Source organism: Lycorma delicatula, chromosome 10, assembly GCF_047948215.1.
Source record: "Lycorma delicatula isolate Av1 chromosome 10, ASM4794821v1, whole genome shotgun sequence".
Lineage (NCBI taxonomy): Eukaryota > Metazoa > Arthropoda > Insecta > Hemiptera > Fulgoridae > Lycorma > Lycorma delicatula.
This window is the reverse complement of record NC_134464.1, coordinates 37600964-37745142: the sequence shown is the minus strand read 5'-3', so window position 1 is coordinate 37745142 and position 144179 is coordinate 37600964. Positions and strand designations below refer to the sequence as shown.

The 144179-nt window shown below is 29.9% G+C and overlaps 3 protein-coding genes across 7 annotated transcripts; 2 read left to right on the top strand and 1 right to left on the bottom strand.

Annotated features, from left to right (window-relative positions):
- The first annotated feature begins 31419 nt into the window (after window positions 1-31419).
- Window positions 31420-44841, top strand: ATPsyndelta (ATP synthase, delta subunit). 2 transcript variants are annotated; one of them, XM_075377960.1, is made up of 4 exons: window positions 31420-31561; window positions 32066-32192; window positions 40106-40273; window positions 44329-44841. In XM_075377960.1, the coding sequence occupies exons 2-4, from the start codon at window positions 32067-32069 to the stop codon at window positions 44524-44526; spliced, it is 492 nt and encodes a 163-aa protein (XP_075234075.1). In that variant the 5' UTR covers window positions 31420-31561; window position 32066; the 3' UTR covers window positions 44527-44841. The 2 variants fall into 2 exon arrangements, with proteins under 2 accessions (XP_075234075.1, XP_075234074.1); XM_075377959.1 differs by having other exon boundaries at window positions 31507-31660.
- An 11493-nt stretch (window positions 44842-56334) lies between these two features.
- LOC142331821 (uncharacterized) lies at window positions 56335-73705 on the top strand. Of its 2 annotated transcripts, XM_075377957.1 has the most exons (6): window positions 56335-56459; window positions 59993-60083; window positions 66338-66438; window positions 69441-69555; window positions 71851-71921; window positions 73477-73705. In XM_075377957.1, the coding sequence occupies exons 1-6, from the start codon at window positions 56376-56378 to the stop codon at window positions 73525-73527; spliced, it is 513 nt and encodes a 170-aa protein (XP_075234072.1). In that variant the 5' UTR covers window positions 56335-56375; the 3' UTR covers window positions 73528-73705. The 2 variants fall into 2 exon arrangements, with proteins under 2 accessions (XP_075234072.1, XP_075234073.1); XM_075377958.1 differs by lacking the exon at window positions 71851-71921.
- An 11088-nt stretch (window positions 73706-84793) lies between these two features.
- LOC142331274 (uncharacterized) lies at window positions 84794-142971 on the bottom strand. 3 transcript variants are annotated; one of them, XM_075377053.1, is made up of 12 exons: window positions 142621-142971; window positions 141616-141827; window positions 135355-135491; window positions 133532-133694; window positions 127769-127795; window positions 124851-124952; window positions 114442-114574; window positions 112577-112647; window positions 110857-110995; window positions 91599-91674; window positions 90029-90110; window positions 84794-84904 (listed from the first exon to the last, which is right to left on the bottom strand). In XM_075377053.1, exons 3-10 carry the CDS (start codon window positions 135373-135375, stop codon window positions 91620-91622), a joined length of 711 nt encoding a protein of 236 aa, XP_075233168.1. In that variant the 5' UTR covers window positions 135376-135491; window positions 141616-141827; window positions 142621-142971; the 3' UTR covers window positions 84794-84904; window positions 90029-90110; window positions 91599-91619. The 3 variants fall into 3 exon arrangements, with proteins under 3 accessions (XP_075233168.1, XP_075233166.1, XP_075233167.1); XM_075377051.1 differs by lacking the exons at window positions 84794-84904; window positions 90029-90110; window positions 91599-91674 and adding an exon at window positions 102284-102421; XM_075377052.1 differs by lacking the exons at window positions 84794-84904; window positions 90029-90110; window positions 91599-91674 and adding an exon at window positions 102284-102421 and having other exon boundaries at window positions 142713-142971.
- Between the last annotated feature and the right edge of the window lie 1208 nt (window positions 142972-144179).

Sequence of the window (144179 nt, the reverse complement as noted above, 5' to 3'; positions counted from 1 at the left end):
TAATTACCTTTAATAAAAAAGGTTGTTTATGCCAAAGTATTTATAACAGATTCTGTTATAAATACTTAAATCGTTAAAATCTTACTTAGGATCGTTAAAAAACGATCCTAGTAACAATACATGTCATTCATTAATAGAAACACAACTGCATCAAATGTTTGAAAGAAAGAATAGGCTTTGTTGGCTTACAAACTTTACTCCCATAACTTGCCTTCAAAATGAAATACTCCAAACAAAATTTCAGAATTTGAGTTGCTAGCCACTCATCTTGAAAAAGTCAGTAAAATGGCTAACTATGACGAATTTTTTTGAACTATATATCTGATTGTTAGAACTATATAATCAGATATGGCTGGATGGAATGTACTCGCAGCAGTGGAAGAAAGCACATATTGTTTCAATTCCAAGAAAAAGATAAAGATCTGACGGATCCCAGTAGTTACCGCCCTATTTCCTAAACACGTGTTATCAAATAAACTTTTGAAAAAATGAGTCTTAATCATTTGGATTTTACAATGCAAGAGCATTACATGCAAGAAAGCCCTAAACATTATTAAATGCTTTCATCAGTCGGAGCTCAGATAAATAAGTATTACTGCAGTTGTGTAAAGCATTGGTTCAGTCGAAGCTCAGTTATGGATGCATTGTATATTCATAAGCTAGAAAGTCGCATCTATGAAAGTTAGACGTAATACATAAGAGCAGAATCAGATGCCACAGGCGCTTTCCGTACAACCCCTGCGACTTAATTTAATGTCAGAAGCCGGCATAATGTCATTACATTACAGAAAAGAGGTCCTACTGTTAAGATATGCAGCTATGCAGCCAATATATAGACCTATCCTATCCATATAAATAACAAAATAGTTAACAATCATTCTTTGGCTGCATTATATGAATGTCATACTTCCTATTCCAGACCAATCGAAATATGATATGATGAATTAATAGGGAAATATGGAATTGCTTCACCGAACACATTAGCAATCTCACAAGAGAAATACTGCTATAGCTTTTACGAGCAGAAGAATAAAAATGACTTTTATGGAAAAATAAAAGAGAAACCAGAAGTAATCGTTCAATAGGAATTTACGTCAACCATCAATAGCCATGAAGGATATATAAAAATTTGTACTGATGGTTCTAAAACCAAACACAGTGCTGGATGCTCCAACATATAAATATAGAAGCCCTCTCATGGAAACTACCAGATATGACAAGTGTTTAAGCAGCAATTAAATAATCTTGAGTACCTTAAGGGAGTCTAACAATTATGATAATTTTAATTATGACAATTATTAAGCAAGTTATTATTCCCTTAAGCAAAACATAGCTTTTAAATACATAAAGGTATGAACAATGCAATACCAAACTATTTGTCAATTGAAGCAAGGTAAAAGGCCTGGGAAAGCACGTAAACCTGACTTCTTTGGCACCATTTCTTTTGTTCATACATGTCTGAGGTAAAATGTATTTTGTTCTCTTTTTTTTTAAATACAGTTTGAACATCAAATATCACAGAATTAAATTTGGTAATTTAAAATATATAGAGATGAAATATCCCCAAATTAGAATTATAATCATTGCCAACACTGCCAGAACTAGAATCATTTTTTTAATGTATGGCTTAAGTATTGGAATGTTGTAATTTCTGTTAAATGAAGATTCTAAAGTGGATACAGTGGCTGAGTGGAAGCAGAGGCTTGTACCTCTTAGATACAATTAATAACCCACTGTGTTGGTCTAGTGATGAACTCATCATCGCAAATCAGCTCATTTCAAAGTCGAGAGTTCTAAGATTCAAATCCTAGTAAAAGCAGTTACTTTTACAGGTAATATTAATGACCTAGCGTTCAGATCAGAATGCTAGATTGTGGATACTGGTATTCTTTGGTGATTGGAGTTCACTTAACCACACATCTCAGGAATGGTCGACCTGAGGCTGAACAAGACTAAACTTCATTTTCATTCATAAATATCATCCTCTGAAATAATACCTTATAGTGGTTCCGGAGGCTAAACAGAAAAAGAAAGATACAATTATTAAAGTCTCCTATCGTTTCATAAAAGTAGGACACAGTTTAAATATCAAAATATTTTTTTTTGTTAATTAAAGATAGTTAAGGGATCTAATGTGTTTGGTAGTAGAGTGGGAGGTAGAGTTCAGGAGAATTCCGATACTATTAATTTTTTGGGTCCTAGGAACAGAATTGTTTTTTTTAATAAAGTATTATTTTATTTGGAAGAGAACTTGTTTGTATAATTTTTTATAATAATAAGACATCAAAAGACTATTATAAAGGATATGAACAAAAAAACTTAATTTTGTGTACAAAGATTTCAGTAATAATTAATGTTGTCAATTTTTTTTTAATTAAAAAAAAGTAGGAGGGATTTTGTTGTTACTTTGAAGTTATAACTAGCCACATTGCCCTTCTTATAATGCTAATTACAAGAGGCCAGTCTGATTTTCATGGTTGTACATGATTGGAGAATTATCAAAAAAATAATAACTATAAAAATATTAATCTTATAAAAAATTCAATTTCACCTTTGCATCTCTATTTTTGGAAATAGAGATGAAATAGACATTACAAATAAGGTGAAAAAATTGTAAATTATGTTAGATATGTACTTAATTTATTAGAATGGAAGCAGACATCTACATGGATGTAGATCTAAATATCAAATATAGATCTAAAATAAAAGTAAATGAAATAATTTGAAAAACAAAATAGTGTTTTACATTCTAATTGCCCTTCTAGAGAAAGACAGTTTTGTTAGATTGGATTCAAGATAAAAATGTAAAGAACCAGGAGACTAAGAAAGATCTGGAAATTTTCACTACCATACTGAGAAAGAACAAATTTAAGAGAGAATGGAATGTAGTCGTAGCTGAGGCTGTGGAAAAATAAATTACAAGTGAAGAACTTAAAGCGAATAGTCAAGCTTTAAGCCAGGTAATCAGGTTTTAAATTTAAATATTACATAGTTTATTGAATATTTTGAGGTCACAGTGGACCACTTTGTCAACTCTGGTTCGTCTTTTTTTTTTATTTTTCTTCTTGATTGCTTCCCAATACTTCTTCATTCTGTCAGATCTTGCTTTTTTGAATTCTTCTGAACAAACACTCGTTGTTGTTTTCTTTTCTTTAATTTTAAATCTGGAGTTCGCTTCTTTTAGTATTTTTATATTTTCAATTTTGTTTCATGAATCTTCTATTGTGATACCTAGTTCTTGCATATCTTGTTTAGTTTCGGTGATCCAGGTCGGTGTTTTGGATACTTTCCAGTATTTCTCGACCAGTTTCCTGATGAGCCTGTTCGGTTTTGTTCTTATTATGTATCTAAATAAAAAGATTCTTTTCTTTCTACGGTAGTCTAGAGCTGGTTCTATGTCTTTATTTATGTACCTCTTGGTTTGGTATGAGTCTCCATTCTCCCCAATCAGTAAGTCATCTTTTATTTATGCAAGTTCTTAGAATTCTCCTTCTTTCTATTGTTTGAGTTTGGTATCTATTGAGATTCATCTTTTGTTATATGTTGTTTTGGTGGTATTTTGTGCATAACTGAGCTTTTGTGTTCTTTCTTTCCAGTTTAGTTTTTCTTTGAGGTCATGTGTGATATTTTCTCCTAAATATTTAAACCGTTCAACTGGCTCGACTTTGTGTCCATTTATGATTATGTGGTTCAATACCAGGGGATTTATGACCATTAATCTAGTCTTTTCATATGATATTCTTAGGCCTATTTTTCCTGCTAGTTCTTCCAATGAAGTTACTTGGATTCTAGCTTCTGCGATGTTATTGGCTAGAAATGCTAGGTCATCTGCAAATCCTAGACAGTTTACTTTGATAAGGTTTACATGTTTTCTTGCTTCAATTGTTGTGTGGTGGGTGTCTTTTTTGTACCATTTTCTCATTACATATTCTAGGGTGCAGTTGAAGAGCAGTGGGGATAGTCCATTTCCTTGTCTTAAACCTGTTTTGATGAGGAACGGTTCTGATGTTTCTCCTCTGAATTTTATTTTGGAGTATTTTATCATTTTTACTAGTTTCAGGTGTAATCCTAGGTTTCTTAGTATTTTCAGCATCGATGCTGTATGCATACTACTTTAGGCTTTTTGGAAATCTATGAATGATATTATTAGTTGTCTTTCTTTCATTTTGTGTACATCCATTATTAATTTCAGAGTAATTACTGGTTCAGGACAGCTTCTCCACAGTCTAATCCCCCTTATATTCTCCCAGTTCATTTTCAAGTTGATGTTTTATTTCATTCAGGATTATTCTTGAGAATATTTTATATGTAAAATCTAATAATGAAATTCCTCTGTAGCTTTTGGAGTTTATTTTGTCTCCTTTCTTATGCAGTGGGTGTATGAGTGCAATAGTCCAGTGTTAGGTAATTTTTCTTCTTTCTAGATTTTTTTTAGATTTTCTAGAAGTGAATGTTGTCTCCTTGAAGGAGTATTTTCAAAGTTTGTGATTTTTCATTTCTTTTAATGCTTGGTTAGCTCTTTTAGTGTAGGTGGGTTTTTTGGTTTTTGGTTTGATTTGATAAGTGTGTTTGTGTCATTTTGGAAGAGTTCTTTGGGTTCTTCATAATTTAGTAGTTTTTTGAATGATTTAGCTAATATTTCAAAGTTTTGTTTATTATCATGTGAGAGTTTACCACCTTCATCTTTTAGGATTAGAGTTTGTGGTTCATTTTAATGTATTTCCCTCATCTGATTATTACAAATAAATACAATTTTTGTTTTTGAGAAAGTCGTGTTTTTAACCTGCAAAGATTACATATTAACAAGAATTCTTCAATAATATACTTTTATAATGATAACAAATATATATCCATTAATAAGAGTAACAGATTTAATAATAATATCTGTAAATGTTCATTAACGCCAAAATTTTAAACAGTATTGAAACCAGAAAACATGACTTTTTTGTTTCTGAAGTATATTTTTTATTCTTTATATCTTGAACAACTTCCATGAGTAGCTTATAATAAAAGTATCTGAAAGAAGGTCAACTGAAAGATTTTTCACAATGGAAAGGTCACACATAATTAATAACATTATTGAAGGCTATCTGCGTTATATAACAGCAAAAACAATTTTATTCACCTGACTAGCTTTGAATTAACTGTAAAATGAGGTAGGTGATTAATTTAGCTAAAAAAGGTAAGGAATCAACTATTGAGGGTGGAACATTAGTAATTTTTATGATGGATTTACACCAAAGTTTTTATAGTAAGTAACTTGCTTGTATGTAGTTTCTTCTGACAAAAGCAAACATGATCCTCGCTTTGTCCTTACTGAAATTATTAAATTCTTTTCTAATGAATAATTACTTCCCTCACGCTCAAGCTACCGAATATATTTCTTATCTCATTGTAATAAGAAATCTAAACTGAACAAATAAAAACGTTTTGTTAAACAGTTTAAAATGGGATTTTAATTGTTGTACTTAATATCTTGATGTACTTAATATTTTTATCTAAACATTTTAAAATTTCATTTATGTTTTGTTAACTGATATGTAATCATTGCAGATAAGTTCATCATTTTGCTTATTTTTTATGTTTGTAGTATTTAGTTTCAATATATATTCCAATTTCTTTAAATTTAGTTTGACTTTAATTTAGTTCATGAAGGTACGAGGTGCGACAATAAAGTAATGAGACTGATTTTTCTTTGCAAGATGTGGCAACCCTGCAGCTTGCATAGGCACACCATCTTTGACCTTGGTCTATAAGCTACTTCTAGTCCAAGCGGCACATTGATGCAACTGCTCAGTCGTGAGTTGTGCTGTAATAAGTGAACACGTGTTTATGTCCCTCGTCACAGCTTTTTGGACATCTTGTGTTGTTTGAAAATGGTGTCCCTTGACCGCCATTTTGACTCTTGGAAATTGAAAAAAGTCGCACGGAGCGATATCTGGTGAATAAGGTGACTGTGGTAGTACTGAAATTTGTTTTGAGGTTAAAAATTGCCGGACTGACAGAGCAGTATGGGATTGCGCATTATCGTGATGCAGAATCCAATTTTCAGCGATGTCGGGACGGACACGAAGAACTCGTTTACGAAGTCTCTCTAAAATTTCTTTGTAGAAATATCGATTAACTGTTTGTCCAGGAGGCACCCGCTCTTTATGAACAATTCCCTTGGAATCGAAGAAGCACACAAGCATGCATTTCACTTTTGACTTTGACATGCGAGCTTTTTTAGGTCCGGGTGATCCCTTTGAGCACCATCGCGAACTTTGGCGTTTTGTCTCTGGATCGTATTGAAAAAACCAACCTTCATCACCAGTGATAACACGGCTCAACAAATCTGGATCGATTTCCGTTTGCTCTAACAGATCCGCTGCCACATTTTTCCGTGTTTCTCGCTTTTGTGTGAGATTTTTGGGGACCATTTTTGCACAAATCTTTCTCATACCAAGATCTTCAGTTAATATTAGACGAACCGTTCTCGATCGATGTTGAGTTCTTCTGCGATCATTTTCACGGATAATCTTCGATCAGATCGTACGATTTCACGCACCCCGGTCAAGTTGACATCTGTCCGTGAGGTTGATGGTCGTCCACTGCGGTCTTCATCTTCAACATTTTATGCCTTCGCAAAAAATTTTATGCCGCCGAAAAACTTGAGCTCTTGACATAACCTCCTCTCCAAAAGCCTTCTGAAGCATACCGTAAGTTGTCGTCGCGTTTTCACCAGATTTAACGCAAAAAGAAATGTCATACCGTCGCGCAATATTTTCGGTTTCATTTCTGTGACGAGAGACACAAACACGTGTTCACTTATTACAGCACAATTCACGACCGAGCAGTCGCATCAATGTGCCGCTTGGACTAGAAGTAGCTTAAAGACCAAGGTTAAAAAGATGGTGTGCCTACGCAAGCTGCAAGGTTGCCACATCTCGCAAAGAAAAATCAGTCTCATTACTTTATTGTCGCACCTCGTATGTAATCTATGAATTTGGTACTTTTTTGGTATTTTTAAGCAAGAAGAAGATTTATAAACTTATTAATAATTCATCCTACGGTTTTCTAGTAATAGAGTAAATATTTCTCAGTATTATTTTTTTTCTATATAGGAGTGTACACAGTCGCGCGTGCGCGTACAAAAATCGTGACAGGATCTTTTAGAGATGGTGGTATATTTTACATTTGCTTTATTCTAAGGGATAATTTGCATGTCTCATCATAAGGCTTTTGCTGCTGTTAATTTCAATATTATATTATTAATTATAATATTTATTATTAATTATTATATTATAGTACAGCATTCATTTTTTTATCGTCACTATGCAGAATCCAAGATTTTAATAAAGATCATCAAACTAAGCATTACTAAACTTTTTTTCTTTAGCTGAGCTAGGTAAATCGGTATCTGAGAGTGAATCATTACTACTTACACATTTAGTCACTTATTGGCCTGTGATGTCAAAGCAACACTTTTAGCTAGATGATCAAAAACTATTTTTTCTTTTGAAATTACAAATATAAACTGTGTAGTTTTTTCCATCCTGCATAATTATACTGTATATGAATTTTTTAGACTTGCACAATACAACACTTACCACTAAAAATAATTATTATCCATCACACCAGATATGCAACCCAAACACAGAAAGAACATAATGAACTGAGCTTGTGATCATGAGCTAGCATGAAAAATTTTACGTCCAGTGATTCCCCTGACAGGGCATTCATATGATAGTCAAGTTGAAAGGTAATACATTTGCTAATTAAATTGTATTTATGTTTCATAAATAGCTGACATTCGATTTTTATAAATATTATGCCTCTGAAGAAAGTACTAAATTTTTATAAAAAGTACTGAAGTACTAAAATGTTTCATAATTATTCATAAGGCTCATGTAAAAATTCATAAAAATAATAACAATAATAGTCAATGGACTAATAATGAAGCGCATAAAATATTTAACATTAAAAGAAAAGCTATTTGCATTTGCACTTGGTAGGAGAGTGTAAGTAGCTTTAGCTGACAGAACATAAGTTCAATTTTCAGCCACCAAATCAGAAATAAATACCACAAATGATCTATACACACATCACACTTACTATGCATTGGGTGTCAAGGTCTCAGTGACCACAGGTATAGGTAGAGGTAGAGCATCTGCCCGGCATTCACATAACTCATCCATCATCAAGTGAATGGAAAATAAATAAATAGTAAGTATGGCCAATCTACCAATAAAGAAGGCAGTAAAAGTTACTTCCAGGCAGCACCTGCTCGTTCCACCCACAACTCATTGGTTTACAGTAATTTTGCCCAGGATGGGAACAGCAAAAACCGATTTTTGTTTTTTGCCATATTTAACTAAATTACCTCATGACTATGGAAGTTAGAGGCCCAAGAAATAACTCTTGTTAATCACAGTTCATAAATGAATTTTAATCGCTTTCCTTCTGCTTTGAAAGTTTCTTAAGTAAAAGAGAGGGAGAAGTCAACTTTTCTGTACCGGCAAACGCATATGTATACCGAAACTATTTTATCCAAGGTAGACCTCTAGATGTAATAAATTATATAATATTTCTGTTTCTATCAAAAACGGTTTTCCTCCGACCGTGAATATGATTTACTAACTTTTAATCAGAATTCAAAGAGATGTGACATCTTGATTACATGGTAGCTGAAGTGGAGGTTAGTTTGTACTTTGCTAAATTCATTTTAACGACGTAATTTCTGCATATACTTTCTAAATGGATTAAATATAAAAATATTAAATTTCATACATAGCTTTTACTTTTTAAATAAGATTTTAATAAAATCAACAATAAAAAAAAAAAATAATATAGAAAAATGTAGTACTATACAAAACTTTTTTATATTCCTAAAGTGTATGTTGCAATATGTTCAACTTATGAACAATAAGCATGGCCCGATTAGATGAGGATGACATGCAAATGAAGTGTAGTCTCGTACCAGACTTAGACCTACCAATCCTGAGATGTGTGGTTAGTTGAACCCCAACCACCAAAGTCCGCTATCTAGTATTTAAATTCGTATAAAAGCAACCTTCAACTTCGAAAATCACCTGTTAAACAACTGATTTGCGACAATTTAACCGCAAGACCAGTCAGGTGGGCTAGCATACAAAAATGTTATAATAAAATTAAATCTAAATAATTTTTAATTATTATATTACAGTATGTACCTAAGCCAATTTCTGGCTTATTGTGCAACTACTAGTAAGGAAACAATGTTTCCATATACTACCACAGGTAGAGGTTACGTCCCACTTAGTACCAATAAAGAAGCAGCTGGCCCCCCGCTGGCTTTTTAAGGATACCACCGTGGCACAATGGATGGATCTTGTTGGAAATTATATTACCCACATATATGTTTGTGATAATACAATTTTCACGGTTCCTATCTCTTCAAGGAGTAGGCAGTGCAAGTGCAAGAGAATGATCAGGAGTAGATTGGAGTAGTTAAAAGTCTTACCCAGAACCAATTAATGAGATCAACGTCAAATATAATTTGAAAATAACAAAACATAATATATACTTGTAAAATTAAATCCCTTTCTCTACCCAGTTACACCTTGGTATTCCTTCATTCAATATCATTCATTACTAACTCGTACGTACAAAAAATGAAACATGACTGTAAGAAAATATACCATTAAACTGGGTATTTGATTCTATGAGATCAACCCATCACTAGAATGGAAAACTTTTTACATTTTTTTAAGGGAAGATAGTATACGCTATATTATTAAAGTAAATTGTCAAACTTTAGATACACTTTTAGAAGTATTTACCTTTTTGATTCAAAAACCAAGTTATTTACCTCATAACTTTCACAGTTTACTGATTTTTGTGCAGTTAAATAACTTTAAACAAAATTTTTTTAATATTTTTTTTCATTTACCACATTTTTCTGTTTTTTCTATAAAAAATAATGAACAAATTTTTCTGTTGAGTGGTTAATGGCTGGCTAGAAAGAGCACATTTAAAACACTCTAACACGGTTCTAGCATAAATTTCATCATCCTAGCTCAACAAGCTCAACAAGTTTTTGAGAAAATTATACTTAAAAATTAAAGAATAAGAATTTTCACAAATAGAACTGCATGAAATAGTCCCTTACTAATTCTTGCTCTGTCAATTTCTTAGTAGATATTTATTGCATTATGACCGAGTTAAAATACTAAGTGTTTAAATAAACATAATTTCCTAAGCAACTTCATTGAAAGAGAAGACAGCATCATATACTTCAACTTTGAATGCATCAACAAAAACATTTTGGGAAGTCTGTTCCAGATGACACTATAAAAAGATTCCTTGGAATTTTGGGTAATGCCACGTAAACATTTCCATAACAGGTTTCTATCTGATAGGCTTTCAAAGATTGATTTGATAACTTGAGCTACAGCTGGTGGTAAACAATGTTTGTGAGTACACTGTTCACAAATTTTTCCCGAATTTTTGTGCAGTCTTTGATAAATGTATATTTTATGTAAAACATTTCTTCTCATTTTTTCTAAATGAAAAAATGTTTTTTTTCTTTGTAATCTTCAAACAACCATCTCAAATAAGACCCTATTCACTTTTGTATGTGCCCAATATATTACAGCTTTTCAATGGGAACATCATCAGAATACAGTTTTCTTTTTAGCACCTAAATGAAGGCTTTGCAATAACTATCACATTCACCCAGGTACTTTGAATACCTATTATTATTATTACTCACGATCATTAAATATGGCCACTGCACCTGCAACTTCCTTTCTGCCACTAACTCCAGTATAGCTCATCCTAAAATGAATAAAAGTACTTACTTTGTTTTCCCAGTTTTTCTTTACCATTTTTTTAAATTTTCCTTCATCTGGCAGTATTTTCTAAGTATTTAAACATCTATAACCGTACCTGTGTCAACACCGGTAGTGTTTATTGAAAATTAAATTTTTATTTAGTAAAATTTTTAACAGAATTAATAATTCAGAAATTATAAATGACATCAAGAATGAGTTCTGGTACAAAAGAAAAAAAGAAAGGGAAAAGACAAATTAAAGAGAGTTTATCAGTTAATGATTTTAAGCAAATCTGATAACACTGAAAAGGTAATTTTACTGAAACAAGAAAAAAAGGATATAATTAAATCAATTTTATGAAATGATACTTCCATAAATTCAAAAATGGAATAACATGATTATAATCTTTTTCTAACTGTTGAAAATAAATGATGAAAATTAAAATTAAAAAATTGGAGAAAAATTTTAATTACTAAAAATAATAATATAAACCAGTACTTGAGAAAATATAATCGGGAACCCTTTGAGAAAACTTGAGCATGTTTTTGGTATTTTGAATAGAATATCACCTGTAGTTGGGTTTCAGTTAAATGAAGTAATGATTGACAATTATCACAGAATTTTTTAAAGAAGTTCTGAAACTTACAGACTACCCCTATTAAATAGTCAAATTTATTTGTTTTCGAACTAAAGTTAAGTTCCTGAAATGTACAAGAAAAAGTAAAATTTTCAGATATTGGCTGGGAGAATCTGTATAACCATGTTTACATGAATGTCTATGTCTACTTTATCTTTTTTTTTTTTGGTTGTTTGTGGGCGAAAACGCTTGGGCGTTATCATCGCCCGGTATGTCTACTGAAAATTGGTAGATCTTCAAGGTGGCCACCCAAATCTACAGAGAAAAGTGGTGTTCCACAACAGGAAAATTGATTTACTGTTAAATAAATGATAATATGTCTGCGACTAAAGTTATAGTCATCCTCGGACTTAAATCCTTAAAGCCATGTGCTGAAATACATAATTGTTAATGATAATTAGAATAAGAGTTAAATCATAAATGTAGTGAATTAAGACTCTTAAAGGGACTGCTGAGTTACTACAATTACTTGTTTTTCAATTCCATTTCTGCTTGTGTATTCTATAGAAACATTCAATTAATTACATAAATTTAATTACATTACTTACTGAATTCAGAAAATTTTTTCTTCAATGTTTTAAGTTAAGCATTTTCACTTTGTACTCTATTGTATACCACCAGTAATTAATGAAGAGTTAACCTACGATTTGTTTAGGAGCTTCATAGGAGTATTGTCTTTCTCTGGATAGACAGATTGATGATTTTTTCTTTTTGGTTATGGGAATGAGTGAGTGTGTGTGTGTGTGTGTGTGTGTATGAATGTGTGTGTGTGTGTGTTGTTTTGTGTACTTGATTGATAATGGGGATATAGTAATATCTATGGATGTGTGTGAAAAAATGGTGTTTGTTGTACATGTTATGCAAATTCATTTTTACTGGTTACCGGTTGTGATAACTGATGTGAATTTTTAAATTCTGCTATGATAATGGGAGGTAATTATCACATATTGCTGTGGAAGTGTGTTAATGATGTAAACAATAGTTTCTTAATGAATCAGAATAACCTAATAATTCACTGAAATATTACGAATTTTGATCTTTTTTTTATCATTTGTAAGCAGCTGGAAGATTAAACAAGATATTGTCTTTCTGAGACATGCACGAAATCAGTTCATGAGGCTTCTTTATATAGAACAGATGGATATATATAATTTTTTTTTTTGTAGTAATTTTTCTAAAGCTACTGGGCTTATTGTGTTTGCATCTGTTATGGAGGGTTTTACTTGTATGACAATAGATTGTGAGTCACTGTATACAGATGAGATGTTATTCTTTTGGAATATATTTAGTTTATTTTTTACACTCTGTGTTTATAGCTGGAATAAGCAAAATTAGACTTGAAGACATTCACCTTCTCCTTCTTCCTACAATTTAATAAGGTATAAATTTAAATAATTAGTTAAATTAATATTAATTAACATTAATATTAAAGAATGGATAATAATGATGAACAAATACTAGAAATACTCAGTATGAATGAGCTCCTCACAGCTCCTTTTTAATAGATACTAGAGTTACTGATAATGATAAGCCAACCAGTATTTATTACATTTTTTATAAATCAAGTTTATATAAACACAATATTTCTAGTGTTGTCATTTTGACACATTTTAATGGTCATAGGGCTGGCTGTTGCCATTGTTATTTCTAAGGCAGAACTCAAAATAATTTTGTTAAGGATTTTAAAGAGTTCTGGATTATGATAAATTAAGATCATATTTATATGAACATGACTGGAGTAAAATTCTTGATAATGATGATTTTCAGTTTAATTAAACTTTTTAGATATTTTATTAGGGTATAATTAATCAAAATCTGTTGGATTATCATTAATCAATTTATGCCATGGACAACAGTTCGGCTGTGGATTACCATTTCTCAGAGGTGAATTGTATAAGAAATGGCATACAAAAAATCCTCATAGCCGTAGCTGCGAAATAATGGATCTTCTTAGCGAGGTATGTATTCTACAACGTGCATCGACTTCATCTCTATCATCACCAATGAAGTACATTTGAAGGAATTTATGGTCACTATCTGGGAACGGGAGCAGGGAGCCAGCTTTGTGATATAATTGCCCTTTGATTTTAAAAGTTGGCATGAATTGAGTCGTCACGATTTCCACCAAATGACGACATTTGGAAGCAAGAGTTACATTTCCTGATGTTAGATAGGAAATGCTTCGATTCAGTCGTAGATCCAGCAAGTAGAGTTTTCAATGGATGTGGTCCAAGTTGAGACAATTTGATTTTTCCGCCAGCGCAACACATCCCTTTCGTTTCATTATTAAACTTTAGAGCCTGGCAGGTACAGACATGACTCATCTGGCCAATGACAACATGCCGACTTGAACTATAATCAACAGCTGGATTGTACCGGAACGCAAGTCGATTGTATTGCAGATTCAGATCAGTTGTTCTTTGGGTTCGTGCTTCAGCGATCCTCACCCTGTAGCGTTCAGCTGACCTTTAAAAAAACAGTTTTCTCGCGGTCGCGGGTATGTGACTGATGCGAAAAATAAATAAAAACAATCTTTGATGTTTATATATCGTTCGGTTATATATTGTGCTAAAATTTTTGCTCAATCGGTGCAGAATATTTTGAGTTTTTGAAGCGTACAAACGAACTTAACATTTTTATATATAATAAAGTTGTACCCGCCACGCTTCGCTGTGGCACATTGTGATTGCATGGATGAGAAATGAGAAACAAAACAAAGCATACATTTCATAGAAGTTTAATTTTGCAATACTTGTGGGTATACAATATTTTTTGGTTTTCCACTGTCTGCGTAGATATAAAGGCTACCTGGTTTGCCGACTCAGGAACACGTACATACAGTTGTCCATGTGAGAAGCAATCCGCATCTAAATCTAAACCACACAATTCTAAAGATTGAGCTTTATTGATTGTGATTGCAAATGCCAATCGAATTGGGAATTGCAATCTTTTAAATTGAAATGGTGTATCGGTCGGGATCATGGTTATTCGAGGAATGAGGACATCTTCACCTTTGAAAGGCCCCGTTAAAATAGTTGCTTCCACTACGTTATTCATCAATTTCTTAACTGCAGAGTTTTGGCTGATTAATATTCCGCAACAGGATAATTGGCACACCTATTTTCAATTTTAATATGTGTGGTGGCATCCCTGGCAGATAAGTAAGTTTAAAAATTCCGTTGGATAATTAACTACTTCATCTTTCCACAACGGTGTCTATCGACTTGAATGTAATTTCCTCACTTTGAATGCTGGATTGAATAACATAAAGTTGATAGACATCTTTATTCTTTGCGGCAAGGATAGCTCGTTCACTGAGCCGATCGTGATTTCTATGATTAATTTGAATATCAGGAAATACTTTTTCGATCAGTTCTTCTTTCGATGTTACTAAATTGCAAAAATTATCAGGAAATGATATTCGTCTAGACGTCACATCGACTGGGAGCTGTCCGTTTACAATTTCCAGTAACTGTTGTGAGAATACCTCAGCTGATGGATCATTCTGTAACTGGACACGCATATTCGTAGTCAACTGCAATGTACGTACGTGTCGCCACAGTGTTGAATATTTCAGGCAAGCATTTATTTCGTCTGCTGGTGTCGATCGAGAAATTACAGGCAATGTTTGCCTAAAATCTCCTGCGAGCAATATCAAAGCATTCCCGAATGTTTGAACGTTTCCACACAAATCTCGACTCGCGTTAAAGGCTAGGAACGAAGGGGGTGCTGTGGCGACCGGAAGCGTTCAGAAGGCGAGTGTCTTCCACTACGAGGTTGGGATGTACAGTATTACATAAAGGGTGGATATGTGCAGAAGGTATGTGAAGCAGTTCATGAAAGGGCAGTAACTCTTAGTAGTTGAGGTCATTAAAGTTAAGGTTAGTTAACATGGTCTGAATAAAAAAATTAAAGCTTATAGAATTTTAATTTTTTTAGTACTGTGTAGCTAAAATAAATTAAAAACTGTTTGTTCTAGGGAAATGGTTTTCATAAATTATTTTATTTTTCATTAAGTGATTATACGAGATATGGCTATTAAATAACGAGTCAAAGGCTGTAAAATATTTTATTTTAAATTTATACATATTTAGTTATTATCTCCTTCAATATACACCCCCTCCTCTATCCCAACAACGCTCCATGCGTATTTTCTATTCGAAACTGTGCTGGAAGTCTTCTTCTGTGAGCTCTTTCATGACGGGGCCGCTTTTTCTTTCACAGCTTCAACGGTCTGAAATCTTGTTCCTTTTAATGCAGATTAGACCTTGGAATACAGATAAAAGTCACATGGTGCCAGGTCAAACGAATAAGGCGGATGGTCTAACAATGGGATAAAAAATCACGCTTAGAAGCCCTAACCTTGTGAAAATATTCGATCCTTTTCCGACGATAGTTCGCAAGCAAGGCTGCACGCTGAACAGGATCATCTTCACGCTGTGCAGCTCTCCTGAGCCGACCAACAGTCCGCTTCATCGCGATCAAGTCCCGAGTCCACCATCCAGCTACTCTTTCTCGACCCGTACCTCTGAGAATCGACTGATCAGCGGCTTCAACTACCGCAGAAGAGAAATTTTCTGCCAGATCATCTAACAGGAGATCGTCCAGCCATTGAGCAAAAACTCGAAGACTGGCCGCAAGAATATTAGAAAACTTAGGCCAATCCGCCCACTTTTGCAAGAAGTGCTCCTGTTGAACAGGGACGTATCCCCCTGTAGACATCGCGCAGCCCGCCTATCAAATCAAAAACTATTAGTCGATGATCACTCGCGCAATCATGACTACAGACCAGTTCTGAATCCTACCAGGGATATCTTTACCAATGGTAAATTTGATGTTGGTACCACGAAAGGCCCTCCGCAATTCAACTGCACCGATGAAAGTAGACAATTCGCCGGCTACAATAAAAAAAATCAAAATGATGATGCGCGATGATCCCTACAATCAATTTGCCGCCATCGTCTGTGATCCCACTGTGCCAAAGAGGTGATTTGTTTCTTGCATCAGCACCTATAATTATTGGACGACCTGCTACCAGCCTAACAATTCTATCCCATTTTTCCAAATGCTGTTCAGTGACATCCCTGTAATGAAAGTACGAACTAACAACTAGATCCATACCGTTCATGTCAAGCTTGACAACGACCTGATGCGTGCCAGAGGCTTGCCGTATGAAGATGCTATCTAAAGACTACCTGCACAGAACGACGGATTTACTGTCACCAACGAAAAATTTCTTCCAACCTGGAAAAACCCAGCAGATCACCCTTGACTACGTACGGGTGTTGTAGAAGAACAACATCGAAACTCCGGTTTTCGACAACTTCACCTGACTCAACTTGGACTACATAGGCACCCTGGACATTTAGTTGACCGAAGCTAACCATCGAGAGAGTTGAAATAAATCTCGACTGCTCTCTTGTAACAACCACACTCCTTGCTATTTACGGAGTGCCTATGACTATTGCGCAACCTTTACTGTTAACGCAAGTTGGAGCCTCATTTTTGGCGGACAATCGTCACGCTAGTGGCCCCCCTCACCACAATGTGCCCAGACCGACGCATACTTACAGAATTTGGCCCTGTGGCCGAATCGACAACATTTGAAGCATCTCTGTACGTCAAGGTACTCCTTGACGCGGCAGGATGCCAAGTCCAAAAAGACTATCCTCAGACAGAAACTTCTGGAAGAGACCAGCGCCTAACTCGAACACACCATGATACCGTGGGGCATCACGTTTCCCTGTCTTGAAAATTAGCGTGTATTCTTTCTTGAGCATACCCTCTTCCAAGACGGTGTTCTGATACCTAATCAGGATCAAACTTTCTCATCAGAGAGACTGCGGTCTATGTCATAGATTGTGACACGGGACCTACGACCGCGCTTGAGGTCAACCTTGACCTTAAGCTTCTTCACTGCAGGAGAGTCCTGGATGACTCGGATTTTCTCCTTGTAATCCGTTACCACAACTAGACTCTTGCTGGTCTCTTTTATGTCCCTAATTTTAAGGCCCTTTCGGCTGTCACGAAGGGCAGCCTGTAAGTACTTCTTGACGTTGACATTTGTCTTGGTGGAACCCTGTAGCTTGTTGACAAACAACACCTCGGGTTTCTTGGCCTGGCTGGCCTCCCTTTTACCACAGACGACCTCAACATAGCCCCGGGCTGTTCTGAGGCAAAAACTGGCTTCTGAAGCACTTTGACCTCCTTGGGCTTGGAGGCCAAGGTCTCGTACCCCTCTAGCACAACAGAGAGGGCCTCTTTAATTTTCACTAATTGAGGAAGAATTTTCTTCCTCGCACCTGAGCCCACGCTACTAGGGAGCTCCAGAAACTCAATGAGGTAGTCTAGGTCACCCTGGGGTGCCTTGATCAACAGGACAGAACTGCCGGGTCTGTCCTTCGCTTTCTTAAAAGCTCAACTACAGGATTGGGTTTAACCTGGGTGGGTGTCCCTGTATCCATGTCGGAAACCTTATCCTCCAACAAAGTCGAAGGAACAGGCTCCGGCTTCCTCTTCCACCCAGACTTCTTTACTACAACTTGGAATACTGCTTCTTGCATGGCCGAAGATTCCCTGACCTGACTGGCCATAACTAACGCTATTCTCACTGTCTTCCTCCTAGGTAAACTTTGGGCAAGCCCACAGTTGTGACGACTGCCCACAGCAAGTACGGGCAGCTGGGGACCTAAGATATTCCCCTGTCTCTCTTTGTACCTCTTAGCCGCTTCTGGATCAGTTATAAAATAACCACGGATTATGTCCCTCGTTCTGAAAAGAACGCAAGTAGGACTAGCAGGGAGTATTCCCTTACTCGTTACAGGGGCATACAACCAGAAGTCATTGCCACCTCTTCGCTGCGGTGAGGTGGTACATGTTCGCAGAAACCTGTACCATATACACTGCAAATGAAAACCAAATAACGAGTCTGTATATGATGCTAAACTACAGCCACAGATTGCAATCAGCATGCCCTGACACTATCGGTAGGTACACATGTTACTGACAACCAAAAACACTAATAGCAAACCATTATGATTATTATGATTTATAAAAGACCTATAGAAAAGACCATGCGATGGAAAGAACGTTTGAACATAAGAGATGCAAATACTTTATATATTTATTAAAAACATATTATTTCAAATATAATAAATAAATAAATTACAATAATAACATATAAATCATAAACAAGCACTATATTTCTCATCTTTTTCAATCTAATATAACAATTTCTTTTATAATAATTTATTTCGTAATAGTTATTATCATTATTTAATAAAACTAAATTTGATAATATTGCAGAAAATATATAATAATTATTTTTTATTATTCATCTACATTTACCATTTATGATGTAAATATGATTTTTTAAATTATTTACTTCAATATACAATATAATAAGAATTTAATAAATTGAAAATACATAAAGTATTAATGTATATATCGTGCATAAACATCTTAATTTAAAAATTTTATATTCTGTTTGCAAATTACAATAATAATAATAATAATAAATAATAATAATAACACAACTAAATAAATCAATTGGTTTTTAAAATTTATTTTACGGTTAATTCATACAACACTCAACTGTAGTTGAGTATTTTTAGAGTATAGTGTTGTAAAATTTATAAATTTTAAAAAGATCTTGCAACATTTCAATATATTTTAATTTATTAATTTTATTATTTTTAATAAATTACTTTTTTATGCTTACAGTAATTATTTAAAATGAAGAAGACAATTGTTAATAAAAATAATTAAATATACTAAAATCTATTTATACTTCCTTTTTAATATCTCTGTATAATAAACATTATATATACAAAAAAAAATAATCACTATAATTTTATCATAATTTTTATATTATAAAATAAAATCTCTCTGCATATGACATAATTATGTATATACACATACACACATAATGTGAATATACGTGTGTATATTCACATTATTTATCTATAATTTTTTTATTTTTTATTTTATTTACAACTTAAAACATACATTATCATCTGTCAGAACTAAGTCTGTCGACAGATATACTAAAGAATTATTAGGTTTTTTTTCTAATAGTTATAATAGTAGTACAATTATAAAAATTAATTTAACAAAATTAAACTAATGAACAAATTATTTCTTAAATATTTGTTATGTATTAGGTTTAGTAACTAAAACTATATTTAAGAAACAAAACTATACTTAATTACAACAATTAATATCTTGTTGCAACAATTACATAAAGAAAATAAATAACTAAGCTTTAAGCATTCAACAATACATAGAAAATAAATAACTAAGCTTTAAGCATTCAACAATACATTATTTATTGATTTATAATAATTATTAACATTAAAATAATAACTATAATCATGTTATAATTATCTGGACTGCCAGTATAAATCCAACATGAATCCTGTTAGTACCTAACTACGTTATAGTTAACGCCCATTCAATGAGAAGTTTTTTAAATCACTTTTTTCATTTTTACATTATTGAGGTGATTCGGTAAAGAATTAAGTAATGCAGGAGCAACATACTTCTTTAATTGTTTACCGTAAGTATTATTATATCTATCCGTAATAAACCTAATTGCTCTCAAATTGTATCCACTTTTTACATTTACTTTGTATTCACTGTTGTAAAAGTTCTTAAAAATAATTAAGAATTTAAATAGACCTCTAGCTGACAGAAACCTTGTAAGATTATTTGAATTGGTGTCACAATTGTTATCAGAATCATAACAAGCAATATCATTGAGGGAACCCAATTTTGTATTATATTTATTTTATTTATGAGATATTCTGCGGCTGATCCCCAAGCCGTATCGAATAACAGATTCAAACAAGGATGAAGCGTTTACAATGAATCGGTAATAGGGGTAAGATGTGGTGGAATTTCATAGCAACCGCTCTTAAATTTTTACATATATGTTTTATATGGTGATCCCATCTAAAAAGAGGGTCAAAATGTACACCCAAATATTTGTATTTGTCAGCATTCTGGAGATGTTCACAATTACAGTTTATGTGGTAATTTTTTATACAGTCACATGTATTAATATAATAATAGTAATAATAATAATAATAATATAATAATAAATAGATAAACAATATTTACAATTTACATTTCTATGTAAACAGACAAACAGACTAAACAGACAAGAAATAGTTTCATGAAATCCTTATTTTTTTATTTTATGTTTTTAATTACCAATTTGTACCAAAAGATCAAATAGTAAAGAGCATTTAATCTGACTAATATGGTAATATTCAATCATAGTAATGATTGTTCATCAAGATAATTATAAAATAAAATCTACCACAACTTTCCTGATTATTTCTAAAAATACTTTGAAAAATATGCCATTATCTCTGAAGAGTCTTAAGCACTAAATAACTTTTAATACAAAAAATAGAAAATTCTTTTAATAAATATGAACCTTTGCACATGATAATAAAAGTAAAACATTTCTGATCCAATTTTATATATCTGTTTAATCTTCAGCCTACACAATTTATTAATAATTTTGTTTTTGTAATATATAATAGTCATTACATATTTGAAAAGAACATTCTTTTATTATCTTATGTAATAGAAGGTTATAAAAAATACCTTGTATGACAATTTAGGATGATAACAGTTGCAAAAGTTATCCATAAAACTAATGAATTTGTAACATATGCAAAGTTGCTTTGCCATTGGCAGGAGGGAGTTAATTTTTATTGTTCTTGTAACAGTTTTTAATTTAAATCTAAAAGTCACATATGTATTGCATGCAATATATATGTATATTTCTCCAAACAGTTTTTCAGCTACTGCTGAATCTGGGTGTGTGAGTATAGGGAAATGCAATTGCTGCTACTGGCTTGCCAGGCCTGATAACGTGATGCAATGTAAATATAAATATACTGGTAAATATGTAGTCTGAAACAGACTCAGGTCAACAGCTCCTGGGACACATGGTTAATTAAAACCCAACCACCAAAGAACCCTGGTATCCACAGTATAGCATTCAAATCCATATAAAAGCAACTGCTTTACAAAGACTTGAACCTTAAAACTCTCTATATTTTAACATGTATTGATATCTTAGCTTAATTCTCTACTACATTCCATGTTATTTTAACTTTAATTTTTTACTATGACTCTTCATTAATACAGTTGTACTATCCCTAATTACAATATTATTAAACTGCTTTCATTACACCTTGAAAAAATCATGAATTGTTGTCTAAATTCTTTCAGATGCAACCTACTTTATGCTGTCATCTTAGACAAATTTGTTATCTATCACAATTAACTTACCCATGAAGGCTTCCTTGGACATAATACTGTTTCATCATAAATAAAATGTAATATTAATATGTTACAGTTAAATTGTTTCACTAGGCTAGCTATTTATGCATTTCCTTTATAATCATCACAAACAAAGACACTGATCGTACTAATCCACAAGCTTCAAAATACTTATCACCAAGCCATTTAACCACCACTAGTTGGCTGTTTCTTTCAGTTCATTAACACTTAAAAATTATTTTCCACCCAGAAATTCCTTTCAACTTTTTGTACAGATCAAAGATGCTTTGAGATAAATTTGGATGAAATGGTAGTGGAATGAAAGCATACCACCTGCATTTTAAATGCTAATAACAAACATAACACGGCTGTAGAATGTTGACACACATCATACGACATATGAAAGTGTGTCTATGCTTAAATAAAAAAACAAATCTCACGCCATTTTTTATCATTACTGCATGAAAATATTAGTTAATACTACTAAAATAATTATTATTGCTCAAATATAAATATAATAATTATTATTGTTCAATATATCACCAAGTTTTTATCTCTTCCACTTAGTCAAAATACTTCAATCAGCTGTTCTGTAAAACTCTTTACAAGTTTAAAAAATTAGAACACAGTTAATCTTAGTGTTTTGAACAGAGTAAAAAACATTAGAGTAATTAATTACTACTTTTCTATGAAATATAAATCTAACTTGGATATAAATCAAGAAATGATTGAAATTACTAGGTAAGAAAAACACAGTTTCCATATTAATTATTTTTGGGGGAAGAAAATCTACCCTACACTACTTTTCTATTAGCACCAACATTGGGTTTCTATCAGTATATGGGCAGATATTTTTAGAGACAAGCTGATTGGCTCTAACATATTTAATGGACATAATAAGTTTCTCACAAACACATATCATGATATACTGGAAAAATATTTCTCTAGAATATATACAACAAGTAAGATTCAATTGTACAATGGTGCTTCTGCACATTTTTCTAATATCAGGTGTTCTAAATAATCATTTTCCTGAAGAGTGGATTTCACTTTGCGTTTAGTTGGCAACCTCCTTGGTCACCAGAATTAAATCCAATACACTTTTACCTACAGAGCCATTTGAAGATCATGGTATCTGTCACAATAAACATTCCAAATGAATTAAGAGTTACGATAGTTGTCAAAAAATTAAAGCAATATTAGAAAATGTTCAAGATACAGTAGTCAGATGGGATGAATGCTGCATTGATGTCAATGGGAAGCATTTAATTAATATGCTTCTTAAATTAATCCATTACATTGTTAAGGTAATGATTAATTTGTTCAGTTAAAAAATGAATATGTGCAACCTCTAACAATTTTATTTTGCCCCTTTAAGGAACTATTAAATTGTGTTTTTCATAATTAATTTAAATTGTATTTGAGTTTCTGATAAATATCAATGGTTTATTGATAATCTGAATCAACTTTGAATAGTATTGACTAATATTACATTGTAGAGGGGACAAAAAATACTGTAAAAGTGCATCGTCATCATGTATGCGGTTCCGGCATGGAAATGTGCATTGAAGAAGAAGAAGGCCCGGAACCAATTGTTAAGCCTTCAGGGGCCCTTGGCTATTGGGGCAGTTAGGGCGTATCGTACAGTCTCGACCAAGGCGGTGTTGGTGATAGCTGGGATGTCGCCGTGGGATCTTGCAGCGGATGAAATGGTAGAAAGAGCAGAAGGGCAACCGAAGAGTCAGGCAAAAGGGGAAATGATGGATAAGAGGCAGCAAAGGTGGTCAAGGAGTCAGGTGGGTAACTGGACGAGGAGGCTAATGCCGCAGATAAAGCCATGGCTGGTCAGGAAACATGGTGAGGTCAACTATGAATTGACACAATTCTTGACTGGCCATGGCTGTTTTAATAAGTTCCTCTATGATAGGAAGAGGAAGAGGTCACCAGAGTGTAGGTATTGGGGGCTATGCGATACGGTTGAACACATGGTGTTTAACTGTTTTAGATGGGAGAAGGCTAGGAGGGAAGTGCTGGCTATTGTTGGTGCCATAACACCAGATAATGTGATAAAGGCAATGTTACATAGCCCCAGAAACCTAATTGGTAAGACGGTGGGCAACATTCTGAAAAGGAAGGCGATGGAGGGAGTTTGAGAGGAAGAGGATGTTACCTAGTGGGGTAGTGTAGGGTGTGGCTGGATAGCCCCGTTCATGAGGAGTGTGATGCAGAGGTGTCGCACTTCCGATGAGTGTGCAGGTTCTCCTAGGGTGAGTAGTGTAAAGACCGAGACCCAATCGGAGGTCCCGTGTGGTGTACCTCTGATTTGAAGCAGGCAATTGGGAAGACCTAGTCCTGACTGACTGGGTGGTACCCCGTGCCGGGGACGGCATGGTCGTCCGGAAGGTTAGAGGCAGTGGTACCTCTAGGACCGAGTGTGCTTCTGCAGTGGGTCCGGTCCTAGGGGGATGGGATTAAAAAAAAAAAAAACTACCAGAGCACACCCTTATTTGTGGGTCAATAAAAATCCCTTCTTTAATTTCTGCCTTGTATAAAAGAATCCTTGACTGTCCTTCGTAGGTTTTACAGAATATTTTATTAATCTCAGTTTGATATGAAAGAATGGTAAAATATTTTTTCTAGATTTACTAAAGTCTCATTCATTTTTTTTTCAATTATACTTCAATTGAGAAATATAATGGGGAATATTATTCTTGATTATATTCACAGTATCCACGATTGCAGAAATCCAAATACTTGCTAAGGATGTTAGGTTTTAAAAACAAACTTACTGTAGAGGAGGTTAGAAAGAAAATGTTAATTTCTTCTCCCTTCTAATGCACAATAAACAGCTAACACTGCTCTTAAAATGTAAGGTAAAAACATGTTTAACAAATATCCAATTAACCGACATTAACATTACAGACGATTGCACACTAACTTTACATAACCTAACCTTTTAGTGTGTGAACAACACTCCAATGACAATATCAATAGTAAACATCAAAAGTCATCAAAACTAATATACTGCTTCTATATGAACTGCCAATAAACATTTAACTCAATAAGATCTGGGTAGGGGTCAAGTTGAGTTGATATTTTTAAAAATTAAGCTCCTGATATTTTACTTAAAGCTACCGGTAGAGAAGAAAGGTGGGTAAACTATCTTGGGCTCTTGGTTAATGACCCTCTCCTTTGACAAGCCAAGATTAGTAAACTTTGATTTAATCAAAGCTGGACTACTAGGTACTAGTTATGGGATATAACTTTAGTTTATGTTATAATAACATCTTATATTAATTATATTTTTTTATAAAATATATAATTTATATGTATTAATAACATCTTATAATAATTTTATAGCACGAATGTAGGATTTCTTTATTATGTTGTTATGATGATATTATGATGCCTTACGTGTTAAGATGTATCCATTGGCCAGGACAATCTGATGCCAATGAAAATTAGTATACATTTTCTAGGGTAGGCTAAACCTATAGATTGGTTGTATCTACAATCACAAAGCTCTACTATTTTTTTAGTAATGTTGTTTGTGGAGCCTTATGCGTCGAGGTGTATCCATCGGCCAGAGAAATCATGGTGCCAATGGAGATTGTACCTAGAGTCATCACATAACTCTAGGATTTCTTTGACAGTGTTGTTCGTGGGGCCTTCAAGATGTACAAAAGCTTGGGACTCAACCTCAAGCAAATGTTGAGTACCATCTTGGTGCCTCAATACAACGAAAGTAACCTTTAGCCTATGTAGGAAATACTCTATATGTTTGCATTGTATTTTGTATGTATGTTTATGTTGTATGTATTTGTATCTGTATGCCGTACAACAGTCTGTATTATATAAGAGTAGGGAAGCAATTTGAAAGTGAAAATTACAATTGCATCATTATAAGTATGCATTTTAAAATATACATTAATACAATATTTAAGAAAATATCAATAAGCATATAATGAGTACAAACAAATGAAATTACATGATAATACAGTACCATAAATACCAAATCTAATAAAATATTGTTTCAAATATCATATGAACTTAAAAAAAATAGGTTATTACATACTATCATTTAATTCAATCTCTTATGATTGGTAACAAAGATAATTAGTTTATAGGTCCCTTTTAGTAGACCTTTAGACCACAACTGTTACAAACTTGTCAGGAACCCAATAAATCTGGGTACCATTTCAGAGAATTCTTCACAATTAATATCAAATGTCTAACACAAAGGTTAGGAGAAGTAAAATACGATTGATGTATACAATACATCAATGGGTCAAATGAAACATAAGTAAACATTCCATAAAACAGTATTTTAACGAAAGTGATTCTGTAATAGTGTTATTTATTTAAATCAAAAGTGTAGGACGGAAGTAGAAACTGGCTTCTGTCGGTACAACAGTGTATTGTTGAAGACAAGATTGTCTGTCCTATTAAGCAGTAATTGAATCTTTAATTGCTCTCTTCCATGAATCATAAAATGGGAATGGATGTGATGTACAATTTAATCAAAGCCTCAAACTCTGTCCGCCATAATGAATCATTGTACAGTTAATCAAAGCCTCAGACCTCTTTCTGTCATAACGAACTATTAGTTTATTAAGACTGTTACATAAGCAGAAAATGTTGATGAAGGAATTACTTGAGAAAGGTGGTAGCTGACCAGTCTGTAAATTTACCAAGTGAAACAACAGAAATAAAGATAATGCACTGTAAAAGACATTGAGCCTCTATCAATTCCTCTAGTGATAATATGTCTCCTGTAACCAAAATGCAGTTTCAAGATTGCATTTTATACTATTTTTAACATTATCCTTTTACGATAAATCACAATCTTATTTGGTATCAATATAATACAAATACCAAGATATGAAGAAGAATTTCTATCTATTTATATGTCATGAATAAATATATTTAAATAATTAAATGGAATCAAATCATAAATACAAATAAAAATTGAAATTAGAAAACAGATCATTAGTCAATTGTAAGAATTAAATTCAGCTGTACTATACAGATAAACCGATAGTTGCATCAAGCCTATACATTTTGTTAATGTATAATTAAAGATCTGACATCAAGTAATGCATTCATTGACCTGCCAGTGAAATAAACGCTGTTTTTAGTCCATCGTCAAATTCATTCAGTTTCATGATGTGATGTTACATCATATTAATGACAATTTTTTGGTATTGCAGCAGTGTATGGATTAAGGCTTGATTTTTATCATTATCTGAAGCTGGTTTAATACAAGGTAATGAATTAATTTATCTTGAATATTATTTTCTTATTATTTTTATCAATTACTCCATTTATAACCTTTTGTTAATGTCTACATTATATAACTGAAGTTCAAATGTATTAATACCATTAGTAATTGTAGAAGTAACTATATTTAAATTAAAATATGTTATTATTATGAATAGCATCGTAATAGAAGTAGTATTGTTTTAGTACAAACACATGGTATCATCTCTTGATATTTTCCCTATTATATTTAAATATGAGTAAATTCAAATTACTACCCTGTATTTTTAAATTGTTTTTATACATTTCCTAAGTAAAAATCTGTTTTGTAATGATCCTGTATATGCTTAATAAGTTAAATTTTATCACCGATAAGCTCAGATATTGCAGGTAGTTTCAAATTTGATACGTCAGCAGTTTACCTATAAGTTGGTACATATTTAACATTACATAACCTTTAACGTTATTAAACATTAAATTATTATTTTTAAAATGATTTAATTTTATCTTTTTTATGTAATTTATAGGTAGTATTTTGTTTACCCTTTTTGGTAAATTGACTATTTTATTACTGATATTTAATTTCATATCTTGGTAATTGTTATAGTGACTCAAAACCTTAAGTTAGTAATATATATCAATAACAATATAAATACAATAAGTCCCATAAATCAAAACAATAGTAATTAAATATAAAATTAATTAAAATAATTTACTTAAATGATGTAAAGATAGTCATTGTTACAAACCAATTCCCATGCATAGACAGCAATGTTATCAATTGCTCTTACTGTATTATTGAAGTTTTAAATGATATGACTAAGTACAATCTGAAATTAAAGAGTGTCACAATAAATCTTCCCATATCGGTTGGCTGGAGGACCAGAAATGAAAGATGTTGAATCACATAACCCAACTTTTTTGCATCATAACACTGATTCACGAATATTAATTAAGAACACAATTAGTCATATTTTGAGTATATTCTTAATTAACGATGACATGTTTTATGTGTAATATTTGTAGATGTTACTGTTCATGTCAGTGTAGTTCCTCATCTGAAGAATAACTGAATACAATAATACATATTAAATATAGCTAAAGGGTAGGTCAGTGAATGCATTGATCAATGCAAAAGTAAAATCAGTTACATGATCCTTTGGTTCACGTCAAGCCATAGGTCCACCAAATGGCAAAGCCTTCCGTATACCTTTCAGCCATCCTCTTAAATATACAGAACAATTAGTGCATACTATATAAGGAGCCCATGTTGTATCCTGATCAATTTTACACTGAAAATACAAATGATATGCTTTTTTAATTAATGGTGGAATGTTTTTGCAATTTAATTTTACAGTAAACTCACCACATACATAAAAAAAGGCACCCACCTCATTTACACAATTTTGAGTCATTATGACACTGCACTGTTAACAAATTTAAGACAGCAATAAGACTGAACAAAATTATTTCATTCCTAAGTCCAATGCTTAATACAAACAACACAACAGTGCTTTCAGCTACATATTTTACCAGTACAGACTGATTAATCTTGTCCATGACGGCTCACTTTTCAGTATTAGATATGTATGATGTCATAATATCTGATTATTATATGATTTAATTCTTTGTCTAGTATTGTTTATTTATGGCTTAAAAATTATGTCAACAAAATTAACTGAGGTAATTACTCAGTCCTTATCAAATTCAATTGAATCCTTTCCAGGCTTGTTTATAGTCGTTAACAAATTTCCTTGTAGGGCAATGATAATTTATATGTATCTAGTGATATTTGGAAAAATTCAGTATTACTTTATCACTGTACCAGACCCCAATCCAGCTTTTTTGCCACCTTGGGCAAAAATTATTTTCACCACCCTTTACATATTATTATTATTTTAAAATATAATTTTTGATAGCAAATTTTTAAAAAGTAAAACATTATTAAAAAAAAAGAATTATATAAAAAATACAACATATTTAAATTTAAATTTCAAAAAAGTACAATACACATATGCATAATTAAAAATATATTTTTAAAACAGGAAACAAAATAAATTGATTTTAAAAATGTACACTAATAATAATAAACATTTTATAATTGAATTTTATTTTAAAAAATCTCGCTTTTTCTTCTGCAAAATCTTCAATAAATCCTTTAATTATAAAGACCGTGTAATAAACACCTTTATTACAAGAGTTACTTAGCCCTGTTAAACTTATTAATTCTTATGAAAAAATGAATTCTGATGAATATGGAGATAACAGGCATTAAATAGTTCAATCAATATTTGATTATTTAGATCGTAGTTAAAATAAGTTAAGTGTATTATTATCTATGAAGTGTGTATTATGTTAGGTAATAAATCATGATCTGTATAAACTGTCATTTTTAAGTTATTAATAATTTGTAAGAAACATTATTACCATTTTGAAATTTGAAGACAAAAAAAGGAAATGTACATAATTCACTAGTACAGCATTTTATTTTTACCAAAGATTACTGGTTAGATAAACTTAATATTTATAATTTGAGGTAGATAAATGGGTAATAACTGAATAGAAAGCTACTGTTGTTTCATTTATATTTTTCTTAATAACGGCAATTAGTACAAGAAATTACTTAAATTTTTATTTTTACTTAAATAAAAAATAGCACTTCTTACCAGCTAAGAAACTGGAAAAACTTAATAGATATATTTACACGTTTCTATTTTTCGTTCCTAACATTTTAAAATGAGGATCTGGAAATACTCTTGGTAAAAAAGGTCTGCTTAATTCTTGGTACTTTTATTCATTCCAGATCAAGTAAGAGCTTAAAAATAATTTAAAATAGGCAAATGTAACTTTTTACTCTATTAACCCGAAATGTAAGCTTTATTTCTTTCATTGTAATTATTAGTTTATACTTGTATGTCAATTTCTTTTGAACATAATTCATTCTTAAGGTATATTTTTCTAATGTGTGGTTTGTTTGTTGGTCCTACACAATTGGAAAGATTTTATGCATCATTTAATATTAATAATGTATGGATGCAGTAACTAAAAAAAAATTACAGATACAACATTCTATGCTACGACAGTGTTACAAGAATAATAATGATCCTAAAGAAGAATTAAAAAGAAAAACCCTTGAAAATAACAATACTGAGGCGAGAAGCACATGTCAGAGATTTGTAAAAATCAGGCAACCATCCAAACAACCCAAAAAAAAACTAGTCCAATCTCTCTATTGAGTCATCTCTACAAGATCTTCAATGAGTCGTTATTAACTGCATACTAACACGGAAGATGAATGCTTAATTCTGTTAGAGGATGGTTTCAGACCAGGAAAGTCCTGCAGGGGCCAAATCTTGAACTTGACGCAAAAGACGGATTTGAAAAGGACAAAGTTATTAAAATAAAAATGGCATAGAGATTTTGAAGGTCGATATTGGAAGCTGTATCAGTTTAAAAGCCTCCAAACGCAAAATTCAAATTGAGAGAAATCCAGAGAATAGATATGTATCAAGTGAGAATAGCAATCGATTTCAAAAGCCAGTGTTAACCGGGGTTGCTTGTTGTGGCTGAAAAGGAAAGGAAGTTTTCACCCAAATAAATAAAAGCAATACCTAACGGTAGTCCCGGAGGTTAAAAAAATTATATACTCGGCTCACTTTAAGAGTTACTCTGTTGTAACAAAACCCGTGGAATTGTAATTGACTGTCTCGAAAGTTATGGGAACAAATTATAAAACTTTCTTATATAACAGTAAATGTAAGAATGATTCATTTGATGTTTTCTTTTGGCGTCAACTAAATTGAGTTATTTAATCAACTAAATAACATCTAATTAATTAAATGGCAGCTGAATACAAAGTTATGTCACTGTTGACAAAAACACGACACACGATAAAGTATTACAAATACTGATGACGTCCATAATAAATTGAGTCATCTGGTACAATACTACACTAATAAATCGCAAACCCTGATATAATAAACAACAGGAATACGCCGTAGATGAACTACAGCTGGGATAACTCTTACGCTGAACACAGTATATCTGTAGATTATTTTTAGTCTATTTTTTTCTGCTGCTAAGGAATATTGAAGGCCCTGAAAAGCAATTTCATACTTGTAAATTTTGCAATTCTGAAATGTTAATAGTATGGGTTATTCTAGTCAATAATATTAGTAATCAAGTATTTATTGATTACATTGAGCGATAAGCTCAAATTAATTTACTTTAAAATAAATAAAATTAATAAAGCCACCTTTCCAGCAATTAAAACATAAAATCTAAAGATCTTTCGGTTCTTAAACTATCGTCAGGAGTATTAAATATTACAAAATGAATTTAAGATTAAAATAAAGTAACAGTCATGACTGTACGGATATTATCAGTATACTGAGAAATTTAATTTATTTTATTATAAAACTAATTGTTGTTATTTTACCACAATTAATTTATTGTCGTATTTAATTATAAAATATTAAATTATTTAGCTCACCGAGAGATTATTATGTTGTTACACCTACATTAATCTCAGTTTCTGATTTTCTGCTGGGTGTCGGTATTAGGTTATATCAAGGTGAAATATTTTATTCCATAAGATTAGCTTTTTATTGTTTGTATGTTAATATAGATTTTCTGTTCGGAGTTATTTGATAATTGGAATTTTTTTATGCAGGTATATAAAAAATTACGTATTTTACGTGGATGAATTATATATATTTTTTATATATAAATCAGAATGGTACCCATTGATTTATAACTGAGAAGAGTTACTGACTGCAATTTTTAATGATTCCTACTTCGTTATTTTATTGTATTTTGTTTTTAATGATTGCTTATTCCTGAGAGGTATCGCTAGCAGTAATTTTTTTTCTATTGGAACTACCTTTACTTTGGGCGTGCCTATTTTAGCCGAGAATCTTTTTATTACTACTTTGCTTTAATAACTTTATCAAGATAGTATTGTTTTAATTGAATAATACTGAAAAAATGTAAGTCCTTGTAAAACTTAGGTCTAAAACTTCTGAATTAAAATTTTCTATGAATTACATTTAATCATTTTTTTTAAAATATATTTTAGAATGGCAGCAGCTTTGGCCAGGACATCCCGCACAGCAGCAAGACTGTTGTCTTCTCAAATGATTTCAGCAATATCAAGCAGAGGATATGCTGAAGAAATGAACTTTACATTTGCTGCTGCAAATCAGGTTTGTTGATATTTTTATGATTAAAATAGCCTATTTTGAATTTAATCTAATCCAATATTATAATCACTTTGTAAATGAGTTGACCGATTAGAATAATATGATAACTGTCGATTTTTACCTTTATCTGCATCCACTGGTTTTTTCAGTTGAAGTGCGTTGTCTGTTCACTTTTAAAATTATAAATTTTAAAAAAAGGCTCAGAAAATTATAATAAGAGAGAAAATAACGTACTTGCATAGGTATGTTATTGCTGAAAAAATCCTCAGTCCATTTGAATTTAATATAGGTGTGGATAAGACTTCTAGTAAAGCCAATAAACTACATTATTACCTAAGTTTCAGCCAAAATTATAAACTGAAATGTTTTACAAAAATAGCTCATTTATTTTAAAATCATATTCGCATGTGTAGTTTTATGATATGCATGGTATTGTATTATTAAACAGAATGTGTGTATATATATATTAATTTTAGTGACACTTACTAAAATAGTATCGATAGATTTTTTTATTTCTAATAAACATTTTGATTCTTTAAATTGCTATGCACAATTTTTAGTGAAATAAGATGATTATATGCAATAAGACCTGGTTGCATATTAAAATGTTAACTGATAAATGTTAGCAAAAGTAGTGATATTTAGACTGTTGTAATGGTAAACACTAATAATGTTACCTCACTTTAATTTTTTTAAATATATTCAACATTTTTTGTTATAGTATTACTATAATTTTATGTAAAAAAAAATTTGTATTGTATACTACTTAATTGTATTTATGATGACTGATTTCCCCCTCATTAATCTGAATTACTTTACATTTCAAATAAAGAATAATGTTGGAACAGCATGCAAAGTTTGCTATTGTATTACTGCCTTAGCAGTATATTTAACATTGTGCTCTTATAATTAAATTGTTACTTAAAAATAACCATCAGGAGATAGTAATATATTCCAGTTTCCAACAAGCAATTAAACACATTTGGCCTATGATTATGGAATATAAAATTGTGTTTTTATTATGTTGATTTATTTCTATTACAATAATTTATTTATTCAAAGTCAATAAATATGTACATATTTCACTCTGCAACTATTAACAAGGAAGTAAATATGGATTGAGTAGTAGCTGAAAAGAAGCTGGCCTTTCTCAAAATCAAACCAAAAAAAATATGATCTTGAACACACGTGTTCACATCAGTCATTGCAGTATGAGAGAATCTGTGATTCAGCATCTGGTGTAGGTAATGTTGCTGGAGAGCACCATACACTGCCCATTTATCTGAAAAACAAAGTTTCTGGTGCAATATATTGTTGAACGATAGTTAAAAAAGTTTTTTTGGATCTTTCTGGCACTGCAACAACTTTAGTTTCTTGAAAGATTCGGCTAAACATCCATTAATGAGGCAATACTCTTTCTCTAATATATTTTGTTGTAATGAAACAAGTTTTGTAAATTTCGACATGCATAGTAGGTCTACCAATCACCAACAGATTATTTAGTAAACTGTCTTCGCACACCTCACACATATAACTGTTCCGATCAATGCAGGTGCTGTGGTTCATTCCCAGTTCTCAACAGAATTTGATTGAAGTGTATTCTTTACTCCAACAGTAAATGAATAACACAACAGTGCGAAGATCTAATTGATTTGATGAGCCTCATTTGATGTCTCAATTGTGTAGACTCAACAGTTTTTTTGTGGAACAAATCCAATGCTCTTTCCTATAGTGTATAATTTCATTTTGTGCCCTTAGCACAGGAGTGTAGATTATGTAGAACACCTTTGTTTTGCAAGAATTGAATAGCTGTTTTGTTATTGTGAATGTGACCAGTCAAAAATTGCAGTAAATTCATTTTAGCAATTAAAAATTACGTTTTTATAAAAATAATGATTGGAGGCTTCAACTTGCATAAATGATTTCTGAGGAACAGAATATTGTAAATAAATTAATTATGTTGCAGTGGTGATAGTTAATGACATGCCATCTGGCTATGATGTCATTACATCCCATTCAAAGGTGCATTTACACTATTCTCGACAAAATGCAAATGCTGCCACTTAACATAAAAGATCCAACTATTTTATCCAATTAAATAATTTTGAAAAACACATAAAAAAAGTGTAATATGCATAATACAAAATATTGATTTTTCTAGAGTCAGTATTTTATGTCCCATATTTCTATGTACCAATATATTGTATTTTTTATAATCAGAAATCAGTTTGAACAATCCAGGTACAGAATTATAAAGTAAATGAAATGACCTTTTTTTTTTTTGTAAGAAAAAATTAAATTTAAAATTACTATGATATATAGAAAACATGAGGTCAATTAAATAAAATAATTACATATATTTAAGTATTATGTCAATTAAGAATTAAAAATTAAAATTAACATTAAAAATAAAATGATTAGAAGATTTATACAATGTTGTATGTAACCTAGCCAGCATATATATATATATTCTGATTATATCTATTTTTATTTTAAAACATGCTGTCATCTGTTGCTGCTTATATAATAGTGTGATCTTCATACTCTGTCTGAAAGTTGATCAAGTTGGAAATTCTTTTGTACTTATGTATATAAAATCTCTCCAAAATTTCTAAACTTTTTTACTATTATTATTCAAATTAAATTTCTTGATTTCCACTATTTCCAAATTTGTCTGAATATCGGATACAGAATGTTTATAAATATCAGATATTAGATACAAAACATTCTGTATCCGATATTCAGACAAATTTGAAAATAGTGGAAATCAAGAAATTTAATTTGAATAATAATAGTAAAAGTTTTGACATTTTGGAGAGATTTTATATATATAAGTACAAAAGAATTTCCAACTTGGATCAACTTTCAGACAGAGTATGAAGATTACACTATTATATAAGCAGCAACAGATGACAGCATGTTCAGAAGCACGAATCAGAATGTTCTAGCTAGGTTACATGGTATAAATCTTCTAGTTGTTTTATTTTTAAAGTTAATTTTAATTTTTAATTGACGTAATATTTAAATATATGTAGTTATTTTATTTAATTGACTTCATGTTTTCTACATATGATAGTAATTTTAATTGTAATCTTTTCTAATAAAAAAAAATTGTTATGTTTTGATATGTAATTTTATATAATTTATATACAACTGATGATGCAGGATTGTGTGAAAGTGCTATTGGAATAAAGAAAAGAAAAATAAGGTAAGTGTCATTTCATTTACTTTGTAATTCTGTACTTGGGTTGTTCAAGTTGGTTTTTGATTGTAAAAAATACAATACAAAATATACATATTTTTTATTTATATAATAATTTATAATTATTTTAATTTGGAAAAATACTAATATATTTCATTAATTATGAATGTCGGTAATGATGAATGAATCACCAAGTACTAGTACTGGATTAGGTGAACAAAATTCACTTTTTAATCTTTGTATAATCTTTAATTTTGTTTTTTATTATAAGGACATTCAAACATATCTTGATCAAATGCACAAGTATCTTTAATAATAAAGTAAATATCCGAAGTTATTATTACAATAAGAGATAAGTTAGTAGATAAGATAGTAGATTAGAATGTTTGATTTTTGGGTATAATAGTAAATCCTGTTTTGTGCTACGTATGCCATTGTTTTTTTTTGTCATTTGATAATAAATATTTTTTTTTTTTTTTTTGTCTTCAGTCAATTGACTGGTTTGATGCAGCTCTCCAAGATTCCCTATCTAGTGCTAGTCGTTTCATTTCAGTATACCCTCTACATCCTACATCCCCAACAATTTGTTTTACATACTCCAAACGTGGCCTGCCTACACAATTTTTCCCTTTTACCTGTCCTTCCAATATTAAAGCGAATATTCCAGGATGCCTTAATATGTGGCCTTTAAGTCTGTTTCTTCTTTTAACTATATTTTTCCAAATGCTTCTTTCTTCATCTATTTGCCGCAATACCTCTTCATTTGTCACTTTATCCACCCATCTGATTTTTAACATTCTCCTATAGCACCACATTTCAAAAGCTTCTAATCTTTTCTTCTCAGATACTCCGATTGTCCAAGTTTCACTTCCATATAAAGCGACACTCCAAACATACACTTTCAAAAATCTTTTCCTGAGATTTAAATTAATTTTTGATGTAAACAAATTATATTTCTTACTGAAGGCTCGTTTAGCTTGTGCTATTCGGCATTTTATATCGCTCCTGCTTCGTCCATCTTTAGTAATTTTACTTCCCAAATAACAAAATTCTTCTACCTCCATAATCTTTTCTCCTCCTATTTTCACATTCAGTGGTCCATCTTTGTTATTTCTACTACATTTCATTACTTTTGTTTTGTTCTTGTTTATTTTCATGCGATAGTTCTTGCGTAGGACTTCATCTATGCCGTTCATTGTTTCTTCTAAATCCTTTTTACTCTCGGCTAGAATTACTATATCATCAGCAAATCGTAGCATCTTTATCTTTTCACCTTGTACTGTTACTCTGAATCTAAATTGTTCTTTAACATCATTAACTGCTAGTTCCATGTAAAGATTAAAAAGTAACAGAGATAGGGAACATCCTTGTCGGACTCCCTTTCTTATTAGGGCTTCTTTCTTATGTTCTTAAATTGTTATTGTTGCTGTTTGGTTCCTGTACATGTTAGCAATTGTTCTTCTATCTCTGTATTTGAACCCTAATTTTTTTTAAATGCTGAACATTTTATTCCAATCTACGTTATCGAAAGCCTTTTCTAGGTCTATAAACGCCAAGTATGTTGGTTTGTTTTTCTTTAATCTTCCTTCTACTATTAATCTGAGGCCTAAAATTGCTTCCCTTGTCCCTATACTTTTCCTGAAACCAAATTGGTCTTCTCCTAACACTTCTTCCACTCTCCTCTCAATTCTTCTGTATAAAATTCTAGTTAAGATTTTTGATGCATGACTAGTTAAACTAATTGTTCTATATTCTTCACATTTATCTGCCCCTGCTTTCTTTGGTATCATAACTATAACACTTTTTTTGAAGTCTGACGGAAATTTTCCTTTTTCATAAATATTACACACCAGTTTGTATAATCTATCAATCGCTTCCTCACCTGCACTGCGCAGTAATTCTACAGGTATTCCGTCTATTCCAGGAGCCTTTCTGCCATTTAAATGTTTTAATGCTCTCTTAAATTCAGATCTCAGTATTGTTTCTCCCATTTCATCCTCCTCAACTTCCTCTTCTTCCTCTATAAAACCATTTTCTAATTCATTTCCTCCGTATAACTCTTCAATATATAACACCCATCTATCGACTTTACCTTTCGTATTATATATTGGTGTACCATCTTTGTTTAACACATTATTAGATTTTAATTTATGTACCCCAAAATTTTCCTTAACTTTCCTGTATGCTCCGTCTATTTTACCAATGTTCATTTCTCTTTCCACTTCTGAACACTTTTCTTTAATCCACTCTTCTTTCGCCAGTTTGCACTTACTATTTATAGCATTTCTTAATTGCCGATAGTTCCTTTTACTTTCTTCATCATTAGCATTCTTATGTTTTCTACGTTCATCCATCAGCTGCAATATATCGTCTGAAACCCAAGGTTTTCTACCAGTTCTCTTTATTCCGCCTAAGTTTGCTTCTGCTGATTTAAGAATTTCCTTTTTAACATTCTCCCATTCTTCTTCTACATTTTCTACCTTATCTTTTTTACTCAGACCACTTGCGATGTCCTCCTCAAAAATCTTCTTTACCTCCTCTTCCTCAAGCTTCTCTAAATTCCACCGATTCATCTGACAACTTTTCTTCAGGTTTTTAAACCCCAATGTACATTTCATTATCACCAAATTATGGTCGCTATCAATGTCTGCTCCAGGGTAAGTTTTGCAGTCAACGAGTTGATTTCTAAATCTTTGCTTAACCATGATATAATCTATCTGATACCTTGCAGTATCGCCTGGCTTTTTCCAAGTGTATATTCTTCTATTATGATTTTTAAATTGGGTGTTGGCAATTACTAAATTATACTTCGTGCAAAACTCTATAAGTCGGTCCCCTCTTTCATTCCTTCTGCCCAGCCCGTATTCACCCACTATATTTCCTTCCTTGCCTTTTCCAATGCTTGTATTCCAATCTCCAACTATTATTAAATTTTCATCTCCTTTTACGTGTTTAATTGCTTCATCAATCTCTTCGTATACACACTCTACCTCATCATCATCATGGGCGCTTGTAGGCATATAAACGTTAACAATCGTTGTCGGTTTAGGTTTTGATTTTATCCTTATTACAATGATTCTATCGCTATGCGTTTTGAAATACTCCACTCTCCTCCCTATCTTCTTGTTCATCACGAAACCTTCTCCTGCCTGCCCATTATTTGACGCTGAGTTAATTACTCTAAAATCACCTGACCAAAAGTCGCCTTTCTCTTCCCACCGAACCTCACTAATTCCTACTATATCCACATTCACCCTATCCATTTCCCTTTTTAAATTTTCTAGCCTACCAACCTTTTTTAAGCTTCTAACATTCCACGCTCCGACTCGTAGAATGTTATTTTTTAATTTTCTGGTGACTCCTTCCTTAGTAGTCCCCACCCAGAGATCCGAACGGGGGACTATTTTACCTCCGGAATATTTTACCAAGGAAGGCGCCTCCATTATTGCTATGTGAAAATGCAGAGAGCCACATTTTCTTGGAAAAAAAGCAGCTGTAGTTTTCCATTGCTTTCAGCTGCGCAGTACTCAGAGGACTGAGTGATGTTGATACGGCCGTTTAAGTCATTGTGACTCACGCCCCTAACAACTACTGAAAGAGCTGCTGCCCTCTTTCAGGAATCATTCCTTAGTCTGGCTCTCAACAGATACCTCTCCAATATGGTTGCACCTTCGGTCCAGCTACTCTGTATCCCTGAGCACTCAAGCCCCCTCACCAACGGCAAGGTCTCATGATTCATAGAGGAGGAATAAATATTTTAAGAAAAATGAATGAATTAATTTATCAGAAAATGTGTTTTGTTATGGGTTAATTATTTTACATTTAGTTGTTTTTTGTGTGTGCGTGTTTGTCATTCAGAATTATCCTGTGAATATGATTCAGTTCAGGTTTTTCTTTTGAAAGTTTGTTAATTTGAAAAGTTAAAGTTAAAGTAAGCCATCATACCAAATACTAAAAAAAAAAACAAAGAGTAACATAGAATTCAAACCAAAAATGAAACTAAAACATAAAATTTAATATTAGGCCAAAAAATGAGGTAAAGAAAAATAGTTTGTAGAAAGAATTAAAATTATAAATTAGCTGAAAATTAAATTCAATGAAAATATGAAAGTCCATTGAGCAACAGTCTGTTCGTAAAGTAAAATTTATAATTAAAAGAAAATAAAAATTAATGGAAAATTTATGTTTTACATGAGTGTAAAGTGTAGTTAAAAATGGCATATTAATTATTTTTGAAGAAAATTTTCAGTAAGAAAATAACATTTCTTAAGTTAACTAATAATATTTAAAAAATGTAATTCCATAAGTTATTTTAAAATTATAAATTAGGTTGTTATTTTATTATTTATGGTACAAATATCATACAATGTCTATATTTAATTAAATTGCATCTAATGTATGTAAAAGGAAAATACCCTCTCGCTCTTTTGAAGGAATTACAAAATTATAAACTAATTCTGAAGTGAGGAATTAAATGTTAAAAATATTGTATTTTGTGCTACTGTTAAATCAGATTTTGTTACTTTTTTTTAGGTTTAGTTGTATATAAAAAAATTATTTAATGTGCAGCTGTATGAGAATACAAGAATAGTGTATTATTTTTAAAAAAATTGATAACTTAATTTAGAAATATCAACCAATTTTTTCTGTTTTCTTTTTCATTACTACATATTTATGTGCAATTTCTCTAAATTTTTTAAACTTTTATTTTTAGGTATTCTATGCCAATGCAAATGTTAGGCAAGTTGATGTTCCATCCTTCAGTGGTTCATTTGGTATTTTACCAAAACATGTGCCAACATTAGCTGTTTTAAAACCTGGTGTTGTTACAGTGTATGAAAATGATGGAACTGCTAAGAAAGTATTCGTATCCAGTGGAACAGTAAGTTTTGTAAAATTTGATTGAATCTTATTTGTTTGTTTTACTTTTTATAACAATGATTATATAGTTTTTAGTAATTGCCTAACATGATAAATTATGATAATCTATCTGATAAATTTAGTTTGTTAATGAAACAAAATTTATCAGTTGACAGTGACCAGTATGTAGCATTTAAGTATTCTCAATTAGACATCACTGCCTTGATTGTTTCAGTATCTGGACAGTTTTTTATAAGCCTAGAGCACGTTGACCAACTAAAAATATGGTCTACACAGGCTTAATAAATGCCATAAGATATGTTTTCTTCCAGACTTAAAAATTGAAAAAACTACTTTTTCTCTAAGTTTTCCAAGGAAATTTGACTCTTTGACTTGCACAGGTTGATTTATTTGATTCATTACTGTACTATTATTCCACTCTCTCACATTGTTTATGTCTGTGTATTACAGTTTTTATGTGCTAAAATTTATCAAATTGTAAATTTTATTTGAAACTGAAAAAGATTTAATTTTGATCAGAATATAATTTTTAAAGAGTTTCAATATCAACATTTAGAAAGGTTAATTTAACAAAAGTGTTAAGGTAAAAGACACGACAGTGAAATCTGTTTAATTATTTTGAATTTTATAGATTTTTGTTGACAAAAAGTACAATTTAATTACTTAAATTAGTGAGAAATGCATGTGCCAGACCTGTTCAGTGGTTGCTAATCGACTAATCTTGAAATTAAATATTTTGTGTACAGTTTATTTTAGAGATTTATTATAGTTTTATTTATTTTTTTTTTAAGTCCCTTGTGGCACACCAGAAGGCAGAGGTAGATTTCACTGGTGTTAAGTATGTGATAAAAAAGATTTCCATCTTAAAGTTTACTCAATACGACAATGGCGCATGTGAAAAAAGTTTCATATGTTTAGTATACAACAAGCCTCATCATCTTACAATTCCAGCAAGATTTTTAGTCACCCCTTGCTGTAAGGGTTGGTCATATCAAAAATTGTTTCAGACAAACGTTTTAGGTAATGTTTATGACCACTAAATGCTAATGACCACTTTAAACCAATGTGATACTGTACCTATTAAGGGAGGAGATATGATTTTTTTTATCTTCGAAACCCCATTTTTTCCAGCCCCTCGCCAGTGGTTGGTTATATAAAAAAACTTTACTTAGATAAGTTTTAGGTCCTTATCCAAAGAATAGTATGAGCTTAAAACGAATTTGATATTTTACTTAATATTAAAGTTATAGCAGTATGAAAAAGCTCTCCCATTTCTATCCCAATGGTCCAATTTTGTCCATTAATGAACTTTACGGAGATTTTGGGTTGTTATATTTTGTGTATCAATTTGAAAGTGATTGGTGCAAAATTATGGTAGTTGTCGTGTCTACAAGTAAGTGAAATATATATGTTCGTGGCTTCATCTGGATATTGAGAGGTTGACAGTTTAGAATTTTTATATAATTACACTTTATTGGTTTAATATGTTTATAATTACAACCAGAAAAATCAATAATAATAACAATAATGATAAATACAATAATATAATAATAATAAAACAATTAATGATTAATATTAATATAGTAATTACAACCACAATAATAATCAGGATAATAGTAGTAAACAATAATAATATTACATTTCAATGGCAACAAATTGAACAATTAATACATAACATAGTTAGTATATGACATAATACAAAACATAATCAAAACAGTATACATGATGTAAAAACAGAGCATAGTAAATAATACAAATACACACAAGATAGAGTTCAAAATAAATAATTGTTCGGAATTTATTCCAGGTAGATAAATAGAAAACTAGAATTCAGATCTATTAACAAAAGAAACTGCTAGTCTAAACCCTTTTTAACCACTAACCAGTCTTGTATTAACAAACGATTGTATAAAGTTCACTTACAAATAAATACCTTTGCTGTCTACCTTAACAGTTTATGAATGAAGTTTATTGCATTATTTCTTTCATGTAACTAGTAGTTTTATTGTAACTCACCGATAGTATTTACTGCTTACTGGAATTATTCGTGGCGTCATCTTACTCATATCAAACTGGATTCTTGCTGGACTGATGACACACCTGCAGCTCTCCTCCTGGACTGATGTAACATCTTGCTGGACCAGCACAGTCTCGCAGCCTCTCCTCGCAGAAGTGCCCTTGCCGTAACGTCTCACAGACTGGTTCTAGTAGAACTCATTTTTAGCTATTCCAGAGCTATTTATACTTCTAGCCTCTTTACCTGTCAGACTAGATCCAGCTTGTAGCATGAGCTGGAATGCTACAATCATTCTTGTAGCAAGAATGATTGTTAAATGGACCTATTCCTTAAAAAAAGGGGGTTCTCCTTTTTGTCTCTGGATTTTTCCAATTATTATACTTTCTATTACTTTCATAATAATTGGGAGGAATCTGTTACTCAGGCCCACTAAATTAGTCTTGTTACAATGTATATATAAACTTTTGAACTGACTGGTTTTAAGGGCTGGGGGATGTGAAACATAAAGATATGATGAAATATTTTGGAAGTCGAATCATGGTACCCATTACAATAGGTAGCTTTCTTATGAAATCTACCTAAAATATGTTGGATTAGAAACTAATTGGTTCTTAAATAACTGTTCTTTTTGATTTTATATATATACTCGTGTGTGTGTGTGTGTGTGTGTGTGTGTGTATATATATATATTATGTACGAGGATAATTTTTTTTTCAAGGTCCGATCGGATGAACCTTTGCGCATATGTGTTGCGCAGCATCTCTAGTATGGCCTTCAATCACGCCGCGTCACTTTGTTTAGTTATGAACACGCAGCTAGCACGTAAACATGTCTACAACAATAGCATCTCCTGGCGAGTGTGAAGTGCATCCGGTAATTCAATTTCTTCAAACTGAGAGGTGTAATGCAGGTGAAATTCATCGACGAATAAGTAATGTGTACAGTGAAACTTCAATGAGTGACAGCAAAGTGTGACAATGGTGCAGGAACTTCAAAGCAGGACGTACAGATGTTCATGATGCAGGCGGTCAGGAAGGAAGCGAGTGTCAAGTCAAGTCTTCACTATTGTGAGCGAGAGACTTCAGTACTGCAAACTGTGTATGAGATGGGTTCCCAAGATGCTGTCCGACCATCACAAAACAATGAGAATGGACGCCTCCCAAACGTTTCTTCAGCGCTACCACAATGAGCTATTTATACTTATAGGGGATGAGACGTGGGTCCATTTCGAAACTGAAGAAACAAAAGAACAATCCAAACTGTGGATGCATTCTCATTCTCCTAGTAAACCAAAGTTCAAGCGAACCTTCCCCAACAGAAAGTGTATGGCTACTGTGTTCTGGGACCGGAATGGAGTTCTCTTGGTGGAATTCATGGAATGTAGCATGACCATCACTGCAGCCTCATACTGCGTGACTCTTCAACGTCTACGAAGGGCAATTCAGAATAAGCCGACGGGAATGTTGTGATCAGGCTTTGTCTTTCTCCATGACAATGCTCGGCCGCGCTCTGCAGCTGTAACAAAGAAGCTCCTGTAGCGTTTTCGTTGGGAAGTCTTTGGTCACCCACCATACAGCCCGGACTTGGCTCCATCTGATTTTCACCTCTTTGCTCACATGAAATGCTGGCGAGGAAGACAACATTTTGGCACAGACATCGAGCTGCAGACCAGGCGTGGCTGAAAGCACAGGCGGCTCCGTTCTATGACAAGGGTATTGGAAAGTTTGGTACCATGCTACAACAAATGTCTAAATCTGAATGGCGATTATGTAGACAAATAGCATAATTATGTAAGTACTTGTTACAAATAAAAAATTTTTCATTTTCACTGTGGTTTTAATTTCGTGACCGATCTGATCTTGAAAAAAAAACTTTTGTATCTAGAATTTTTTTATGGCAATCAAACTATTACAAAAGTACAAAAAAAATTATAAAAATTTGGGGTCGTTTTGATTATTATATACTGTATAATTTGATTTTGTGTTTACAAACATCTGTGAATTACTTAACTATAATGTAGTTGGTTTTCTGCTTTTCAGGTTACAATCAACGAAGATTCTTCTGTTCAAGTTCTAGCAGAAGAAGCACATTATGTGGAAAATTTGGATACTAATGCAGCCAGAGAACAATTGAGAGCTGCACAAAGTAGTTTGGCTACTGCTGCTAATGAACTCGATAAGGCTATTGCTGAAATTGAAGTTGAAGTAGCTGAATCATTAATACTAGCATCGGGTTAAATTACATTTTATATATCTAAATAGATTACTGTGTTCTTTAACATAATTATTGTACATTTTCTTTTGTTATGTTTCTTTGCTATTAGAGAAATAAATTATTACTAAAAATACAATCAAACTTAGTTCTGTTTCAAATTTTAAACATGTTATTTACTTTTTGGTAAAAGTGTATCTTCTTTTTCATTAGTTTTTGTCTAAAAATTAAGAACTTTAAGTAGTTTGTGTGGTTAAAGTGCAAGTTAAGCATTTACTTATTAATTACTTGAAAATTTGAGAAAAAATTTAATTTGAATAAAACAAATCTAGAAAATTAAATCATGCTTATTAATTCTCCTTTAAAGTTTTGAATTGATCATTATAAGTAAACAAACTAATTAGCAAGATTTTTTCATAGTACAAGTATTTCAGTACTTCAATTCAGGCTTATTATGATCATTTAAAAAAAAATCAAGTACTAAAAGTATCAACAGTAAGGAAGAACTGGAGGTAATTCTTTATTTAGAGCTGAGAAAAGGTGTTGAGCTCTGATGCCTAGCAGACTAGTAGATCTCGGCTGTTCTTAATATCAATTAGCATACTGGTTCAAGAATACCACATCAAAGGTTGAATGAGTTGGTTGCGCTTTAATATAGGCGTATATTTAATATACGCTTTAATAAAGAGATTGCTCACCCCTGTCCCCCAGTAAACCATGGGGCTAGAGCACTCGTGGCAAGACGATTGAATGATGCACTGCATCGAGCATTTTTAGTACGGTGGCCTGCACTGACTAATAAGCTATGCAGCCATAATCTAATTAGGAATGGTTTAGAGCTTTGTACAAGCGCAAAAGGCATATACGATTAGCTTCCCAATGGGTATTAGACAGAACCCTCAGCATGTGTAGGATTTTTAGACATTTTATCTTCAGCTCCTTCAAATGCGTTACCCACATTAATTGTTGTCTAACCACATATTCCTAGAAATATAACCTGCGTACAGGCCTCAACTGTTTCACCATATAAGTACAGTTTAGGATCAGCATGTCTCCTCAACTGGGAAAAGAAAATGCACTGTTTTTTCCGAAGAAAACATCAATCCAGTAGATTTACGCCGCGATTCTAAGTGGGTTATTGTGTTTTGAAGCAGCCTCTCTGCAGTAGATAACATTTTACATGGTACGCAAATAGAAAAAATCATTACAAATAAAGAATACACAACCGGTTTCTGTGTGCAGTTTCTGCACATTTAAGACACTTCCCTGAGGTACTCCATTTTCCAGTATGAAAATTTCAGATATTGTTGTTCCAACTAGATCTTGGAAGGACTTACTACTGAGAAAATCCCTGATAAATGTGAGGAAATTACCTTGTACACTCCATCCATGAAGTTTATTTAGGATTCCACTACTGTGCTGTGTTGTATGCCTTTTATAAATAAAAAAAATATAGCAAGCAGGTGTTGGCGACATAAAAATGCATTTTGAATAGCAGCTTCCAGGGCAGCTATGTGATCAATAGATGATCTACTCTGGTGGAAACCACACTGTTCTGGGGCAATCAGGATGTTTCTCTCAAGGTACCACATTAGATGACAGTTTACTATCTGTTTCATCACCCTGCATAAGGTACTGGTCAAGGAGGTAGGGCAATAACTTGTGTGCTATGATTTATCTTTACCAGGTTTCACTTTGGGGATAACCAGTGCCTCTGACCAAGAATTGGGAAGCAGCTGGTTAGAGAAAATTTTATTAATAGATACACAAAAGATGTCATAATGCACTATCTCTTCCTCTTTTCTGTTTAGCCTCTGGAACCACTGTAAGGTATTACTTAAGTTGGCAAAAGGTAGTCGTTTTAAAGGTTGAAGAGTCACTGTCTGTAACATATGCCATTTGCTTATATAAAAAAATTCTCAGAATCTACAACCACTAACAATACAACTGAGAAAGTTCTTGTAATTGAAATACATTGAGCCACTGAATGGTGGTTTTTTAATCCTGATTTGTTTTCCGTCAACAGCAACAAGGCGATGAGGAGAATTTGCTTTCATCTGAAATCCATTTGATATTTCCTTCCATAAGTCAGATGTGTCTGGTAATCGCACAAATTCGCTTTGCAGATTGTTCCATATTACTTTCGTTACTTCTTTCACAATATTGCTGATAGTTGAAACACTGACTCTATAGTAATAACGAAGATATTTAAATGAACAACATATTTAAATGGACAATAAAAACGAAGAAAGCAGTGAGGTGCACGAATATCCTGAAAACGAAGAAAACTGTGAAACTGGCCAGCAACCAACAATCGAAACTGTTTCCCCTGGTGAAACAAGGAAAAGGATGCTGAACTATGAATTGGATTCTAAAATGATAAAATTCATCTGACATCAAATGAATTTTTCACCAAAGGTGCAATCAATATGCAAAATAACTGCTATTTATGATTTTTTACTAGCCTTTTACCTTCCTTGTCGTCACTTAATGATGACCAGACCATGGAATTTCAGTTAGGTGTTATAAGTTTGTTACAAAGAAAAGAACAGTGGCACAATCAAATATTTCTCAACTGCAAACTTCCACACAAGCACAACAAAATATGAACTATTAACGGTTGGCAAAATGCAGGTTGTTTTACTCAGGCAAGTAACCAATCTTTTACTCAGTCAAATACTGCAGTGGCTGATTGTTGTAAATCGCCATCACCAATGTCTAGCATAAGTCAGGAAGGACACTAATTATACGGATATTGATTTATCTTCATTGTAACTTTTTTTATACAGTTGTCAGATTTTTTTATTTACCAATAATTATTATAAATGATTAAGTTGTACTTGATTTTTATGATTTAAATTAATTTTGATTTTTCTTATTTTGTTGTAACTTTTCAATTATCAAATATATGACATAAAATGTGTATTGATGAAGAGATTAATTAAAAAATCTTACCTTAAACAAACTCATTCTTTCGTCTGCAGGTATGCTCCTTCTCATAGTCGTGTCCTGCCTCAATAGATCCTTCCCTACTCTACTTAACAGGTAATCAAATGAAGTCTGAGACATTCAGAAATAGTTGAAAAACTGCAACTCGTCGTTTATTTAAGTCTACACTTGCAAGTCTACACATTTATGTTTGGAAAACGCCTAAACTATACCTATCCTTCAAAATAGGATGTATCAAGTATTTTTTATTTCGATTTCTTAACTTTTTTGATGGTGGTGGTAGCAATACAAAAGAAAAAACGTGTTTATATTAACATCCATCTTCCACGATATCACACCCACAAGTGGATGAAGAACGTGTGAAGAACAAAACCCAATCTAGTGAACACAGGATTCAATGTGGTTAAAAACCGTATCTTGTGAACACAGCATTTGATATGGTAAAATAAACGATACGGCAAAAAACCGAATCAAAACTGTATCGTGTGAACTAAGCCTAAGTGAAACTGCGCTAAACGACCTTCCAAATGTGTTTGCTATATCAACTGGCAAGATAACAAGATTTTCGCCACTTCGCAGTCCAATCTACTGTAGTGATTGTACCGATCCACACATGGTTTGAATCTTTCTCCATACAACAGATTATGGTGTTGTACAAAAAATTGATTCAATGTAAATTCATCCAAGAATTCCCTTTAACACATCCTGACTCCAAAAGGGTTTATTCACTTATAGGCTTTTTCACACTAGCGCGCACGCTTTTCAAAAGCCTATATGGTAGCACGCAGGCTTTTTTCACACTTTTCAAATAGATGCGTTAATAGGTTCACTGTGAATTATCCCAATCACTTTCTTCCTCTTCCTCTCATGCAGGGATCACACAAACCGGTCGAATAAAATTTCCCTGCAGCACATCGGTACTCACAACTAGGAACGGGTTATTTATCATTTCATCAATGTTCTCCTCATAATAACCTGCACTGATTAATGAGGTAAGGTGCGTGTCGGTAGTGCTGGAGGGTATTTGATCTTGGTTGGCAAAACCTACAACACACACTACTGTAACTTCATCGCCGCAAGAGTAGCAAGGCTCAGTCACTTGTGATGAATTTATATCCTCATTTATAAGAATTATCTTATGGAAACACTCATACTCTAATCTAGGATCAGTATTTCCACGGTTCCGCTCAACAAGGGCCTGAAGGGATATCCTTTCATTATTAGTCAAATTCTTCAAGATGCGCAGCCCCCAACTAATCAGGAAGAATGCACGTATAACATTTAGGCAGCGGGGGCATTTGCATAATATAATGCAGTTTTCATTTAAAATTGCGAGGGTGGTGATAATAGACTATGGATGGGTCTTCGAAAGGTGGCAAGTTAGCTGCTACATCCTGAGGGGGACGATTGGGGGATAAGCTAAACTGCATTATTCTGCTCCTCTCTCATTAAAGGAACAGCTATGCCAATCTTTCGCTGTATATGTGGCGCTAATACCTTCACTATAGCTTCCCCTCCTGAGGGGGGATTTAGCGCGTCTACCTCATATGTACCTCATATTTGATGCGATTTCCACTTCTAAATCGGTCGTTACAGATGTAATCTTTGAAGGCGGTGATAAGAGTATCCTCTGATATTGAAGGGTAAATTTGTGTTGTCATTGGCAAAATTTTAAACGATGACTACTTCTTATTGGGTAGTTACAGAAGTAATCTTTGAAGGCGGTCATTGAAAAGAGTATTCTTTGATATTGAAAGGTTAATGTGTATTGTCATTGATTTAATTTTTATCGGATTTCAATGTCAGTTTTTTTTAGTTACTTTAGCAATATTTTAGGGTGGACAATTTTAATTTTATTCTGTGATATTTAGAACTAAATTTATGTTATCGGAGTTTTAATTTTTATCGGATACTCCGTTAGATTGGGTCTCTTTTTGAATAATCATTGAAGCCGCTCAAAGTTAACTGTGTTCGCTAATATTGAATAGTGAACGTGTCTTGAAATTGAATAATTTTTGTTGCCTTTTCTTTGTATTTGTTTGTTAATGTGGTAAATATTGAGAAGTGTAATTTTCCATTTTTAAGGTTTGTGTTATCATTTCTTCATTTTTACTGGTTTTCTTTTTGTGTTAATTCATTTACTGAAGTGTTCAATCATAGCGATGTATGCTAATTGTTATTAGGTGCATTCAACTGTGAATTCGTGTTGTAATTATTTTAATTTAAATGATTGGAAAAAACTCTTTATACTATTATATTCTAAAATGTTATAACATTTCATGAATTCTTTTCTTATTACTGATCTGTAAATTTAATATACGTATCCCTTATAGTTTTTAATAAAAAACGATTAAAAACAATACTTAGCACTGTATTTAAAATATTTTAATTTTGTTAGTTTCCATGATCTTTAATTTATTTGAAAGATTTTGCTGATATTTTCCTAATATATAACATCAGGTACATACAAATCTTTGTACCAAGTACGGTGCCATAATAATCGGGTATCAGGCTAATAATTAATTTCCAAATATAGCCGCTTTTCATCACCGAAATCTCTTGTAAGAAACCTACAATGTCATTGCGTAAATTTCTATCCGATTACCACTTTTGATTGGTTAGTTCAAGAATTTATCTTTGAAGGCAGTAAGTGTTGAGAGTATTCTCTATTATTGAAAGGTGAATTTGTGTTGTCTTTGGTGTAATTTTTTCCGATTACAACTTTTGATTGGTTATTTAGAGAAGTAATCATTGAAGGCGGTCAATGATAATTGTATTCTCTGATATAAAAGCGTAAATGTGTGGGCCATTGTTGAAATTTTTATCCGTTTTCCACAATGATTTGATAGTTAAATAAGTAATCTTGAAGGTGGTCAATGATAAGAGTATTCTCTGATATTATAAAGTGAATGTGTGTTTTCATTGGTGAAATTTCCATCCGATGACCACTACTTATTGGGTAGTTACAGAAGTCATCTTTGAAGGCGGTTAATGATAAGAATATTCTCTGATATCGATGGGTGAATTTGTGTTGTCATTTGTGAAATTTTTATGCGATGACCACTTCTTATTGGGTAGTTACAGAAGTAATCTTTGAAGGCGGTAAATGATTATACGCCTTAATTTGTATTGTCATTGGTTAAATTTTATCGAATTTCCACTTACGTTTCTTTAACATCTTTAATTTTTTTTAGGGCGGTTTATTCTTCGATATTGAAATGTAAATGTGTGTTGTTATAGGTTTGCTTTTTTTCGTATTAATCGTTAGATTTGGTAGATTTTTAAATAATATTAAAACTGGTCAATGTCAACTGTGTTCGGTAATTTAATGTTCAATGTGTGTTTTATTTGATTAAGTGTCATCGCCTGTTTTTCCGGATTGGTTTTTTAATGTGGTAATGATTGTGTAGTGTAATTTGTTTTTTAAGGGTGTGTGTGTGTTTTCATTTTTTTATTTTTTTTAAATTTTCAAATTCTGTTAGTTTTGTTATTGAAGTGATCATTCATAGCGTTGTATGTTAAGTGTCATTTGTAACATTCAGCGGTAAATTCGCGTTGTCATTGTTTTAAATTAAATTATAGAAAAAAACATTTTATTTTATTTTTTCGAAAAGCTATAATGTTCCTATTTTTTTTTTCTATTACTCATCTGTAAATCCAATACCTTATCACTTGTAGTTTTTAATAACATACGATTAGAAAAAGAGTCCATTTTACTGTAGTTAAAATATTTTACGTTTATAACTTTGAAAGATAATATTTATTTTTAGAATGTTTTTGCTAATATTTTTCAATAAATAGCATCAGATTCATCCCAATTTTTTTGCTAATATGGTGAAACAATAATCGGCTAACATGCTAATAATTCATTTCCTTATATAGCTGCTTTCCATCACTGAAATTTCTTGTTAGAAACCTACAATATCATAGGTTAAATTTTTATCCGAATACCACATTTGATTGGTTAGTTACGGAAATAATCTTTGAAGGCGGTCATTGATGAGTGTATTCCCTGTTATACAAGCGTGAATGTGTGTTGTCATTGGTTAAATTTTTATCCGACTTCCACTTCGGATTGGATAGTTAAATAAGTATTCTTTGAAGGCGGTCAATGATAACAGTATTCTCTGATAACGAAGAGTGAATGTGTTTTGTGATTGGTGAAATTTTTATCCAATTACGACATCTGACTGGGTAGTTACCGATGTAATCTTTGAAGGTAATCAAAGATAAGAGTAATCTCTGATATTGAAGGGTTAATGTGTGTTGTCATTGGTTAAATATTTATCTGATTACCACACCTGATTGGGTAGTTACAAAAGGAATCTATGAAGGTGGTCAATGATATGAGTATTCTCCTATGTTGAAGAGTGAGTGTGTGTTTTCATTTGTGAAATTTTAATCCGATTACCACTTCTGATTGGGTAGTTACATAAGTAGTCTTTAAAGGCGGTCAATGATAAGAGTATTTTTTGATATTGAAAGGTTAATATCTGTCATCATTGGTCAAATTTTTATTTGGTCGTCCACTTAAGTTACTTTAGCAATCTGTTAGTTACTCTTTTACTGTTCAATTACTCTTCGAAATTTAAAAGGAAAGTATGTTGTCATATTTTTGTTTTTTATGTGATACCTCGTTTGATTAAGTATCTTTTTAAATAATCATTGAAGGTGGTGAAAATCAACTGTGTTCGGTAATGTGGAGTGGTGATTGCATGTTGTAATTGAATTAAAATCATCGCCTTTTTTTTGGATTGGTTTGTTTTTGTGGTAATGTTTGAGAAGTGTAATTTGCCGTTTTTAAGGGTTTATGTTCATTTTTTTACCGATTTTCTTATTCTGTTAGTTTTGTTAATGAAGTGATCATTCAAAGCGATGTTTGTTAAGTGAAATTTGTTACATTCAGCGCTGAATTCGTTTTGTCATTGTTTTAAATTAAATGCTAGAAAAAAGTTATATTTTATTATTTGCCAAAAGTGATAATATTTCATGAATTTTTTTTATTACTGTTCTGTAAATCCAATATACCTATGACTTTTAGTTTTTAATAAAATACGATTAAAGAAAATAATACATGATACTGTTGTTAAAATATTTTAAGTTTACAACTTTGCAAGATAATAATTTGTATTAGGAAATTTTGCTGATATTTTCCTTACAAATAGTATCAGGTATATCCCAATTTTAGGACCTATTAAGGTGCCACAATAATCGGCTAGCATGCTAATAATTCATTTCCATTTACAGTGGCTTTTCATCACCGTATTTTCTTGTTAGAAACCTACAACGTGTTCGTCATTAGAATGATCACAGATGTGATTATTCTTGTTGAAGAAAGCTAATTTTTCAGTATTAAATATTATATCAATAGTTGACTATGATGTGATTAAATTCTAAACCTAGTATTTTTTATTTATAGCTAGGAAATTAAATTAACAATGTTAAACAGTAAACAATGATCTAAACAAATGAAATATTGTTGCCTGAAATTGTTACCATAAATTGAAAAATGAAAAACGTCTTCAATATACTTTTAATCAATTTTCAAAAATGGAGGATGATAGAAAGGTTCTGAGTTCATAAACGTTTTCAGCATCAAATAGCAAACTAAAATCATGTATCATATGATACGAAAAAAATTAATTTTATCAGTGTTTTTATCGTCTGTCATACGCTGACCAGAGCGTTACAGGAATAAACGCTTAAAGTCGTTATTTTTAAGCTTAATAATGTATTTTGAAAAAAGAATGTGTGTTTTCACAAGTTTAATTTATACCGGGTTTCCTATTCTAGTAAGATAGTGTATATTATGTGTAATAAGCGAAATGAGATGGGGCATGTGCCCCATCTCATTTCGCTTATTATGACAACAAACATTTGTTAAATGTTTATCGGCATTCCCATACTGATAAGAGTGTTATTGAAGTAAAGTGTGTTAAGCGGTGAATTTTTTAAACAGTAATATTGAGGATAGGATATATGTTAGCATTGGTTTAAATTTTATCGACTTTCCTCTTATAAATGGATAGTTTCTAAAGTAAACTTAGAGGACGGTCAATGTAATGTGTAATTTGCGATATTGAAAGCTGCGTATGTGTAATCATTGGTTCAATTTTTATCGGCTCTCTTCTCCGGATTTATTAATCTTTCAAAGCGGTGTATGATAAGAGTATTGTCCGATATTGAAGGGTGAATGTGGGTTATTGGTTAAAATTTATATGATTATCACTTCGGATTGGGTGGTTAGATAAGTAATCTTTGAAGGCGGTGAATGATAAGCGTATTCTCTGATATTGAAGGGTGAATGTATGTTGCCATTGGTTACATTTTTATCGGATTTTCACTTCTGTATAAATAATTACAGACTAAATTTCGTGCGATAGTGAATATTAAGTTGAATAATCGAAAATTGGATTGTGCAGTTTTTTATTTTTTAAATTTTATTGGCATTCCTATAGTGATTAGAGAGTTAGTGAAGTAAAGGGTTTAAGTGGTGAATTTTGTATACTGCGATATTGAGGATAAGATTAATGTTGGCATTTGTTTAATTTTTATCGACTTCCCTCTTATAATTGGATAGTTACTAAAGTAATCTTACATGGCAGTCAATGTTAAGTGTAATTTGAGATATTGATCGTTGAATGTGTGTAGTCATTGATTCAGATTTTATCGTCTCGTCTCTCCAGATTGGGTAGTTACTTATGTAATCATTTAACGCGGTGTATGATAAATGTATTCTGTTGGATTGAAGGGTGAATGTGTATTGTGAATGGTTAAATTTTTTCCGATACCACTTCTGATGGGATTGTTACATAAGTAATCTTTGAAAGCGGTCAATAAGAGTATTCTCTTTTATTGAAGGGTGAATGTATATTGTCATTTGTAATATTTTTATCGGATTTCCACCTCGGATTGGTTAGTTATTTAAGTACTCTTTAAAGGCGGTCAATGATAGAGTATTCTCTGATATTGACAGGTGAATGTGTGTTGTCACTGGTTAAATTTTAATCCGATTACCACTTCTGATTGTGTACTTTGTTAAACAATCTTTGATGATGATCAATGATAATAGTATTCTCTGATATTGAAGGGTGAATGTGTGTTGTCTTTGGTTAAATTTTTATCACAATTCCTCGTCTGAATGTGTAGTTACTTAATTAACTTTTCAAAGCGGTCAATGATAAGTGTATTCTGTGATTTTGAACAGTGAATTTTTTTTGTCATTTTTTTATTTTTTATGGTCTTTCATCTTCTGATTTGATGATTACTGAACTAATCTTTGAGGGCGGTCAATGTTACATTTATTCTGCGATATTACAGCTGAATATATGTTGTCATTGGTTTTATTTTTATCTGATTCCTTGTGTGATTGGGTAATTATTTAAGTAATCTTTTATGCCGGTCAATGTCATTTGTATTCTGCGGTACTGTAGGGTATACGTGTGCTGAATTTGGTTTAATTTTTATTCTATTTTTTTTGTTATTGGTTAGTTAATGAAGTGAATTGAATAGGGCGAAAAAAATGAGCTAGTGAATCTATATGTGGCCTTACATCCATTCAAGATGATGAACATTCAGGAATTCAAAACTGCTACAACAGACTAAATCATCACAAAATCCACATATACTATATTAAATGATCCCTGACTGAAGGTATGCTAGCTTTCTGAATTTATAGACATCTCCATAGATTCCAATCAATATATTTTACACAGTGTTTTAGATAAAAGCACTTCTGCTTGATGGATGCCATATTTGTTTAAGTCAACTAAAAGCAAATTTGATAATACTTCTCAAGGATGTTTAAACTTTATTCAAAAGCATCAGAACTTCTTTGATGTTTTATAATAGTAGATAAAACATGAATTTACCATTACCTGCCAGATACCAAATAGCAGCCAGAACAGTGGGTGGGAACAGGTGAAAATGCACAAAGAAAGATAAAATGGTTTTCCATCGTCAGGAAAAGTCATGGCTTTGATTTTTTTGGGATTCTTATGGTGCCAAATTCATAGACTACCTGATAAAAGGTAGGACCATCTTCAGGGAGTATTATGCTTTACTACTGAACTAAATGAAGGGTGCTAAACATCCACACCTGGCCAAAAAGAAAATCGTCTTTCAGCACGATAATGTGCCTGCACACATATCTGTTTAAATATTCCTAAATATACATGTCATGTTTAAATATTCTTCTACATATGGTATTTTTGGTTCCCAGTGATTGCTTCCTTTTTCCAAACTTGAAAAAATGGTTTGCTGGATTAAGATTTACTTCAAATGTTTTCATTTGAAAGTCAAAACTTAGACAACTGCTTATTTAGTAGTTGGAATTATACATTATACTAAGAATATTAAAAAGTTGAAAGTTATTGTCTAAATGTATTGAAAATTGAATGCGTTGACTATGTTGAAAAGTTTTTTTTTAAATTTGAAAAATCTTGTATTTTTTATAAGGCCGAGAACTTTCCCAATAATTTTTGTATTATTAATTTGCTTTGGTTTTGAAGTAAATATAAAGAGAGAACAATCTAATCATACTGAAAAAAAAATTGTTACTTTTAGATAAGTAAATGATTCTTTTTTTGTAGTACATCCATGCAGCAAACAGTATGAAAATTATTTTAAAAAAATATATATTATATATGTACGAAGTTAGTTTTTTAAGTATTGATAAAAAATGTTATTATACTATTATTAATGTTAATTATTAAGCTATTCATATAATAATCTTATTGAAAATCTAGAAAATTATATTGCAAAGGATGTTGTACTGTACTTACTTTTTGTTATGATTGTGGAATAAATTATACTATATATTAGATGAGTTCAGAGATAAAAGAATCCTTCCTGTTTTTACTCTTTGTTGACACTTTTATGTAGGTTTTAACTGTGAACAGAGGTAATTCTGGTTATTCTAACTACAATGGATAGAAGTTTTACAGTTATAATATTTTTTCAGATATTTACTATTATAATTATTTGTAGTACAACAAATATTTCAGCAGAAGTAAGATAGTTTGCTAATTTATATGAAGAAATAATAATTTTCTTTTTAGATTTTGAATCAGTCATTTAAGAAAGAGCTTGTTGGCATCAGTTTTAATTTTTCAGAAGACACGTAAAACTTTTTTTAAGGAAATTAGTAATTCATACTTGTGTTTAATAATGATGCAGTTACAAAGTTCTAGTGTAACTTAAAGATTTGGGTATTTTAAATATTAATATTTTTATAGTATTTATGCGAATTTAAAATAATAGAATCTACCCCGTTTCTAAATGAATGGTTAAGCTAAAAGAAAAAAGGCAAATAATGTTCAATAAAGTAACACAGAAATAATAAAGGAACGATAATCTATTATTAATTATTATGTATGCTTTGTATTATTTAATTAATCAGTGTGCATGTTACCGAATTAAATTAAAGAAAAAATTATTCGGCTGAAACAATTTTTATTTTTTATTTTTCTATGTCTGTGTTGGTAGTAGGCCACGGAATTATGTCTTTATAAAAATGTTGATGATCTTCTGGAATATAACACAGCAGTTTTGGCAAATTTTGTAGTTTTTTCTCATTGATGGACACTTTTTTAGGGAACGCATATGTTGAGCAGGCTCACAGGTACTCTAGTGCATATTTTCAGCTCAAATGTGACAAAATTTCTTATGTACTTTGATGCACAAACTATCCCTGGATGGTTGGAATAATAACTAAATTCCATGAACATTATAGGCTGCAGCATTAATTTCTCATTCTGTGGCACTCTTTGTGTTTCACTTGAAAAACAGGTTTTTTTATAAAATGTTTACCACCATGCGCTAATATTTTAAATACCCTGGTGGGATGTAAATTTTAAAGTAAACCTACTGTTTTTGCAGCATTTTCAATGATCTCAGTAAATTCAATTATAGAATATATTTGTTAACATTTTCAAATAAATCTTTTTATGAGGCCAGAGTCTCAGTCACATGAATTAAACATATGGCCTCTGACAGGAATGACACAATAAATTTTTTCATATCGTTTGGTCTTGGCTAAGGCTGTGTATATTCTAATCAGAAAGTGATTTTTGTTTTGTCCCACACATCCATCTGAGAAGAGATGGAGTTGGGTCACTATGTCAGGGACAAAATGTTTTATTATAATCAAGAATGAAGGAGCAAACTTTTTGTTTGCACCCTATTCTCCTTCACCTTCTTGTTATACATACATAAAAGATTTTCCTGTATCTACATTATGTACGTTAAATTCATAAACTCATAGGTGTCAGAGATAAAATACATCCTGCACTTGGGATCTGCAGCAGGGGCAGTTTTTGCATGAAGTCGAAACAGAGTGAAATAATCTTATTGTCTTTCTTACTTGCTTTTTCACTTTCTTTCATTTTAGTAAAAATCCTTTTAGCATGGGGCTTGTGTACCATGTATTCAGCCACAGCGACTAGTTTGGTACATTCAATCAATGTAAGGCTTTTCATTTTTACTACAAGTTGCTTGTATGTAATACATGTGTCTATTTTGGGCTGCTTGAAAGTAAGTTCAAAGTTATTATTGAAATATTTCAAATAGAACTTGTATTTAACTTGACTAGTGGGGTGCTTCTCTTTAAACATTTCATACATTTTTTTAACGTTCAACCTTGCATCTAAATAGTGATATTCTCATGATGAATAATGACTGCATTCACAAGAAATTCAAAAATATGATCATGAATTAGTCTACATTCATTTTCTGTTTAGCTTGGTTCTTGTTATTGCCTCTAACTACTGAGGATTTCCCAAGCATGAGTAGTGTTTTAATTCTGTTGTAGGTACTTGCCTGCAACTGTTGTCAGTATGTCTTGCTGAATAACTTTTACTTTGTAATTTGAATGCTCAAGGCAAGATACTTAATTTTTTTAATTACTTCACTCTTGTATTCTTTATTGACTACACCTTTCTTCCTTTTTGTTTTTGGAAAATCTAATACATTAAAAGCACAATCCTCCATTTTGTCAATTTGTTTAACTGCAATGAAATTCCAAAATTCACCATCAGATGTCATACATTCATTACAGAAAGGTCTCATCTCCTGGAGTTGTCACTTCTGAAATGAATGCAATATTCAAATGGTGGAATTGAGCTATTTCTTTACAGGATATGTATTTACCCAATAGAAACACATACATACAAAAAACACATTTTGTACAGAAATTGTCATTAAGCCTTTTCTTAAATGACTGATTCTTATATTACTAAATCTTTTTAATGGGCTGAATAATAAAATATCTATTACAAATGAAGGATAGAAATGATATTCAACTAAATATTAATAAATTAAATGGATCAAAACTTATCATGCAGTTAGTTAATGACTAGAAGGAGGGGGTAGTATTGTTGATTTGATTGTTAGTTAACAAAAGATTTCTATAGTGATATGATTCTAATTTGGTTATTTCATTATTTGTAATGAATAACTAGGTTTACATTATTTAAAAAATGCAGTAATTTGTTATAAATTATATGCATAATAAAACAAGATTCTAAAACCATAAAAATTGTTAGTGATCTTACTAGTCAACCCTGAAAATTGTACAGACATTCTCAGGAAAAATAATGTCCCATGTCAGGCTTACTAATAAAAGTTAAGAATGATTTTACAAGTTGAATATGCTTTTGTATATGAATTCAATATGCCTAGACTACCAAAATTTGGACAATTATCAGCCCAACTATTGATATCTGCACTCTGTTCACCAGAGATTGCCTGTATAATAAACACATTACTGTCAGAGAATCCTAAGATCCTTTATGTTACAGCTATGGTAAAGCCTGCAACAGATGGTTGAACTGTCAAAACAAGGAATATCACAAAATGCCAATTTCTCAAAAATGAATGTTAAATATTTTATTTTTTTCATGGCAGGTTTTGTCTGCTAAACAATCAAGCAATTTAAAAAAAAATTGATTTATTTAAATTGTGATACTGTAGTACTACAAACACTTTTTTATTAAATGAATTATTTATTATTATTTTAATACTCATACTAATTCCATTATATACGATAGTTTTTATTTTTGTTAATAAATTAAGTGAGTAGTTAATTCCTACAATTAATTTTGAGTTATGATTGCAATAAAACAATTATTGTTTTATGTTCGCATATACTATTATTTCTTTAAGCCTAGAAAAAAAATGGGCTAGTTTGTTTTCACTGGCCAATTTATGATTAGATCATGAAAATTTTTAAATAAAAGCACTTATGTTAATACATTTTTATAATAAGAAGGATACAATTAAATTCATGATAACTCCCTGCCAAGGGATACATAGAGTAAAACGGTCAAACTGTGAATTAAAGAATATCATCTTTAGTGATCTACTATAAAAATATAAATAATAATATGAAAAGTTTATAGATGCATGAAAAGAGTTAGATATAAATGCTGAAACTGTATACCAGTATAAAAAATAAAATTAATTTTTTTCTTTATTGTGAAAAACAATTTGTTAAAATGTATATATAATTTATTTCATTAATATAAATTTATGATGTTTTTCTAGGGAGAAAATCCATATGAAAGTACAAAATCTATTAAATTAGTATTTGTCAATGCAACTAAAAGGTGTACTGCCAAATTAAACATTTTACCAGGTATGAAAAATGTTGCAATTATTTTTTTTTATTACAAAATGAGAAAATGTATATAAAAAAACCATCTTCAGGAATCATATATAAAGCTGAAAGTTTGTCTGTTTGTTTGTTCTCACATCACTCGAGAATCAACCAACCGATTGCTTTTAAATTTGCAGGATATATTCATGTTAACCCAAGGAAAGTTTCAGGCCACAGGGAGCCCTAGCTCCCTTGGAGATGAAGTTATCAATTAAAGAAAAAAAAAATTAATCCTTTTATTTCATTACTAGCAGACTCGGCAATGCTTCGCTATTGCTTGATTTGAGTATATAATAGATTACATGAACATTGAAAGCTTGATAAAACACAATGAAATGGACATTACAGAACTTCACAAAATTTAACCTTTCCCCTTTTCCCTTCCCCTTTTTCTTCTTTCCCATGACCCCATGCCTTTTCCAATTTTCCCATTTTCATTTTTATCATATTCTCTTTTCCCATTCCCTTTCCCCCAATTTACCCCTTTCTTCATCCATTTCTCTTTCCCTTTTCCTCTTCACCCTTTCCCCTTTTCTTTTTTCTCCTTTCCACTTTCCATTTCTTCTTCTTCCCTTTTACGATTTTTCCCTGCACATAAATCAGTCCTTTTTAGTCTGTAGCGGACACACATATCGGAAACATTGAAATGGAATCATAAAATATTTAGTATAGCATGTGCTGCTTTTACATACAATAGATAGCGCTGTTTTTATAAAAAAAACATGTTTTTACTTGTAACAGGTGTGACATCTTAGGTATATAAGAACACACGCGTATTCAAATGCAACATTATGACAAAATTTCAAAGCAATCGATGAAGAACTTACGGAAATATAAGATTGTGAACAAACAAACATTTACATTTTTATTTATATAGATTATATTTCTGTCACTTTGGCAACAGAAATAAATTATTAATTTTCCATTGTTAAAGGTGTGAGTACTTTAATTAACATAGTTACTACTATTTAGTTTCTTTTTCAGGTTTCTATAAAGCCTGAATATTTTAATTGTTCTTTATCAGTATTATTCTTGCAGCTATGAGGGTAACAGTACACTATAGGGGTTAAGAGGCAGAGCTCTCTGGCTAAACAGAAACGGCAAGCGAAATGAGCTCTGCACAGCCACCTGGCAAGACGGGAATGGCAAGTCTGTGGTAGAACCCAAGGAGCCCATGGAGTTTGCCTAGGTTTAGGGATCCAGGAGGCAGACCCCCCCCCCCTGGGCTAGAAAATGTTTAATTTGTCTTATTAGCTGTAGCTCTATTACCATACCTTTCATAATAAAACATTTTAAACCATGGTTACAACTGACAGCAACTATCATTTTTCAGAAGAAAGTGAAATCTTCAGTATGTTACATTTTTACCAACAAAACCTACACAGATAGGGTATGATGCTTGTGTGCATACTTAAAACAGATTACTATTGCATGCAGGAATAAGTATAAAGTGATAAATTTTCAATTCATTTTTTAAAACTGGCACAATTTGACTAACCGTATTATTAACTCTATCTTAATTTCCCATCTAGGTAGTGCTATAGCACAGTTATAGTTCTAGAAGGGAAAGTATTGTATTTGGTCCAATTTGGACATATAAATTTTTACCGGTTCTTGACGTTTTGACACCTAAGAAATCCAAAAAGCCAGATGTTAATGTTCGTAAGTACGCGTGCGCGCGCGTGTGTGCTTGTTCGGTGTCGGCCTCTAAATCACCTTATATCTCCAGAACTACTGGACCTATTTTGACAAAATTTGGTTAGATATTATGGGGCATTAATGCCATTAAATTTTCAACTTAAAAAAGTCAAGGAGGTGAAGCTGTAGACCAAGGTCACCATCAGTAAGATTTCGCCTAATTAAGGTTACATTTGTCTCAGGTACATTTGCTAACGATTAGAAAATAACAATATTTGAAAAATATTTTGCAAAATCTCACCCCCACCCCAAAAAATGCTCTAAACTACTGGGACGTCACTGATGAGAGTAGAATTAAATAAATGAATAATATTTAAAGTGTAAAACTGTAACTCTGTGTGACTGGGTCTCGAATTCGATACCTTGATTGACTCCGTACCTCGTGCGTTAAGCCTCACAGCTACACCAGTCTGCTGACTATATAAGTGATATTAGTTCTTTGTAAATTGTGAAATTACATTATTTTAGTTATTGCTAACTATCGCCTCTAGTACCGCCACACCCGCGCGAATGAAATACGGAATGCACGCGCACTTTTGTTAGAATCATTGAATTAAATAAACGAAAAAATATAACTAAAATAAAAATAAAAAAAAAATATATATATATAAAAATTAAATATAAATAAAATTATAACTATTTTAAATTAAGTTATGTATGTAAACCGTGCATCAGAAACAATCCATAATTGTAAGACTTTCCTGAAAAGCGGCTTTAGCCGCATGACAGGTAAATCCTACAACTGTGTTGTCAGTTTTTTTGTGAAGTTGCCAATCAGTTGACTGGTTTGAACTACTCTCCAATCGTTTCTGTTCTGTGTTAATCTTTTAACTCCAACATATTTACTGTAATATACAATTCAATAATCTGTTTTATGCATTCCAATCTTTGTCCACAATTTTTAACTTATACTCTAAATATAATATAATATTATATAATATAATATATATAATATTTTTAACTTAAATTTCTTTATAGCTAACCTAACTAACCCTGGATACCTTAATAGATGGTTCATCAAAATATTTTGACTCTATGATCTTCAACTACATATTTCTTTCTTTCCTATTCATCTTATCAAAACCCTTTATCTTTTTTTTCATTTTATTTTACGTTTCATAACAATAAAGTGTTATAATCCAGAGAAATATTCAAGAATTTTTTCTTACATCTATTTTTAATACTGAACAACTTTTCTGCTTGAAAGTTCTCTTTGCTTGACAGGGTGGTTTTTATTTTGTTTTTCCTTTGCAACTTTACTATCTAAGTAACAAAAATTAACTTTTAAGTATTTTTTGTTCCCTTATTTTAGTATTTAATTCTTTATTATTGAACTTTCAGTCACATTTCATTACCTTCATAATGAAATTTTGATTTTCTTTCATTTTCATACTGAATTTTCTTGTTGCAATAGATTCATGTCATTCATTACTTTTAATTCATTTTTTATATCTACCAAAATAACAGTTACTCTATTCTCAAAATTATCCTTCCATTCACACATTATATCTTCTGTATACAAGTTGAAAAGCAACAGAAGCAGAATATACTGTTTGTCTTGTTTATTTTTCTCTATCAGAGATATCCTTCTTAATCTTTAATGAATTGTAAATAATTTCTCATTCGCTATATTTATTTTGATTTAAATAATTTACATTTTATTCTCAAAATTTAGAATTTTTTTCTCCAGATCTATAAATATGATTTATGTAACAGTATTCTTTTTAAGATTGTCTTTAAAAAAAACGTTTTGAGATCCAGAGTGATCTCATTTCTCTTTCATCTCTACATGCACGTAACCCTAATAAATAATATTTTACATAATGTTTTCCTAATACTATAAAATTACTTATGTAAAATTTTGTTTGAAAAACATTTTACCTGTACAAGATTTTTGGTCTCTTAAGCAGCTTAACTTTAGAGTAAAAGCTAGCTATTCACAGATAAAATTTTAACAAATTTCACCTTAAAATAGAAGATTGTACTGAAGTTGATTTTTAAATTATGGTAATCACAGATATCAAAATTCAGGCATGAATGGTCATTCAAGAATGAGTGTGTTTTTGACAGTATTTATTTGCAGCAGTTCACTTTGGTTAAAATCAGATTCTCTTAGTAGTTTTTACAATTCTTTTTGCTTAAATTATAAGTATTTACATACTGATTTAGTTCTTACTTTTTAGTTTTATTTTTTAATTTATGCCAATCTAAAGCCTTTTAGCTGTTTGACACTTAGCAGACCAATTTTATGTAGATAGTAATTGGTAAATCTTTTATAGACTTATATATCAGTCAAAATAGGAAAGTCTTGTAAATTGTTTATTTACATATATTGATTATTTTACTTGACAAAACAACCAAATTTGGATGATAAAAGGTTAACTATTAAAAAGAATTAATAAACCATTTTTTTATAATTGTTTTAGCACATTTTGTGTAGACATTCAGTCACTTTAGTTCAGATTATTTAAAAAATTGTACTTATAATTTACTTTGCTTAATTTGTTTTTAAAGAAATAATAATAAGTGTTCTGCCCAAAGGCAGGTTTCACATCGCCGCCCTCCATTCTGCTCGATTCTGTGCCATCTGTTTCATTTTCTAGTAACTTCCTTCCTTTTTATATTGTCTAACATTTTCATTTGTCTCTGACCTCTTGCTTTCCTCTCCGTTACAAATCTTCCAATGCCGTCACTAACAGGCAGTCATGTCCCAACCAACTGCATTTTCTTCTTTTTATTATTTCAATAATCACCCTCTCTTCTCCCACTCTACAAAGCATCTCCTCATTCTGAACTCTCTTCGTCCAGGTGATCTTTTCCATCCTCCGCCAAACCCACATTTCAAAGGCCTCCAATCTTTTCAACTCTCCCTTCCTAACAGTCCATGTCTCTGTCCCATAAAGGGCCACACTCCACACAGAACATTTTGCAAGTTTTTTCTTTAGTCACAGATCTAGTTTGCTACATAGCACTCTCCTCAGTTTGGTGAATACTTCCTTTGCTCTAGCAATTAATAATTTAACTTCCTGATCACACTTCATGAATTTATTTAATGAAATTAAATTATGTAGATTAATAGAAAAGATGATTTGGTAATAGAACCTGTAACTTTTCACCATAATTGTTACGCAAATTATCAAGATTCAAAATAATCAGTAAATGTATGACTTAATACAGAGAGAGTAATATTCAAGTGTTCAGTAACTTGAATGGTACACATTATAGAAGTTGGCAATCACATGTGCTAGGTTTATATTTAAGACACAAATGATTAATGAAGATTGATTAGATGAATAACAGATAAACAAGGTTTTACTGTTTAAAGTATTTGCAATTGTTTTTTTTCTTTTATAAGAAATAACGGTTTGAATATGATTACCAACTACAACCAACAGTGATGAATGTATCTGTAATGTTAATATTAAATGTTTTTTAATGAAAATAGTAAATGAGAATTTTTAAAGAAAGACTGTATAAGGTTACTTCTTCTATGTAATACAAAATGAATGATAATTATTTACAAAATATATATATATGTAGCATGCAAAATTAAATCTGGATCTACAAAGAAACCTCTCTTACAACTGATGGTTCCATAACACTTGGATATCTCAAGGAGTACATCTTAAAAATAAATGTGGAGTAAGGATGGATGCCAATGCATCGTCACGTTTAATAATTGATTGTCACATCATAAATCACCCAAATTAAATAATACTCGGTATAATTTCATTTAAATAAGTATAACTGCCTTTATACAACAAAAAGTAAATTACTACTATACAGTTATTTAATAAAATTTAATTTTAATAAGAAAATTTGAATACATACAATTTGTAAATATTTAGTAGCTACTATGTCCTTTCCTATTATTTTTAAACAATACATTTGTATAAACAGGTAATATGGTTTAAAAAAGCCTAGAAAAGCCTACGCGCTTGCCTACATGCTTTTGGAAACGTCCGCCCACTAGTGAACTCGTTATCCTATACGCTTCCGTTAGCGGGTCCGCTTACATTTTTGCTAGCGCTAACAGGTCCGCTTCCGCCCTTTATCACGTACATATGTGATAGATATTCTAGTATATTTCATTATATTTCGTTATGTCCACGATGTAGGATTATAAACTAATTGCCGAGGGGATCACAGAGATTCGAAAAAGCATAAATAGAAAACATGCTCGGCTTGACTGAAAGAGAACAATGTATGCGAAGTTTAAATATATTTCCAAACCGATCACCAAATTTGTTGAGAAAATATCGAACGGTGAAATAATCGAACAGGATAAGCCTAAAAATAAAGTTGAATTTGCAATTCCGTTAGATCGTTATTTTTCTGTTTAGCCTCCGAAACCACCGTAAGGTATTACGGTAACAAGAAGGTAAGCAGATACTTAATTGGATCAGAGAAATGATGTAGAATGAAAAATTTTCATAAGACAGCAGGTAAAACATTTAAAATTTCACATTGTTTGATTTAATCTCTTTTTTACATTTGGATTGAATATTTTGTATTATTTTTTGTTTTGGTTTTAGCAATGGCATTGGAGGCCTTATATCACGATAACAGTTCATTGTTGCCACCATCTGAAGATTCAAAATGTTACATATTGTGTATTTTGCAAGAATTTGGATTGGTAATTATTAAAATAATAACTATTTGAAAATTCATAATTACAGTTGTTAATTACAATATTTTTAATAAAATTCACAACCTGATTTCCTAATATATGGAATATCTCAAGTATTCTGTAACATTCTACAGCGTTACAAATAAAAATTAAAAATGCCAAGTAAAGATAAAATGCCAATGGCTGGAACCATATTGAATAAAGTATCTTAGATAACCAAAGTTAAACAGTAAACGATACAGTTTACTGAATGTTACTGACATTTATTAGTGACTAGGGCCTAACATCTGATATCAGTAACCTAAATTAATTTTTACTCTTTAGGATATTCTGACTAAACAAACATATAATAAACTTAAAACTTGTACTTTCATTATCATCCATAAATTTCAATTTAAATTTGCAATAATTTTTACTTGCTTTGTTTTAACTCACAGTGTTTTTTCAATTTTTTTTCATTTTTGTTCTCAAATCTTGCACCTTTAATTTAATAACACGCTTTCTGACATTGCTGATTTATGAAATTTTGCACAAGTTACTAAGGTCAGGTGACAATGCAATATTCCACCATTACTTTTGCAAACATTCCCCATACGGGGGTAAATTAAGGGTGCAGGTGTAATAATTTACATACTTCCTGACACTGCCTATTGATGAAATTTTGCACTGTTACTAAGGTCGGGTGACAATACAATATTCCACCATTACTTTTGCAAACATCTCCTGTACAGAAGTAAATTAAGGGTGCGGGTTAAAAAACTGCAAAACAGCTATGCCAGGATTTTGGGGTCGCAGATGACACATCCGATAGCCATGTGATGCAAAAAAAATTACAAAAACTTACAGAAGTTTGGTATGGAAGTTTTTGTGGTTTTGAATTTGACAACACTTTGTCAACACTCATATATATAAATAATGATTTTTGGTGGGCAGTATGTTGAGACAGCTCCTGACGACTCACTTGGCTCCGTACCATTCACACAGCTCTGTATGATTCACTCGGCTCCGTATGTTCATACAGCTCCTGGCAGTATCATGTTTGTCCTCAGGTGAAAATCATCTCTCTTTCTTTATTTTGTTATAGTAAATGATTGAAAATTTGTTTGATATTTTATAAATATATCAGAAATTTTACTGTATGATGTTATGTTTTGAAATTCAAGTTAACCTACTAATTAAACTCATGCAATGTATGATAATAATTTGATTAAAGTATGACTAAAAAGTATAAAGCAAGCTTTTAAAAATTAAAAAAATTTTTTTAAATATTATTACACTTTGTTTCACCAAAAAAATATTGATACACATGAAATATATTCAAAAAATTTAAAAGTAAAAGAATTAATTACTCATAAAACTATTAAATATATAACTTACTATTACTCATATAACTTTTAGCACTACATTCATGATTACAGAAACTTTGTCATTCAATGAATTTTCATGATGAAATTAAATTACAGTACTTTATATAGACAAATTGATTGATCTGTGTTGCATAAAAACATGGTTGCACAATCTCTCATGGTGTTGGAACCAGAGATTTTGTATTATTCTGTGGCTGCATGATGCTAGTGAAGGCCTGTTTCTTCAACACTGAATATCAAAGAAGCTGGGTATTCACTTTCATCTGTTACTTTAACTGGGATATAAGTATGGTTTTCAGTGACTGAAAAATCTATTACTAAGTACTTAATGCTGTACAAACTGACTCAGTTAAATCAATCAAACCATCCTTTGCTAGCTAACACACCTTCAGTTTCATCTAACTGTTGCTTTATAATTGAAAAGTTGCAAGTACATCTGCAGTGATAGTTTTCTGAAAAGAACTACATAAGCTAATTTGGTTAATCCATTCTATTAAAATGTTTTCTACATTCCAAGAAATTATTTTCTTCTATAGAAGTATAGCACTTGCTTACTTTCTTCAATCATTGGTAATCATAGGAATCATTGGTATAGCTTTTACTTGATCAAATACCCCCAATAAGTTAACCATTTTACCCGTAATCACTCATTTTATTGTAGATGAATGAAAACAGTTCTGCCAACCAACAGTTTTAAATAATAAATCTTTAGAACATGTCAATACATCCTTTCAATGATCACTTCAAAAGTCAAGAAGTAGGCTCAGCAGATCGAAATCCATACTGTTCATATTCACATCGTGCAAATTGCAAGAACTTGATTATGGAAAAAGACTCAATTATTACAAATGATTCATGCGTTTTGTTCACAATATCCAGTTCTTAGATAAAAGTTTCTGTAGTAACGAACCATGTTTTCATCTAAGTGGCTATTTAAACATATTGCAGTGTAGAAAATTCTCATGTTTTTCATGAGACTACATTATATTCAGAAAAGATCGGAGTTTGGTGTACAATATCTTACTTGAGAATAGTGGGTACAATATTTTTCACAAACATAACATCCGAATGCTACCAGCAGATTATAACTGACATCATAACAATGCTACAAGATTAATAAAACTGCTAGTTGCAATAGCCCACATAACAAGTAACTAAACAAGTTCTTTGGTCACCTAGTTGCCATATTTGTCATCCAAGGAGTTTTTTTTTGGGATTATTTAAAAGAAAACATGTTCAGAAATAAGTCTTATACAAGTAATCAACTCGAATGAAACATTAAAATTGAAATATTCAATATTAGTAATGGCAAGCATGAATACAGTGGTTGGTAACATGGAAAAATACATTTATGCTTCTATACTTGCAAATGAAGGGCATTCTGAATACTTATTATAACAAAATTACTATTACTAATGAAATTATTTAACAATATTTATTCTCTATTAACATTTAATAATTTTTTCATATTTTTTACCCTTATGGGTTGTTGTAACCTTTCTCACCTGTTTATGCTAGTTTAGAAATAATACTGAAGGCAATTTAATTTTTCTGTGCAGTTTCATTTTTTTGTCTTTGTTTGTTAATGATGTTAGTAAAAAAAAAAATTTATCAAAATTCATTGAATTAAAATATTTTCAGATGGATGAAAATGCCAATTATAACAAACAGAAGTTTCAAAATATTACAAACTCAATGCCTAAATCTCGTTTTGTTAATATTATTACAACAAATTTAGAAAATTGCATCAAAAAAGGTTGGTAGAATATTATACTTTTTAATTAATGTATATTTTCAAATGTATATTTGTTCTAAATTATTTTCTTATTGCAAATGATGTACGTAATACTGTTTGACAATACAAGCTACAACAATATTTGACATTATACAAGTTCCTTTATCACAATGAAGCAGTGTGTATAATGTTACATAACAGAAGGTTTGTTCGATTTACATTTTAACCAGTCTTTCTTGTGATTGTTAACTATGCGAAATATTACAAAATCAGTGCCTAAATCTTGTCATGTTAGAAGTACACTAAAAATTTAGATATCAGTATCAAAAAAGGTTGGTTGAATATTATATTTTTTAACTACTGTAAGAGGCACCTGTCCAGAGTTAATTTCTCTGCTGTTCACTATTTAGTGTATTCTTTTGGAGAACAAAGTGAGGATATTACTTCTTGAGATGAATATCAAGAATTAGCAGTATATTCTGCTAATTAAAAATGACTTGGCTTTTCCTAGCAAGTCAACTAGGGTATATTTACTTATTATTTATGAGAATGTCTATGTTGTTTTCAGGAGTGATTTGCGAGTCATGCAAATTGTTTAGAACTATTATGGTTGTTGCATACATATACAAGGTGCTACCCAAAAGTTCGGGGAATTTTACCATAAAAATAAAATAGCTTACAATAACTTATAATTTCCACTGTCTCATTCAAAGTTATCCGCTTGGGCATTGATACAGTGATCTCAGCGTTTTTCCCATGATTCCATACATCCCTTCAAGTCTGCAGGTGAAGTGTTCGAAGCACGTTCTGCGTTTCTTCCTGAATCTCCTCAACTGTGTTAAAACGACGGCTTTTCAATTGAAATTTTATTTTCGAAAAGAGAAAAAGTCATACGGGGCAAGGTCAGGTGAATAGGGTGGGTGGGGAATCACTACAGTCTTTTTGGAAGCCGAGAAATTCCGAACGGCTAGCGATGTGTGCGCGGGCGCGTTGCCATGGTGCAGAACCCAGCTGTTGTTACCCCACAGATCTGAATGTTTGCACCTAATGCTTTCACGTAACCGCTTCAAAACTTCACAATAAAACATCTCATTGACAGTTTGACCAAGAGGAACAAATTCCTTATGGATAATGCCTTTGATTTCCAAAAAAACAATCATCATGGACTTCACGTTGCTACGAACTTGGCGTGCTTTTTTTGGCCGCGGTGAACTTGGCAACTTCCACTGCGACAACTACTGCTTAGTTTCAGGGTCATACCCGTACACCCATGTCTCATCACCGGTTATGATGTTGGAGATGAAGTTAGGGTCATCTCTTGCTGAATTTTTCAATTCACTACAGACAGCTACGCGATTTTGTTTCTGGTCGCTGTTCAACAGTTTCGGTAGGGATTTTGCAGCAATGCGTCTCATGATCAAATTGTCCGACAAGATGCGTTGCACGGACCCATATGATACTTGTATGATTGTACAAACATCATGGATTGATTGTCTACGATCTGCAACAAAGGCCTCTCGCACTTTCACGATGTTTTACGGTGTTGCGCTTGTTGATGGTCTTCCTGAGCGATCATCGTCATCGACTGTCGTTCGTCCATCTTTGAATCGTTTGTACCACAAAAAGGTTTTACTTTTTCTCATAGCATTGTCACCAAATGCTTCCACAAGCATGCGATGGGTTTGTGCACCAGTTTTTTTAAGCATGAAGCAAAATTTGATGCAGGTTCTTTGCTCTTTAAAATCTGCCATTTAGAACTTCGCCGAAGCAGTAAAACACAACGTTACACAACCACATGAAAGTCAACAATGCAGCCTCTCACCGTCACAGCTGTTGGAACACTGATTCACAAAGAGTACTGTTAGCCACATCTAGCGGCAGCAGGTAGTACCAGCAATGTTTCGCGCGCGAAATTCTAAAAGGACTAAAAGGACACTGGCTGTATAGATCTTAACAAGATTTTGTCCATGTTTTAAATAAAAATAAGTTTATGAAAAGTAAAACGCAAAAAATAAATATGGTACTCTTTCAAATATCCTTTTAATTTTAATCTTCTTATTTGAAATCAGCCCAGAAATTAAAAACTATTGTTTTTACTTTTTAGTTTTAAGTGCTTTTTTTTGTTAACAACAGACCTACATCTTATTAAAATTTCTTATTGAAATATGGAAAATGTCATGTTTAATCGAAAAGTAATAAAGTTAAAATTATATCTATTTTATATTTGACTATTTTCTTGTCATTATACTATACTGTTTATTGACAAAAGGAAATTAGTAAAAGTGGATCATTAATAGTATTTTCTTATTTTTTCAGAAGGTGAAAATAAATGTGATAAGGCATATAAATTTACTAAATGTTTCCAAGATAATAAAAAAAATGCTGAGGTAATAACTAACAGAAAACTAATCAAATTTTATCTGCAGTCAAATTTGAAAATGGAATATCAGATTTTCATAAATTAAACATAAAAGCAAGCATATGTTCAGTTTGTTCATTATTTAAAACATTTTCAGACGTGACACTTTATTTCAGAGGTTTTTAGGTGACTTTGAAAGAAATTTTTAATCATGGCTAAAAGTAATTATTGAAATTCTTTGTGTCAAATCGATAGTTTTATTAGTGGGACGAATGAACTTTTGCCAGAAACAAGAAATGCTAACACAGCACCCAAATTCAAATACTGTTCATGGAACGATCCTTTCCACCTATAAAAATATTTTGAGTGATCGAAAACACAATCTTATTACCGAACATTTGAAACAGTACCTGGTTGTTTACGATTACAAAAATAACAAAATGTTAAATAATTGTTAATTATCGAATTTATCGATATGTTATACTTACTAATAGTATGCTGATGTTGAAATAACTAAAAATTACTACTTTTTTTATTATTCAAAGTTGCATATTTTGACACTTTTCAGGTATAATTTAAGTATTTTTCATACATATTTCAGCCTTTTTATGTTGCATATAATCCGGTCTCTAGTGATATAATATATACTATATATAGTGATATAATAGTAGCGGTTTCATTATGGGTTCGGTTTTATGTTGCTCACGCTGTATTTAATATATATATTATTATATCATTAAAATATGGGTAGGCCTACTAAACGATGTTAGGAGCTTGTTGTATGACTATTTATTGAATACTGCAAAATAAGAATTTATTATTGCATAACACAAATATTATAATTTTGCAATTAGCAATAATACACTTTTTCACCATTTTATACATACATATTAAAGGTAGGTTTACTATTTACATGGATTTTTTGAGGAAAGTACCAAGAAAAAAAAGAATCTTTAAGGAAGAAAAATTGAGAAAGAAATACCATGAATATTTCCACAGAGACTAAACAAAAATAATATAGACTGTTGATTAATATCCTAGTCATTCAGAGAACAAGACTAGACAGTCTTGACTGCGCTCCAGTACGGTGCGCGCGGTCAGTGGCGAAGGATGTCGAGCCATTCAGCTTTTTATTATTTTTCTAAGGTTACAATTAATATGGAATTACTGCAAAAGTATAATCTTCGATTTAAATAAAAATGATCAAAATCAGTTAATTAATGTCAAAGATATTGCATAACATATATTAAAAAAAATAAAATAAAAATTCTTTTTTTTTTACTCGCTAGGTGTTAAGAGGATGTTACAACTACTTGTAAATGTAATCATAAATGAGTTGTTACTTCATTTTTAATATGGCCAGAAGTTTGTATTATAGTTAAGGTGGGAAAAAAACTTTATTCTGTCCAAAAATGTTTAACTAGCGACGAGAAAACTTGATTTGTACTTTCCTAAGCTTAGATTTAGACTTTCCTAAGATTTATAAAAAATTCATCATTTCTGCTCTAGAAAGATTAGTCTATAATAAAATCCGTTTCTTTGCTGTTACATTTTATTGTTAGATTAATTATTTAATGTTACAGAAAGACGAGAAAGGACAAAGAAAAAGTCATCATAAAACCTTACTGTTATAATTGACATCTTCCTATACTGCTTAAAGCTTATTTACATTACTTATGCAGGTTATACACACTTTAACACTGAAGAATTTTAATAATCTGATGTATGTATCACGTGTGTTACTTTTTACCTGGAAACAAATATTTAATGTGATAAATTACCACTTCTTAAAAATTTATAAGAATAAATGTTTCTCACTCTTTTGTCTACTTTTTATACCAGTACTTAACACTGTTTTTTTTTAAATATGTTCCATAAATGCATAAAGAATCATTGTTCAATTTTTTGAAAATGATTAAAGAAAATTAATTAAAAATTAAATTATATTGTCACATTTTTCATTCGTCTTTATGCATGTATGTGACAACTTAATTATCCATATAGCCTATTGTTACAAGTACTTCTTATGTCCTTACATCAAGTCAACCATTGCTGTATATAAAAAACCATGGTGGGTGTGATGCAATATTTTTGCATTTTTATTTATTTTTTTTACTCTAGATGATTCAGACAATTGAAATGAAGTTTTGTTAATTGCTTAATTGACACATAACTGACAGTTCATCAAAAAATAGTTATGACTGATGTTATTTTTTTCTGAAGACTTCTTTGAGTTCAAACCAACTGAAATTGCATCTTTATGTTCAATTTTAAAATAGGTAACTGTAAAGAAAAGAAGAAAACAGGCTAAAATAACAGTAAAAAGACTAGAAAAATAGTCCTTGGATGTGCCAGTGTTGTTATTACAACTAGACCAAGGCTGGGAACCCATTGGAATTTCAACTGCCAGCCTTAACATCCCAGTTCGTTTAAGGTCTTCCTGCACTCCAAAGTGTTTGTGCAGTCACTTATAGTGTTACATCACGAGTTCTGGATGGCTGCTTGCGAATTGACAAAGAACTCTATCTTCTGCATGGAAAGGATTTCAAGTTGGGTGGCAGCTGCTTGAATAGCAGCAATCTGCTAAATCTTCTAAATACTTAGAAACATTACTTCCAGTGCTTGACTCCTGTAGGACAGACTTTTTGTCAGTAATTTTTTGGAAAGCGTGAAAAGTAGGAATGTAGTTTTTGTGGTATTAAGTCATAGCGTTGCGTGTTGCCCAGATTTCAAATTTCAGCAATGCCTTATTGAAGCATTCTTCCAACACATTTACGTGGCCCGCTTGTGAATGAGCATGCGTTGCCAGATGGTAGGTATCATATGCTGCTTTTATATCGACTAAAACCACTAGTGTAGATATTTTTCTATGATATCCATCTGACTTGCGTGAAGTAAACAACATGGTGCATTAGGCTTCGATATCTGTGGAAGCCAGCTTGAGCATTGTCTACAATTCCGTGTTTCGATAAACTGGTTTAGACGGATGATAGCTAACAATCTTCTCTGCCACTTTACAACAAGAGCTTGTTAGGGATATAGGCCTGTAGCTTTCAGCTAGACTGGCGTCCTTACAATTTTTTAAATGGGGATAATTTTTGCCTTTCACCATTGCTGTAGAACATGATTTTGCCATGTAAAGTTTATAGTGCTGAGTAGGGTTTCCTTAGCTTTTCCCCCAAGGTGGATTAATAGTTCTGGGAATATTCCGTCAGAACATCGATGGGAATGTCATTTGTATCGGTGGCATCTTGACCGAGGTCAAACTGAAAGATGTTTTCAGGCTTATTGAAGATGACCCCTAGTAAAGCCCCTAAGGGCTAGGTATGAAGGGTGTGGTGTAACAGTTGGACCCATCATGAGGCAGGTTCCTTCCCTATGGGGTCAAGAGGTTATCTTCACAGATGGCTGATTTCTATGATTTGGGCATAAAAAATTTAGTAAAACACTAAGGTAAATGTTTAAACAAACAAGGTAACTATGTAGAAAAGTAGCATAAAATGTAGAGTGAAATAAAAATAAATTATTTGACAATATCTTCACTAGTTTTGTTTGTATTAAAAAACGAACCATACTTAGAAAATAGCCCTGCCCTTATAAAATATAACATTTGTATAATAAAAGCACAAACATATCATTTAAAAAATTTCTACATTTTAGATCATATATGAACAGAAACTAACAATTTCAAACATCGAATTAAAAAAAATAATAGACCCAAAATAACCAGAACAGAAAATAATATAAAAATAATAGACAAATTTATTGCCTAGAAAAACAATATATATATATATATATATATATATTTAATGGAAAGTATGTGCATAAGGGAGGGAAATACTTTCAAGGGGACAAGGACCAATAATCTGTAAAATTAACAACAAAGTTTAAAAAAATAAGTTGTGTTATTTTCTGAACATACCTCATATAAAGAAAGTACAGTCAGTTTCCAATCATAAAATTATAACTACCTACAATCAACTATAAATAATTACATCAACTATCGTCTCTTTTATTCACTGCACAAAATAACTTTATTTCTTTATAAATAGCTGTTTTTAATATAGTATACATAATTTTTATTAATAATTAACTTATTTCATATTACTCTATGGAAAATTACATTTGATTGAAGTCCTGGGTTCAAATCCTGATCAGATATGGAATTTTCTATATAACAAAAATTTCATTTTTACTCTCACACAAGCTTGTGTTTGACCTTCAGTCATCATTTATATGATGACTAAAAGTCCAAATATAATGGAGCAATTAAACATGCAGCTTTCCAGAAAAAAAATCGCCAGTTTGATTTTTGGTGTTGTTATATTAATAAAAAATGTATCTATGGAAGATTTAGCAATAATTATAATTACTTTGGATGAGGAAGAAGAAAATCAAAGCCAAAACAGCAGTGTGCATCCTGCATTTTTTGTCATTTATTTTGCCTTTATAATTAGTTAGTACAAGTTAAAATTAATTAATATAATATGAATAAGTTGTAATTTTATAAAGGTATAAAACTTTTAAGTCATCAACATTGGAAAAAAGTGCTGGAAAATAATGTAAAATTCAGATTCTTAGAGTTAAATGAGAATAACATAAATATTAAATAAATCCTTTAATAAACAAACTTTATTTTCTTTATATAGCCATGATAGACACAAGCAACATGAAGGCAAAGACAAGCATATAAACAATGCATTACTGAGAACGTACACTAATTTGATGTTAAAAGATAAATACAACAGAGGGTAATAGAAGAATAACATTAAAACTTGATAAGTGACAGATAACGTGATAAAATATATTTAGCATAATTTACAAAATTGCTTGTAAACAATAAATAAAAACCTAACATCTCTACAATTAAATTCTCAAAACTAAAAATACTATGATTAAAATGTAAATTGTATGTTTAGATAAACAACAGTATCACATAGCATTCTGTAGTTAGACAGGCATTCAGCTGTACAATATTAATTTGCTTATATGGTAAGGATAAAATAAAATATACAGATGAACAAAAATGTTTATCAATGTTTAATTAGAAACTTAGCAACTGACATATTTAAAGATTACTTCTGTTGAAACATGTGGTGGAAGTACATCTTTTAAATTTTGCTCTAGAACTAAAACTTACGAGGTTTAATTGAAAACTAAGGTTTTCTTTTAAAGGAAAAGAAAATGATTAAAGACATCTTTTAAAGAAAACAGCTAAAAATTTTAACTACAAAAAATTTACTAGAACCAAGAAGAGATTTGTTCCCGAGAAAAGATTGTTCCAGAATAAAATCAAGCAGAAAAGTTTATTTAAAACATCACAAACTAAAGAAAGAAGCACTAATTTAAAAATATCTGATAGAACTTTAACATAAAAAGGTATTATTTATAGATTAAACTAAATAGAAGAGAAGAAAAACAGAAATGGTTGAACTGTAGCATTAGGGATGTGGAGGTATTAAGTTGGTGGGGTGGAAGGCCCCCATCCAAAATACATTGAATGTTATTTAAAAATCTGAAAGTTTACAAAAAAGAGAAACTAATGAGATTGAACACATATTTTTATATAAAATTATTTGTATAAAAAAATCAGTTTTGAAAACACTTTTTAAAATCATTGACTTTTTTACTATACATATTAGGTAATACAGAAGAGTGCTTCAGTGAATCAAGGAATTCTAAAAATGTTACAATTATTCCATTTACTTAATTTTAAATCTTTACTGGTTTTTGACAAGATAACTCGCCATCCATTTTTTTGCTGTAAAGTGCCTCTGAGGAAATAATTCGTCATTATGAACTGAACTGTTCTATTCTGTTTTTTTTTTTTTTATGAGTTACTGCAATGTGTGCAAGTCTAGTTCCATTTTTACTCTAATTTAATGATGAAGTGCTAGTATCATATTCTCTACTTTATATGTTTTGTTTCTTATCCATCTGAACTGCTGATACCATACGTTTGTTTTCATTGTTTTAATAATTTCTAAAGTTGCATATGTGTTAGTTTTATTATTTCTTTGTGTTATTTAGTTTTCTTTTATCGCTTTCATAATTTTACTATATTTTCAAGTAATTTTTAGCCATATTTTTAATTCCAACTGTTTGTGACCGTATGTAAATAAGAAATAACAGGGTTGTTTACTACAACCTAATTAATCTGGTATGTGCGTAGACAATCTTCATGTGATTAATTTGAATTACTTACTTTCTTTCTTTCTTTTCCTGTTTAGCCTCCGGTAACTACCGTTCAGATAATACTTCAGAGGATGAATGACGATGATATGTATGAGTGTAAATGAAGTGTAGTCTTGTACATTCTCAGTTTGACCATTCCTGAGATGTGTGGTTAATTGAAACCCAACCACCAAAGAACACCGGTATCTATGATCTAGTATTATTCAAATCCGTGTAAAAATAACTGGCTTTACTAGGACTTCAACGCTGGAACTCTCGACTTCCAAATCAGCTGATTTGGGAAGACGCGTTCACCACTAGACCAATCCAGTGGTTGAATTACTTACTAGTGTTTTACAATATTACTGATATGACAATTAGGTATTTTAAGCGATAATTATTAGTACAAAATGGCCTTTCATCATGTATAAATGTTAGTGATACAATTGAACTTTTAAATATTATTTATTACATTGCATGATGAGAAAAGTACATAAATAGGCCCTTAAATTAGATTTTTGTCATATTTCATTGCACAGATAAAAAATATGTAAAACAAATATAATAGGCAAAATAACAAAGGTTTAGTGAAACCAAAAAAGGCATAATAATATGATTTTCTGCTAAAATAAAGAACCATAAAGGGGTTAAACCTATGAACAATTTGTTTTTAATATATAAAGAATTTAAACTTCATTTAATTATATTAACTGTTTCTTAAAAACATCCTTTAGATGACCATTTTGGAATAGGGACTTGGAAAGTGTGTTGTGGATCTCTCTTATCACACTTACATATCTTCGTAGATATGCAAGTGTGTTACACTTGCATGTCTCAAAAAAATGCATGTCTCATGGTTAGTCACGTGATCTTCCCATATTAAAAAAAAAATCTGCAAAACTTCCTTGCATATGTGTTAGTTTTATTATTTCTTTGTGTTATTTAGTTTTCTTTTATCGCTATCATAATTTTACTATTATTTTCAAGTAATTTTTAGTCACTATTAAAAATACATGTAGGATGAAGATATGGCCATACCTTCATCTTGTTGGAAAAAGATTTTCCTTATTTACTGGTGGTTGGGAGTTCATCAACTAAAAATGTATGTAATATTTTTTAGATATAAAGCTCTTTTACAGCAGTTACAGCCCTCTAAAGAAATTTATGATCAGATAATTCCAAACACTGTAACACACAGTCATTTTGTAGTTTTGTGTTTAACCAATGTAGCAAATATATTGCATGTAGCCAATAGCTTCAATATTCTAAACCCAATTCTTAAGAACATGAAGTAATGAGTGTTGATGATTTCAATGAATATTGAACCACCGTCTTTGAAAATCTTGAACTTGAGCAATCACACCCTTTGTGAAAGGATTTCATTGCAAAAGCATGTTGTATTGTAGTTTACAATTTTACTGCAATTACAACATAATATAAATTACTACGCAGCTTAATAACATGGCTCAAAAATGCTGAAATACAATGGCAAGCATTATGTGATTAAATACAGCATAGCAGCAGTTTTATGTTTATTTGTTTAATTCTACCTTATATTGATTGAATACATTTTTATTATATGAACAATTTAATGTTTTTATTCATGTAACTTTTAATAAAATAGATGCAGTAATATGTTTGAAATTACTTTGCAAACATAATATTGAGTTTGCTGTAGTATTATTGTTCATATATTATTAAGAAAATACATGCTTAAAAATAATGCATAATTTAACTGTCCTAATATTTAAATATAAAAAAAATCTTTAATTTAATTAAAAGAACATTAAATAGAAAAATACAAGATCTGTAATAGGTAAAATCTCAAACAAATCATAATTCTAACACCTGTGTAAATTTACTATAGCAAATTCTGCTACAGTAAATTGTTAATAAAAAAAGAGTACACTTAAATTATGTTTCAGTTTTTGACATTACAGAACAAATAATGTGATAGGTAAAATGTGGTCTTAAATTTTCTATAGGCTATTGAATGAAATTTTAAGCTACATTTTTAAAAGGTAAATAATTATGATTACAAACAATAGGTGATTAACTGCTTTTGACTGATGAAGTTTGTAGTATTAGACTGTAATTTAAATTCTTTTCTATTGTACTCAATTCACTCCTCCACTTGAAAAACCATTGAAATCTACACAAATATGGTGAAAATATATTTTTTGAATTTCCTAATAAATACTATTTTAATTTGATATTATAGACAATTAAATTTTTTATGTAAAAATATTTACTACTGACAAAAATTATTTGTTTTACAATCAATACAGATGATAGTATTTAATTTTTTAGTAATAACTTTTGAAATTTCATAGAGATACATATAAAAATAGAATTGTTTTAGCCACATTATAAGATTGAAATTGTGTACAAAATTTTTTGTGGTTTTTTGAAAATGCAGTCAATTCTTGTTTAACCTATCATATGCCAAATCTGTATTGCTATGGATACATGATGGTCTCATATTTGACCATATATGTATATTTACAATTTCAATTTCAAACCCACTGTTTCAGCCCTGTAAATATGCTTAATAGTGCTTGTTAATATTTTGAATATGCACCTTGCAGTGTTGTCAATATTGTTTTGTAGTTACATTGTCTGAAACCTTTTATAAAAACAAGAAATCAAGTGTTCTGTGAACAAATGTTCTATCTTGTGTTTTCCATTGCTTCTATGTTACATTCATTATGTTATGTTTATAATTGTTTACTATGGCATCAAATAGTTCTAGCTGTAGTAAATTTTACTCTGAAAGTGAAATTTATTTTTTTTGTTATCGTTCAAATCAGAATTAGATGAAAGTGATATAGAATTAAGTTTTAGTATTAGTGATGTGATACTTTTGAAGAAACACAACCTCGTAAAAGAAAGAAAAGCAATATTAGTAATGCAAATTAAGGTGTAAATAATGAAACTGATGAAGAAATTCGTAGTTCCACTGATATTGTTTGTACTTCTGTAGTGTTCAAATTTATTCCCGTTTTTTCTGATTTTGCTACTTCGCAAATTGGAATAACATTATACATATTCTGATGATTCTCCGGAAGTAGATTTTTTTCTAATATTGTTATCATTACAATTTCTTGAATTTATTGCTAATGAAATCACAATAACTCCTAACTCATGACTTAAGCAGTTAACTAATGTTAACTGCTAAAGAACTGTATGTTTTTTGGCCCTTATTACGCTAATGACCAGAAAAAACTTAAAATAAATGAATATTAATCAATAAACCATCGATCTCATTTCACCATCAATAATTATACAAACAACTGCACATAACAGGTATCTAAAAGTATGTTTCATTTATCTAGTACACAAAATACACCTAACGATAAGTTGCACAAAAGAAGACATTTAGCCTATCTGTAATATTTCATTTATTCTACCTGTAACAGTTTTAAAAACAATTTCAGTCCATTTCAGAATCCCTAGAAAGTTTAGCTTCAAACCCCCCCAAAAAAAAAACAAATTTGCTATCAAATTTTGTTCTTTGTGATGTAAAAACTGATTAAATACTTGATAGCAATTGGTTACATTGGCACTGGTTCTGAAATATATGGTACTGGTATGTCAGGGTCAGTAGTGACAACATTATTAAAATATTATTTTAATAAAAAAAAAACATTCAATCTTTTTGGATAACTTGCACACCAATCCCACACTATTCAAAAAGCTTCATGAGTTACAGACAATACTTGCGGCATGGTTAACCAGAAAAGAAAATCTAAACGAAAAATTACAAGAGGGTAGAATTCAGTCAAGTCATACAAACACTATGTTAGCTCTGAAGTAGATGGACAAAAAAGTTCATATACTGACCACAATGCACATTGAAACCTGTACTAAAATTGACAATAAAAGAAATTTAGAATTACCATTTATAATGTCAATTTGTATTCATGAATATAATAATACGGAGACTATAGACAAGACAGATATGCTTCTTAAATTTACGAGGAAATCCATGAAGTGATATAAAAAATTAGCATAGCATTTTTTTTTATCGTGTTCTCCTAAATTCATTTTCTCTTTATAAAACAGAAACTGGAAAACAGTCAAGCCCTGCTGACTTCCAGCTAGAATGATACACCAGCTACTACAAAAAATTTAATTCGCTAACTCATAAATGAAAAAGAAGTGGCCCTTCAAAAGCATAGACTAACACCAAGAGACTCTCCATCTGTAGTTCTGCCAACAGAAAAGAAGAGGAAAGAATAAAGACATGACTGTATAGCAGTATTTGTCGCATTGTGCTTTAAAATTTACAATTAAATATTAAATTTTTGACATGTAAGTTAACAATTTTATCACACATTTTAATTTTTTTATAATCTTTGTTTAAGGTACATTATAATAGTGAAGTTCCTTTTTGAGGAATAATCTTTTCATAAAAAACCTGGTCCAGCTAGAAAAGTTTGCCAAAAAATGTGACAACCAATAGGTTAAAAACTGGTTTATAATAAAATAAAGTAAAACAAAAAGATTTTAATATAGTTTTTATATATATTTAAACTATTAGGATTTACACATGCTACAAAATTAATTTCTCACAAACACTGGTACATACACTTACTTGAGTGAGAATAAATAAAATAATTTCAATCTCATTTTCTTATGCTTTCAGATTACTTAGTTTCATAAAAAAAGTAATTTAAAATAAATTTGAATCAAGACTTTTAGAATTCTACAAAAAAAATAAAATAAAAGAATATACCTTTCAATTTCCATGATGCTACTTCCTAAGATATACCAGATGTTGCAGAACCATTTAATTATAAGGGAATAATTATATTTATCAACTTAACCAGTATTGAAAACATTTAACAAATATGAAGATTCTAATCTAGAAAAATTCTACCATGAAAATCATAATTTTTTTAACAAAAATTTCATTTACTTCTCTATTATCAATCATATTGACAATCAGAATGTCAGATTATTTTTTGTGTACACTTTTGCTGAAAATAGGATAATTACAAGAAAGAAAAAATGTTTTACAATTTTGGTTGTTAAAGTTTATTAATATATTAATTATTATTATTATTTACTTCAAATGAAAAAAAAAAAAAAAAATGGCTAAAAAATTTGATCAAGAACAATAGTGAATATGTCTTCTGGCATATTTTTTTAAAATACTATACAAACTAATAGGTTTGTTTGGACTTACAGACTGATTTGGTTTTTGCCAAATTTCAGTATAATTAGTTAAATCATTCACTCACTTAAGATGAATTAACAGACATACTTTCATTTATGAATTAATAAACATAGTTTCATTTATATACAGTAGATGCTGCTTATTAGAACCCCACTAGGTAACTGAATTATTTTTCTAAACCCCAAACCAAATACAGAAAGTTTGTATAATAAAATCAAGACTCAACTTACTGAATCAAGATTTTAATATTTTACATTTATTTGCTACAACACAAAATGGATTATTTATGTTTATTGGACTGCAGTATGTTTATGCTTTATTGTATTACCTGTGTTTAATGTTTAAGTTGATTACTCCAAAGAAATTAATTGTCCTTCAAAAAATCAAAGGATGACTAGTTTTGTTTGCACAAAATGCAGAAAGCATATCTGTATGGAACACTAAGAGATGCAAATGTGTTGACTGTACCAAACAATAAAATTGTAATTAGAACACATTTTACGTTTGTAAACAATTACTATTATATAATACAATGATTGATTTTTAAATAATCTCAATTTATTGACTTTTACATCAGAATAGTCAGAGAGACTATGCGTTGTGATTAGTGTACGCTTTTATAGTGTTGTGATTCTAGGATTAAAAGAAATAACCAATGTGCTATCAGTTCTATGGAAAAATTTTCAATTACACAAAAGAAGACCAGAACAGTTCCATGATTTTAATAGTGGAAAATGGATGCCTTGGAACAGCATAAAAAAATTACTTCAAAAAAAGATAAGCAGTTTCACAGAATAACTGAAATTTGTTTTATGCAATTCTTAATTAATTGCATTAAATGTTTTTATGCAATTGCGTGTTGATTTATTTTCTATGTTTATTGTATTGACACAATTATTTTTGTTATTATTGTTTAAAAATTAGCAAAATGAATGATATTTATGACCCTAAATTAATAAAATTGTTGTACAATATCTTTGATTATAGTGATGGAAAAAATAATTCTGATTCTGACAAAGAAATTGAGGTTATGTCTGTTAAACATGAACAAATAATAAATTTATATTTTACAGTATTTCTTAGATTTTGTACTGTATCATTTTATCTTTATTTAATAGAATTGACTAAAAAACACATGACAGTAAAGAAAGATTTAAAAAAAAATATATAACATTAGTTTGTTTTAATGTATCATTTTATTTAACTAAATAAATACTGAACGTAATACATATAGTAAATAAACTGTATGCATTATTTTTATCACCTTTTTATGTAAAATTATATTATGTTTATAAGCATACAGGAAAATGATCTTGGACACTTAATTGAATCAGCTGCTTTACTGACTTACTTTTGTTATGTTCAAAAAATATTCTAATAAATGGCATCTACTGTTATATAAATATAAAAAAAAAAAATTTAAGGAGTTAGTTTACCAATAAAACAAAACATTAAATATTAATTTATCACTCGGACAAGTTCCATGATGAATGAAAAAACAATCACCAAATCACAGCTAAGGTCAACACATCAACACAAATAAAATAAATAAATAGTAGTAATAAATACTAAAAATTAAATAGTTTATTCATTTATACACTATTTTTCTTCTTTTTTTCTAAATTTTTTATCACTCTCTTCTTTTCTTATCTTTCCTGTAAGTAAAAGCAAAATATTAAATTTAACAAACAGAACATGATTAACATTTTTCCTTTATATATATATATATATATATACAATACAAAATAATGATAATAGTGCATCTATGAGCAAAAATAATGTTTTCTTAAATTAATTTAATATTAACTAAAATGTCAAATTTAATTTTTTTAACAATAAACAAATGATAACTCACACTACATTATCTACAAATTAATATTAAAAACACAATTGTCTTTAATATTTTTAAAATGATTTTTATAAAAGGTTCATACTCATTTTATAAAATAATAGCAAAGTAAAAAATTCTTCTATGCAAATTTGCATCATAATATCATTAAACTTGAAAATTATTCCTTTTCTCCTTACACCCTTAAGTAGGCCTACCTAGAAAAAATATGGTACTGGAGTTATATTTTTTTTTATTATATATTGCAAATTTACACTGTATGTACAATAATAATAAGAGGGTTTGGTATATGGTACTATTCAATTATTCTATAACAGTATCTAATGGTTTTATGTTCTAAAACTTAGCTGTCATTTACCACAGGGAAAAAACAAATCTGTTAAATGAAAAATCCAAAATTGACAATTCATTTTCAAAAAGAAAGTAATAAAAAAGTAAAATACAAAAAGGAGATTAATTCTTAATCATTGCTTTTCTCAATTTCGACATTTCGAAATTGGTATCAAAACACATCAAAAAATATGATGTGGACACTACATGATCACCTTTACGCCTATTAAATTAAATATACAGATGTTTTTGAAATGAAAAGTACATAAAAATATATTTCATTAATAACTTTCGATATTTTTTCATAATTTTGATTTTTTTTTTTAAATTGTTTTTATTGAATTACTTATTGTAAATGTTTTTTACAATCATAGATTAATAATTATTAATAAATCAATATATTCAATAATCAAATAATCAATATATAATCAATGTAAGTTAAAAAAAGGAGATGAAATTGGAGTACCTTCCCCTTGTAAGATCCAAATATTTCATTAATTAAAATTTTATTTGGTTATAACATTGGAACCAATGAAAATAAGTACCACTTATGATATATTGTTGAAAAGTTCTCAATGAGGACATTACTGCAGTTAAGAAAAAGTCCAAAATCCAAATTTTTTTTTTTTATTTTAGGCTTTTTTTTGGACACTTTTGGTCCAGTCGATTGCAATAAAAAGGGGAGGTGCACAACTAGATGCTACAACAGTCCTAAATCCAAAATTTCAACAACCTACGGCTAATCGTTTTTGAGTTATGCACGATACATACATACATACATATATACATACAGACGTCGCTGTAACTAGTCAAAATGGATTCATGGATGGTCAAAATGGATATTTCTGTTGAAATCTAAAAACTGTGATTTTTCACGATCACAATACTTCCTTTACTTTGTACAAGGAAGTAAAAGCATTATCATGCTTTTTTTTAAGTCTACATGAAAAGAATGTTACCCTATGAAAAATCATTTTCAAGAAGTAGAAAAATGACAAGCAGTGTATAAATAAAAATTAGAAAAGAAATTTACAAATATTTATTTTTTATGACTAATTTACACAAAAAGTTTAACTTGCTACTTTAATCACAATGAAAAAAATAAAATCAGAAAAAAAATTAATAATAATGATTACCAAACATTTCAGTTTATGTTAACATTCATGCTAGTTAAAAACACACTGAAAGATGATACTACAGCTACAACAAGACCATCAGAGATGCACAGTAATTTTTATTAATTTTGTTGTTTAACATCACATGCTTTTGTAATTTCATCTAAACTCCAAAAAAAATTTCAAATAAAAATAAATGAACATTTAAAGGGAATTATTAATTACACAAAACAATTTGTTCGTTTGGACAAATAATATAAATTTTTTTCACATTCAATAACAAATACATGATCTAATGATAGCGAAGAAGGACTTATAAATGTTAATTAATAATGATACTTTTCATCAACACATTGTATATGATGGATGAGTATAACTTGTCCAATCATCTTTGCTCAGTTGAATGATGGACGAGTATTCGTCATCCTTATGTTTAAAATTCTATACCTTTTATTAGAATGACTCCAGATCGTCTTCCATTGATTTTAGATGTTCAGTGTTTCTTACTGAATTCAAACATCAAGTTGTTTTTTCTACCTATTGGATAATTTTTGAACTGTGTTAGTTTCAGTGAAATGATATTTGTGAGGCACTGTGTAGATGAAATTTGTGAGGGAAGTTTGTTTGTGTGCGTGTTGATTTATTTTCTGTTTATTCTATTGACACAATTATTTTTGTTTAAAAATTAGCAAAATGAATGATACTTATGACCCTAAACTAATCAAATTGTTGTACAATATCCTGGATGATAGTGATGGAAAAAATAATTCTGATTCTGACAAAGAAATTGAGGTTGTGTCTATTGAATGTGAACAAATTAGTGATTAACTTTGATAGTGGTTCTGAAGGGGAACTAGATGATGAAGATAGGGACCCGACGTATGAAGATCTGGTTATTTGTGATCGTGATTTATATTCATCAGATGTTGATTATTATCAACCGACATTCAAAAATATAAAAAGTTATTTATTTAACTGAACCTTTGGTAAGTGATATTATTTCCAATGATTCTACTTCTAGGCCTAATACACTTTACTCCACTTACTTTTTCTTCTGAAATTCCTAACACTTTTGCTGACAATTCTATTTGTACCAAATTAGATTTAGGCCTACTTTCAACTCATCAGTTCCTGTTATTGGCAATGTTTCACTCTCACACTCTCATAAAATTGTAACAACTCTATATAATTATTTTTTTCTTAATTATAAAACAGTTACTAAGAATAATAATGTTCCTATCAACACCTAGTTCTGAAGTGGTAGTATTTACAGTCTCTCTCACTGTTCTCAACAGTAATATTCACAGGAAGTAAAACATCAGACACACTCTAGTTTTGTGCTATATTTTACTAAAAAAATGTTTTTCTCTCAAGTGACATAACTTTTTACTCCAAACTATTTTATCTAGGGGGCGTCTGAAACAAATTCCTAATCTTCTTCCAGAGTCAGTGGTAATTCTTGATGAAAACATGGGCATCAGGTTCTTAAAATTTTATCTTACCATCCTGATTTGAAACCAATCAAAATGATATAGTTAGCTGTAAAGAAATGTAGCTAGCTAGCCATAACACAACTAATACAACATTTTCATGTCAGAAATTAACTGAGAATAAAATCAATATAATGAATAAAAATATAACTGGAAAACTTACTGTTAAAAAGTAAAACAACAGAAGTTGATTATTCAAAAGTTGAAGCATTAGTAGGTGGATTGTTGGAAAAAATCATTATACATATGGACTAAGATAATGATAGTAATAGTGATTGTTCCAACAAAGGTAGTGAGTGAACTTGTGAAAAAATGTTATGCACAATGCAAAAAAATTTTAATTAAGTTTTTTTTTATTATTAAAAATTATAAAACCAGTTAAAACTTTCATCCATATAAATAAAGGAGTATGAAATAGTCACAGATATTTTTTTCAATCAATAGTTTATTAAAAATTTATTGTATCTAAAAATAAAAATTATGAATTAAGGACAGCTTAAAAGGATACTTCTATTATTATTAAAATATTGATATTATATTACTAGACATTAAATTAAAAGGATAAATATATATCCTTCATCTAGATGTCATTTGTAAGGTGGATTTACTATGTGCTGAGAGCACATAGTAAATGAATGTGATTGTTCAAAAAATTGTAAAGGATATTTTTTGAAAAGATCTATTTGCGAGTACAGAAATTAATGATGTTGTATCAAGATTAGAGCATTTATAATAATTTAATGCTACTAGACAGGGCTGTTATTCTTCTGTTCTGTTCTGTTAGTTATGCGTAGTAAATCGTTTCAGATAAAGTAGTAAATTGTTTCACTATTTATGTATTATGTTTTTTAAAACTTAATAGACTATAAGAAAAGAAGAAAAAGTCCGGTGTCGGTAACACTTTCTTTAATGGATGTAGAAACTATATTTTTTTAATTTTAAATAAATGCACCAGTTTTATTTCCTGTAATAATAAATAAGTTTTTCATATGAGCATCATTTATAGGACTGATCACTTAAAAATGATAATTTGTTGCTATGTTTGTGTTGAATTAATTCTGGTGTAATTGTAAAAACTATCCTTTCATGAAAGTCATTTAAATCACAAACTTAGAATAAATGAAACTGTTTATAAGATACAGATACAGCTATACAGATTCATAACAACTACTGAAAATATTATAGCTTACATTTGTCTCTATAAACTTACACTGAACACCAACAGCAGACCTAAATTTATACACACTACATATACTATGCTCTTACTTTTAGAGACATCATGTCATCAAATTATTTAAACACTAAGTGACGATCATTTTTTTGAAGACTGCGTTTTATCAAAATAGGATAGAAGAAATGATATGTGTAAACAAAAATTAAATTTTTGCAAGAAATTGAAGCTGAGTATAGATCATTTAGATGCCAATATGCTGAACATTACCCAACTAGTTGTCAATAACATACAAACCAATTAATAAATCAGACATGCAAATCAATTTAACAGTGACTATACATTTCCTTCTTTTTTGTTTAATTACAGAGTGAAAGCTAGCTTTACATTATGTGCCTATCAATCACTAACTAGTTGGTGTTTTTGTAAAATTCCAGGGTTGAAAAGCCTGGTTTAAATCCATAGCTGGAGTCACATACCAACCAAGGAAACAGCTCCTAACAGAAAAGTACACAGGAGTACAGTACTTAACCCAAAAACGCTGTTTTTGGGTTATAAAATCACGTAATAAAGAATATCGGATAAAGAAAGAGGGGCATGATAATTATATATTTTCAGAACATTGAATGTAAATCTAATATCTAAAAACTTAAATTTAATATGTGAGAGAAAACTACATCAAAACCATGATTTTGTAGCATCAATGATAACCTTAATCAATCTTCCAACCGACAGGTTATATACTCCATACAACATAAAAGGTGAGATTATAAATAATATGCTTATATTTCTAATCTCAATGAATAATATTAAAAAAATCTTACAGGTTTGGCTCTTTGTAATGTCTGTCTTTTTCACGATTCCTTAAACATCGTCTTGTAGTCATACTTTGTGATACTTCTAACTCTGAAATTAGGGAAATATTATTTTAAAATAGAAATACAGTACAACAAAAATTGAAGTCTTTCTTTATATTTATAAGCAAAAAGAGAATTAGTATATACTACTGAATATGTAGTGAACTTTTATCACAGAGAGTTTCTTTACCAAAAGTTAAATTTAAATTTTATTGGGTAAAACCAGAAATAAAGAGTACTACTAATGTCTAAAATTTTATACTGTTTGGATTTGATTCATAAACTATCCTTCAAATAGCCATAAAGTTAAAATCACAATTAGGCAAATCTGAGGAACGTGGAAGCTATTCCACGTCCCCTGGTGACAGTTTATTCTTCTTTAAAACTGCATGAATGCATGCTAGTGAGTCATTTGATATGTAACACACTGCTCCAACTTGTTGGAAAAAGGCATTTTCTTTTTCATAATCTGTTAACTGAGCATAGAATTCTTAAAAAATTGTACAGTATACTTCTGTACTGAGTGTGGTGTCAAAACATACTGGCCTCAGAAACACCATACCACACACTGTAATGTGGACATTACATCACAGCACACTATATTTTTATTGTGATGTGGACGCTTAAACATCTAGTAAGGATTTTCAGTCATCTAATGCCTGGTGTTGGGCAAATTAACATGCCCAGATAAATAAAACTGTGGCTTATGTCACATGAAATAAGCCTAGGGTCTACCTGTTCATAGACAGTATTTCTGAGAAGCTAGTTGCAATAATTACGACATTTTTACTTTGTCTATTTTAAGTTGTTGAACAGTTGTTACACAATATAGTTTCAAATATAAATCATGAAGAATCTTACGGCAAGATATGTATTTTACACCAATTTGCTGTGATAACTTACATATAGATTTTTCTGGACCATCAGAAATTCTTCTTAGAATTTTATTAATATTCCTAATGGGAGGTCGCAAAAACAAAAACTAAATTAAAAAAAAAATATATTTTAATATTATTTTTCTGGTTGTTGTATAGTATACAAATAGCCATAAAGTTAAAATCACAATTAGGCAAATCTGAGGAATGTGGAAGCTATTGCCCTCTGGTGACAGAGGGTAAATTTCACTCTAGGTTTTTGTTGGTAGTGATGGGTTAAACTTATAAATAAATAAGATATAGAGTTAATATGGCAATAAGCATGAATTTATCAGATTAATAAATCTGAAATACTAACTTTCCTGGCTAATATATCAAACAAAGTTTATAATTAATATACATTTATAAGGAAGCAGTAACTGTTAATTTATAACTAATGTACCTTTCTAGTGCTCCTAAGGCTTTTTGTAGTGACTAATGTTCATACTGTAAACATCTATAAAATCTAGAAATTAATATATTTTTCTGATCAATATTTTTTGAAATTAAAAAAAAAATTCTATTGTATTTTTTTATAATGCGACACATACAGATTTACTTAATTAATTTAATTTTATACACATATACATTATGCGACATAATACAAATTTATTTGGTTTTACCTGATGTATCAGCATACATAGTTACTCTTCATGTTTATCTGGTGGATTGTCATCATTGTCATTGGAAGTTAAAAGTCTGTCAACAAAACATTTTCAAAATAAGTAAATTACAAACATTTTAAATCAATGATAAAGAAAATACAATTGTGATATAATGTGCAATCATTAAAAAAATGTCAACAGACTTCACTAATCAATTCCATTGATTACTGCAGTAAACCACGCATGTATGAATATTAAGAACTTAATATTACTAATACCATCCTAACGCTTGGTGTCTTATCAGAGAAATGGTGAAAATGCATAGTTTTCATTGTAGTACCAAGTTTAAATCAATTATAACAGGATGAAACTGATGAAAATACTGAGTTTCCTTACAGCACATTGTATAGTAATAAGCTAACTTATATAATGATGCATCAACTGTCACAATTGTAAAAATTATGATGCTTCTAACACAACTTTTAATAACAACTGAACACCATAAAAATAAGAAAAGAATTAAATTTTCAAAAATAAAGTTCTAGTAATGTTTTACTAGACTATCAAATGTTTTTAAGAAGCAGAAAAACATTAATTAACGTTCCAAGACAAAATTATGTTTCTCAACTTTGTTTGAAGTTATGATATAAAAATAAGTAATGAGATTTTTTTTACTGAATTCTTCTGAAAATGGTTATATTCTAAAATAAGCTGTTATAAATAACACTGAATATTTCATTAGTTATGTTCCTAATGATCCCTGTTTAAAATAAATCAAAACTTATTTTGTGTAACATAATAAAATGATGTATAAATTTATCAAAAATTTCATATGGAAAGCACCTAATGAATAAATCAAAATCATTTTCATCTTGATATCACTGTTAACAATGCAAATATGTTTGCAAATTTGAAGGACGGAACTCATTATAAACAATAAATAAAATCAGGCTAGACATTAACGTATTAGGTTAAATATCTTATATTAGTTCTAAAATTAAATTTAAACTTTAAAAAAATTATTAATTTTTCACTGCCACGACATGAAATGCCATTGTCAAAAAGTATACGTGATCTCTTTAGAGTGTATAAATTTTATATTGTTAGAGTGCACAGTGAGCTCAGGAGTTTTATGTGTATGTGTGAAATAAGCATTCTGTGATTTATATTTAAACATGTGACTGTAAGGTAATCAGCAAGACTGGTTCTGTATAATTTGTATATGTTTTTTATAAACTAAACATAACAGGCATTCTCTCAATACACTTTAAAAATATGAAAAAATTAACAAAAATAGGTATAATTCTTTGAGCACATAAAAAAGTGACATCAACATCCATCATCTACAACACTGTGAATGAAGGAGTTGTACTACAGCTCCAGAAATATTTTCTATAGCATATTTCCATAAAACTAGACAGCGAGTTTTATTATGTCTATGTTTTAGATTTAACCACATTTCACCTTCCTGATCAATGAATTTGAAATGTATGACGTCCATGATGGCTGACAAGAAAATTACATAAAATAGCTAATTTTTCACTGAATTAAGGCAAGATGATTTAAAATACATCACAGACCTTTCAAATGCTCTTATAACTTTTTAAAATTGTAGTGTCACTAAAGAATGTCAGCAACAGCAAATGAAATTTTAAAAATATTAATTAAATTTGCTTAAATTACGTAATATTTTTTCATCTAAACAAACTTTTCAAATAATTAAAAAATTAAAAATTTACTCACAATCAGTCCACTGATTCTTCATGCAACAACATTCCTCAAAGTAAATTCATTTTATGAAATATTAATATTATGAAAAACTAAATGACAGTTAATTTTAAAGGATTACCTATAACGATTCAATGTAAATAAAAAAATTACTTTAAGTAATCATTAGCTTTAAGCTTTAACTGGTTCAACTTAGCCTCTGTTGAATTCCACATATAAAGACAATTTCAAATATTGCAGCTATGGTCACCGACAATTTATTAAACAGTGGTCAGTAATAAATAATAAATAGTGTGGTCAGATACATTTTAGTAATGTCTGAGCTCCATACATTTCAAATCTGTGAAATTTATTTTAGTACGAGGTCTGTTTAGAAAACAACTGAACATTTTTAATTATGCGCCAACACAAGTATTGAGTAACGTGTGGTTGACAGCATTGTGTTCTTCATAACAATCCTCTGTAACCATACATTCTTGGATTGTTGATATCTTGTTCAGTTTTCGTGTTATTGATATTTGAGTATTATTAGCAATTTTCATAACGTGCAATTTTCAGGAGCAATGATACAACGTAAATTTTTGTCTGAAACTGGGGAAAACTTTCACAGAAACAATTCAACTTTTGAAACAAGCTTATGGAGATGATGCTCTGAGTCGTACGCAATGTTACAAGTGAGTTTCATGATTTAAAAGTGGTTGTCAGTCCCTTGACCAGGAAGGCCTTAGACTTCAACTGATGATACTTGCGTTCAGAAAATCAAAATCAAAATCTGGTGCACCCGTAGACTGTCAGAGAACCTGCAGAAGGGGTTAGCATCTCAATTGCATCATGTTATGATATTTTGACTGAAAAATTGTAAATGCATTGAGTTGTAGCGCCTAACAGCAGAAAGAACATCGAGTGGACATTTGACTGCAACTTCTTGAACAAGCCAATGATGACGAAACATTCATGCAAAGGATCATAACAAGAGACAAAAGCTGGGTTTACAGCTACAATAATGAGACAAAAATTCAATCATGATTGACAAAGGAACTTCACGTCCCAAGAAAGTACATCGGTCTTGATCCAATGTCAGAGTGATGCTCCCTGTTTTTTCTTTTTTAATGAAATTTGTGCATTTTGGATTCTTGCCTCAAGGTGACACAGTGAACCATGAGTACTGTCTAGGTGTTTTACAACAGTATGTGAAAATATCTGCAAAAAGAGACCAAAGTTGTGGTGAGACCTCACGGTTCCCTCACCATGACAATGCACCCATACAATCAGCTTTGTGCTGAGTGTCCCTCAGCTTCCCTGCTCGTCAGACCTGGATCCTTGCGATTTTTTCTTATTTCTGAAATTAAAATCAGTGATGAAAGGACACTGTTTTGAGACTATTGATGGCATTAAAGCAAATTCGTCACAGACCTTAAAGGCCATTTCAACTGATGCTATCCAGGACTGTTTTATGAAGTGGAAACACCACTGGGAAAAGTGTGTGAATAGCGAAGGGGAGTACTTTGAAGGGGAGAAGGACCTGCAACCTGTAAAATTAACAATAAAGATTAAAAAAATAAAGTTTGTTTATTTTCTGAACAGACCTCGTAAATGCTATACTTCATAAAGTAATACAGAACTGAAAGTCATTCAATTATAATACGTTTAGATTAACAGAAAATTATTTTAATGTCTATGCTATTTACATGATTTTTTTTTTAATAATCTATTTAATATTTTTAAAATTATAATTTTAACTTAATTTTATTATAAGTAAAATAAAAATACTATGAACTAAACAAATAAAATGCAGTCTAAAATAAGAATATTCTTAAAAAGGGAATCACATCAATAAATTGTCGTTTACAATTAAAACTAAAAAGGCTTGAATAAACCTGGATGCCAACTCAAATATCTATTAGATTAGTAATAGTTTACTAGCTGCTTATTGCCCATTTCAATGAATAAAATAAAAATTTTACAGGCCAAATCAAAGATAAAAAGATTAAGACAAAACATTTATGGTTAGTAACCTCATTATATTGGTTATAGTAACATCATTATGATTATAGTTATGTTTTCTTTTTAATTACTCTTCAAACCAGAAGTTGAAGAATTTTCCAATTGATTAATGGAAATACAAGACTTTTTACTTTTGGAGCTAATTATGTAGCATTTTTCCTATGGGTTTTGACAAATGAGACCACTTCCATTAATCAGAGGGTTTGGTGATGGGAACTTGTCACAAATGATTGTGCAAGGATTTGTGGTTTTGTCTGTATAAATTCCACTTGTCGAATACTACAATCAAATGATTTACCTTAAAGACTTGAATTTTGTAATGTTTCAACTGTTGCATGATAATCCCGAAATCTCTTTTATTTATTAGGCTATATAAATGAACAGAATTACAGATAATGGGTCAAAAACAATCCAAAAGGGGTCATGAAATTTCCTTCTATAGACAGAATATGTAAATCAATACTGTCAGATCTCAGAGTACATAAAAAATGTAGATTGACTTTTAAAAAATGAAAATTTTAAAAATAAAAGAATCTGATTGTTTGATCATTAAAATTTATATTTTTTATAAGTAAATTTTCTGTATATTTTTTCTTCATCTAAAATAACTGGCTCATACCTACAATTTAATTTAGTAAAAATCCGATGAAGCATCCGTTATATAAATGGAGCTATCAGAAGCATTTCTTAAATTTATTGATGGAATGGCATTTTAAAGTGCATTACTGAAAGAAAGATTTTCATTGTTTTTGTATTATGTTATTTTTGCCACATTTGGTGTGGTAAATTTCATACCATTAAGGGTGTTAAGTTTTGTACATACAAACAGCACATGCAAATAATACTATGCGGCAATAAAATCACACTTCTGCAGATAACTTCCTAAATACCAGAAACAACAAAAAGGTAAAGATAACCATAACATGCAAGTTTACATGTAGCACATAAAAATCAAGATTTTATTAAGCTTGAGTATAAAATTTAAAAACAGCATATTAAATAAACAAATGCATATACAGCCAGTATAAATTATTCGCTATTTGCTAAAGGGGTTTTCTAAACTTTTAAGATGGGCGCCATTAACAGCAATGATGCTGTTAATTTCCGCTGTAAAAGTTTAATAGAAAAAGTTATTATTATGAAATAACAATAACTTTTGTGTAATTTTAAAGTGTTAATCATTCATTATCAAAACCAATAAATAGATTAATAATGCAAAAAATGTTATTAAAAGCAGATTATCACATGCAAACAGCACTTCCTAACAGAAAAAGATTTTCATTCATATGAAACAAATGATGAAATTTAATTTAAAATAAATTTTAAAATTGTTATTATATTTGGATCTTCTTCTTTTCTGTTGTAAGCATTTAGTGCAATAGTATTAATCAGTTCAACATATTTTTAACTGATTAAAAGATAACATTTTTTCTTCATCTAAAATAATTTTTATTTCATAATTACAAAAAAAAATTGAATTAAACTGCTATTTGTTAAGTGGTAATGTACTGAGGAAAGCACCCACAACAGGAGATACAAAATACGATAGCAACTTTGTAACTAATTTAAGAAATTTATTATCTTATTCTGCTCCTAGGGTGGATTTTTATACTGTGCGAGTCAAAAGTATGGAAACCCCTCAACTTTAAAACTGTTCCAAATAGAATACTGCTACTTTCTGGATAAGATATCGATCAACTATTTTACTTTTGACGAGAAGTAGAATTTAACTCAAATAATTTAAACAGTAACACCCTTTGTGTGACATCATTTTAAAGGTTTTTTTGAGACAAGAAAAATGATATAAATAAAAAGTTGATATGTCTGTACCCAAAATGGTGATGGGATAAAGTGTGGATTTTGAAAATTACTAAAATCAGTAAGTTCAAGTAATAAAATGAAATAAAAATAAGTTAAACTATAATCTAATTTAATTAAAATTTATTTTAAAAGTTAAATATTTAAAAAAATCTTATTTTTTAACACAAAAAAACTTTTTTGTTCCAATTTAATGAATAAATAAATAAAAATATTGTCACCTACTCGTGTTGATCATTGATCAGCATTTGTCTTATCAATATTGCAAAAATGAAGCTTATTTTAATTTTTGTGCAATTCCATTGACAGTATTTCTTCATAAACTACACTTAGTTTTTTATGAGAACTTATATTATGATTGATAGGTTAACCGATTTGATCTACCTTTACCTAATTTTTAAACCACTTTTGTTTACATCTTTTGTTAATTGTTTTTTAGTGAATTAATTTTTTTGTGCTACCTGCTATCAAGATGCCACTTAGTGAAAAGGACACACTTTGTCCCACTTTTAATGATGAGTTGTGCAAAATTACGATGAACAATATTTGTTCAGATCCTAATTTATTAAATAACCTAGCTTTTAATGGGGCCATATTTAAAAAAAATGGTAATGTAAATCGCCATAATTGTCAATAATGGACTGATATTAATCCACACTGGCATTGTGAGGCACATACCCAGTATTCAGTTAAAATAAGTGTATGGGCAGGTTTTGTTGGTGGACAATTGATAAGGCCTTTATTTACTGATAGAAAATTAAGCGCAGTGAAATATGAGGCTTTGCTTCTCGACCATATCATTCTATACATTCAAACATTGTTGGCCTCAACTTCCACATATTTGTTTCAACAAGATGGTAATCTACCTTACTTCAGTCTTCAGATAAGTGAAATTTTAAATACATTTTTCCAGGAAGATGGATGAACCATAGGGGTCAAATAGAATGGCCAGCAAGATCATCCGACTTGTCACCACTGGGTTACTTTCTATGGGGCTGCTTAAAAAGTATTGTTTATCAAAATAAGCCCCAAAATATCAATAATTTACAAAATAAATTTTCAGAATCAGCACAAAATATCACTAGGGAATCATTGAATAATGCAGTATCATCCTTTTACAACCAACTGGCACACTGTCAAAAACAGAAGGACATTTTCAACATTTATTAAAATGAAATGTAAGTAAATAAGCAAATGTTATACTTAATAAATTTATTCAATAATATTAATTTAATCAAATTTTTATAAATTTATTTATTTGTAAAAACAGTTCCTCCTTTAATTATCAATGTAATTTTTTCAATATTCAAACTTTTCCTGCCGCCGTTTTGGGTACAGACATCGTACCAAAATGGAAAAAGGTACCATCCATTTTAAAACAATAAAAATGATATAAATAAAACAGGAAATTTACACCATTTTTTTTTGTCTTAAGGAGACCTTTAAAATGATGTATTATCACACAAAGGGTATTACCATTTAACTTATTTAAGTTACAACCTCTGGCACACCCCCAAAAAGGGGTTGATATTCTATTTCTCATCAAAAGGTAAAGTAGTTGACTGATACCTTATCCTGAAAGTTACAGTATTCTATCTGGGATGTTTTTAAAGTTGTTGAATGGTTTCCATGGTTTGACTCGCTGTATAATATTTTACTAATATTAAAATTATAAAAATCTGATGTGGACACTACATGACTTCCTTGCATGCCTATTAAATTACATATACACATTTTTTTTAAAAATAGAATGTACATTACATTTTATTTCATTAATAATTTCTGATATTTTTTTATATATTTTTTTTATTGTTATTATTAAATTATTATTTATTGTAAAAGTTTTTTTTTACAATCAGAGGTGAATAATTATTAATAAATCAATATATTTAAGTTAAAAAAATGAGATGAAGTTGGATTCAAACTGAAGTGTGTTCCCCTTGCAAGATCCAAATATTTCATTAATTAAAATTTTATTTGGCTATAACATTGGAACCAATGAAAATAAGTACCACTTATGATATACTGTTGAAAAGCTCTCACTCAAAGAGGACTTATTACTTTCTTTCTTTTTCATGTTTAGCCTCCAGTAATTACCTTTCAGATAATACTTCAGGGGATGAATGAGGATGATATGTATGAGTATAAATGAAGTGTAATCTTGTACAGTCTCAGTTCGACCATTCTTGAGGTGTGTGGTTAAATGAAACCCAACCACCAAAGAACACCGGTATCCACGATCTAGTATTCAAATCCTTGTAAAAATAACTGGCTTTACTAGGACTTGACCACTGGAACTCTTGACTTCCAAATCAGCTGGTTTGGAAAGACGCGTTCACCACTAGACCAACCCGGCTGGGTTGAGGACTTATTACTGCAGTTAAGAAAAAGTCCAAAATCCAAATTTTGTTGATTTTAGGCTTTTTTGGACACTTTTGGTCTGGTCGATTGTAATCAAAAGGGGAGATACACAACTAGATGTTACAGCAGTCCTAAATCCTAAATTTTAACATCCTACAGCTAATCATTTTTGAGTTATGAGATACATACGTATGTACGTTCTGTCGCCAAAATTAGTCAAAATGGATATTTCCGTTGAAATCTGAAAACCGAAATTTTTCATGATCACAATTCTTACTTTACTTTATACAAGTTAGTAAAAATACAGGACTTTTTTCAAGATAAATTACATATTAATTCTAACCTAGGTGAGTTAATAATTCAGAATAGTTTGATGAAAATAGAAAAAGAAGTTTCCAACAAAATCTTACATAAACTATACTAGTGAGGTATGTACTACAACACTTAGCATTAGTTAATAATTAATTCAATGAGAGTCATGAAAATAAAAATTAGAATATTTTTGGTAAAGTGACAAACAAAGATGAAGGATAAATGAAAAATAGAGAATCCTAATTCAACATTATCCTATAAAATATCACTCCACAATATTGGTTTTGTTTTGATGCCATCAATTTGTTAAAATTGTCCAACACTTGCTACATCAATTTTGTAATAAAGAAAATAATACAAAATGTACATTTTTGAAGAGACAGGAGCTGAACCTAAATTTTCATTACTTTAAGACATTTAAAAAAGGTGAATTTTTCATAAGCAGACAAAGTTATTATTTGATGATTATCAAACAGAATTTCTTCCACTTTTTAAAAAAGTATTCATAGCTAATTACGTCAAACATCTGAAATTAAATTCCTATTCATAGACATATAACCTAAGGATTTATATACAAACTACATTCCTCTATTAAACTGATGTCAAGATTGTTGAGCAGTCAACTGTCAAACTCTAACATCTTAATTATCTAAAAAAAACATTTATATAAATTTTCATTGAAATGTGCCATTTTCTGCTAAGTGATAATTTTTTATCTTTATAAGAATACATTTTTCACCTTTATTCAAAGAATTATCAGTGTTTTAAAGTGAAAAAAATTAATTAACGATAAGTAATATAGAAATATTTTTCAATGGGTAATTTGTTATAATGAAAATCAAGTGCAAATCATTTTTCTAAAGACGAAAGAAAAACATGTACAAAATAAATTTACATGGTAATAAAAAAGTGTCCACATTAAAGATAATTTTAAAAGTTTCAAAAATGCATAAAGAAACATTTTCATCAAAAAGCAATATTATAAAATATAGTTTAAAAAAAAAAATTGATTTATTGCAATTGTAAGTTAAATTTTTATATAACTTTTTTCCCCACAAAAGTAAATATTTTTATAAATATCAAAATTCTTATCACTCCCATTTTTTTTTCTAAATCACAAAATGTGTATAGCTATTTTTTCTTTCTATAACAACAGAAGAATGTAAAAGATTTTTTATTTCAAACATAAATATTATTTATAAGACTAAAAAAAATTATGATAGTATTTTAAAAATGTATTAAAACCCCCTTAATACTTTACTTTAATACTTTTAATACCCCCTTTAATACTTTTATTGGCCTTTTTTATTTCCTTGTACGAAGTAAAGAAAGTATAATGATTGTGAAAATTTTGGTTTTCAGATTTCAATGAAAAAAATATCCATTTTGACCACCTCTGAATTTATTTTGACTAGTTTCAGCGTGACATTTGTATGTACATATGTATGTATGTATCTCGCATAACTCAAAAACAATTAGTCTTAGGATGTTGAAATTTTGGATTTAGGACTGTTATAAAATCTACTTGTGTACCTCCGTTTTTGATTGCAATTGATATAAAACATATAAAAATAAGCCCAAAATCCAAAAAAAAAAAATTTTTTTTTCTTAACTGCAATAATAAACCTTCATCGAGATCATTTCAACGATATAACATACGTGGTACATTATTTTCATTGGTTCCAGAGTTATAGCCAAATGAAATTTTAATTAATGAAATATTTGGATCTTGGAATGGGAGGGCACATCGCTTCGAATCAGAATTCATATCTTTTTTTTTTTTTTTAATTTAGATATACTGACTTAATAATTTATTAACCTCTAATGGTAAAAAAAAAAATTATGATAAATAATAATTCAATAACAAAAAAATATATATATATATGAAAAAATATCAGAAGTTATTAATGAAATAAAATTTTATGTACTTTTAATTTAAAAATTAAACGTGTATATGTAATTTAATACGCATACAAGGAAGTCATGTAGTGCCCACATCCAATTTTTTTTAATAAATGAAAAAGATACAATATTAGGGCTTTTTGTAAGCTGAGAATAGAAAAGAGTCAAGTATATCAAAACTAGTAAAGTGGGAAAAAGAATAAAGAACAGGGAGAAAAAGCGACTTATTCATTATTTAGTTTTTGACCAATCTTCTTTCCAATAAAAACAACCAACATCATTTTAATAGTAGGTAGATTAGAGATATAGAAATGGAATGGCAGTTAATAAAATCATTTCAATAATTGTTTAAACAGTTTCTGCTGTATATAATCAGTACATAAAAGGTCAATAGAAAAGTTACTAAGTAAAGACTGGATTTCAGTAATAAATTCTGTGATTCTAAAACATGAAAAAAATTTATTACAAATTTTAAAAGAGTTACACTAATTTTTTATTCTGATATAACTAATAAAACTTATTACAACTATTAAAATAAATATATTATATATATATTAATATAATATATATACATATAGATAAAATTAAAAAAAAAAATAGTTTAAAATGACATATTTTATTTATAAAAGATATAATATTGAAGATAAGGTTAACGAAGGCGACTTGATCTTAAAACCATCCTGAACGCCGGAGGAGATTCTTTATTTTCAGGTATTCTGTACAAAGAATAAATATAAATACATAAAGGTAAAAAAAATTAAAACTATTTAATATATTTTATTTAAGTAACAATAATGAAAATGTGGCATGGTGGATGGAAAAATGGTAATGCAATGTTTCTGTTTTCAAGAAATCTTCTTTTCTTTAAAAACACTGTAATCAAAATACTGCTACATTTGAGAAATTATCATATTTTTTTCAGATTCTATGATGTTATTATCATAAACACAAAGATAATAGATAGAAAAATTAAATTTTATTTCATCTTATTTAAGTTAAACTTAAACTTCATTCTTCCACAGATTGTTAGCGACTAAAGAGTACAACCTGAAATACATCTGTAGATGTTTTAGAAAAGCACTCTACCAAATTTCAGTACGTGTGTGATTCCCTAAATAATAGATCAATGATGACAATTTGATATAAAAAAATGGGATAAACAGACTCTTGTAAGTAATTATCACAATATTTCTGTAACAGTAGCATTGCAATATATGTTTAAATCTTTAACTTAAATTGAATATTTTATAAATCACCATTTTCCTGGCTCCTGTATACAACTTTTTTATGGGTGGGGATGGTTCATTATTTAATTTTAGTAAGTAATAATGGTGTAGCAAATGTTTTAACTTTTTAAAGCACAAAATAAGAATAGTTTTAAAATTAATAAAATCGTTAAAGAAAAATTAAATTTTTGCTCTCAATTGGACAACAATATTCTTTTTCTTTTTTTTTTAATGCAAATATTTTAACTTTCCGGAGCATTTTATTGTCAAAAACAGTCAAATTGAAAAATCATTATTGTATTTGGTTTAGCATGTAAAAAGTCCCACTGTCATCCCCATTCATTTTTATAATAATCTAAATTTTGATAGCTGATTTTACCAAGAACTGCTTTAAAAATCCAGTTAATTTCAAACCTAACACGGCGATTTATTTTTTTTATTTCATCTAAAAGTCTTCAAATCGATGATCTTTTGAAACATTCATCATAGCATTCATTTTACCACTAAAGATAGTTTCAAAGAATTTACTTAAAGTCCTACAGGCACATCAAAATCTGCAAGAGAGATTAGTGAATGGCCATTATATCTAAAATAACCACTGAAATATGTAATGGCTTCTATATAAGTTGATTTTGATTAAATATCTACATGCCAACAATCTTGTTCATGGAAATATAAAATACAATATTCTCATTTATAAAGTAATAAAAAAGGGAAAAGAAAACTATAACAACTTGAAAGAAATAAGCACAACGTGAATGAATACTTGTATGGTTCAAGAGTGATGGAAAAAAGTTTTTGCATGGTTGGAGTATATGTCCAAAGAAAGGGTAACTGTAAGAGTTAAAAGAATTTTTCAAATATCAGATATTTTTGAACAAATATAAAAAGCAGTACAATCATTCTTGTACACTACAATGTTGATGTAAGGAATAAAATAATTCCTCAAGTTTGCACTTTGGAAGAAGCTAAAGAATGCTGAATTAGATAAAAAGAATAGTTGAGGTATTGGTAGATGCTGTTTCTAGCAATAAGTTAACAAATAAATAAATAAAAGATGCGCATTAATAAACCTGGGCAGGAAGAGGTTGGTGATAGTTGATCAATTATGCTGTACTAAATCAGAATTTGGCAAACATAAGACAAAGATTATGATACACATTCTTCAATCATTATTTAGTGGTTTATGGAATAATCATTTTACTTTGTGAGAAAAAATGAGTTATCTTCTTGTAAACATATCCATATCTAAAGAAGTTTGTAAAGTTACAAAAGTTATTGGAGGTTCATTTAAATAAACTAGTAACTATGAATTCTATAGAAGAAATTATTAGAAGGTAATACTTTATAGAATTTTATCAGAAAGACAGCTTTTGAGGCATCAGGCAAAAATGGAAATATAAAAGGAGGAAAGGATTTGATCTAGTGATTAAAGATTTTGAGGAAGAAAAATATTACTAACAAAAAATACTTATCTAATCTTAAAACTGAAATTATAATACATATAAGAGGGCTAAAATAAACAAAAAAGAAAAGGATTAAGGAGAGCTTAATCTCTTTCAAGGCATAATTTTATAGGTTAGATTAAAAAATAAAAAAAAACTTTACAAGTGGGATTTCAAAACCAAGAACAAAAGATCTTTTTTTGGGAGTAGACCTAGCCTTTAGGAGTCACTGTCACTACTGGTTTCAGATATTCAACTCTACTTTAGTACATCACCTGGCACCAACCAGCAACTGCATGATGCATAACTGATCCACCAGGTAACCACAACAGGAAGCTAATTCAGTCCAGTTCAATCATGTTCTGTAAATGGAACTTTTATGCTATCATCAGTAATGTTGGTCACTGTCCAAACTTAAATTTCCTAATAGGGTGAATCAGGTTTCCATACAGAACAATAGCTGATCTAATAGTCTCTATGCAACCTGAATATAGTCCACTGAATCGGACTGGGCCTGAGGTAAGGATATAGAAAGGGTTTGAACAATAAAATTTTAGTTTTACAATATAGGTTAGGATCTGAACAATGTTAACGTTTATTGTAAATGCTGATAATATGACAGTTTTATTTTTGAAACTCATATTCACTGTTGATAACACTGCATATACACTAATCATATTCTTTCTATAACTACCATTTATTAGATTCTCAAAATAATTCCAGTCAATATCAAAATGATAACCTTTAGAGGTAAAGAATAGCAAGAATGTTGAAAAGGATAAGATGAATTGTATGAGCATGAATGACATTGATAGAAGCACAGGTTGGACTTTATTTGTATGACCTGATCCATACAAATCATAATTAGGAAAGTGGTCCAACTTAAAAAATTATAGCTCTGATCCAATACTGTTTATAGGAATGAGACATCTGCACATGAAAGGTATGCAGTACAGCCTTTTGAATTGATTTTTGTATTTTGTTAAAGAGTGTAAATGACCTTAACACAACATGATATAACAAGAGTTCAGTAAAATGCCAACAGAGATTGTCATTTTACAAATATTCTAATTTCAAGCCTATATATATATATATATATACAATATATATATACAATTTAGGAGAAAATCATGCTGCCAATGGGCACTGTTACAAACTGCACAAACTGATCTTGAAATACAAAGAAAGGAAATAAAGTCATAAAATTCAGAACTATTCTCATGGGTCTTAAATTATATATGCCACACAAATTTTCAAAAATCCCACAATCCTACATGCAGACACATGATTAAAAAACTGTAGTAGTCTCAATTTACAGAATTTACTTCTATTTCAAATAATTTTTTTATGTACCTACACCATAAATCAAACTGAGAAGAAACTTTTCATACTTTTAGATCATATATGTAAAAACAACCACATTCCAACCTCTGAAAAGCCAGGGTTAGACTAGGAGATAATAGAGGAAAGTCTAAGCAGACTCTTAAGACTGAACCTCATATCTGAATTATCTGGTTATTTTATTTAAGACTTAACTATTAATTATGCAGCATAATGTCGCAAATTAAGAAAGCTGACAATTGAAAACATATATAATAAAATAAATAATAATTGTAATTATAAGTAGGTAAGCAAATAAAATGTCTAAATTAGTCAATTAATAAACAATAAGAGAAGCTTCAAATACAAGGTTCTATCAAAAACATGACACAGGGTTCATGGTCAGATATGTGAAAGGTGTGCTCAAAAATTCCCCATAACACTTTTTTAATCTGCATCTAATATTACAACTTACAGTACTATACTATTAACAGAATACATGAATACTATAAACAGAATTCTTCGAGAAAAACTAAGAATAGTAAAAGCTTGCTAATTAAAAACACAAGCACTATTGAACACCAGAATGATTTGAATTATATAAATTTAGGAAGAAGTAAGAGTCTAAGGTACTTAATTTCGCTATTTCCTTGATACTGCCATGTTCCTAGTTTGCTCGAATATTTGCTGTTTCTTGTTCCCTTTTCTCTTTTGTTAATTTTTATTGCTAATTTGAACTACAATTCACTAATGATAGTCTTTTCTTGTCATTTCACCCATAGTAAAAAGACAAAACATGTACGACAATGAGAATATGCATGTCAACAATGTTAACATAAACTTTTAAAACCATGAATAACAGATTTAAAACTGTGTTATTTTTATTTGCATATAAATGTACAATGTTTCATTATACATTAAACTTAATGAGAGAGAAATAAAGAGGTAATATACTACATTAGCTGGTACAAAAATTACGCATTCAAACTAAGTATTTTTATTTATAAATTTTTAATTACAAAGTTTCAATTTTACTTTACTTAATAAACCACACAGATGGGGAAAAATGTTTAGAATTAAAATTATAATTTAAATTATCAAAGTATGTGTATAAGATGAACAGTAAAATATGATTTCTGAAGGTAAGATTCCCTATACCAGAACCTGTAAAATATTCACAAGTTCACTGCCATTTCATTTTTTCAGATTTAAAATAAAATCAAAACCATCAAAGGTCACTCACAATTCCAAGGTTCAAAGTTTCTAATTGGTCATGACTACCTAGCCATTAAATCTGAACATTCACAAGGGTCATAAGGAAAGAGATACGTGTTAAGGCATTAATATAAATTTATTTGATATTGGTCAATAATTCTGACAAATTAAAGGTCAGCTAATTCCAATAACTTTTGTCATTCTCTCAGTATGAATTTCATCACTTTAATAGCTTTTGTTATTTCTGTGCCTTTTTAAAGTAGAAATAAGATTGAAAATCCTATGATGTAAGAAGTAAGACGTGTTATTAGATTCCTTAATGCAAATCATGCACATCATGAGTTTCATTAAAAGATAAAGAGATTTAAGATGACGTTATGGATAATCAAAAGTGCAATGATGGTGTCAAAAATTTAATGAAGAGGAGCATATTCATGAAGATGAATGAACTGAATACTGAATACTCACCATTGCAGATGATTTGCTGTTTAACATATTTATAAATTCCAAGGAGGGAGTGACATTAAAACTTGATGAAATCCATAAAAAATTTCTTTACGGCATAGTTTAAAAAAGTGTTACTGTTCATCGTGGATACTCAAAAATCATTGTGAGATGGGTTCAGTATAAGCTTAGGAATCAACACGTGCACAGAACTTGACATTTTTTGACATATTATTTCTCATGCACAATATAACAAGAAACAAGACAGGTTTCCCAGGCTATATCGAAAAATAAATGCTCATCAAGTAAATAGCATTATCCTTGTTTGCCATCAAAATCCAAAAAGTAAATGCTCTCACTTAACTTGAATAGATAAGGGCCCAAAAAGTTCCACTCATTAAGTTTATAATGAAAGGGATACAATATATGCTAAAACATATTATGAATGACTAATATGATCATATGGAATGCAGAATTGCAAGACAGGCTGCGTAATGTAACTGGTGTGATCATCATCCACAAAACCTGACTTATAATTTTTCCAGACAATCTAACTCTTTGAAACTTTAAAATGAGAATTTTTTTTAGCATTTTGCCTATCTCATAAACTTAGCTAGTGAAAATGTCCACCTTTTCATGAAACTGAAGAACTTCATAAGTGGAATATACTTCATCAGTCACTGTTCATTCACTGGACTGGTAACAGATGAATAAGGTGATTCAAAACATTCCGAATAGGCCTATATAATCCGCTAAATGTACAGCAAGTAGATAATTTTTTAATATAACTTACATACATATAATAACACTTTTATAATAAAATGGTGAAAACACGTAAATATGAGTATGCACACTACACAAATTACTTAAATATAAAATATTCTCTATTTACTTAACTAATCAGTAATAATGAAATAGCTGATGTTTTTCATATGACCTTATACTGAGCATAGTGAAAAAATATTTTTCATTTTAAAGTATTAAAATACTTATTGAATAAATAGTATGATTAACTGTTCTGGTAAAACATTTAATTTGGAATCACTGTGCATGTTTAACACATTTCTTTTACTGAAGTATCTTATTTTATTACTATTATTTCTGTTTATTGTCATTTTATCATAACTGAAACATCAACTCTCATCAGCATTAAAATAAAGTACATGAATGTTTACTTTTTTAATGAATTTAGAAGCTTATTATACAGAAAACGATGTCTGTATTAAATAAAAAATAGACTGTGGGCTAGGATGATTATAAAAATGCTCAAGACCAACAATTAGTCTGCAAAGCTGCCTCTAACATTTCTAACAAAATTGACTAGTCATTATGTTTCTTGGTTATTATTTATATAAATTGCTTTTACTCTATGAATAATCCCTGTAATGAAGTTATTAAAAATGCAAACATTGTTTTACTAAAGATCACAAATAGTATATCCGATTATTCTTGTCGTTCATTACTTGCTGCCGTCTTAAGTGAAATTGTTTTTCTAAATTGTAAAGTGCATACATTGTCTCAAAAAATTTTGCAACTTTTATATTTCTAGTTGAAATGATATTGTTTAGGTAACATGTCAGAAAAAGAAAGCCAAATAACTAAGACAGTACAACATTATAATCAAAAATTAAGTTTTTCTGGAAGGCATAAAAATGTTTGTCATTTTCATGATTTTTATGCTGTCAAAATGAGTACTAAAAAAAATTAAGGCATAATTTGTATAGATAATACTATTCTTCCATTTATATTTGATTTCCCACAATATCAATAAGAAAGGTAAGGTGTACTACAACAGCAGTATTATAAAGGGAATATTTACCATTTTTAAACCCACTAAACAAATGCTTATTACAAAAATACGCATTAAGAAAATCTGAAACATATAACATAAAATGATAAATACTGAATAAGTGTTATGAAAATTAATTTGACAGTAACTTGTGTTTGAATGAAACAAAACAGCAAAAAAAAAAAAAAAAAATAGTTTAAAAAAATGTATCAATCAACTCTACCACTAATCTGCACAACAGAGCAGATGGTAAATAATTTAAAAATAAAACAAATATGCCTAATAAAATCTCTAAATATAAAAATTCAGTCGGTCAAATAAAATCATATGGAAATAAGTGGAACCATGGAAATGAGTTAAGGCATACAAAATTGAATCAAACTAATGTCCCAACGCAGAGGTAATAGTCAGGGGTCTTGGAACAAAATGGTACAACTAATATCAAATTGATGAGCCCTGCCCTCCCTTCATATTCTGTAGTTCTGATACTCCCTCTTAGCTAATATCAAGAATTGACTGGTTCTGCTATTAAAGTCTCAGCATTGTCAGCATGAAGGATCTAGCAAAGTAAAACTCATGTTTACAAAACCAAAAATGGGAAGGAAGGAATCAAGAAAAGGAAAAGGAGTAAATAGTGAGAAATTCATTGAAGTTATTTGCTGTCTTGTCCGGGAATGAAGTCAATCAATATTAAAATATATCCTTTACTTATTTTAATATTTTCTAAAATTCACCAGTCTGTAGAAATTATTCAATGGTCTGATAAGGTTAGAAGCTGCAACCTTTTAAATGGAACTTCTTCCATGTAGAACGTGTCATTAAAGAGAAATGTTATTTTATTATAATCATTTGATAAATATTTTTTTAATAGTAATTAACACAAGATGTTAATAAAAATTGAATAATAATTTACGCTTATAGTTTTAGTCTGTGACCAATTCTCACATTATGTCATTTAGTCTGGTAATAACATAATTACGGTCAGGATGGTCCACATAACAAAGATAAATATGTTGATGGCAACAAAAATTTCTCCATGACCCCAAAAAAAAAGCACAGATGTAATGTATATAATTCACTGATCTCTATGGCAAAATGATAGCATCTCAGCCTTCCACCCAAAGATTCTGGGTTCAAATCCCAGTCGAGCATAACATTTTTCATACACTACAGAACTTCAATTTATGTATTCTCATGCTCGACTACGAGTTCATGGTTGAACTATTCTTTAAGCAAAAAAAAAAATAAAATATTACATAAAAATTGTAAGATGTCAACCTGTGTTACCAATACACTAATCACATTAAATAGAAAGTGAAATAGTTTTGAATAAATAATCATAGTTTTGCCAAGTAATTATAATTAAAATCAAATTAATTTGCAGTGAAACACGAAGCATTAATAAGTAAATCACACAAGCACAAAATAGGCAGATAAAATCATGCAAGTAAGCAGGAATGTTGTAGATAAAGACATCAAACATAAGATTTTTATGGGTAAGTGCATACAATGCAATTTTAAAATATATTGAAAAGAATTTTAGAAGATTTATACATAAGTAAATTCATGCTCCTTAAATAAAGGAAGCTCCAGAAAAAAAAGATAATACAACAGTAACATAAGATACATGTAATTAACTGGATATAATACTAAGTACGGCGATAAAGCCAGAAAAAGTATCAAATTAAAACAAATTAACTATCAGAATTAACCTTTTACTGTTGTTATTGTCTGAACGACTGTCTGTAATGCTGGATGTATTCCTACTTTTCTTCTGTTTAGTAGTGCTGCTTGGAGCAATTTCTGCAGGCAAATTTTCTTTCTGAAAATCTCGAAGCTTACCAGATCTTCCTGTAAAAAGATAAACAAACTAAAACTATTATTTATTTAAAAAAATTAGAATATCTCTGTTTATTTAACTTCATAAATAAAAGTCTCTGCATAACTTATATTTAGTAACTTTCAACTATTTAGTTAGCCATCATTCCCTTTGCTTACTCTGATAAATAGTCACAAAATTTCTCAGAGGATATCTAATTCAAAATATAATAATCTGAGGTTGTCCACAATTCACTAAACAGGAACTCAGTTCCTAATATAAGAACACACAAAATATGAATAAAAATTACACAATTATTTGTTAATGTTTCACCGACTCTCTGATCAATGTAGATAATATCATTTCATCTTTTTTCAGTATTAATTATTCAGTGATACACCTTTAAACTCCTCCTAATTTTTTAATGGCTGAAGATGAAAAATGTTAATTTTCATATATTTACTCCAACCATAATAACTATCCTTTTTACCCAATATCCAACATCTCCAGTGTTGTGGTGCAGAGGAGGAGAGGCCTCAAAACCTTAAAAAATAAAGATAGGGCAAGTGGCAAATTTTAAAAAACTAATTAAATGCAAAAAAATGATGTGAACCAGAGCTGATAAACTGATCCGTTGAAAAATTGTAATTAGTCTACATTTCAAACACTATTTAACAGATTTATTGAAAGGAAAAATTAGAAAATTATTGACAAATAAATGTTTCCAGCATTGTTTTAATAATCCTCCTCTCAATGAAAGTGAATTTAAAAAAATACATTTTTTCAGGTAGAATGTTAAGTGTTTCAATTTTTTTACAAAAAATTACCGTTCAATATTCTGTTACATAAGTTTCAAGCTTATGAAGTGAATTTAATCATCAAGCATTCTGATCAAGGGATTCAAAACTCTGAGAAAGTTTTATCAGTTGGTTCAACAACTTTTACATTTGAAGCATGAAGCAAGAAAAAAAAAACCATTACATTCATAACAAATTGATGAACACCATTTATTAAAATCGATTCAATATTTAACTAAGCAGGCTATAGAGGAGGTGAATCTTTGTAACAAACAATTTCTACAACTTTATTTATAATTTTTAAAGAACTGATACTTTACTTTCTTTTATTAAATGCTATATGATAAAATGGTTTGTGCAATATTTGCTTCTCAAATATATTTTTTATAAAACACAAAGTTCACATAAAATATTTTTGAAGTGTTCTTACTGCAGAATAAAATTTATTGAACACTGCTGTAATTTAGTAGCTAAGATATCTACTATAGTACATCATATGCTTGTATAAAAGTTTACAACTTGGGAATGGATTTGAAGAACTGTACATTTTTAAAAAAGAACAATACTTTAAATATTGTAATACTTGGACTATTGTTAATTTAAAGATGATTGAAACCAGTGCAATAGAGAAGGAATTTGCAATTACCTTTATCCCATTTTTTTCAATGTGGAGCAAACTGGCTCCACAGAAAATAAAATAAGAATATAATATATTAATAATACACAAATTACAAAAATAGTTCAGACAACAGAGATTCATTTAACTAAAGATTTACTGGATATTAACTATTACATACTTTTACAGTTAGAAGTTACCTTTAGTACTTTTTTTCTGTGACATTAAACCTCTTCGAGGTGAAGCTGTAATTGCATGTATGAAATTTTCACTGAAAAAAAAAAATAAAATAAACAATTACTAGTATTATTAATGTCAAACTATATTATGTGTTTGAAGAAGTAATGTAAAGTTGAAGGAAAAAAATATTTTTAGGAGAAAACAATTTAAAAAATAAAATAATTTATATAGGAAATGCCTCTGTCAAATAACAGTCATCTTGGTGTCATACCTTGATTAGATGTAATTATTCTAATCCTTTATTATTGCTGGTTCATGAATAAATAAAGCCTTTGTAGTTTATATTTAATTATTTTTATTGGATATGTAAAGTGTATATATAAATATATATAATATTATTGTACTTGTCAATTTGTATATAATACCACTGAACTTATAATTGAACCTTTTATGTAATATTATGTTGACTCCATGAAGGCTAGCAAAAGACCGACTTACATTAGAACAATAGCTCATTTCTATAGTAGGAAGGAGCAGAGTGAAGCTGCTGGAACTGTGTGAGCCATTCGGAGCTCAGTGCATCTGAAAGGAGCTGTGTGCAGCTGATCGAAAGACCTTTATATTTCAAAGTACTTTTTAATAATTTTTAATAACATGAAATGAAACTGAATCTGAACAGCCTCTACTAAGTAATGATAATGATAAGTGGAGGAAACTATATCCTCAAATACCACTTTCCAACCACAGTCAAACCTTAAATGGTGAGCTTTTGGAACAGAGACTTACTTTTAATAAATTTCAATTGTACTGCAGAAACTTTGTGATTTAATGTAGGTTAAATTGAAATGCAAGGATTCTGGGAAGCAAAATTAAATTTCAAAGCCACAAGATCAGCTTTAAAAAATAAATCATCAAGCAGGTCTTACAGTGTTCAAATATTAATAAACAACAAAGTGTAGGCTTTGGAATTATCCACGGCACAATTAGTAACCGTTATGTAGAAATATATGGAATATCCTTGTGAAAAAAATAATCAAGCGCAAAACTTCAACACAATGATGCCAGGTCTCACAAGGTGAGAGTGTCCTCAAATTCATCTAATATTTCAAAAGCATCACATTTCACTATAGCAACAAAAATACTGGTTAGCATTCATTTGATCTTACTGCTTACGATGTCTTTCTCTAGTAGCCCTTGAACACCAAACTTTTCTAATGCAGACCTAACTGATAGATTGAGCAATGCTATCTTACATTAAATAAGAATTTATCATCATATGCAAGTGATCATCAGAAAAACATTTTAAATACTAAATTGCATAAGACTATAACAGACTATTATAAAATTTTGATAAAAACTTTTTTCTATATACAAAGACAATCATATATAATAGTAATGACAAAAAATGATAATTTTTTAAACTATTTAATGTAGATACTACATCCACACCTCTGTGGGCAAGTTGGGGATCCTTTATGCTTACTATATCATTAATACCACAGTTAACTCATTTCATTTACTGTGAAAGAGATATATCAAGTTATGAATGAATTTGTCTGCTTGTTATACAATCCCACAACAAAATTGTGGAATGCTAAAATTGTACTATTTGTAAACCAGGAAAATTATGGTAGGCGAATTTCAGTACTTCCTATAAGTTTTCTTCAGACCACCTGGAGAACTCATACTACTCACACAGAAGTGAACTGATTTTTTTTACACTATAAAACTTAATTTTTCCATCAAATAGTTAGCTGAATAAAATTCTTCAAAAATAAGCTTCTTTTTTTTTAATGTATACTGTGATCATAAAAAAGTAATATGTATGAAATAGTTATTAACAAATGTAAAATATTGAATTACAGGATCTAAAGAAGTATCTTACCACTCTATTTTTGCTCTTCTTGGACAGAGTTTCTTTTTAGGAGGAACTTTAAAACTTTGGTGAATGGAAGTACTATCAGCATCACTATCGCCTCTTTCTTTTGCTTCAAATGAATTCTGCTTGATTATATTCCCTAAAAAGTAATAAAAAAAAATTGGCCAAATTCAAGCTTACATAGAGTACAGAAAAAGACATCAACTAGAACAGTAAAAACAAAAAAAAAAAAAAAAAAACCAAAAAAGTTACTACATTAACAGATCTGTGAGCAAGATGGATCCTTCATGGTTACTATATCTACTGCAATATTACACAGTTTAGTCACTTCATCAACTGCAAAAGCGATCAAGTTATTGAATTTGACTCAATATAGTAATTGGAAAGGATAAATTTTTGTACAGTGCAATTTGTTTGTGGATTTTATATTTCTCTGTCAGATGTTAATTTTCATTAACATAAAAAAAAATATAAATCTATATAAATTTATTGGTTTGTTTATTTATTTAATGTAATGTGGGTTCTCATTAATATATGATACATTTTTCTCCAATTATTTTATAGATTATTAAAATTTTATAAGTGTAAGAAATACTTCACAAACAAAAATCCTTCAGTAAATTCCATTTTCTGTTATTTAATATAACTTATAACCTGATGTATACTTATAATATTAGATTTGGTATGAATAATTAATTTTGGTCAAGGGGGTCCAGAATTATAACACCAAATACAGGTCAACCAACATATGTCTAAAAAAAAATATTTTGTGGACTTGGGAAGCACTGGATTGTTTTATTCAGATTATTTACATTTTATTTTTTTTGTTTAAAAGATTTTTTTTAATGTCTCCTCAAGGCACAAAACTTTAAAAAAGAGCAATTTTTTTAGATTTTTTGACTGATTTACATATTTTCCCATTACAGCTATACCATCGTACATTGCTATAAGTGGTAATTGGTTTGCTTAGCATTTCTCCCGCCACCACCCAATTCTGTCTCCCTAAAGCATAAGATCGAATGTCTGTGCCACAAACAGCTACTGAGCCTCGAAACAGTTTAACAACCACTGTCCTAAGTAGCTCCTAGAGCTTACCTAACAGCATGAGCGGACTAAGTGCGGTTCATACACCACCGGCTTACATTTCCCAACCACTCACTTGTCATATATTTACTAAAATCGGTAGGCGCACCCTGTCAACTACTAAAAATATATATGACATTCATAAGTTAAAATTTACTTTGTTTATACAGCAATTCGCTGCCATGCCTAGGTCACTGAATGCCAGCAAGTACCTGTCCACCATATTAAAGCGTTTGGAGCCCTAATTGGCTGGTGGTCAGCCATATATCTCAAAGTTAGCTTCCCTCAGCAAAACGTTAGGAGTCTTTCCCTTAAGTAAACTACTGATGTCGGTTGAACACAGCAACCACATCAAGAACCTCCCACATGATCTGACAGTGCGGCTCTTGCCGCATTGACTCACTCGTTGCTCCCTGCCTCTTTGCAATCTCCACATGGCTGCCCGAACTTTCACCACTAAATCAATTGAGAGAGCCTTCCCCAATATGGCGAGCCTTATTGATTGTTTTAAAAACCTTTTGATTTTAAAATTTTGATTGTTTTAAAAACATCAGTGCATATAATTAATGCTCTGCAATGGGCACTCCTTAAATTTTGAACAAGTGCTCTATTCATATCCAACCTATTCACCCGCTATTATAATTGATAAAGTAAAAAATGTGTATCAAAACAAAACAAGATTTACTAAAATGTAGTATAATACTACGCTATATTTTAAGGAGTAAAAATAGAAGCAGCAAAAATTTTTTTATAAATAATTACAAAAATCATTTATAAATTTCAACACAATAAAAAAATTCTTAATTTTCATATATGTTCTTTTAAACATGTGTATATTCAACTTTAGAAACTTATATGTTAAATGCTTTTTAAGTATGAAGAGAAAAAACAGAATCATAATACTTATTTTTACTATTACATATATTATATCTACCGCCTATATTTACAGTTACGTATAATATTTACAAAGTATGTCTCACAATTCTTCAAAATTTTATGTTTTTAAATTTAAATAATTTTAATATAGTTAGATTATTCCTTTTATTATTCTAAATTATTACATATGGGAACACATGTTTGTGCTGTTAAAATGGGGGGAACTAGACTCCTTTTATGAAGAAGAGATGTATTCATACATTTTAAAAGACTATTCCAAAGTTACAAATCAACTTGTAAAGAATAGGCTGATAAATCTCTGGCCTGACAGAGATCGTATGAGCAGGTCTATATTTGGTATTCCAAAGTACAATTGGTTAGTATTCTAACCAAGTTATTGGCTTGGTTAGTATACATCTGACAGTGTTTGTAGTAGGACATCTTTGTTACTTTCATGAAAATGGAAAAATTAGAAAAATGTAGTTATAAAATACTTCCTTTTGAAAGGTTTGACATCGTTTCAAATCAAACAAGAAATGGATTCAACATTTTTCCATCATATTCAATGATAAAACAGTGGGTTTCTGAATTTATAAAAGGTCATAAGAGCACTGAGAACAAACCATGCTCCAGATGTCCCATTGAGGCGACGACGAAAATGATAGAAAAGTTCCATAAAGTCATGCTGAAAAACCGTAGATTAAAAGTGTGGGAGATACCCAAGAAAAAAATGACCACTTATAGCAAAAAAAAATCTTTTTCACCATGACAATGCACCACCACATTCGTCAGTCATAGCAATGGCTAAAATCAACAAACCAAAATTTGAATTGCTTGCTCATCTGTCTCATTTGCCAGATTTAGCACCCAGCAACTACCACCTATTTCCTAATCTCAAAAAATGGCTTGAAGGACAACGATTTAAGAACAATGAGGAAGTTTCTCTTAAAGTTACAATGAAGAAGTTGAGGAGCTTGACAAACCGCATTATAAAAATGGTATAACTAAATTACAGCACCAGTAAGACAAATGTATGTCTTTGTAGAGGTTATATTTAAAAATAAAACCAAAAAATGTTGTTTTCTTTATCAGGCTGGAAACATCAGCCTACCTTCGTATTGGTGTAAAATAATTAAAATTAATTTCAAGTTAGAAAACTTGAAATTTCTTTACTTCTTTCCTTTTCCTGTTTATAGCCTCTGGGAATTACCGTTCAGGTATTACTTCAGAGGATGATATGTAAGAGTACAAATGAAGTGTAATCTTGTACAGACTCAGTTCAACCATTCCTGAGATCTATGGATAATTGAAATCCAATCACCAAAGGGTGAAAGTTATATAATTCGCTACCAGCTTCTTTGAATTATTTAGTATGTAATTATTTTACTTATTTTAGTATCTTCACATATCCAATTTTTATTATTTCATGTATTTAATAATTATTAATATGAACTTTAAGCAATTCTATTTTTATTTTATAATTAATTGCATATTTATTTTGTAGCACAATTTGGAGATCAAAAATTTTAAATAAATTGAACCAATGAACTATTCGAAAACCTATTGATCATGGATGTTGAAGAATATTCATATGTTTATTGAAGTTCTTTATCCACAGATTCTTTGCCAACAGTTACAATCAAAGCCTAACTAAATAAAAACAAATGCAATTCATATTCCAACTGCATTTAACATGAAATGAATGCATTTAACATTCCAACTGAATGACACAAAGGGTCATTCCGTGTCAAATCAACAAGATTATAGCATTCACAACCCGACCAACTGGAATTTTCATGAAATTTGGTATGAATTAACTGTTGATAGCTATTAGAAAATACTGAATTTCAGATCTCTATCATTAACCATTTTGCTTTTAGAGCCTTCCAAATTTGCTGGAAAATGGCAAATTTCATGTGACGTAGGACACAGTGTATATATGGATCATTTTTATAAGTGTACCTCTGACTGATGAATTGTTGGGAAGAAAACCTTATGTAACGGGGACCCTGAAAGCAAACCATAAAGAAAATCCAGTCTATATTATTAATAAAAGAATTTCAAGGGGAGAAATTGTGCAAGGTTAAAAGATTACAACAAGAAAAGTATCTGTATATTTAAGTGGTTTGACAAATGCCAGATAATAACAATTTCTTCTTAATTCAGTGCACAAATGATAACAGTCAAAATCAGATCTGAAAAAGAAAAATATAAGCTCGAGGCCATCACAAAATATGACTGAAAGTATGGGTGGAATTGTTTGAGCAGATCAACTCATGGCTTACTACCCCACAGAAAGAAAAACTTTGTGATGCTATTTATATATTTCATATGATTATGAATAACACATATCTACTTTAAAAGACATATAGGATTAAAAAAAAATGATATTGTTAAAATTTCAGGACATGTTATTGAAAAATTAATCTACATTAACCAACAAAAAATAAGCCTGGAACCAGCAGTTTATAGAGGCATTGGCTAAACCCAAATTTATATTCCATGGCAAATGGAAAGGAGTGAATCTGGTAAACCATGAAGGAAATGCAGAGTATGCACTAAAAAAAAAGTTAGAACAAAATCCCAATATTTATTTATTGTTCGTTGTGTTCTTTGCAAACAACTCTTTGTCTTCTTGTTTTGAAATCTACCATTTAGGCTAGTTCACATTTAGTAAGTTTTTTATTGCTATTATTTCCATTTTAGTATTGTATTATATTTACCACTGTTTATGTTATTCCTTTGAACTATTTTTTTCAGAACTGTACTGTTTTATGATTGTATTTGATAAAATATTAACGTTTTGTTTGATTATTATAACAAAATGAATAATTATCAATTCTGATACGTGTTTTTATTTTATGTCTCACCCAGTATAACAATTTACAGTCTGTTCTGTCTGTAAAGTTTATAATATTTAATATGCTTCTATTACTGTAGATTACGCAGTATTAATAAAACTAATGAAAATATAACACAATAATTATTCTGTTTGCTACTTGTCATGTTTTACGAAATAACCCTAAGCCTATATTTAGATAAAAAATATAAATTATTTCGATGCGATAAATATTTCATTATTTACAAATAATAGCAAGACTGTATAGCAGAAGAATGGATGACATTTAGTCAGAGATGATGTGTTAGGTCTATATTCTGTGGCAAGCGACGTCACTGTGGCGTCTTAAATATTTCATCAGTTTCTGGCCAAAATGCATTACTAAATTATAAAAAAAAAATAATAAATACTGGCATTGATAAAGGTCTTAAAGATGTGAATTAAAAAAAATAATAAAATCAGCCACATTGATTGGTTTCTTGATACATCACTAGCACTGAACGTGTTAAGCATTACACAATATCAGTTAACCTTTTTCAGAAAAAAACTAATTCACTTCTCAGATGACTCAGCAGCACAATATTAAAATTGTAAAAATTTTGTGAATTTAAATACCATAAGGATGACTTTGGTGTCGAGGCATCAAGACACTTCTTTGCCAAATCATATGGCAAGAGTGCATGTGATTGTCTTGGTGGTACTCTTAAAAGAGTAGCATCAAAAGCAAGTTTACAACGCTCATACCAAGATCAAATAACAGTCACTCAGCTTTATGATTAGGCTTGATAAAATATTAAAAATATCAACTTCATATCTGTTTCAAATGAAGAATATCAGAAAGAAGAAAAGTATTTAGCACCTCATTTAGCAAAAGCGATGACAATCCTAGGTAATCAAAAGTTGCATATTTTTTTTACCATTCAGGAAAGGACTTCTTAAAACAAAAATTATTTCTGAAAATGAAGAATATGAACAACATAGTTTTTCATGAAACAGAAGTTGGTTTTCCTGAAATTTCTGATATAAAAGGTTTTTTAACGTGCATTTATAATATAATGGTACTTGGTGGTTAGCTAGTGTATTATCTGCAAATGAATCGACAGAAGAAGTAAGTTTTCTTCACCCTAAAGGTCCATCTCCTTTTTATGTTTTTCCAGCACACAGTGATATTATATTACCTTGACAGTAAATACTAATGAAAGTTAATCCAAAAACTGCAACTGGACATATATATACATTATCTGAAAAGGAAACTACTCAGGCAAATGAAAAACTGACAGTGAAATAATCAATATTTAAAATAAGCATATACTCTTAATCAGTACATTAATAGTAATCAATACATAAGTGCTGTTGATGTATTTCATCAGACTATTGTTAAATTAACAAATTAAAATATTTATTTAAAGTAACAACTACTGTAATGAAACAGTTAATTTAAGAATGTATAAAACTTTCATTTGAAATTTATTGATTTGCCTTACTTTTTGTATACTGTGTAAGATTTTAAGACTGTCAAAATGTTCAAATCATAAATTACATAATTGTAATTATTTAAGACAAGCATTATTACATTTTAATTATTAGTTGTACAATTATTATCTATATTACTGTAGCATCTTGAATTAGGAGAAGTGAGTCTTGAGAATTATATTATGTAAAAATAATACATAGTTCTGTATAAATTATGTTTTACACTTCAGTTTTTTAGAACATTTAAAACTGTATGATTTTACTTAAAATTACTAACTTAATTTTACTTTTAAGCAAAAAGTGTAATTTTCAACCTCATTTTGAGTTAATATTCATTACTGTCTTATTATAAAAATAAATAGAAATTTAAAAAAAAGTAAATTTTGTTAAAACATTGATACACATTTTATTTTTTATCTCCTGATACCAAAGCAGTCCCAGTTTCAAATTTTCTTAACTGCTTCATAGCATAATAACATAAATTTTTCATTAAAAATTGAAGACCTGTTTTTTAAAAATTCAAGGTTAAAGGTGGTGTGACCTTGAAATAAAAATTTATGTAAATATGGGCTTGTATAACGTATGAAAGAGCATCAAATAAACATTAAATGGGACCAAGTTTATTTGTAATTTTATCTAACATAAAAAGTTATATAAGCAAATTCTCGTTTATATTTAAATGACCTTCCTTATATATCATATCAATTATGTTTCTCTAAGGTTTGTAATAAATAGATACATGCAGTATTATACTCTACTGTCAAAAAATCATTAAATAAACAACTGATTTTTAATTTACCACGATAAACATGGTTTAAACTTAAAAAAAAAAACAATTGAAAATAAGACTCCCTACCTAAATATCTGATAAAATATGCTTTCAAATCTTTTTGGAATAACTACCATCCAATTTCTTATTCAGTTGTGACTGTCAGATAATTTTTTAAAACATAATAATCCACCCCCTCTCAATACAACTGAGCTATGCTCACAAACCTGTTGGTTAGGTAACTCTGTTTGCTACGCCCATGCCTGCAATAACAGTCTTCGGGTATTTATTGCAGTTTTTGAAGGGTTAGACCGAGTTAGAGAATGTTAACTTATCCCAATAAAAAGGTTCAACTGTTATTACAGTGGAGTTTACTGAGTTTTTCTAAGAAATCTGAATTTCTGAAAAAACTATATTCCTTGATCAGATGAATTTTTTTTTGGAGGGCTTACATTTCATTGTTTGTTTAATAAATAAATATGTTTTTTATTTATTCATATTGGATGCACTTTTATTTTTTTACATTGCTGAAATCTGTAAATAGGTATAATGCATGCATGAGTTAGGATTCCTTTGTTAAAAATAATGGAAGTGCTTTTACACAACAATTGGGTTTTTGTACTCTTATACCTTGTAGAATTTTCTATTGAACTGTGCCTCATTTTTCTCTTTCCACTAACTTGCTATGGTAACAGGACCAGTGGTTAGCAAATTAACTATTCCCAGATACTAACATTTAGTTCATCCTCTTGATATGCTAAACGGGAATTGTATCAGGTTGGGATAATTCTTCAAGGATTTGTATTATACCCAGAGCTAACACTATCTTCAGATATCATTTGGGATCACTTTTTCTTTATTTTTTATTATATAAATTTGGAATTTTCATAGCAATTTTAATAAAAATTCAATTTTCCCCATTTAGAATAATTATAACTATCAATTCATCAACGTAGAATGTCTAATTTATGATTATAACTGAAGGCACAATGCTCATCTTAATACAGGGTAATTCAAAGAAACGGGAAATTTAAAAAATTAAATAACGTTAATGAAATATTTTTTTTAGAAAATGAATTTTATTTCATGTAATTGTACAAATGTTGCCATTTTAGGATACATACATTTTAGTTTATTTTTTAAAGATGACATCTTGCAGGTGACCTCCTCTTCTATGTAAACACTCACAAAGTCTCTTCGTTAAATTGTTCATGGTTTGACGTAACATCTCAACTGGAATTTCCGCAATTGCTTCTCGGATCTTTGCCTTCAGTTCTTCCGTTGTAGCAGGTCTACTGTGGAACACTTTGCTTTTAAGGTGACCCCACAAAAAGTAATCGCAAGCTGAGAAATCAGGCGATCTGGGAGGCCATCTAATGTCACCATTTCATGAAATGACACGTTGTTCAAACAATCAGCGTACAGCTGCCATCGATATTCGTGCAGTATGTGAAGTTGCTCCGTCTTGTTGAAACCAGGCTGTGTTAAGAATTGGTGAAAATCTCTTTTGTTGTTCCACAACAAAGGTTTCAAGCATGGCAACGTAACGAGCCGACGTCAATGTAATCGCAAGACCGTTGTCATCCTCAAAAAAATAAGGGCCTGCAACACCATAAGATAACATAGCACACCACACAGTAACTTTCTGGCTGTGCAACGGACGCTGATGTAGCTGCGTAGGATTTTCTTGTGCCCAGTATCTGAAATTTTGCTTGTTAACAAATCCACTGAGGTGGAAATGCGCTTTGTCTGACATCCACAGTTCGTGAACAAACTCTTCGTTATCATTTATCTTCTGAAGCATTACATTACAGAATTGTGCTCGCACAACTGCGTTGTTCGGTTTCAGTTCCTGGACGATCTGCAACTTGTATGGATGGAATAGCAAGTCCTTCACTAACATTCTTCGAACACTTGAACTATGCAATTGTAAAGATGCTGAGAGACGACGGATTGACCGATGTGGACTTCGTGTGACAGCATCTTGTAAAGCTTGAACATTCTGTGGTGTACAGACGGTTCGCTCACGGCCTGGAGGTTTCTTTTTCACTGCCGAACCAGTTTCCTCAAAATTAGATATCCATGTTTTAATTGCATGTGCTGATGGAACACGGTCGTGCCGTCCCAGATTAAAATGACGGTGAAATTCTCTACACACTCCCTCCACACTGTCATTGTTTTTTTAAAACGCTTTGATAGCAAATGCACGTTGCGCACCACTCCAAGGATCCATGACAACTAAATGGCAGGTTAGGTTAGAGAGGCTGGTGCCACTTATCAAGTGGTACCAATCGTACACAGCTACCAACACAACTTTCAAAGTTTCTTTGAATCACCCTGTAATACAACAAAGAAAGCTACTTCAAGCTATCTCAACATCTGTTCATGTTCAACCTCAACATTTTTTATGAAATTGTGGTTCAATTGGCTTATTACAATTTTTTATTTATGAGACTATATTCAGAGAGACATAAGAATGGGGAAGAGAGTTGAACACATTCTATAATTACTTTGTTAAACTTTTAATAAAAAATCCATTATTATTTTGTTTTAAGTAATACATACAGTCAATTACTGAAATACTGTTACAAATTGGATTTTCTTAACTTGGAGTAAAGAATTATAACTTGGAATAATAAAAATTAGGACACTTTATATATTCACAACAATTATACAAGAGTACATTTATTTTGAAAAATGTTTCTCCTTTTTATCACAACCATTTACATTTTTCTTTTTATCTTTATTAGTTTATTTTTTTAATACACAAGGAAATATTTTCTTTTTCATTTTACAATTAGGTTGCAGCAGTTCATCATTGAATTTGATTAAAACATATCTGCCTAGTATTTTTTGTTGGGTAGACCTTAAGATTTTTGGTTTTAGCTTTCATCTACCATGTTTGACCTATTTGGCTTAAATTGTATGTTTTGAGGATATTGAAATCATTTTTGTGGTTCTTTATTTATATAACATTCAAAGAAGCAACAACAGTCATAAAATAAGTAATATCATCCTTATCCTACACGCCTAAGTATAAGATAATGGACCAGTTACCTTATTTTTCCTTTTATGTAAAGATTCCTTTCAGAATTTTACTTTCATATCTTATCTTAAAAAAATTAAATATGTCTGTCAATACCCATACATCACATTCATGTCACAATAGTAAAGCTTTTCAAGTTCAAGTACTTTTCATTTTTAAATATATTTTTCAGTTAGTTTACTTCTGAACAGTTGTAAAACTGGGAAAGTCCATAACTATTAACTGTATTTAATAACAAACATTCTTTCAATTCTAGTAATAAATAATGAAAAAATATAAAATGTAATATAGTTACAAGTACTAAAATATAAACTACATATGGTACTCACCTTGTAAATTACAGTGGTTGAATCTTTTTAACGCAATTACAGGCCTATGGATGCTAATTCCTTGTATCATTGGAACAACTTGATTTACTTTATTCAGTCCATCTGCAATAGAACAATTAAAATAAGTTTATATAGAAAATATTATTCTCAGTACAATAATAAACTATAATTTAAAAAAAAAATCTGCCAGTAAACATCTCCTGGCACTGGTTTTTTATTCTCATATAGTGGAAACATAATGATACATGAAAAAGAGTTACCCAAGATTTATTTTTTAGGGTGGGGATAATTTAGGATGAAATTTCATTGTAAAATTATCATTATATTTTATATGGTATTTTTTCTGTTCCTTCACCTCCAAGATCATCTTCCAAGAAATGTTTTTGATTTTCCTATGTTTACTATGTTAAATGGAAGAAATAAAAAAAGATTAAAAAAATATAAAGTTTCCTACGACTTCTTTTTTAAGGATGGGGAGTGCATTATGATGAAATTAAACTGTAATATTATTACTAAAAGTTTATTATTTAAATTTTTAATACAATTAAAGAATTGAATCCTAACAAATTTGAAAAATTTAAAAAAAATCAGTACTATTAAACTTTTATAGGCTCTCCCCCACCTATAATTTATTTTTTTTTTTGGGACGCTTGCACTACAATTTTGCCTAGGAAGATATTAAAAGAAATTTGGTTAAAAAATATGCAGTAAATAAAGAATGTTTTTAGATTTTTGAAAAGCAGGGATTTTGGGGAAATTTAAAAAAAATGGTAAGATTATTATGCACACATGTACTGAGCTTAATATAAAGTGGGATTAAGTTTGACAAATTTAGAGAAAATTGACCCCCCACTAAACCAACCCTGGAGATACTGACCCAAAAAAATTTTTCTAACAAATTGCCCCCTAATACAAGTCTCAATTTCATCAACATTGGTTCATCCAGCTAAAAGTTTTTAAGCTTCAAACATGCCCATATGTACATACAAATACGCACGTATGGGTGTATAATATATACGCCCAAATTTTTAACATTAAAACAGTCAATAGAAAAATTTACTTATATGCTACTGAATTTTTCTGAAAAAGTCATCCAATTTCAACTGCCTTAATTTTTAAATGATTGTTCATTAACAAAATCAGCAGTCATCTAATACTTGCAATGGACTACCCTCAGTTTCTGAGGGTCAGGTTGGCAACCACTCAGTAAGTGTTTCCTTAACTTTTGGATCCTTACCTACCCACTGGTTCTCCTTCTTTTAAAGCCCACTCTTCTCATTGAATTTTATCTGTATTTAGAAGTAACTGTTGATTTTTTTTTTAGCAAAGAAACTTTTTCAGCTATCAGATTTTTGCATTTCATATTAAGAGTTATAGTAAAAAAAAACAAACTTTAAAATAAAAATATGTACGAACACAAAACAAACCATTAATAAACAGTCCAGCTTGCTGTAAAATGCACTACAAAATGGTATGAAAATAGCACGCACAATAAATAAAAAATATGAATCAATAGAGTAAAATTATAAAAGGTACTTTACTCCTTCAATACAATGGTGACAATATAATACAGACAAACAAAAAAATGTATGTTCATTAGCAGGTGACAAGTCATGATGACTCGTAACCTGCCACAACTCATGTGTCATTTATTAGCCGCCCATTCTCATTATTCCCTCTTGACATCCCAATCTCTTCATCCCATTGGCAACAAACTTATTATGATTACAAATGATCTCTGCCTAAAAATATTTGCAAAATTTGGACCAAATAACCAGCACATTGCCCCACAAAAGCAAAGTAAATCATCATTTAATTTGACAATTTGTTTCTGTTTTTTTCAAAATTTGCCCCACTTAACCAGCTGCTCTGATTAACTAGCCCAAATAAGCAGAATATACTGTATTTTAAAATACTTAACCAAGAAGTAGTTTTTTGGAAATAAATGGGGTACTTTTTCACTTTATGACCCCACTTTTTTTCATCTTTTCACATAAAAATGAATTAAAAAATATAACATAAAAATTAATATAGCAGGTTTTAGAATAATTGATGAATAAAACATTACAGAAATACCGCAGTAACCCTATAACTCAATAATAAATTAGAGAAAACACAATAACATGCTGTTTTATACAATTTTGTCATTTTAAACATTCTGTATATTAATATATTTTATATATTAAAAATATAAACATTACTGCTTATATTTATAAATATAATCTAACCAAACTTAACCTACTAACCTTGACTAATATGTAATATGTTAAAAATGACAGCATAAAACAGGTTGTCAGTGCGTTTTCTCTAATGTTTTATTCGGTTATAAAACATGAAAGTAATTTTTATGTGAAAAAGTGGATGGTGTAAAATGAAAAAGTACCATAAATGGAAGTTATCAGTTATTAATTGTCATTCCCAGTATGCTAAATATAATAGAAAGCTAAAGACAAGATTTTCTTTTTTTTAAACTTATAAATATTACTTTTTAAGAACACAATTTACTAGTTTTTAGGAAGATATAAGCAAGTAATTTTTGTAACTCTTACTAAAGATTTATCTAGACCTGCAATGTTAGATTAATGATTAGTATAAGAAACGAGCAGTAATATGTTACTGCTCGTAGACTCCGAAAAACTCGAAAAACTCCTAGACTCAGCAAGAGAGCCACATAGTGTAGTAAATCACCTAAATAAACAAGTGATTCATGAAATTAGGAAGAAATTTGTTTAAAAACATAGTAAACTAACTTCTGAATTATATGAAGAAAAATAATTAGAACAATTTTGTATATTCCAATTCATAGGTATTGAACTAATTCAATACTATGGTATTGATATTGATATTGTATACAGAATCTATATTCACACTAATGATATGAAATTATAGTACTTCATAAAATTTAATCCCAAACTTACAAGAATTCCTTGGAACTGATTCGATATCTGAAACAACAAAAGATATATAAAATGATTATATTACAATAAATTTAAAGAATAAAATAAAAAAAAGACTGTTAAAAATCTTTAAAAACATTTTTTGACAATTATAAACATGGCAAGTACAGAAAACATATAAGTAAATACATAGAATACAAGAAATCAACATCTTATTCACAGCCACTATGATGTGCATTATATTGCACTTGATTTATGACTACCACTACAATCTAACTTGTTAACTTATGCCAGCTTTAGGATAACTTTTCAAATACTCTAAAAATTGAAACGTTTTCCTTGATATTTAAATTATGACTTCTTTCTAAGTCCACTGCCAGTGCAACAGTTTATGAATATTGTACTTTAAGAAAAATAAATATATAAAAAAAAAATTATTCATTAGTTAAAAAAAAATGTACAATATTGCAGCCTAAATAATTCCCACATAGCAAAATTATCTATCTTCACAGAATTCAAAACATAATCTATTAATACTATGCCTACATGAAGTCATCAACCTACAGAGTATAACTAAAAAAAAAATGACGAGTGCTTAATCATCATTTTTTGAACATGCATCTTGCTGCCCATCATTCCACTTCTTAATTCATATCCCAGTGCAAAATATTGTTGTCTTCTTTCATCACAAATTTATCATAACTTTAATTTGTGCAAACTTCACAAGACAATTTTGTTCATAAATAATTATGATTTTTTTTTCATTAGAAAAGTAAAATTAGTAATAGTAGCATGAAACATAAACTGTCTGAGTATAAATAAAATACTTTCTTCTTTTTAGTAAGCAAATGATTGGGTCCTGGATGAAATGATATTACCTGTGAATAATTGATTTAAGTGTTGTTTTCTGCCCTTCCTAGCATCGTCACTCTAACAATCATAGTTGACACGTTTTGGAGTACTTCCAATCTCAAACTAGTTTTGGCACTCATGTGCTAAAAGAATGGAGATACACCGAAACAAGTCAACTACGAATGTTGAACAACAATGCTAGGAAGGGCAGAAAACAACATTCAAATCTATTATGATAATTCTAGTGAAAATATAAAATAATGCGTTAATTTTTACCTGTGAAAACATTAAATAATTTCTACATAAGATGATAAAAAATTCATCAAGAGACAGGTTATAAACCTCCCGCCCAAAAAGAGTGTTAAACATGTTAAAAAATGTAACAACTGTTAATTTCTGTTGTAATTTTGTTTAAGCAATAAACTGACAACAAACCACTTTTCATAAGTACAAGGCATCCTAATCTGAAACATCAAAATACTTTAAACAAAACAAATCTTATAGATTTTACTTTTTTTATTGCAAAGTTTTTGATAAAATAGAAAATATGGAAATATGGCTACTTTTAATCACAGAAGATAGACACTTTAATAATAAAACAAACTAATCTCTCTTTTTAAATTTAATAATTTCCAATAATTAAGAAATGTATAGAAGTAACCTAACATGTGTAACATAATCAAACATCTTGGAATATAATAACAAAAATCTAAACATGCTTGAATTATAATTATACAAAACCACATTAAATGCACTAATACAACAAAGATTGAATTTTTTATCATCACAAATTAAAAATTTCCAAATAACTTTAATACAGATACCATTAACAATGCTGGCTACTGAATACTCTACTACAGAAGTCATAATTGACTAGAAAAGAACTTACAAAGAAAAAGTTTCATTAATTTGAAGATGAATCATTTAGTACATTTTATTTTAAAGTGTAACTGAATTTTGTTATACTATTCAACAAATTATTTTATTTAGTTCAAAATTAAAATATTTGATTTTTGTTGGCTAAATAACTTAAAATTTACTAGACAAAAATCATAATAAGATAACAAATAGTTTAATATTTTGGCCCCTTGTATTCTTTGTAAAAAAATTCAGTGAAATAAATACTTATAAATTAACCATTTTATTTGTGTCAAAAGTAATGTAAAAAATCAAAAGGAAAAAATACAAACATACATATGTATATAAACAATTTATAAAATTTACTAAAGAAAAGATATGTTGATTAATGTTACAATATTGAATTTTTTCAATGAAATGATTTGTAAGAAAAATCTACCCAATCAAATTTTATGAGTTATTAAGTAATAATAGTAAATAATCAAACTTTAATAAAATACACGTCAAAATTTAGCCTTTTAAATTCTAAATATTTTGATTCTGTCAAAAATGTTCACACTGTCTGAAAACTGGATTTTCTTTTAAACAAGTTTTTAGAGCACAAATTTTAAAGGCTTTACTTTTGCCGATAGCACATGAAATTTCATAACACATCCATTTCAAATGTTTAGTCATTAATCATTATGCAGCAGCATCTTGGCCTTACATCTGGAGGTTCCAGGTTCAAATCCTGGTCATAGCTACAAAAAATTCATTATCATCCACTGGTATCCACCTGTAAGTGGGTGTAATCCTGATACTATATGCACAAATAAATGATGGTACTTTAAATGGATCCATGTACAATGTAAACTCACTCATGCAGACTCCTAAATTAAAAATTATAATTAATCTAATAGACCAACAGAAAATTCTCATCATGGGACTGTAGCAAATAAGAAACACCGACCTGGATGCCATGGAATCTCAAGGACATACGCTCTACAAAGGTAGAACAGGTTTTTTGGTCAGCCTTAAAATAATAACCTCTGTACAAGAATTCAAGTCACAACCCCCAAGAATATCATGCTAAAAGATCTAATCAAATCTACACCATAATAAACCCAAACACCATAATCTTTCACACTAATAATAAAAACAAATCTTCAAACAAATCTTCAAAGACTGTAAAGACTGTAAAGAAACAGAAAAGTTCTGGAATTTACTCAACCAGATCATAAATAACACCCCCCAAAGATCACATTAAACAACTAACTGGAGACTTTCAGCTCAATTAGGCAGATAGAGATACTATGACATCAGAAAATGGGCTGCCCAAAAGATAACAAATCAAAACGGACAGTCTCATTGATCTCTGCAGAAACCACAACCTAATCTCAAAGTCTACATACTTCAAGAGGTAACCTTAAAAACTCAAAACCTGGAAACATCCTAACTATACTAAAGGAGAATGTGTACTAAATCATGTCTTCATAGACACCACCACAAACAGATCTACAACATAAAAGTCCTCCAAGGTGAAGACAGGCTCAGACTACTACCAAGTCAATATTAATATTAAATTTACTCCCCAAAAGAAAGCAACAAAACCAAGCCCCTAAAACTAAAAGAAAAATAGAACCTACCCAACTAATCAAGAATGACGATTATCAAAAAGCAACAAAAGAAATAACAATCACAGATAAACTCAAATACCTAGTCAACAACCTTAAACAAAATGTTTTGAATATTTTAGTTTGTTTGCATTTTGTTGTTAATTTCTACTTTAAGTTTTTATTTTGTTTTAATTTTTGTTATTCTATTAGGTTTTGTATATGTTTTGTTTTCTAGTTGTTTTTATTTAATTTTCAAGTGTGGATTTTTAAACTTTCGTTTTTTGAAATACATACATATATCATCTTCATTTTGATGTATACATTATGAAAATTGATGGTCCAATTCAAAAATATTTACCAAAACCTCAACTCTGCATAATATTTATTTCTAATACATAATATTAATTTAATTAATCCACTATTCAATTTTACCTAGAATATAATGGCCCAAAATCTCGCTTGAGTTCGTTAATGGGCAAAATCAGATCATGGGGGTGGAAATGGGGATTCTCTTTTTTGAAAAGCAAAATATCACTATAACTTTCTTATTAAGTAAAATAACGAATTCGTTTAAAGTTCCTTATATTCTTTGGATAAGTGCCTAAAACTAATCTAAGAAAAGGTTTTTGATATCACCAACCAATGGCCTAGGGAGTGGAAAAACCGGGGTTTCCCTTAATAGGTACAGTATCAAATCGGTTTAAAGTGGTCATTAGTCCTTTAAACATTACCTAAAACTTTTGTCTGAAACAATTTTTGATATGACAACCCTTACGGAACGGGATAACCAAAATGTTGCTGGAAGTGTAAGAAGATTGGGTTCATATGCTAAACATGTGAAACTTTTTTTCACATGCAACCACTGTTATGAAAATTTAAAGTTTTTTTTAACTTTAAGGTGCAAATCCTTTTTCTCCCCAACTTGGCACCAGTGAAACCTTCCGGCGTGCCGAAAGGGATTTTTTAAATGCTATATAGTCTGTAACTTCTTCTAATAATCAATTTCCATCAGTGAAAAGTTTCATTAAAATCAAGCCAATAAGTCCTTCAAATAAAGGAGTTACACAGGCATAGAAAAATTATGGAAAACATCCCTATGGCATAAGACTAAAAAGGAAAATTATTAAATTCTTTGAAATATCAATTTAGAGATAATTACTTCAATTTTATTTGTACAGATATATCAAGGATGAAAATGCAAAAATAATTTGCCAAATCCGTAAATCAGTACAGCTGTTTTTACTAATTTAGGTAAAAAAATGTGGTTTTAGGTTATTGTAAAACCACAACATACATTCATTCTAAACAACTACAATCTCATTTATTTCATAATTACAACGTTAGATAGCGTGAAATGTTATTATTGTGAACACTTCTACCAAACACAAAAGGGACCTTAACTTCACTCATATGATTTACATATGTGAAGATAACAAAAGGTCGTAAAGGAAAATTTACTTCACTGACGCAGCTGGCAGAAATTGTATAAAATTCTACTCCATCCGGTTTAAACCATCTAGTGATCACAGGAAGTGAAAGCAGAGATATTTTTGTTAGATTTATGACTAACTTACATATTTTAGAAATAACGAATAAAAATTATCAAACAGTTCAGCCATTTCTGTTTTTCTTATGAAAACAAAGGAGTATTTTCTAAACCCACTGGACTGGTCTAATGGTGAACACGTAATCACAAATCAGCTGATTTCGAAGGCAAGAGTTCTAAGGTTCAAATCCTAGTAAAGGCAGTTACTTTTATACGAATTTGAATACTAGATCATGGATCAGTTTTTTTTTAATGGTTGGGTTTCAATTAACCACCCATCTCAGGAATGGTTGACCTGAGACTTTACAAGACTACACTTCATTTACATTGATACATAACATCCTCATTCATCCTTTATAGTAATACCTTACAGTGGTTCCAGAGACTAAACAGAAAAAAAAGAGTTGTTTTTGCAAAGAAGTAAGTAGAATCTTCTCCTGTAAAACACAACGTGACAACTGAGATTGAGACTCAAGTGGATTTCCCTGGAGCTGTTCCCTTAACAGGATTATCTTTAAAAAAAATGTCGTTTTGATAAATTCATTGCTACTATGATGAAAATTACAGAGATATTTTATGCTGTGATCTTGGGTGTCCACCTGTTGTTGTAAACACAGAACCATCAATAGCAACTGCTGAGATTCAGGTACGAAATGAGGATACAACTTCTGCATCCCCTCCTCAAAAGGGCCAACAACACAAAACAATATAATTTTTAATATTAAGCCATGAAAATAATAATCTTTTTCTTAAAAATCAATTGTTTAATATACCAGCATTCAAGTTGTAAATACTAGTGTTTACTATTTACTAACGTAAATTCAATTTCTATTTAAAAACTGAAACAAACAGACAACTCATTTTTAACAGTTAAAGTGATATAGAAAACATACAAATTCAGTATATACAGAAATAAATTAACAGTTAACTTACCAGAACATGCATTTTTAATAGATCTTTTTGTTTTATTTAAACATTCCTTTAGAATATTTTTACTTTCACCTAATGCTTCTGTAAATCTCAATGCTGGAGGAAAAAGATCATCAATTTTTCTATTTAAAGCAAAGAAGGTGTTTTCGTAGTAGTTCAGTTTTTCCTACGAGAAAGAAATCATAATAATGTTAAAAAATAAAAGCGGAATAAATTGCAGACTATCAGCAGAATGGAATTATTTCTACTTATTACTTTTGTTATCAATGCTAAGAATTTTCACGGAGAAAGATACTTCCTAAGAACAAATTTTATTATAAGAAAACAATTAAAACCATAAAAATAATAGATATTCGTTTACTACCAAAGTTACTGAAGTAAAAGTCACCACTTTGATATTATTACATTCTGTTAATTAATAATAATACTAATATTTAGATGACAAATAAAACTAATATTTTACTATATATATATATATATATACACACACACATATGATAATATATCTTGATGAAGAAAGAAGCATTTGGAAAAATATAGTTAAAAGAGACAGATTTACAGACCACATACTGAAATAGTTTAATATTGGAGGAACAGGTAGTTGGGAAAAATTGTCCAGGCAGGCAACGTTTGGAATATTTAAAACAAATTGTTAGGGATGCAGGATGTAAGGGGTATACCGAATGTACCAGCATGTATTAACAACATGCTGGTATAATATTTCATATTATTAACTCACAAGAGATTCAGAGAAGAAAATAAACTATTTTTTCACATGCTTACACATTTTTTTAAAATAAGATAAATATAAAAGTTGCTATACATGGATTAAACATAAGCTGAAGCAATTACAAGCATATCAACAATTTCACATTAAAAATATTTATATTTGGTTTAACTTTCAAATATATCTGTGGATCTTTACTTATTAGATAAGCGAGTTATAGAGAGATCAATTCATGAAGGTTTTACAAAAATAACCATTAATTTAATCTGAGACACTTAGTGATATAGGATGTAGTAGAGAGATTCTTGTACAAAAATCAATCTCAAATTAATTGAGGTCCCATAAAAAAAATTGTTCTTAATCAATCTTTCACAATGTTTTAATATATGAAAAAATATCAAAGGATTAAAATCAAAAGTTGAAAGTCACAGGATTAAAGTTAAAATTTGTAAATATCTAAATTATTCATAGTTAGTTAATACAACACAGAACTGACAGAGTAATGAAAACAATATGATCCCAATAAAAGCAATATGTACTGTTTTATTTTTATATTTTTCCATGTAGAAGTTAAGGAAAAATTAAGATTAGATTTTGTACATTAAGAAGCCCAAAAATACCTATTCTTACATTTCACTTAAAAGAATTTGCCACTTGCAAAGTATTTTTCTTTATATTAGAGAAAAATGTAATAACTAAATTTTACATTATATAAGTTGAGATACCCACTTATACAAAACTCCATTAAATAAAAACTATTCTTTCCCAATTAACATTGATGCATCTTACAACCAAATCTATTTCTACCTTGTAACCTTAAGTCATCTGCAATATGAATCTCCATTAAGGGCAGTAATATTTCTACATGATAATTTTTTTACACCTGATGATTATTTTAAAAAATAATAATAATAATAATGATTATTATTAACATTGTCATATAAAATTTAATAAGTTTTTATTCAATATTTCAATTTTGTAATAGAAGTAACATTTAGATCTGCATCTTAATATCTTATAAACAAAGAAAAAAAGGAAACACTTTTAAACAAACACAAAACTTTTAAACACTATTAATTACAAACAAAATTAAACAAACCTTGATTGCATTAGTTTCCATTAATAATTGAACATAAGCATTTCTTTGTTCTTCAAAATCCTTTTTTAATGTAGTATTAGTATGTCTTACTTCTTGTAGGTTGTGAATTATTTCACTATTTGACTTCTTTAATCTATCTGCAAAGAAATTATGAAAATAATATTATCAGTAAACACGCAAATTTCTGAAATATTTAATAAAATTATTTTTTATAAATAAGCAATATTAAACCAGATTTTTTAACAGATAATGAACAAATTCTGTTTTAACTTTTTTTCTGTGAAATTCAAATTATAATAAAATAAAGAAGGGCAGCTTATTACAAGCCTACAGAACCTGTCTCATTGGTATTTATATTGAAAATCTTTTTCAAATGACTCTGAAAAGCTATAGAAAAAGTTGTTATGTGTACATAACAGAAGAGATAGAAGTGTAATATTTCAAGGACATAAAAAAAACATGAGAAACAAACAGAATACAAGAATATGTGGTAAGAAGTAAGCAAGATATGATAAATATGAGAAAGAAAATTGAGGCAGAAAGCAGGAGAAAAGGCAATAATGACACAGAACCAGTAGAAGGAAAGATCCGAGCAGAGGTTACTAATGAAGAATTTAATGCTGTACTTCTGTACAGAAGTTGTTTTTATACCCCGCAAAAAGATATTTTATACACTTTTAATTATTATATTCTGGCTGTGTTAAGTTTAACCAGACATTTATTTGTTTAAAATAAACTTTTTATGAAGCATATTGCATTAATACACAAAGCTGACATCTTCAAGCTTTGCGCAGGTATCCCACCAGATAGATACAAGCAACAGAATTCACATCAGGATAGGTAATCTACAATGATGGTTACGGATATATTCTTCACTACCCTTGATCTTTCTTCCCCACTACTAGTACTGTAAGTGTAGATCTGGTTATCAGTTCTAATCCCTGCTAGATTCTCCATGTTGAGGATACCAGGACTGAAAAAGCAACTACTGCATCCTAGGTATCTGATAGGGAACCCACCGGGTTGGTCTAGTGGTTAACACGTCTTCCCAAATCAGCTGATTTGGAAGTCGAAAGTTACAGCATTCAAGTCCTAGTAAAGCCAGATATTTTTACATGGATTTGAATGCTAGATCGTGGATACCGGTGTTCTTTGGTGGTTGGGTTTCAATTAACCACACATCTCAGGAATGGTCGAACTGAGAATGTACAAGACTAACACTTCATTTACACTCATACATATAATCCTCATTCATCCTCTGAAGAATTATCTAAACGGTAGTTACCGGAGGCTAAACAGGAAAAAGAAGAAGGTATCTGATAGGGAACTATCTGTCATAACTCAGAAACTCTTGTTTCCTGTCTGATAGCTATAAAAGCTAACATTTTTAGTAAATTAAAAAGTTTACGGTATGTCTATTGGATAAAGTTAAGACTCCTCCTTACTGAAAAAGGTTCATTATCTTTTGATTAAGCTAACCTATAAAATATATGTTGATCATTTCAAAAAAAAGAAAAGATAATGGGATGCTTCAATAAATTCCTGGCCCCTCTTTTAATGTTTATAATTGAACTTCCTTAAGTTATCAGAACATTAACTGTTATCCTCTTTACATGCATATGTATACTCATACGTAAATAAACAACACATTCAATAAAAAATCATAAATATTCATGAACAAACATGGGTTTTCATATGTTTGTTTAACACCATTCATGAAGATAAATTTTTAATAAATTAAAAATTTCCATATGTTTGTTGTAGTGTGCAATCAATAGTAATATAAAAATTGTTCTTGTGCGGGGATCTTGCCTCTCAACGTATTAAAAGGCTAATTCAACCCACCATAGAGTTGCCGAATTATCAAATAAATGTAGAAATATTCATAAAATTTAGTTAATGATTTATTTTACTATTTTAATTATTTAGTATTACGCATAGTATTTAATTTTAAACAATTTACATACATAATTTCGCTTAATTTTCATTTAGTTTTATGTTAATTTCAAGGAATACAAATTTGAACTAACTAGGCAATATATTCTTAATTTAAATGTAACAATTAAGAAGCAATTTATAACAAACTAATTAAATAAGAAGAAATAACATGCTTCTATGATTGCACATACTGCATGCCAAAAATATGATTTTTTTTTAATTTTTATATACATAATGAATAATAATAATTGAACACATGCACAGGTAGTAAATTAAGCACAAGTCACAATAGTTCTTGAGTAATAATTTGAATAACAGTTAAGTTTTTCAAAAAGCAAATTCTAAATCAGATTAGTGCTTAGAACAAATAATGCTTGCATTAGATCAACAGTGAATTAATTGAGTGTGTAACCATCAACTGTAGAATAGATGCAATAACCATCTGAGGAATAAGTAAGCTCTGAGTAGCATAATTCTTGATTGAATAAGTGCATGGAATAGACAGGCCTCAAAAAAATTTAGTAGTTAAATAAATAGGTGCATAGCAAAATGAGCACTGAATAGACACAAATTTGAGGTTGAATAAGTACATGGCATAAGTAACCTCGAATGTAAACTTGATCTTGAAATTAATAATTGAGTAACGCAAAATAGCCTTGAGAGAATAGTGGAAACAGTCTTGTATGAATATCTTGATAAAAATAATTACAAATGTATAACTATATATGAAAATTACTATTAAGGGTAGCAGACTACAAATAATTTTTTTTTTGTGTTTCTAATTTAGGCAATATGAAATAGAGCTGGCTAACTTCCTAATAAGCAAATTGCCTTTATAACTAGATATCTGCAATGGATCGAGCTAAGCCAGAAAAGAATTTACCAATTAGACAGACATCTTAAATATATATTTTTAATAGAATGAATGTCTTGAATATGTGGATTTCTTAATAGGTAAATCTGATAGAGGCTGGAAGCAATCGCTTGTACAGGTAGAAAAATTAGTTTATAATCATTGTACTAACAGATCTCTTAGATGGTAGTCGCTTGTATGGATATCCTACATTAGTAATCGCTAGTGGATATCAACAATGGATTGGGAGAAATAGATAAGAATGTATTATTTTAAACAGATACCTTCAATATAGACAGCAAGAGAAAAATTATCAAAAGCACTTATCCATTTTCTTATAATGCTAACAAATACAAACTAGACGGTTAAAAAAAAATCGTCAGTAATATCTTTAAGTAATGTAGTAGTAGTAAACAAGATTTGAATTACCTTGTACTCTTCAATATCCCACCGAGATGAAAAAGTAGTCATAAGAAAAAAAATTATTATTTTCCCACGTTCTGAATCTTGTAACAATCAAAGAGAACCAACAATAACTCCATAAATTAAATTTTTGAAACCTTTCAGGGAAACAACCTTACGACAAGAAGTCAACAGGATTTTCAGATGAACTAATGTGACACCATTTGGCATTAGAATTAAACTGTTGAATTTCCGAAACTCAATTAGAAATAAATATTTTCCACCTTGATGAATCACCAAGAATGCAAGGTCCAATCACGGAATAGGAATATAAATGAATTTCATTGATGGGATTTTTTAAAAATTAAGTACTTGTTTAATCAAATGCATTAGTAGTGAATAAGAATATAATTCAAGTCTTGGCAGAGAAATCTGTTTGAGTGGTGAAACCCTAGACTTGGAACAAAGAAGGTTGGAAAAAATCTTTCCATTATAAAAAAGATTCTGACGCATAAAAATTGGATAACCTTTCAGCGGTACATCTGCAAATCCATGAATTAGAAAGATTTTACAGAATTATTTTTTAACTGATCCATAAATAGTAATGTTGTGAGTAAATATCCATAACTTAAGTGAGTAAATAGCTCTCTCCATTATGATAAGTAATCAGGTAATATATCAAAAAATTATATGTTAAATTGACTTATAATTTCCCACAATTGTTGCATGAAGTGTTTAAGAATAATATCCGTCCAACCAAACTCAAATCATAAATACCAGCAGTAATATATAGAACATTTCTCTTAGTTAATGCATTATTAAACTGGGATGTCCATGTTTCTTAGCCATTATTCTATAATATACCTAATGTGTGAATGTTTTCATCTTTATTTAACAAAATATTACAGTTATCATTTTAACAGAATTATATTTGGAACATTGGTGTACAACCTGTGTAATGAAAATCCACAATGATTTAACAAATAGGTTATTTCTGACTTTAATCCCTTTAATATGTTTAAGTTGTCACATCCCGTTATAAGGTTGTAGACATACAAGTCATTAATATAGTTTTACAAGTCGAAGGAAACTGATCTTTGTTAATTTGCAACTATCACATAAGACATCTAGTAGCTAGGAGAGATAAGTCACAGTTTACAACGCATAGTGTTTTAATTCTTTGTCGGCAGACTCTTGCCATACGATCCTTAGTAGTTTATTGTCTTCTGGCATAACTAAAATTTGTCTACACATTTCTTTACGTCAGATGTAATAACATAACTATGGAACCTGAATTTAAGGATTTTAAAAAAGAGATTTTGCTGAATAATAGGATCAACATGTAATGTATCACCAAGAGATGAGTTGTTTGAAGATTTACAACCATCAAAAACAACTCGGAACTCGATAATGATTGTTAAGCTTAAATCCTTAAGTAAAATACTTTTGGTTCTTTAATTAATCAATTATGTAAGTTAAGTACAGACATATGACCAAGTTTTATGAAATCAGTGTAACTTCTTTGAAATATCAGAAGGGTCTTCATTCAGCTTGTTTTCTACATTTAAAAATTTTTATTCACAATATTTAGAGAAACACCTAGTTTGTCTCAGGTTTATGTGAGAATGTAACACTGAACCTTCCACGATCATTTCAACAAGTATTTTAAAAAAAATGAAATTCACAAATGTGATTTTCATGTAACTTATAAGGCACACTACACTCTTCAACAACCCAGAACCTTTCAATGAGATGAGCAAGCAGAATCGTGTCTTGAAGCGTAGAATATTGAAGTTAGCTTGTTGAACTGATAGTTAACAAGCAAGTTTCCAGCTTGTATATAACATAATCTTGTTTCTTTGATTATCGAATATTGATAACTGCGTATGAATTTATTTGATTTTATGAGATCAAGATAGAATTGGATACTAATTAAAATAATTTCGGATGGAATGTTGAAAAACTTGGATGGGCTAGAAATGAATTTTTGGGCAGTTTGAAATAAGTAACGACGTTAAAGAATTCAGATGGTAGTCAGGTTTTGTATTACAGCACAATGTATATTAAAATTATAGTTTTCAAAATGAGACTCTAACGTAAGACTGGCAAAACAAATTCTTAATAACTGATATTAGAAGATTATTCACTATAAGTTTAAGTTGTGTCATATGACAAACATTTTTATTCTAGTTACAGATGAAATTATTACTGTCGTTTCTCTTTATTTCAATAAGTGGAAATGTATATTTCCTGATTCGGTAGTCATGCTTATAATAATAGTTTAATAGTTACTTTACTAAGTCTGGCATAATAAACGAAAGTTTGAAGATTAGTTTATAGTTACATATAGATAGAATAAAGATGTTACGTTATGACTACTAAGAAGCAGTCAAACTGATACAAATTCATGAATGATTATGTTGAATATTTCCTATATCGTTATAATCCAGCCCAGGAGACTAAAGTTCACTTAAGAATCTTGCCTCTTAGTGTATTAAGAGGCCATCACGCCATAGAGGTGTTGGATTATCAAATAAATGTAGGAATATTCATTTAATTAATTAATGATTTATTTTACTACTTTAGTTATTAATGTAGTACTAAAATTTAATTTTAAACACATTACATGTATAATTTAGCTTAATGTTCATTAAGGTTTACGTTAATTTAAAGGATACAGATTAAAACTAAGTAATATGTTCTTAATTTAAAAGTAATGTTTTAGAAAAAGCATAAAAAAATGATTAAATAAGAAAAAATAACAAATGTTTTCGTGATTGAACAAACATAATCAAAATAAATAAAAAATACCAAAAATTATTTTTTCATCATACATTACAAAAGCTTGGGCCAATGAAAAAGAACCTATTGCATTTGTTTCTAATTTGAATTATTATCTCTTGATCTAAAAGACTTTCCAATCAATTTATTTTTAAAAAAAGATTAAAATTTTTCTTTCAAAAAACAAATTTTTCTGTTGAAGAGCTTTTAAATAAAATTTAATATAGGATAACTTAAATATGTATTTTAAAATAAACAAAGTAATACACCAACTGAAATGAACATACCCAATTTAAGAGAATAGCGTTTTTTCGTTTGACTTATTCTCCTTCTTTGGAAAGAAATTATAATTTAAAAATTTTTATAAGTATTATTATTTCTCTTTAAAACTTTACTCTGATACTTTCTGCGTAGATTACTACTGTTTGCAATACTTTTCCTTTTTTTCTTTGGCAGAGGTATAGGTTTCATTCTTGGTGCCAATTTTTTTGTTTCCATTCTGTATAAAAAAAAATATAATTAAAAAGACCAATGCATCAACACTGTAATTACTAATAAAAAAGAAAATATTTAACCCATATCTGTAATACAACCAGTCAAACTAGATGACGTCCATGACCTGGGAAGTTAATATTTGATAGAAATATAACATCCGATTCTATCAGGTGCAATAACATGGCTGAACTCTTCAATAAACAAACAACAATATTTTAAAATAAGGATAAGACCGAAATGAAGAGATTGAATTTACAAAATGAAATGGTTAATAAAATTACATAATAAATGCCAACAATTAAAAAAATTTATTTTCTAATTTAGCAGATGATTGAAGTAGCTTCAAAAGTTTACTAGTATGAACACCTTTTGGAAATAGTAATAATTGTGACAGCAGATTATAATTAATTTATTAAGCATTTAGCACCACTGGTATTTATACAATTGTATAATTAAATTTCCACTTATTAACATTGTTGGTAAGTGGAAATTTAATTTATACAAGGCATATTATAGTTTGATAAGTTGTAGTTTTCATATAGCCATATGGCCTGTGTTATATTCTTTCTATCCTTTCTAGCAACATGAACAGCTTTGTGTTTATGTAATCTAGACGAGATCTATACACAGTTAAAAATACCGTTCTAGTATATTTCAACTACTCCCCATAAAAGATGTTAAAAGTAGCTTAAAAAAGTATAAGCTTAAATAGCAATGACAAAAACTTATGAGTAGCACAAGCATAAATGTGAGGATCAAGTTACTGTTTCTAGTAATGTTTTTTAGCAAGCACAAACCTTTCATGGATTTATTTTACATTATTGAGCATTCGTGTTAACTTTCCACAATGTTCACCATGATCTAAATACAAATCATCTTGTCAACATACTGTTTCAAAAATGGTCATCATCCATGATATTAGAACAGTATCTTCTATGACACAATATAACATCTCTCTGGAGCATTCACCATACTTTCTTGATTTGGCACCAGCTGATTTTTTCTTGTTCTTTCCTTGATATCAATTCTGAACAGAAGAAGATAGATAAAAGGATGATGGCATCGTAGCTGATATAACAAAACAGCAGTCTCCTTGGTTTCTAAGAACTGATTTTATAAATATTTCTAAAAACTTGGTGTTCATAAAATTCAGAAAGTGTAACATTTTTGTTTTTAATGCTGAAAAATAAAACAATGTTAAAAAATGTATGTACATCGGAAAGAAAGGGCTGAATATGCCAAATTTAACTACTTAAAAATTTTTTGTTAACCTTTTAACATACAGTAAAAGTCTTAACTAAAAACAAAAAAAAATAAATAAATATAATAGACTTAGATAAGCACATTTAAAAAAAATTTTGTTACACATTAATTTAATTTGTCATTTTATATAGTCTAGGTTAGTATATTCAACATTACTATTTTTTTTTTTTTTTAATTACTATTTATTTTTATACGTTCAAAATAGCCTTGATCTGATTTATTTGGATAATTGTTTTATTTATTTATTGTACGGCACATGCACGTTACTTCACAATGGAAATTAAGATACACAGAAAAAAAAAATTAGAAATTAAATATAAAAAATTATTAAATATAAAAACTATACATATAATATTATAAATATATAAATATTTTGTATATCATAAAAAGAGTAATAAAAAATTATTATTGTTTTACCTTACACAGATAACAAATAGTTAAAAATGTTTAAGGAAATGGAAAATCACCTCACTGTTCACGTTCCCTACTTAGTAGCGTACTTCAATCTTGATGATAGCTTATCATTTTTGGAAGCATCTTCTGACTTATGCTAGTCGCCTACATCACTAGAGTTATGCAGTACAATGAAATATATTGATGTCTTATGATACTTAAATTGTTTTGCAATAAAAATTAAAGAAAATTATTTGGAAAACATAAGGGGAAAATACGTTTCTCCACTACATTCCACAGCCTTAGTTCACTTTAGTAATTATCTGATTTCTGTTTCTCTGCATTGATTTTTTTTATCAAACCAGCTTCTCATCTTGTTCATTACAATTTTTTTCATGCAGGCATTGTTTAAAAAAAAAATACTAAAAACTAACATCATACTAAAATTCTATTTTTTAAATTTTGCCTTTTTGGAGTCAAATTAAGAGTTAGCAGGTTAGGTAGGTTAGTAGTTTGGTAGATTTCAATTTTGCATGACGTTATGTTTTGAAATTCAAGTTAACCTACTAATTAAACTCATGCAATATATGATAATAATTTGATTAAAGTATGACTAAAAAGTATAAAGCAAGTTTTTAAAAATTAAAAAATTTTTTTAAATATTATTACACTTTGTTTCACCAAAAAATATTGATACACA

Bases quoted from the DNA above. Each gene is read 5' to 3' on its own strand.
- ATPsyndelta (XM_075377960.1), top strand. From the start codon at position 32,067: ATGGCAGCAGCTTTGGCCAGGACATCCCGCACAGCAGCAAGACTGTTG. The intron at 32,193-40,105 runs GTTTGTTGATAT...TTTTATTTTTAG, and splicing joins CATTTGCTGCTGCAAATCAG to GTATTCTATGCCAATGCAAA. The intron at 40,274-44,328 runs GTAAGTTTTGTA...TCTGCTTTTCAG, and splicing joins TATTCGTATCCAGTGGAACA to GTTACAATCAACGAAGATTC.
- LOC142331821 (XM_075377957.1), top strand. From the start codon at position 56,376: ATGGATAGAAGTTTTACAGTTATAATATTTTTTCAGATATTTACTATT. The intron at 60,084-66,337 runs GTATGAAAAATG...TTTTGGTTTTAG, and splicing joins CAAATTAAACATTTTACCAG to CAATGGCATTGGAGGCCTTA. The intron at 69,556-71,850 runs GTTGGTAGAATA...TTATTTTTTCAG, and splicing joins AGAAAATTGCATCAAAAAAG to AAGGTGAAAATAAATGTGAT.
- LOC142331274 (XM_075377051.1), bottom strand. From the start codon at position 135,375: ATGGAAACTAATGCAATCAAG. The intron at 112,648-114,441 runs GTAAGATACTTC...TTTTTTTTTCAG, and splicing joins AGAAGAGCAAAAATAGAGTG to TGAAAATTTCATACATGCAA. The intron at 102,422-110,856 runs GTTAATTCTGAT...TTCTTTGTACAG, and splicing joins GACAATAACAACAGTAAAAG to AATACCTGAAAATAAAGAAT.